General features: G+C 51.5%; 10 protein-coding genes, 1 non-coding gene and 2 pseudogenes across 11 annotated transcripts; 7 read left to right on the top strand and 6 right to left on the bottom strand.

The window, feature by feature from the left end:
* Positions 1 to 9,666: 9,666 nt before the first annotated feature.
* On the bottom strand, positions 9,667 to 12,589 carry DAND5 (DAN domain BMP antagonist family member 5). Its single transcript, XM_008157925.3, has 2 exons — positions 12,263 to 12,589; positions 9,667 to 10,587 (listed from the first exon to the last, which is right to left on the bottom strand). Exons 1-2 carry the CDS (start codon positions 12,587 to 12,589, stop codon positions 10,342 to 10,344), a joined length of 573 nt encoding a protein of 190 aa, XP_008156147.2. The 3' UTR covers positions 9,667 to 10,341.
* A 12,331-nt stretch (positions 12,590 to 24,920) lies between these two features.
* Positions 24,921 to 26,871, top strand: GADD45GIP1 (GADD45G interacting protein 1). Its single transcript, XM_008157926.3, has 2 exons — positions 24,921 to 25,296; positions 26,505 to 26,871. The coding sequence occupies exons 1-2, from the start codon at positions 24,947 to 24,949 to the stop codon at positions 26,821 to 26,823; spliced, it is 669 nt and encodes a 222-aa protein (XP_008156148.1). The 5' UTR covers positions 24,921 to 24,946; the 3' UTR covers positions 26,824 to 26,871.
* A 452-nt stretch (positions 26,872 to 27,323) lies between these two features.
* On the bottom strand, positions 27,324 to 32,974 carry RAD23A (RAD23 homolog A, nucleotide excision repair protein). The gene is made up of 9 exons (XM_008157927.3): positions 32,783 to 32,974; positions 31,278 to 31,439; positions 30,928 to 31,109; positions 30,733 to 30,788; positions 30,471 to 30,598; positions 30,141 to 30,219; positions 29,883 to 30,016; positions 28,145 to 28,309; positions 27,324 to 28,063 (listed from the first exon to the last, which is right to left on the bottom strand). Exons 1-9 carry the CDS (start codon positions 32,852 to 32,854, stop codon positions 27,950 to 27,952), a joined length of 1,092 nt encoding a protein of 363 aa, XP_008156149.2. The 5' UTR covers positions 32,855 to 32,974; the 3' UTR covers positions 27,324 to 27,949.
* Positions 32,975 to 34,611: 1,637 nt separating this feature from the next.
* Positions 34,612 to 39,040, bottom strand: CALR (calreticulin). Its single transcript, XM_008157929.3, has 9 exons — positions 38,866 to 39,040; positions 38,390 to 38,491; positions 38,002 to 38,205; positions 37,025 to 37,119; positions 36,725 to 36,934; positions 36,530 to 36,643; positions 36,140 to 36,283; positions 35,444 to 35,536; positions 34,612 to 35,357 (listed from the first exon to the last, which is right to left on the bottom strand). The coding sequence occupies exons 1-9, from the start codon at positions 38,954 to 38,956 to the stop codon at positions 35,157 to 35,159; spliced, it is 1,254 nt and encodes a 417-aa protein (XP_008156151.1). The 5' UTR covers positions 38,957 to 39,040; the 3' UTR covers positions 34,612 to 35,156.
* On the top strand, positions 36,378 to 36,508 carry LOC114228475 (small nucleolar RNA SNORA3/SNORA45 family). Its single transcript, XR_003614616.2, has one exon. It is a non-coding gene; the product is annotated as a small nucleolar RNA SNORA3/SNORA45 family (small nucleolar RNA).
* A 4,633-nt stretch (positions 39,041 to 43,673) lies between the features above and the next one.
* On the top strand, positions 43,674 to 52,815 carry FARSA (phenylalanyl-tRNA synthetase subunit alpha). Its single transcript, XM_008157981.3, has 13 exons — positions 43,674 to 43,870; positions 46,173 to 46,310; positions 46,402 to 46,500; positions 46,577 to 46,695; positions 47,645 to 47,737; positions 47,826 to 47,954; positions 48,028 to 48,143; positions 50,903 to 50,987; positions 51,077 to 51,176; positions 51,266 to 51,434; positions 51,515 to 51,592; positions 51,751 to 51,865; positions 52,431 to 52,815. The coding sequence occupies exons 1-13, from the start codon at positions 43,724 to 43,726 to the stop codon at positions 52,567 to 52,569; spliced, it is 1,527 nt and encodes a 508-aa protein (XP_008156203.1). The 5' UTR covers positions 43,674 to 43,723; the 3' UTR covers positions 52,570 to 52,815.
* A 120-nt stretch (positions 52,816 to 52,935) lies between these two features.
* LOC103301063 (NHP2-like protein 1) lies at positions 52,936 to 53,613 on the bottom strand (annotated as a pseudogene).
* A 3,761-nt stretch (positions 53,614 to 57,374) lies between these two features.
* Positions 57,375 to 71,769, top strand: SYCE2 (synaptonemal complex central element protein 2). The gene is made up of 5 exons (XM_054717347.1): positions 57,375 to 57,468; positions 58,031 to 58,146; positions 68,733 to 68,907; positions 70,213 to 70,410; positions 71,470 to 71,769. Exons 1-5 carry the CDS (start codon positions 57,454 to 57,456, stop codon positions 71,515 to 71,517), a joined length of 552 nt encoding a protein of 183 aa, XP_054573322.1. The 5' UTR covers positions 57,375 to 57,453; the 3' UTR covers positions 71,518 to 71,769.
* GCDH (glutaryl-CoA dehydrogenase) lies at positions 70,810 to 81,551 on the bottom strand. The gene is made up of 12 exons (XM_008157930.3): positions 81,440 to 81,551; positions 76,592 to 76,720; positions 76,468 to 76,503; positions 76,037 to 76,180; positions 75,832 to 75,894; positions 75,397 to 75,567; positions 74,629 to 74,758; positions 74,331 to 74,547; positions 73,529 to 73,632; positions 73,145 to 73,270; positions 72,668 to 72,828; positions 70,810 to 71,384 (listed from the first exon to the last, which is right to left on the bottom strand). Exons 1-12 carry the CDS (start codon positions 81,546 to 81,548, stop codon positions 71,311 to 71,313), a joined length of 1,464 nt encoding a protein of 487 aa, XP_008156152.2. The 5' UTR covers positions 81,549 to 81,551; the 3' UTR covers positions 70,810 to 71,310.
* A 467-nt stretch (positions 81,552 to 82,018) lies between these two features.
* Positions 82,019 to 86,148, top strand: KLF1 (KLF transcription factor 1). Its single transcript, XM_008157931.3, has 3 exons — positions 82,019 to 82,105; positions 82,726 to 83,551; positions 85,644 to 86,148. Exons 1-3 carry the CDS (start codon positions 82,019 to 82,021, stop codon positions 85,817 to 85,819), a joined length of 1,089 nt encoding a protein of 362 aa, XP_008156153.2. The 3' UTR covers positions 85,820 to 86,148.
* A 1,366-nt stretch (positions 86,149 to 87,514) lies between these two features.
* Positions 87,515 to 90,080, top strand: DNASE2 (deoxyribonuclease 2, lysosomal). Its single transcript, XM_054716846.1, is given in 7 exon segments — positions 87,515 to 87,762; positions 87,906 to 88,053; positions 88,146 to 88,224; positions 88,529 to 88,690; positions 88,782 to 88,979; positions 89,367 to 89,716; positions 89,718 to 90,080. Coding segments are annotated over 7 exon segments (1,173 nt in total). The 5' UTR covers positions 87,515 to 87,667; the 3' UTR covers positions 89,859 to 90,080.
* A 328-nt stretch (positions 90,081 to 90,408) lies between these two features.
* On the bottom strand, positions 90,409 to 119,068 carry MAST1 (microtubule associated serine/threonine kinase 1). Its single transcript, XM_008157933.3, has 26 exons — positions 118,986 to 119,068; positions 117,246 to 117,334; positions 116,789 to 116,864; positions 114,813 to 114,891; positions 111,485 to 111,645; positions 111,296 to 111,371; positions 110,916 to 111,125; positions 107,018 to 107,119; positions 106,806 to 106,938; positions 106,660 to 106,727; positions 101,929 to 102,014; positions 101,632 to 101,840; positions 97,838 to 97,976; positions 97,591 to 97,723; positions 97,296 to 97,461; positions 97,089 to 97,190; positions 96,814 to 96,936; positions 96,256 to 96,365; positions 94,829 to 95,007; positions 94,503 to 94,750; positions 93,961 to 94,167; positions 93,520 to 93,749; positions 93,085 to 93,207; positions 92,841 to 92,977; positions 91,809 to 91,996; positions 90,409 to 91,699 (listed from the first exon to the last, which is right to left on the bottom strand). The coding sequence occupies exons 1-26, from the start codon at positions 119,066 to 119,068 to the stop codon at positions 90,438 to 90,440; spliced, it is 4,719 nt and encodes a 1,572-aa protein (XP_008156155.2). The 3' UTR covers positions 90,409 to 90,437.
* On the top strand, positions 103,368 to 103,809 carry LOC129149474 (cytochrome c oxidase subunit 7A-related protein, mitochondrial-like; annotated as a pseudogene).
* Positions 119,069 to 121,168: the final 2,100 nt, after the last annotated feature.

The raw sequence follows: 121,168 nt of genomic DNA, 5'->3' as shown, positions 1-121,168 counted from the left end.
CAGCCCCCAGGCAGCTCCTGCCGAGACAAAGCTCCCTCCCGCTGCCAGGTGCAGCCAGCACCTTCTTGCCCTCCCGGGCCAAGAAGCTGTAGCAATGCTCAGCTATGCATTGTCTGTCGGAGGGGTGTTGGTGCCCAGGTGTGTGGGGTGCGGGGTGTGTGTGTAAAAATGTCCCTGAGGGGGAGTGCTGCTGGTCACATGAGGCCGTTGAGGCCGGGTGGCTGTGGTGTCCTCAGGTGTCTGGGTGGGTCTGGGTGTCCTCTGGGGGACAGGGACGCCGGTCAGTGGCCGTTTAGGAGTCCCTTTGTGCGGACCAGTGTTGTGTCGTGGTGCTGTGGGTCTGGCTGTGTGCCTGGGAGATGTCTGTGAGTCAGAGAGGGTGAGCATCTGTCAGGCCCTATGCCAAGCATTGGGGACATAGTGAGGACCAAGACAAAAGACCTGTCCCTGGGAGGCTGACATTCTAGTGAGAGTCAAGTGTCGCCGGGGTCTGGGTTTGACAGGAAGAACTGGTGATGGGGGCACCCCGGTGAGCATGTGTGTTTCAAGCTGACCACCGTGTGTGTCAGCTCTGAGGGTCTTTCTGTCAGAAGGTGTCCGTGTGTGTGACAAGCCTGGGGGGGGGGTCTCTGTGTGTCCTAGAGTCTATGTGGCCGAGGGGGCAAGTTAAGTGTGCGAGGGTCGCAGAGTCTCTGTCTGTGTCCAGGGACTGGGTGGCAGAAGGTGTCTGTGGGTCACCAGCAGTCTCCCTCTGGGGGGTGTTCCCTGTGGGTCTGGGGCAGTGCGGAGGGTCTGTGTGGGTACAGGTTCGTGTGTGTCAGGGAGAGGGGCTCTGTCTTTGTCAGGGGGTCAGTCTGTGTGCAGCTTGTATTGGTGTGTGTGTGCTTGTATGTCAGGAAGGGGTCTCTGTGTGCCCGGGGGGGGGGGGGGGTGTCTGGGTATGTGCGTGTCTGTCATTCCGTGCTTGAGGAGCTCTTTCCTGGATCCCATGGTCCCACTCTGGCCTCCCGTCCGTCCTGCGCCACTGATGCAAGGCCTTGGCGGAGGGAATCGATACGTCCTTAAAAATTCAAGGGCTTCTAGTAAACAGAAACTTTTAACACCGTTTAAAGTTTCAGGGCCACCGCTGCTGCCGCTGCGGGAGGAGAGCAAGGGGGAGGGGGCACAGGCGGGTTGAGGGGGGCACCGAGGAGAAGGGGCAGGGCTAAATGGGAGGCAGGGGAAGGGTGCAGGCAGGGGACCAGGGCTACATGGGAGGCAGGGGAAGGGTGCAGGCAGGGGACCGGAGACTGAGGGGCTGAGGGGAGGAGTTTGGGGATTAAGGGGGATGGGGATCTGGATGTCTCTGGAAAGAGGCTGGGTGGGGATAGGCTAGGGAAGGGGGGAGGGGAAGGGGGCAGGGAAAGGTAGGGGGTGGGTATAAAAGGGTCTGGAGCCTTTGAGAAGGCCCAAGAGAAGCTGGAATGTCTGGGGGAAGGTGCTGGGGATATGTGAGCCCAGAAGGGGTTTGGGGACCCAAGGGGGGACTTGGATGGCCTAGGGGAGAGGCAGAGATAGGCGTGGGATGGTTCTGGGGCCGGTGTGAAAGGGACACTGGAGCAGTGTGGGCCTACTGGGGGCTTGATGGGAGACAGTGTGGGGGGATGGAGGCGTCTGGGGTGTCTGGGACTTTAATGTTGTTGGGGACATAGGGGTAGACCCCAAGCCAGACCAGCCTTCCTTGGCCCCCTGCAAACAGCCACTAAGTAGGCACAGGGCTCTGAAGACCCCCACCTTGGGCCCAGTCCTTGCCCCACCTGCCTCCCTGTCCTCTCAGCCCTGCCCACCAGCCATGCCAGACCCTGAGGGCTGCCTTCATCACCCTCCCAATCCTGCATCTGGCCCCAAACATGGGCTCTGCTTAAACCCACATCCCATTCCCACTTCACACACTCATACCACACTTCCACTTGCATACACACACACACACACACACACACACACACACACACTCCTTAATTGATTCACACACATACACCACAATATTCAACCCTCTATTCATAGACACACAGGACACCCATCCTTCCACTCAGCACACACAAATACAACATCCACACATACACATACACACACAGGATACCCATATTTCCATTCTAACAGACACACACAACACCCATTCTTCCATTTAGACACACACACAATCATACAACATCCAATACACACATAGGACACCCATCCTTCCTTTCATGCATACATACACACACACAGCATCTATACACACACAAGACATTTATCTTCCATTCCAATAGACAGATACACAGACGCACATACAACAACCATTCCTCCTTTAAGAATCTCACACAACATGCACACACACACACACACACACACACAGGCTATCCATCCTTCCATTCATATACAACACCCATCCTTTCTTTCACACACAGCTTCACACCACAAAACCCTCCCTGTGTGCACACACACACACTCTTCCTCACACACCACATCCACCCGTATAAACACAAACAAAACACTTGTCCATGTTCATTCACATATCTACACTCAGAATTCTCTCCATACACTCAGACCCCCCTCTATACCCACAACACTCCCCACACACACATCTGCTCTGCTCCCCCCTCCACAGCTGCCACTGGGGAGAATTTTCACAAGGAGGCAGAGGGGCTGCTCCGGAGGATACCCATGCCCCTCTATCCCCTTCCCCCCCAGAGCCCAGGTCTTAGAACACACCTGGGTCTTGAGAAATCATGGGGGAGGAGGGCACTGCCATGGGGCTGGGCACGTTGGGATGCCACAGCTGGGATCCCCCGCATTCCTCCATGCAGGGCTGCCCACCTGGCTAGGCTGGCAGCAGGTGTGTCTTCCAATGCAGGTGTGGGAGGGGGGAGGGGGAGGGAGGAGGAGCGAGAATCAGCCTATGGCACTCCCTGGCCAGGATGCGGGGGATGGGGGGCACTGAAACATCTGGGTTCTGGCAGCCAATGTCCTGGGCCACTGAAAGTGGGGGTCAGGCATTGCTGTGCTCTAGGTCAGCTGGGCAGGCCTCAGGGGCGGTGGCAAACACCTGGGACACAGAATAATTGAAGAGCCGGGCTGTGAGTACTGCCGGGGGAAGGAGGGTGGAGGGATGACGGGGAGACAGGTGCTCTAGGGCCCTCCTGGCAGGACTGGGATCCCCACTCCCCACGAGGGCCCCATGCCTCTCCTGACCAAACTGGCAGGCATGGCCTGTGCCCAGGTCTGGTCTGGGGTCCTAGATAGCCTTTGTCTCGCTGCCCCAACCCCGGGCTGGGAGTCCCTAGTGGGATCTGAGCCAGAGGAGTTATAGTCCTCACTCCCAAGGCACACCTAGCCGGGACCCCCGGACCGGGCCCCGTCACACACACACAAAATCCCAAAGACCACAGGTGTACGCACACACATACAGATCCTCCTCCTCCTCTGGGGGGGGCGGTCATTTAAAATACCATAATCACACACAGACACAGGATCACCCAAAGATGCTGTCACACGCCCTTCCAAAATAGCACACCGACACACACAGAGCCGCACAGACCTACCCGAGGTCACACACTAAGACCCTCACCATCACATAGACCCCCAGAGAGACTCAGATATACACTGACTGGCAGAGGTACATGCAGACTACACAGACAGTTACATGGGCTCCCAAAAGCACTAGTTACACAGATATACACAAGACCACACACAGCCACCTAGGGATACCAAGTCTCACACAGGACAGACCCGTTGGGTCACACTCACAGGTGCTCAAAATCATCCCTAGCTGTGGCACACACAAAGTCATGCAAAGTTACACAGATGATACACATATCACTCACAGTTACAGTCGCAATCAGACAGTTGGTCACATGACACCCAAAGACACATGCGAGCCTCCCCGCATCACAAATGGGGGACCCAGGCTAGCCTGCAGCTGCGTGCAAGTCCCACAGAGGCGCGGCCTGGCCAGGATGGACGACGGGAGGGCAGCAGGGCCTTGTGGCTGGCGCTCGTCTGGAGGCAAAGGGAAGGAGTTGGGGAAACCTCTCATTTGCAGCAGGCAGGAGACCCACCCCACCCGCCCTGGAAACCTGGCCCTGGCTCCTGAATGGGGCCTCTGTACGCTGCCACTGCCCAGCCATCCCAGGGAGAGAATATGGGGGTTGGGGGTGATCCAGCTGCACCATGTCCCTGGCCAAGCCTCAGGGCCACCCAGCCACAGGCCAGGGCTCAGGCTGGAGTCCCCCAGCACAGAGTAGCCCTTCCCCCACCCGCCCTCACCACCTCTGGAGGCCAGTCCCCAAACTCAAGCTGCGCAGAGAACACAGAGGGCAAGGCCATGTCCCTGCTGGTGTTGGATATCCAGGTCTCCGTGTCTAAGGCCCAAGTGCGTCCCCAAGACGGGCAGCTGCCCGTCCCATGCCGCCAGGCCTCTCAGTCCAGCATGAACGTATGGCAGCATGGCAGTGTGTGGCAGTGTGTGGCAGTGTGTGGCAGTATGTGGCAGTATGTGGCAGTGTGTGGCAGTGTGTGGCAGTATGTGGCAGTGTGTGGCAGTGTGTGGCAGTATGTGGCAGTGTGTGGCAGTGTGGCTGAGGATGAGACAGTGCAGTTGTGTGTGAGAATGTAGCCAGACTCCCTGTGCAGCCTGAGGGTGGGGGTGGGGCACTCACAGCCCCTTGGCTCATGTCAGCACACACACTCACTGTCACACACACAGTGTCATTGTCACCTATGGATCACACAGCCATGCACACAGTCACTCCTGTCTCATCTTCAGTCACATTGTCACACACAACCTCACTGTCATACATGCTGTCACACACAGAAATACCGGCACGCCCTCAACAATTCTGGTCACACACACCTTCAGCCTCGTGGTTTCACACGTCTTCACGGTTGGCCTGACACGCTGACCCTTCCACTCTATCAGTGTCACCCTGACCAGCAGAGGCACCCTGACATACTCTGTCTGGGTGCCTCTACCGCTGTCCTAGCCAGGTGGCCACACAGAGTCCCTGCCCCACTCAGTCACAAGGAGGGGGAGCAGGTCTGATCCCTTCGTCTCCATGGTGTGGCACACAGCTGTCCCTAGATCAGTGTTTGAACCAAACCAGTCACGCCAATAACACAACACACCCTCACTGTCATGGTGCCACAGAGCAGACAGCAGCAGGTAAGGCCGCTATGTAACTGCGCAGAGATGCCCTGATGACCCACGCTCAGGGCATCACTGCTGCATGTGACAGGCACACGTCGCACACTGCCACACAACAGCCATGGTCCCCGGACAGAGCTACAAAGAAACAATGGGTGACAGCCACACCACCGTTACAAGTACATCCTGTCATACAACAGGCGCTCTCCCCAGTGCCTGTCACAACATTGAGACAGCCCCTTAGTCGTCCCAACAGGCAGCCAGGCATGCTAAATGGACTCCATGGTAGTCACTAGGACACCCCGGCCCCTCAGTTGTAGGAACAGGGATAGGCCCAGGCTGACACCCCTCCCTGCTGCAGGCAGTGCGTGGAGAGCAGGGGGGGCTAATGGATGTGCAGCTGTCAGCAGTGGGTGCCAGCCCCCACCTCATGAATATTCATCAGATGAGGCTCTCCTGAACCTGTGGGGAGTTGGAGGTCCCAGGCAGCTGGGCACCCCCTTCTGTGCCAAGTGAGGGGGGGGGGCCTCAGCCAGGCCCCAGCAGTCCTCAGAACCCACTCCTAGCCCCACACATAAGCACACACAAGTTTGTGAACACAGACCCTCCCAGACACAAATACGACAGTTACAAAAACTCAGAACTACACCCCAAAACATAGCCATCCACCATCTCTCTCTCACACACACACACACACACACACACACACACACACAGCATGCAGATACATGCACACAATCAAATAAACTCAAAATCACAAACGTATAATCACACCCAAACCACAGACACCCATCATCTCTCTCTCTGTCTCTCTCATACCCTCCCTTCAGCCACGCAAACACAGACACAGTCACATGAACTCACAAGCACACAGCCACATATACACACACATTTCTAAACACACGGACATACAGTCACCCCCAAACTAGAACCAACTACTTTTCATAAAACACCCACACACGTATGCAAACACTGACCCACAACTTGGCACACAATCCCACTGTCTCTCAAATGTACTCACACATAACCACCTTAAAGAGCACCTTCACCCACCACCACACACACGTGCACACACTACGATCTCATTCTGCCCACGCCTGACCGGTTACAGAAGGGGAAACTGAGGCACTGGGTGGCTGAAAGCCCCTTGAAGGAGGATGCCCCTCCTGACTCAAGGCAGAGGCTGCAGCTGGGCGCCCCCTGCCGGCCTGGGCCATCCAAGAGCGCGCGGGGAGGCGGGCACGCGCCTGACGTAACCATGGCATCCTCTTGGCACGCGTGGCCGGGGCGGGGAGGGCGGGGCGGGCGCGTTGCCATGGCACCGGAGGCCCGCGTGAATGGGGTATTGTTCGCCCCGGCGCCCAGCGCCCTGGCCTGGCTGTCCTGGACCCACCCGGACCCATCCGCCGTCAGAGGAAGGGAGAGACAGAGATGGGGAGAGACAAAGGTGGAGAGAGACAGACAGAGCTGTAGATGGGGAAAGAAAGACACTTAGGAACCAACGGGGAGAGACAGAGACAGAGAGAGACAAAGAGATGGAAGAGACCTGGGAGATGGAGAGAAATGCACCAATGAGGAAGGACGCACAGAGGGACAGAGGGACAGAACCTATGAGAGGCAGGGCCAGGGATGGAGATGGAAGACGAAGGTCTGGGGTGGGAGCCAACCAATAACCACGGAGCCCACTGTGCCTTGCGCTATGCCTGGTAGCAGGACTAGGCAGAGGACCAGGTCTCCCAGACAAAGTCAGAGATACTGAGAGGCGGGAGGAGACCCAGCAATAGAGACCCAGCAAGACGGAGGGTCAGAGATGCCAGGGAGAGAATGGAACCGAGGGTCCTTCCTCCACTCACTCGCCTTTGGACAACATGCCTCCTCCAATGTGACACTCTTGGAAGGCACACCTCTGTCCTACACACCTTCACACACCCACTGACAAGACACCATCAACACAAGGGCCTAGTCTTGGGGACACTGCCCCAGGCACTCTGAGGCACGCTCATGGACCCAGTGGCACCTACAGATACACCCACAGACCCCCAGGGACACAGTTAGGGTCAGTCAGGCACACCCATATGACAGGGACTCCTACCCCACACCAGAGTGACAAAGCTATAGATACGGCCCTATAGAAGCACTGTCACATGCGGGCTCTGCCAGACACATGGTCCCAATCACACATGGCCACACACCACACAGGCTCACACTCCACAGAGCACTGCCATATGTGGCTGAGCCAGGCACATGGTGCACTCACACCTGCAGTGTCCCATGACATGTGTGCTCTTTTCTCCCTGCATTTGACCCAGAGACTTGGCCCCCTGGCCCCCAGCCCAGATTGGGGGGTCTGGGAAGATGCTGGGTCCAGTTCTCCATGTTTGACAGACATCAGTCACCAGTCCAGATGGGAAGGGGAAGGAAGGGAGGTGAAGCCCCTCTCCCTCCCCTCAAAGGGTTGGGTCCAGCCAGGCCAGGGCAGTCCCCAACTCCTCCATGTCTGGGTCATCTGGGCCCAAATCTGAACCAAGGGTGTCCCCTGGTGGCCATGTGTGGTCTCCGCACCCATTGGGTGAGGGTGTGGGGGGATGGCAGACAGCCCAGTGGCCTAATGTGAATAGAAGGGCAGAGAGACAGGGCCCTGCCGGCCCCCCCCCCACCACACCCCCCCACCCACCCCACCCCGCTCAGCATCCAGAGCCCAGAGACAGGAAGCCAAGGTCTGGAAGCCAGAATTCAGAGCCTGGAATCCAGATCCCAGAATCCAGAATCTGAATCTAAATTCTCAGATACCAAGAACTGGGGACCCAGAATCTAAAATCCAGGTCCAAATGCCCAGAATCCAAAATCCAAAAGTAGAGACCCTGTCCTCAGAATCTAGAATCCGAGAACCCTGACTCCAGATACAACAACCGGAAGCCTAGAGCCCTCCCTGCCTTCCCCGAGGCCCCAGATTAGAGCGGGGCAGCAGGGGTTGGGGAGGACAGGAAGAGGTGAAAGTGGCAGGACAGAGGCCCTGCAGTGACCACACAGAGCCTCTGCCAGCTGCCGCCCTCACAAGCACACATGCACAGACATGCTTCAACAGAATCTTACACACAGACCCACATGCCCAAACGTATAGCCAGCCTGTGACCATCAGATGTACAGCACCACACACTCAGATGCACACACACAACATCACACATACACCCTGACACACACCATCACCCAAAGACACCCGGACCCACCATTCACTCCTCTCCCAGCACAGGGACACACACTCATCTGTGTACCCACACGATCTCAGAGCGGCTGCCCCCATCGCCAGCCATCCCACCAAACTCAGACGCATAGCCACCACACCCAGAGATGCACAAAACCCAGACTCCCAATCCTACCCCCAGACAGGCTCGAAGAATTGTGCAGGCTGGTGCGCATGTACACACACACACACACACACACACACACACTCCCCTAAGCAGAGAGAAGCTCCATGCCTTGGCAGCCACACAGCCCCTGGGAACAGGACCCCCGGGACAGGGCCCGCTGTGCACCCCCATGCCCACCCCATCCCTCCCCCTCCTGGCCGGCTGGCGGGCTTTAATACAGATGCCAAAATCATAATTGTAACTGAGGGTGACAGGGTCACCTTGAGCCCCAGATGCTCGCGCGGTGACAGATGGCGTTGGCAAACCTGATTAGCAGCCCCTGTGCCAGCGCCTGTGGCACCTGCATCCCCGCCCCTCCCCCGCTCCCCCAGCACTCATTACCCACCCATTAATGGTCCTGGGGATGGGGGTGGGGGCCGTTTGGCACTGCCCAGGAGGGGGCAGGGACACTGGGGCCCCCCTGGCACCAAGGTTCCCAGCTGGCTCCCCGGCTGGCAGGAGGTGAGCACAGCTGAAAGGGGGTAGAAAGCAGGCGCCTCATATGCCTGCCAGAGGGGTGTCCATGGTGCCAAGGCTGAGCTACCCACTCGGACGCTGCCTGCGGTTTGGCACAGAACCCTGGAGGGAGGCGGGAGAGCACACCCCTCCCCCATGGGCCACTCATGACCCTCCCCCATCTCGGGCCCCTGGAGCAGGGCCTTGGGAGCTGCCTGCCTGGCCTGTTCCCACCCCTCTGTGCTGGCCTGTGGGGTCAGAGGTCATGGGCTCCCACGCCCCACTGGCCCATCTGTTTCCTCGGGTCCCCTCCTCCTGCTCCCCTCACCTGGGGCCTTCCTTCCTGAGGCAGGAAGAGGGCCGAGGGGGGCCCCGGTTGACCCCCCCACCGCCCTGCGCTCCGGGGAGCATTTGGAGGCAACCCTGACAGCGCCACATGTCCCTGCGTCTGTGCCAGACGGGCCCATCTGCTAGGGCCCTGGTTCCAGACGCCCAAAGCCCGGCCACCCTCATCCGCTGCAGACCCTGTGCCCAACTGAGGAGGGAGCACCCCTCATGCCCACATTCCACAGGGCCACCCGCTTCCAGGGAACTCCAGTTGGAAGAACAAATACACACACACACACACACTGGGCTCTGTCAACCTTTATGGTCCTGTGGAATGCCACACTGGGCGTGGGGCTGGTGGAGATTGGGAGGGGCAGCTGGAGCTTGTGGGTTCTGCCTCTGACTTGGGGAACCCAGGTTTCCCCTCGTAGCTACCTCTGCTTTCCTGCCTTGGTTTCTTGGGGTCCCTAGGACAGGGTCGTCACGGTGTCTCCTGGCTGGGGTCATCCATTCTTCCCGCATTTGGGAGTGTGTCTGTGACTGACTCTGTGAGAGGAGGCCCAGCCGGGTGGTTGAAAGCCGGCCCCACGCTGCCTGGGGTTCAAACGCTGGCTCTGCCACGTACTGTTGTGTGACCCTGAGCAAGTGTCTTTGCCTCTTGGGGCCTCAGTTTCCTTCCCTGTAAAATAGGGTGATACCCCTATGCTATTGGGCAGCTCTGAGGAGGACTCAAGTAAGTACCTGGCATATGCTTAGAGCTGGGCCTGGCCACCAGGGAGTGCTCAGTAGCGTGTGCTGGGACTGTGGGGGGCCACCGCCATGGCTGCGGCTGTCTGGTGTTCATGGGAGCAGGGTGAGGACTCGGGAGGCCCATCTGGCTTTCCCTGCATCCCTGGTCTCTTTGACCCAGTGTCCATAACCCAGGTCGGCGTCTGACTCCCACATCTCTCCGAGGTGCGTGCGTCTGTGTGTCAGTCCGTGATGCTCAGCTCATGCCTTCGGGCTGCACTGACACCTCTCGACCAGCACTGTGTGTGTCTTCACCCGCCAGCGAGAGGCTGGGCTGCCCACCCGACACCACAGGAACACGGGCATCCAGTGCCTTCGAGCGGGCACACAGCTGTTGCAGAGGACGAACGGGGCAGGGTCCACACCAGGGACGAAGAGCGAGGAGCAGTGGCCAAAGCAGAGGTGATTACGGAGGCGCATAGCCATGCATCCCGGCTGGGAGAGCACCTGGGGTCAGAGGCAGGGAGACAGGTCAAGGGTAGTGGAGCCGGAGGCCAGAGTAATGAGCATAATCCCCAATCCACTTCCACCCCACCTTGAGAAGCATGGATGCCTGGGCTCAAATCCTGACTCCGCCATTGCTTGCTGTGTGACTTGAGGTAAGTTACTCAACCTCTCTGGGCCTCAGTTTCTTCACCTATGAAATCATCAAAGTTCAACCAGGAAAAAAAGAAACTACTCTAGGCCTTTCAACAGAGAGGATTAATAGAGAGAACGGCTGAGGAATAGCAGGAAGAGGTGGCATTACAGGGGCCTGGGGGTGGGGGGTGGGTATTACACAGAAAGCCTTTAGCCTATAAACTGGCACACAGTCAGTGCTCAATAAATGTTAGTTCTTCCTATGATCCCCTCCAACTATCAATTCACCCCGTTCATGGCCCTTCTCTGTTTAAACCCTTTGTACTCCCGCCTCTGCCCCTCTCCCCCCAACTTCATCTTCCCACCTTTCCCCTCACTCTGTCCCAGCGACCCCACCCTCTTGCTCAGTTACAAAGAAATCATCAGTTAAGGCAGAACTTGGTACACCTGGCTGCAGAGCCTGAGCCATAAACAACACAGGGCATGAACGCCTACAGCCATTATGGAGCACCAACTGAATGCACTGTGGGAGTGCTGCCCATACCCCTCTCGTTCAGGCTGCCCCAAAGTGCTTAGCAGGGAGGTACTACAGCTGCTGCTGTGTGCCTGGCTCTGCTCTAGAGCTTAGGGGTGGGAATAGAGCGTGAATAAGGCATAAAAAATCCTGCCCTGGTGGAACAGACATTCTGTTGAGGAAGACAGATAATAAATGCAATTACAGAATCAATTTCACTTTTTCGGTGATGATGCATACTACAGCAAGAAATAAAGCGGAAAAGAGGAAAATGGGGTGGGAGGCATTGCATTTTTAAAAAATATTTTTTATTGATTTCAGATAGAAAGGGAGAGATAGAAACATCAATGATGAGAGAGAATCGTTGATTGGCTGCCTCCTGCACCCCCTACCGGGGATCAAGCCCGCAACCAGGCATGTGCCCTGCCTGGGAATCCAACCGTGACTTTCTGGTTCATAGGTCGATGCTCAACCACTGAGCCACACCCGCCTGGCTGCTGCATTTTTAAATAACGTTTGAGTGAAAACCTGAAGGAGGTGAAAGAAGGAGCCACAGAATGTCAGGGTGGGGGGAGGTGCTAGAGGCAAAGGGGCAGCCAGTGGTATCTATTGTTGTTGTGTCTGGGGGAAAGGAGGCAGGTGTGGCAGGAGTGAAGTGGGCAAGGGGGAACGGGAGGAGGTGAGAGCAGAGAGAGGACAGGCAAAGAGAGCAGGGCCTTGTGGGCTGTGGGGAAAATTGGGGCTTTTGCTCTGGGTGAGGTGGGAGCCATAGAGGGCTCTGAGTGTAGAAGGGACATGACCTGACTCAGAAGCTCACAGGTGCCTCTGGCCATTAAATGGAAAAATAGACTTGGGGGACAGGGTGGTGATTGCAGAAGCTGGCAGAGGGGCAACCCCCATTTTATAAGGGAGGAAACTGAGGGTCAGAGACAGGGAAAGGATATAGGGCTTGATTCCTAATCTGGCACCAAGTCATGCTCTCTGTCAATGCTGAGACCCAGCCCTCTCCTTCTCCCACCACAGACTCACCTGAGTGAAGGGCACAGCCTTACACCCCTCCTGGGCTACTTCCTGCGGGTCCAGTGGGAGAGACATGGTGGTAGCCCCTTTCTGCTCATGCTGCAGCCCACCTTTCCCCACACGCCTGGTTTTCTGCAGGTCCAAGAAGGCCTTCCAGCTGCTGAGAGCAGAAGATGGCACTGGGGAGGCCTGGGCCCCTTGGTCCAGGGATCGGGTCTGATTTGTGGCAGCCCAGGGCTGGGGTGGGGAACCCTGGGGTCCAGGCCTCCCCAAGCCTGTGGGTAGGCAGGCTCCACTGAGCAGGCTCAGAACTGTGGTCAGCTGGTTGAGGAGCATCTGTCTGTCTGTCTGGGACTGGGCTCAGGGTCCCGGGCAGTTGACCCTGCTGTCTGGTGAGTGAAGTCTCTACCCACCAGATCCACTTTTAATGGCCTTCCCCCCACCTGGGCAGCCTGGGAGGTGCCTCTGCAAACTCCAGAGTAAACCCAGACCTGCTAGGTTCCCACCCCTCCCCCCAGCATGGCAGGGGACTTGGGGGCTGGGACTGCTGGCGTGTGGGCTGGGGGACCAGGAGAGGCAAGTCTAGAGGGGCTTGGGGCACAATGCCAGAGTCCCTCAGGGCTCTGTACCTGGTTTCAGGCCCCATTCATCCATTTAGCAAAAACAGACTTTGCAGTTAAGCTACTCAGGTTTCAATCACCGCATTGCAACTTCCTAGCTGTGCAACCTTGGTCAAGTCCCTTAACCACTCTGGGCCTCAGCTTCCTCTTCTGAAATAGGGAGATAATAACCATCCCTACCTGGTAGGGCTGTTCTGAGGACTGAAGGAGATAATTTATGTAAGAAGTTTAAAATAGAAGCTGGTACACAGTAGCACCATGAGTAAGCTATGATTAACATTATTGCTGTTGGTTTTCCTTTAGCACCTGTTAGAGGCCAAGCATAATTCTGAGCCCTGGGGATACAGGAGAACAAAACAGAAAATGGGTCCCCCCTGCCTTACATTGTAATGCAGAAAACAGACAATATAAGATAAATAAGATTATTTCAGAGTCTTAAATATTAAGAAGATATTAAAAAGGGATGTGCCTTGCCCAGTCGGTGTAGCTCAGTGGTTGAGCATGGACCTATGAACCAGGAGGTCAAGGTTCAATTCCCGGTCAGTCAGGGCACATGCCCAGAGGCAGCCTATCCATGATTTTCTCTCATCATTGATGTTTCTGTCTCTCCCTCTCCCTTCCTGTCTCTGAAACAATTATATATATAAAATGTTCTTAAATTAAAAGGGCTGTCCCTTGAAGGGGGAGGGGCTTCTGCCCCAGGGTGGTCAGGGAAGGCCTTCTTGAAGAGGTGACATTTTTGCAGAGCCCTGAGATAGTGTCACAGGCTAAGCAAACAGCCTGGTGGGGAGTGGAAGCTGGAGTACTGGAAGCCCAGAGGAATGGGAGTCCCAGGCTTTGGGGCTCCGAGAGCTCCGGGGGGTCTCGGCAGGGCCCTGGCACCTCCGAGGCCCACATCTCGCACCCAGGTGAGGCACTGCAGGCTGCGGGCCGTGGGAAGCAGCAGGGCGGGTCCTTCCCGCGACCCAAGGTGTGCGCAGGAGATGGGGCCGGCTCGCCCTCTGGCGGCAGCTCTTGGGACTGCGGCCCGGCTCTTGAGACTTGCCTCCCTCTACATCCGAGCTCCTGAGCGTTCCCCAACCAATCCTCTGTTGTCCTCTAGACCAGCGGTCCCCAATCTTGCGACCTCACGGACCACCAGTGGTCGGCGGACCACCGGTTGGCGACGGCTGCGTCTAGACCCAGCTCCATCCTGCTAGGACCTAAGGCCCCAAACTTTGGAGCATCCTTGACCCCTTACTTTCTCTGACCATCCCCCCTCCCTAATATGATATGACAGCAAGTCCTGTCTGCTTCAAAATCTACCCAGGATCCACCCACTTCTCACCCCCTCCTTGGTCCCCCATATGGACACGGCCCGTTATCTCCCACCTGGCCCATTACAGTCCCTTCACCCTGGTCCTCCAGGTCCCACCCCCAAAGCCTGTATCCCCACCACAGCTGCCAGAGGGTGCCCTAAGTCCAGGCAGGTCCCTCTTCTACTCAGAACCCTCCAAGGCTCCCCACCTCACCCGGAGTAACAGCCAAAGTTCTCACTGCAGCCCATCAGGGCTCGCACTAACTGCTCTCCTAACCTCCCCACCCTCGTCTCTCCCCATTCTCTCCCCCCTTAATCCACACGGGCCTCCTCGCTGTTTTCATAAATTCATAATATTGCACATCTGTACAGAACTGCACAGGCTCTTATAGTTTCAACATGGAAAGATCCCCGCAAAAAAATGAAGTTAAAAAAAATTTCAGAAGGGTGTATGTTATGCCCTGACCTTTTGGGGGAAAGTGATAAAACTTTACAGCTACTGTTTACTTGTATTTGAATACTGAAAAAAGCAGCAGGATTTTCCTGCTGGAGAAGGACATGAAAATGAGTGGGTGAGAAGAGGGATTGAGAAGGGAAACTTCACTTTAGAGTTTAAATATTGTTTTAACCATTAAAAGAAACTTTGGCAACCAAGAAACTTAGGCGTGCAGGAGGCAACCAATCAATGTGTTTCTCTCACATCAAGGTTTCTCTCTCTTTCCCTCTCTCTTCTACTCTCCCTGAAAATCAATGGAAGAATATCCTCGGGTGAGGAGTAACAACAAAAAATAAAAAGAAACTTTGAAAAAGAGAAAGCCCAGCCAGTGTGGCTCAGTGGTTGAGCATGGACCTATGAACCAGAAGGGATTCCAGGTTAGGGATTCCCGCTGGGGCACATGCCTGGGTTGATCCCTGTTAGGAGGCATGCAGGAGGTAACTGATCAATGAATCTCTCATCACTGATGTTTCTCTTCCCTTCCACTCTGATATGTGTGTGTGTGTGTGTGTGTGTGTGTGTGTGTATATATATATATATATATATATATATATACATATATTCTTAAAAAGGAAAGAAAAAAGCCCTAGCTGTTTGCTCAGTGGTTAGAGCATTGGCCCATGCACCAAAGGGTCTTGAGTTCAGTTCCCAGTCAAGGTTATGGGTCACATAGATGTTTCTCTGTCCTTGCTGTTACCCCCCTCCCTCTTCCATTGTCTCTAAAAAGCAATGGAAAAAATATCCTCCAGTGAGGATTAACAAAAAAAGGGTGGGCAGGGGCGAAAAGCACAAATGAAAGCAATTCATGCCTTTATTCTGCCCCTTGCTCCTTTTAAAAATTTGTTATTGATTTTTTTTTTGTTATTGATTTTAGAGCGAGAGGAAAAAAACCATAAATTTGTTGTTCCACTTATTTGTGAATTCATTAGTTGCTTCTTGTATATGCCCTGACCGAATATCGGACCCGCAACCCTGGCGTATGGGAGGACACTCTAACCAACTGAACTACCCGGCCAGAGCTGCCTCTTGCTCTTTAAGTCAAGTATTGTGGGCATTCAAATAAGTGTAGACAAAAATATAACAAGAAGGCCTGGCCCGTGTGGCTCAGTTGTTTGGAGTGTCTCCCGGTGCACTGAAGGGTCACGGGTTCCATTCCTGGTCAGGGCACATGCCTAGATTTCAGGTTTGATCCACAGTTGGGGCACATATGGGAGGTAACTGATCGATGCTTCTCTCTCACATCAATGTCTCTCTCTCTCTCTCCCTTCCTCTTTCTAGAATCAATGAAAAACATATCCTAAGGAAGGACTTTTATATATATATATACAATAACAAAACCCACTGTAATCGTTACCACAATTAACAAATAAAGCCCAGGCCGGCGGTGTGGCTCAGTGCTTGAGCATCCAACTATGAACTAGGAGGTCGAGGGTTCTATTCCCAGACAGGGCACATGCCCAGGTTGCAGGCTCAATCCCAGCTGGGGGCGTGCAGCAAGCAGCCAATTGATGATTCTCTCTCATCATTGATGTTTCTATCTTTCCCTCTCCCTTCCTCTCTGAAATCAACAAAAATATATTTTTTTAAAAGAAATAAAAGATTACAGATATGAGCCCTGGCCGGTATGGTTCAGTTAGTTGAGTGTTGTGCCCTGCATTGAAAGATCGCTGGTTTGATTCCAGGTCAGGGCACATATACAAGTTTTGGGTTCGATCCTTGGTCAAAGAGCATACAGAGGAAGCCGATCAATGTTTCTCTCACATCAATGTTTCTCTCTCTCTCTCTCCCCTCCCCTCTCCCTTCCTCTCTTGCTGAAAATAAAAAGCAATAAAAACATACTAATAACATAAAAGATTACAGATGTGAAAGAAACTCGCTCTATACTTATGCCTAATTCCTGGATTTGCCCATTGTAATCCTCGTGGTTGTATTCATAGTTTTACTACACATATATCCATTCACAAAAGATACATAAAATTATTTTGTGTATTTTAAACTTAACATGCAGGGCATCATAAGGTATTAACTTTCACCAGTACTCCATTTCGTGTTCCACCCTTTTCACTGATAAAGAATATTCTACTGCACATACATACCCAAAATTTATTTCTCCATTATCCAAATTGTAACTATTACATTCCTGCAAAGAACACTTTGAAACATGATTCTTTTTCACCTGGCTTTTCACACTTACTCCCTATCAGTGGTTCACATTCCTGGCTGCACATTCAAGTCACTTTTAAGTGGGAAATTGCTGTCCAGATCCTGTTCTGGATCAATTTTGCTGGAATCTTTGGGGATGGGCCACATACAATAGTGTTTTTAAAAAGCTTTGAACCACCGAAACCGGTTTGGCTCAATGGATAGAGCGTCGGTCTGCGGACTGAAGGGTCCCAGGTTCGATTCCGGTCAAGGGCATGTACATTGGCTGCGGGCACATCCCTGGTGGGGGGTGTGCAGGAGGCAGCTGATCGATGATTCTCTCTCATCGATGTTTCTAGCTCTCTCTCCCTTCCTCTCTGTAAAAAATCAATAAAATATATTTAAAAAAAAAAATAAAAAGCTTTGAACCCCTGGGCTATATCGTTATATACAGCAATAGGTCTCAAGTTTGAGCCTGCATCAGTGTCAGCCGGAGTGCTCCCACACAGAGGGCCCCACCCATAGAGTATCTGATTCGGTATTGGAGCCTGAGAACTTGCATTTCTAACAAATTCCCAGGTGATGTTGATGCTATCGGCCTGGGAACCACACTTTAAGAACCATGACATAGAATGCCCTTATTCTTTTTTAACATCTGCATAGTATTCTATCCTATGATATTCAGTCATTTCTTTAACAAGTCCTCTATTTTTTTGGATATTTAGGTTCTTTTCCATCTCTGGTTATAAGAAAAACAATTCCCTATAATGGAACATCATTCAGCTATAAAAACCAATGAAGTACTATATTAATTTGCTAGGGCTGCCATAATAAATACCTAGGGAGCTTTACCAACAGAAATTTATTGTCTCATGGCTCTGGAGGCTAGAAGTGCAAGATCAAGATGTCAGCAAGGTTGGTTTCCTCTGAGGCCTCTCTCCTTGGCTTGTAGATGGCCATCTTCTCCCTGTATCTTTGCACCCTAATGACCTCGTTTTAATTCAATTGCTTTTTAAAGACCCTATTTCTAAATATGGTCATACACTGAGGTTAACACTGAGGGCTAGCACTTTAACACATGAATTTTGAGGAGATACAACTCAGTTCATAACAAGTACTGATGTATGTTAGTTACCATATGGATGAACCTCAAAAACATGCTAAAAGAATCTAGACACAAATAGTCACATATTGTATGACTCCATTTATATGAAACGTCCAAAATAGGCAAATCCATAGAAATGGAAAGTAGATTAGTGGTTGCCAAGGACTAAAGGGAGGGGAGAATTGGAGTGGCTGCTAATGGGTATGGAGTTTCCTTTTGGGGTGATGAAAATGTTCCAGAATTCGATAGAAGTGGCGGTGGCACAACACTGTGAATGTACTAAATGCCACTGAAGTTTTCACTTTAAAATGATTAAATTTTAAATATATTTTTATTGATTTCAGAGAGGAAGGGGGGAGGGAGAGAGAGAGAACGAGAGAGAGAGAGAGAGAGAGAGAGAGAGAGAGAGAGAGATATGATGAGAATTATTGATCCCACTGGGGATCATGCAGAAGGTAGCCGATCAATGATTCTCATCATTGATGTTAGTTACTCTCTCTCTCCCCCTCAACCAGGCATGTGCCCTGACTGGGAATTGAACCGTGACCTCTTGATTCACGAGTTGATGCTCAACCACTGAGCAACACTGCCCGGGCTAAAATGATTAATTTTATGTTGTGTGAAGTTTCCTTCAATTTAAGGGTTGCCCTCAGAAGCTCCTCTCCCATGACCATTTGGTACCAGCTATGTGCCCATCGCTGGCCAGCAGCTGAAACTCAATCCAGGCTGGTTTGACCTCAGAGTGCCTTCTCCTAATCTCTAGGCTGGTGTTTCTCAGCGTGATCCCAAATTTCCTGATCTGGGAGGAACCTGCAGTTCAGAAGTGCCACGCCTGACTGTCCATCGCCCCCATTCCAGGCACTTTCTTCCTTTTTCACCTCCACTATAATTACTTGTGTATCTCACCCAGAGTCTGTGAGCTGTCTGAAGTGAGGGGCTATCTTCACCTCATTTCCTGCATCTCCCAAGATCCAAAAATGCAGGAGGTGATCACCCCGTGAAACTGGAATGACAAGAAAAAGCTTACCAATAAAGATCCTGGGAGAAAATTCTAGGCCTGGTAATAGCAAAGGTAATTAATGCAAAGTCTCTGCAGGTCAGGGACCACATGGTGACATGCCCCTTCTATTTCCTAATGGGTCTTCCTGTTTCTACATGCTGACCCCCCCAATATCTTTTCGGTTCGGCAACCAGAGGAGAATCATAAATCACATCCATCACTCCTCTTCTCAGCGCCCTCCCATGGCTCCCCATTGTCCTTAGAATAAAAGTAGAAACCCTCATCATGTCCTCTAATGCCTGCATGGCTGGCCCCTGCCTGATGCACTTGACCTGTCCTCCACCCTCAATTTGCTTCATTCACTGGACCTCAGCCACAAACCTCAGCCACATGTGTCCCTCAGTAAACCCTGGGGAAAGTCTTAGATTTGTTGAGAACTCTAGGAAAACTTTCCCATGGGTACTTGGGGACACAGACAGTGAAGCTCACTGCAGCATCATTTCCGCAATCAAAACAATTTGGAAACAAATGTCCATCAAAACATCCTGATGGAATGAATAATTATAGTTTATTCATACCATAGGCAATATCAAGCAGAGGTTGTTGTGTGTTTTTTCAAACCTTTTCCCCCCACCACTAAGCACAGTAAGAAATACATTTTATTACAGGTCTTGACAAAGACCTTGACAATTCATTTATTGACAAGGCCTCTGACCCCTCCCCTTGAACTGAGACAACCTTTGTGACTGGCTTGACCAATAGAATACAACAAAAATGATGTCATGTGACTTCTAAAATGCCTGCTTTTCAGCCTTGCTCATTTGGGACCCAGCTGCCATGTTGTGAGGAAGCTCAAACTGGCCCATATGAAGAGACCACTGTATAGACATTCCAGCTGATAGCCCACCTGAGGCTCCAGCCAGCATCAATCATGAGACATGAATGAACGAAGAAGATTCCTTCTGATGATTCTGGAGGACTGGCATCTAGACACTCAACTTTGAATTCTTCCCAGCTGGGGCTACAGACAGCATGGAGCAGAGATAAACCATCCCTGCTGTGCCTGCCTAAATTCCTGATCCACATAATTCATGAGCATAATAAAAATGGTTATTTAGGGAAGGTTAGCATATAATTGTAACTGGAATACTATTATATACATCCATGTATATATGACAGAAATAAAAGTTTTACCAAACAATACTTACTCTTACTACATGAAATACAATCTGATATTTTTATTCCATTTTTCCATTATATAATCACGGTACACCCATGTTCATAGCAGCATTATTCATAATCACCAAAAGAAAGTGGAAGCAGCTCAAATGTACATCAGTGAATGAATGAATAAACAAAATGTAGTAAATATATATAATATTATTCACCCTTAAAAAGAAAGGACATTCTGCCCTGACCGGTTTGGCTCAGTGGAGAGAGCATTGGCCTGCAGACTGAAGGGTCCCAGGTTCAGTTCCGGTCAAGGGCATGTACGTTGGTTGCAGGCACATCCCCAGTAGGGGGCGTGCAGGAGGCAGCTGATGGATATTTCTCATCGATGTTTCTAACTCTCTATCCTTCTCCCTTCCTCTCTGTAAAAAATCAATAAAATAAAATAAAAAAGAAAGGACATTCTGAAACATACTGTAATGTGGATAAACTTGAGGACATTATGATAAGTGCAATAAGCCAGTCATAGATGAACGAATATTGTATGATTACACTTATATGAGGTCCCTAGAGGAGTTAAATTCATAGAGACCGAAGTAGAATGGTGGGTGTCAGGGGCTAAGGAAAGAGAGAATAGGGAGTTAGTGTTTAATGGGGACAGAGTTTCTGTTTTGTAAGATGACAAAGTCCTGGTGGGAATGCAGACTGGTGCAGCCACTGTAGAAAACAGTATGGAGTTTCCTCAAAAAATTAAAAACCCACTTCTAGGAATATACCCCAAGAAATCAGAAATACCAGTCAGAAATACATGCACCCCTATATTCATAGAAGCACAATCTATAATAGCTAAGATTTGGAAACAGCCTAAGTGCCCATCAGCAGATGAGTGGATTAAAAAACTGTGGTACAGACCTAGCTGGTTTGGCTCAGTGGATAGAGTGTTGGCCTGCGGACTGAGATCCCGGGTTCAATTCCAGTCAAGGGCACATGCCTGGGTTGTGGGCTCGGTCCCCAGTGTGGAGCGTGCAGGAGGCAACCAATCAATGATTCTCTCTCATTGTTGATGTTTCTATCTCTCTCTCCCTCTCTGAAATCAATAAAAATATATATATTTTAAAAACTGTGGTACAGCTGCATAATGGAATACTATGCTGCTGTAAAAAAGAAGGAACTCTTACCATTTGCATCAGCACAGATGAACCTGGAGAGCATCATGCTAAGCGAAATAAGTCAGTCAGAGAAAGATAAATATCACTCATTTGTAGAATATAATGAACAACATAAACTGATGAATAAGAATAGATCCAGAGACACAGAAGCATCAAACAGACCATCAAAACTCAGAAGGAAAGTGGGGGGTAGGTGGGTGGTAAGAGATCAACTTGTACGCATGCATTCAAGCATAACCAATGGACACAGATAGTAGGGGGGTGAGGGCATGTGCTGGGGGGTGGGAGTGGCCAGGGAGAGTTCAATGGAGACATACTAGTGTGTAATACTTTAAACAATAAAGAATTTAAATTAAAAAAGAAAAAAAGATGACAAAGTCCTAGAGATGGATACCGGTGGTGATTACACAATGATGTGAATGTGCTAAATGCCACTGAGTAATATGCTTAAAAGTGGTCACAATGGTAAGTTTTATGTATATTTTATCACAATTAAAATTTTTGTAATTAAAATGTTTATAAATTATTCTTCCCTTAATTTTAAACCTATAAATAAATAAGTGCTGGTTGTAACCTACTTCATTGATTTCCTGAATCAATAATGGGCCCCATGACTCACAATGTGAAAAACACAGCTACATAACACGTACAATAAGTCTACAGGGATCCACATGGAAACATCTGGAAAGTATAAGAGAGAAAAGTTGCAAATACCTTCAGGATACCAGTTATGTGCACTGTTTAAAAATATAGATTGTACATTGTTTCCACAGACTCCAGATGAGTAGTGAATGCATAAAGGCTGGTCCTGGAAGAATAAACTAATTTCAAAATAATTGTTAATCCTTAAAAGGGCGGGGAGGGAAACGGGTGGCATTTGTAGATGAAGATATTACTGTCATTGGAGGCTTTCAGGGGAGGGGTCAAGTTTTATAAAAAAGAATTTTTTTAAATGGTCTAAAGTAACCAAATCAAAGTGTAAATACAGGGGAGGATAAAAGTAGGTTTACAGTTGTGAGTACATAAAACAGAGTTTTTTCTTGTATTATTATTTATTTATTTTTCCATTGCTTTTCAGAGAGAGTGGAAGACAGGGATGGAGGGAGGGAGACAGAGAGAAAAATGGAGAGACAGAGAGCGATGTGAGACACATCGATTGGTTGCCTCCAGAACCCATCCTGACCAGGGGCAGGGAGCAAACCGCAACCCAGGTATCTGCCCTTGACCAGGAATTGAACCCGCAAACCCTCTGGTGTGCGGGCTGACGCTCTAACCACTGAACACACTGGCCAGGGCTCTTGCATTATTATTTATTAACTAGAGGCCTGATGCACAAAATTCGTGCAAGAGAAGGCCTTCCTTCCCCCAGCTGCCAGAACCAGCTTCCCTCTGGCACCCGGGACCCGGGTTTCCCTAGCAGCCCCAGCTTCGTCCAGAAGGACCTCTGGTCTAATTAGCATTTTATGCTTTTATTATTACAGATTCTTGTATTATTCTCCATACAAACAACTGTAAATCTACTTTTGTATTTTGTATCACCCTGTATTTATTAAACCTGAGTAATGACATAAGTCGCTGTACTTTTCTATTTTTATGAAATAATTTATTAACACTGTAAATAATGTATACAGCAACTCTCTAGGATACATAAGAAACTAAAACAAGTTGAGGAGTGCTCAGATGGGGAAGAGGAAGATGGGAGCAGGTAGGAGTAAGACTACTTGCTGTAATCCTTTTTGTTGCTTGTATTTTCATTTTTAAATTGTGAAATATAATAACTCTACAGGAAAGTGGGAAACCCACACACATAGTTATTTACAGCTTAAAGAATAATTATAACTCAGGTATCACTGTAGCCCAGATCAAGAAATAATATGGGATATAGTCCACAGAGAAAAGCAAACAGAACAGGTTGCCCAACTCAATGACCTGTTTCAAATCAACCCCCCTCCATGTGACCACCACCTAGAAGCCCCCTCATCCCCACCACAGGTGTCCCATCCTGACTTCTAGAATGAAAAGGAATTTAGTCCTGCCTCCTTTGTTGCATATGAGGTCTATGAGACATCTACATTGCTGTGAGCAGTTGTAATTTCTGCTCTTGCATTCCTGTATAGTATTCTGTTGGCTGACACATTTTTAGGTATCCCTTCTACTGCAAATAAATGGGGGTGAAATGACTGAGAATCCATAGGATGGAATCCAGCTTGGGATATATACAGTACTGCTGTGACCTACAAATATTCTTGTCCAGGCTTCCTGGCTCACTGAGCAAACTGCAATTCTTCCTTCCTTTCTTTTCTTCTTTTTGGTAATAAAATATATATAACATATATTTACCATTTTAACCATTTTTAAGTGGCATTAAGCACATTAATTCACAACGTTTTGCAACCATCACCACCATCCATCTCCAGAACTTTGTCATCTTCCCAAGCTAAAACTCTGTCCCCATTAAACACGAACTCCCCATCCTCCTCCCCAGCCCCTGGCACCCATCATAACTCTAACTCCTCTAGGGACCTCCTCTGAATGGAATAATACAACACATGTCCTTTTGTGGCTGGCTTATTTCACTTAGCATAAGGTCTTCCAGGTTCAACTATATTGTAGCATGTCAAAATTTCCTTCGTTTTTAAGGCCAAAATCCTCTTTCAAAAACAGTAATTGGGTCCAATCAATATGGCTCAGTAGTTCAGCATCAACCTATGAACCAGGAGGTCAGGTTTGATTCCTAGTCAGGGCACATGCCCTGGTTACAGCCTCAATCCCCAATAGGGGTGGGCAGGAGGCAGCCAATCAATGATTCTCTCTCATCACTGATGTTTCTATCTCTCTCTCTCTCTCCCTCTCCCTTCCTCTCTGAAATCAATAAAAATATATATTTTTTAAATGAACCTTTACCATGGACATAGACAATAGGGTGGTGAAGGCCTGAGGTGGGGGTTGGGGGGTGGAGGTGGGCTGGAGGGGGTCAATAGAGGGGGAAAAGGGACATATGTAATACTTTCAACAATAAAGATTTTTTAAAAATAAAACGAGCCTATAAATAAATAAAAAGAAACAAACAAACCATGGTTCTGGAAGAGGTCTTCCAGATTCCTTGGTTCCCTGGGCTGTTCCTTGGGATTCACTGAATGCACAGCACTGGAGAGTGCACAGACCACCTCACACCAGTCTTAACTGCTATTACCAAAATGTCTCCAGCCCAACTGGTGTTGCTCAGTATTTGAGCCTTGACCTGTGAACCAGGTCACCATTGGATTCCCAGTCAGGGCACATGCCAGGTTGCAGCTCCATCTCCAGCGTGTGGGGAGCGGGAGGGGGGGCATGCAGGAGGCAGCCAATCAATCAGTGATTTTCTCTCTCTCATCATTGATGTTTCTATCTCTCTCTCCCTATCCTTCCTCTGAAATAAAAACATATTTTAAAATATTACACAAATAGTAATAAAAATTACTTCTGTGGAAATAATTTAAGTTCTATTTTAAATATATAAAATTTAATTACCATCTTAATAAGTAATTGCTAAAATAGCATTTAAAATTAGATTTGAAGATGTATAAAAAATTTTTACACCTCTTCTTCCCACTGCCCTGAACAAACAACACTCCTTCCATCAGGACCCCTGTGATCTTGCGCTCAGGCAGCACTGTGGCCAGCCCGCCGCCAGCGAGGACCCCACACAGCCAAGATGGCGGCGCCCGTGCGGCGTTCTCGCAGCCTGCTCGGGCTGGCGACAACACTGGGCCCAGGCTTCCGTACCTACCGGGCGCCCCCGCCCCCGCGCCGCTCGCCTGGGCCCTGGTGGCCAGATCCGGATGATCTACTGACCCCGCCATGGCAGCTGGGGCCGCGCTACGCGGCCAAGCAGTTCGCGCGGCACGGCGCAGCCTCCGGGGTGGACCCCGGTTCTCTGTGGCCGTCGCAGGAACAGCTGCGCGAGCTGGAGGCTGAGGAGAGCGAGTGGTACCCGAGCCTGGCGGCCATGCAAGAGTCATTGCGGGTGCGGCAGCTGGCCGAGGAGCAGAAGCGTAAGGCCAGGTGCGTACGTGCGTGCGGGGCAGGGGGTCGCGCCCTTCGCGGCCCAAAGCGTGAATTGTACCCCAAAGGGCCCTTATCGCGGGGCTTGTGTTGCTGTAGATTTACGTGCTGCAAAGCAGACTTCTGAGTAACTGTTAAGGCGCCTACTGTGTGCAAGGCCTGTCCCAGGTGCGGAGGGCGACACAGCAGGGAACAAAACATTTCAGATGGCAACAGAGCTATTAGGAAGATAAAATTTGGTGTTGAGTGCAGTCGGAGGGCAGCTTTGGTTTGGGACTTAGACCTGATGTTTAAGCAAAGACCTGAATGACCACACAAGGAAATGTTCTGGGTAGAGGGAACAGCTAAGGCCCTGAGGTAGGAACGTACTTTCAGAAACAGCCAGGCCGTCATTGGAAAGTGATGAGTCTGGAATCAAGAGCAAAGGTCGGATTCGTAAGTAGGTCTAAAGGATTAGACTTAACCAAAGTATGGAGGCAAGACCAGGGGCATGAGGGTTGCGCCACTTTCTGGAGTGAGGAGCCAGCCAAAGCAGGCAAGGTGGAGCAGGCCATTTGTGTTCTCAGTGTTTAATGTTATTTGCACAACAGCTCTAAGAGGAAAGGGAGACCACCCTCGTTTTAGAAATGAGGAAACTGAGGCCTGGGAGATGGAGTCACCAGTTCAGTCACCCCGGCAGTGAACAATGGGTATAGGATGGGAACCTCTCTCCTATCTCTGCCCCACCCCAGCTAAATAACCATCATGAGGCTTTAGTTCTTCCTACCTCACATTTCTAATCCTTAAAATGGGGCTGTAACTGGAACCTACACACTCAGGATTGGATGGAAAGGTCCAATCCATTTCTTGTCTTTACTCTTTGCCTAGAACTGGGCCTGGCTTACAGTAGGTGGTCAGTGATGTCCTTGTGAATGGCCCGGCATGGTGTGACACAGATGGCTCACAAGATAGTTCGGTGAAATGTTAATTTGGGGTCTGCTCCTGGGGGTTATTGGGGCTTGGCCCTCTCATGCTCTCTAGGTCATACATAAATTAGTAGATACTGCCTATTCACTAGATAATGGCCAAGATAAATCTTCCCAGTTTTTCAACTCCATGGAGGAGTTGGGAAGCAAGATGTGGGCAGACTGGAGGGTGGGATATGGGTAGATGTGTGCTTCTCTGGTTCGGTGTCAATTTCCTCACCTCCCACCCTCCTTCCCCTACAGGGAGCAGCTCATTGCAGAGAGAATGGCCAAGATGCCACAGATGATTGAGAACTGGCGGCGGCAGCAGCAGGAGCGCAGGGAGAAGGAGAAGGCAGACAAGGAGCGGCGAGCCCGGCTGCAGGCTGAAGCCCAGGAGCGCCTGGGCTACGACGTGGACCCAAGGAGTACCCGTTTCCAAGAGCTGCTGCAGGACCTGGAGAAGCAGCAGCGCAAACGCCTCAAGGAGGAAAAACAAAGACAGAAGAAGGAGGCAAGAACTGCTGCAATGGCTGCCACTGCAGACCAGGACCCAGCAGCCTCCATGGCACCCAGCTCCTGAGCTTTTCTTTCTCAATAAAACCTGCTGCCCAGCAGCCTTACTCCTGGAGAGCTGTGTCCTCTCTCAATGAACTCCTCGATATCTGAGGCCAGGGAATCCCTCATCCTTCCCTGGCGCTGCTCACTGGGGGACTCTAGACCATGTTTCAGGAGAACAGAGGATGCAATGAGGAAATAATGTAGGAGCAGATGGCAGAGGAGAAGGCTTCTGTTTACCAACATTAATCTCCAGTAATTACCAGGAGGGGGAGTTTAGCCAAAACAGACTGGTGATGATGGGGGGTGGAAGTAGGAAGAAACAAGCCCTTTCAAGACCAAGATGGGACCAGGGCCCACTGCAGGGAATGAGACAGCTTCTGAGGGAGGATACACTGGGAGCCCCAATCTGCACAGGCTGACAGGCCTCTGTCCCTTCTTGGCATTCCCAAATTGCCTGTGCCCAACTAACCCCCAGAGCCAGACAAGCTGGAGTGGGAAGCCCCAGCAGGCACAGACCACAGATGGGCTTTTAAAACTTTATTCACTTCAAAACCTTTAGCAGAGACAGGGTTCTGTTCTGGGGTGGCCTTGACCTCCAGAGCAGCTCTGACGTTACCCCTTCCCCAGACAGAAGCCTGGCCGCTTCCTCCCACTGAAGTGATGCAGGCTGGAGGCCAAGGCCAGAATGTGCTCACCCCAGATGGGAAGATTTGGGCCATTCCAACAGAGGATCAAAGTTTGGGGCTCCAGCTTCCCCTCACCCTTCCAGGGTGAGGTGGTCTTAGGGGCTCTTCGGGGGATGGGGAAGCAAGCAGCCGCTTCTCCATCTGGCTGCAGAGAGCTGGGACAGAGGCCAAGAGGGGCCCATCTGTCACCCCCAGTCCTGCCAGCTCCTTGGAGCAGGAGCAGGCTGAGCTAAGGCAGGGGATGGGGGGACAGCTGTCTAGCCCAGGTCGTCTCAGGCTAAGATGGGAGTAGGAGCCATTTCAGGAGGCTGGGAAGTTGGGTTGTTGTGTGTGTTTTTTAAAGATTTTTTTACTTTTTTCCACTTCTTAAATAAACATGAATATATATATATTTTTTTCTTTTATAAAACGTTTGTAGATTTGGGGGTAGGGTGGGGCAGTAGGCAGCCTGGCTTCCTGGCATCACTCATCATCAAAGTTCTGACTCAGGAGGAAGTTGGCAGCCAAGTTCTCATTTTTTTCACAAGCGAAGTAGGCCTGGATCACCAGGCTCTCTGGGAAGCCCAAGGCCTTCAACTGTGGGAAGATGGGCAGGTATGAGCAGGGGTTGAGGGGACCTGCCCACCAGTAGGGCTGCCCCTCAGCCAAGCCTCTTACCCTCTCTATAGCTTCCTTCTCCTGTGGCGTCACCTGGATGTAGTTCATCTGTGGGGCCTCCTCGCCTATGGCACCCACCTCACCCTCAATGTCAGAGATGTCCGCCAGCTCCCCAGGGGGCTCGTTCAGCATCTGGATGAACTGCTCCTGGTGCCGGCTGATTTGCTGTGAGTGACAGAGGGCAGGGGATGATGACCCAAGGCCGTTGGCCCACCTCCCCAAGTGTATTATCATAACCTTTGTTTTTCACTCACTTTAGTAAAGTATGTTGAAGGTCCCTATTCTAGCCAAATAGCAACAGTGGTGAACAGACCCTGCCCTGGTGGAGCTGATGTTCCAGGGTGGTGGGATAGGCCATAAACAAGCAAATAAATGGATAATTATTTACAATGTAAATATTGGGCTTGGCATACAGTAGGGCAGACACTGGGCTAGGAAAGACATTTTAGGCCAGGAGAGAAGGAAGTTTCCTCCAGGTAGAACATGTTGCAAAGGCCAAAGGGTGGGGATGCATTTGACAAGTCCCAGAAACGAGGTCCATTTGGCTAAACAAAGTAAACAAGAAAGAAGAGAGGGAAGAACAGAAAATGAGATTAGAGAGGAAAGCAGGGACCAGACCTGCTTTCTTCTATGGCCTTCTAGTATAATGGGACACCACGGTGGTGATGGGTAAATCTGTGTACCTTTTAAAAACATTAATTTAAAAGAAAACAACATTAATTCATCTGGATGTTGCCTATCTGGGGGTTCTGATAAAACTGTCAACTTTTATGTACTTATGACAATTTTCACTTGAATGAAGAAAGTGCTTTTTCAAGACTCTGGCTCCTAATGGAGAATGGGCTGTGAGGGCTGTGCAGAAACAGGCCTGGCCACCAGGCGGGAGGTGAAGTATCAGCCACAGAGCTAGAGTGCAAGGCTGGACTGACAGATGTTCTGGAAGTAGAGCAGACACGCCAGGTGATAGACAACCCCACCAGGCTGGTCCGTGTGGGGACAGAAAGGGATGGGAAGAGGGTCTGTTCTGAAAACTTAAGACATCTGGAAAGCACTTTCATGGAGGCATTAAGTCAGCCATGGAAAAGTATGGCATCCAGAGGTCTGGCCTGATTACACAGATTTGGGGGTCACCACAGACCGAAGGCCCCAGGAGGATGCATGGGGAGGACTGAGTGCAGATAAGAATAGGTGTGCAGCCTGGGCTCTCCAGCAGCTGGAGGAGGTGACCAGGAGGAACCAGCATGAGAGACAGAAGTGGGGAGAGAAGCAGCAGACGACTGGTCCTGAACTGGGAGAGGCAGGCATTCATGGAGGACCCAGAGCCAACTAGGGCAGTGGTCCTGGGTGCTGCAATGAAACCCTACTGGCATGACATGTATGAAGCACCAGCTGTATGTGCAGCTGAGACACAGTCAGAGTCACAAGACCCAGAAGACAGAGCACATTAGCCAGAAGCTGGAGGCAGACACTCCACCAGCTGCCCGCTGCTCTAAGCCTCTGGGGTCTTCTTCCATAAGGGCAATGATGACAGTACCCACACCCTCACATGGTGATTGGGGGGATTATATAAAACATAGGTCAAAGGGAGCACCAGGGGACTGCTGTTAGTCCAATCTTCCAAGTACAGAGAGGAATGCCTACAAAGGTACTGGACCAGGCTCATTCTTTCGGGCTTTGGTTCTCACAGGGAGGAGAGGTGCTGGCCACACTGGCTCCCTCTGAGCCCCCAGGGCCGCACCTGCAGAAGCTGTGGGTTTTCCTGGCCCAGCTGCTGAAGCAGGGCAGGCAGCAGCGCTGGGTTCTGCTGAATCACCTGCCGCATATTCTGGAACTGGGGCTGGTCCCGCAGGAACTCCAGGGGGTTCTCTCCGGCTGGCAGGAGAGAGGCATGTAGTCAGACCCCAGGCTGGGCTCCCAGAAGCATGGGGGTTGGGGAGGGAGAAGTCTGATGCCTTGACAGCAGACACCCCACATGCACACCTCCCAAGTCACTCACCTGGTTCTGTGGCCGACTGCTCAGACACTTGGCTCTCCTGGACAGAACCATGTTCTGGCTCGGGACTCCCAGGAATTCCCTGTCAGGGGTCCTATTTAGTTCTAAAGCACAGAACACCCGCTGCCTCCCTCCTGCACACTCAGCCCTGGCAGGAGACAGGTGAGACCCACCCATCCACTCATGTCCAGCCTTTTGTAGAAAGCCTTTCCTGGCTGGAATCACAACCCAAAGGCTTTTGGGGGCAGGTTTTGCCTCCCTGACCACCCATCAAGGTACTGAAGCCCATGTACTCCGTAGAAGCCTCCCCAGGAGGCTGTACCCCCACCTCACCGTGAGTAGATACTCCACGGCTCGGTGGGGGTTGTTGTAGCTGGCTCTCAGGGCGGCCACGACCCGTTCCCGCTCATAGCCCATGGACATGATCTCCGTCAGCATCGTCTCGTATTCAGAGCCAGTCACTGTGGAGGGAGCAGTGAGGTCTGGGTCACCAGAGAAAGGGAAGGAGAGCTCCCAGACCCTACAGAACCCACACAAGACCCAACTGATGGCTGGAATACCCAGTCACTTCTGCCCCCAGGGACTGCCCACCCACCTAGCGTGGAGGCTGCGTCTTCCTCTCTCCCGCTGCTACCTGAAGAAGGAACAGAGCTGCAAATTCAAGAGAGAGAAATCGGACCCTGGCTTCTGGAGGTCTGCCCTCCCCCTGTGTGGGTAAGACCACATATGTGGGCAATGGAATGTGCTGGGAGGACAGGGCCCAAATTGGGGCTGCTGCTCCCTGCCTTACCCTGACACAGACTCCGGGGATGCCGTGGGGACTGATTCCTCCGAAGGACTCCTGTCCTCTCTGACGGTAGGTGGGGTATGGGACATGCCTGAGGCAGGGCCCAGCGGGAAGGATGTAGAGGACTCAGGGGCAGCAGTGGATGAGGCCTCTGGGGGTACTGAGGTGCCTGAGCTGTTTTTGGCCTGTCATACCCAGAAAAAGGGAGCAGGCATCAGTAACCCTATCAAGCCTCAACATCCAGCCACATCCAGGCCCCACCCTATTCACAGCTAATCTCTCATGGGCACACAGGCTCTAGCCGGCTCCCCAGCTAATCCATGTAATCCTCACAACCAGCATATTTCACCCACCTTGGTCACCATGACAACCACGAAGTTCTTCTCATCTATGCGATAGTCCCTGATGGGGACATCATCACTCAGGATCTTGCCAGCATAGATGAGTTTCTGTCCAGCCACAGGAAAGGCATCACGACCCTTTTCAGCTTCTATCTTCTCCTTTAGCACCTTCACCTGTAGGAAGGGATGCAGTCATTGCAAATCGCAAGATTCTCTCTTCTCTTCTAGCTTGGGGAGACGAGGCTGAAAGCCTTGATGACAAAGAAGCTAAGCTTCATAGTCAAGCATGTTAGATTTGAGTTATTTGATCACCCCAACAGAGTATTTACAGAACACTTATAATGTGCCAGGTGCTGTTTCAGATACTGAAGACACAGCAGGAAACAAAACACAAGTCCCTGTTCTCATAGAGATGACACTCATGTGGGGAAGAGGAAAAAACAAGTATGTATTTTAGATGATGAAAAGTGTGGTGAAAAACAAAACAATTTGGGGAGTTAAGAGGGTTCCTCATTCCACACTGCAGACAGCGCTCAGTTCTCACTTAGAGCATAAGTTAATAGGGCTATCATAAATGTATATGTGCCACATTTTTAGAGCCTCACAATAATTATATGGAGGCACAGAGAGATTAAGTAATTTCTTCCAAAGTCAAAGAGTTGAACAGGTAAAAAAAAAAAAATCTGTGTGTTTCCTTTTCTGCAAAAAGTGGATGTCATTGTCTCCTTCATGGGGTAGTTGTGCAAAAAGTGCCAAATACATAAACAGTCCATGTTTGTTGGGTCCTAAATTCCCTTTTCAGCTAAATAATCAGAATAATGCTTAGACTGTGGGCTCTGACATAAGGCAGAATCGAATTTGAATCCTACCTAACTCTGCCATTACTCGCTGTATGAGACTATGGCCAAGTTCCTTTACTCTAAGTTTCTGGATCTGTAAAGTGAGGAGTCAAGAGTCCCCAATGACAGGCCTGTTTTGCAGATTTAGTAAGATGATAACAGTAAAAACTCAGCGACAAGCAAAGAACAAACGGCTAACAAACAAGGACCACTGAAACTCAGACCACTTATAATCATTATCATCATCGTTGCCGTCATCAGTGGGCATCTACTGGCCGCAACTCCCAGATTCGGCCACCAACGTCCCGAGGAGACGCCTGCAAAGCTGAGAACTCAAGAGCCCCCGTCTCGGGGAGCGCAGCCCAGCCGGGCATCCGAGCCAGTCTCCCGCGCCCCGCGAGAGCGCTGACATTAGACCCGGGGTCTGGCAGGCGCCCCGGGGGTGGAGCCTGGTCCGGAGACCGGACTGTGAGCGCCGCCCCAGCCACCAGGGGTTGGCGGAAGACCATTAGGGGAAGGAGGACAGAATGTTCCGGGAAAGTCAAGCAGGTTAGGATGAGTGAACCGGGCCCGGACCGCGCCATCCTCCCTGCCCTCCCGCCGGGATCTCTGCCTCCCCGCCCCCATACCACCCTCTGAACCCGTCACTCCCATCCCAGGCTCTAGCCTGGCTCGCACCGTCTCGTCAGGCTCCATGCGGATCTTAAAAGTCTGCTGCTGCAGCGTCTTGAGCGTGATGGTGACGGCCATGGCGGGGCCCGAGCGACGCGGCGGCCCCGGGACCCTCACACAACATGCAACTCACGCCGCCGCCATCTTAGTGCCCAGCCGCACCGCTTGCCGACCGCTTCCGGGGCAGGTGCTGCGCGCGCCGACAATCAGAGCACGTGACCCGCGCGCGCGCGCTCTCTTCCCCTTCCCATCTCCCCCGCCCTCCTTCCCACCTTGGGCTTTCTTGGGCATGCGTATGAGAGGCCCCCTCGGCCAGGCATGCGCACACTAATTCTGCGCTGCTGGAGATGGATGTTCTCGGCTAAGCGAGCAGGCTTGTCACGTGGCTTCGTGCGAGTGACGCCATGACCGTTAGCAGTGACGTCATTCAGCCACAAAATGGCTCCAGCGTCCCTACTTTCACCCTTGAGTTTATGACATTGAACAAAAATGTTCATGAACTTGTTTATAGATACTTGTATTTCTCCATTGATAGTCTTCATCATTTTTGCACTTTCCAATTTAGTTTTATTCTGGTTTGGCCACCCTGACAGGAACCCTGTAGGGCCCTGAAAGTGTAACTTAAGACAGGAAAGGTCACCAATTAAACAAGTGAAAATTTAAAAAAAAAAATGCATTTGGCTGTGAAAGCAGAGCCATTTTGTGGCCTCACTCATTCATTCCTGAGAGCTGAATTTTTTGTAATGCCCCTCACTTTCAAGTTTTTGGGTCTCCCACGTCTGCTGCTCCTTTCCCAACTACTTTGCCCACCCCACTATCTCAAGCCTGACTCCAAAAGTATTTAAGGAAGATAATTTTCAAGGCCCCCTACACTGAATACATAAGTCTCTCCATAAACTTGCCCTGGACATACCAATCCTGGAGGCTTCCCAAAGGACTGGGGCTCAGTCCCAGGGCACAGGAAGGAAACTTGGAGGCCAACCCAAAGAACAAAGATGAAGGGTTGGGTGTTTTGGGGGACTGGATGGAAGTGAGGCTGGGTTTATCTCCCAGTTTATTACTTCCCTTTGAACCTGCTCTTCTCACGGTCCCCATCCAAGCCTGGAACCAGGCAGTCACCCAACCTTACTCACTGCCCGACTGTAACCGGGTCCTGCAGCTTCTCCCTTTACTACGCAACCTGAGCCTAGAAGCTTCCACAAAGCAGGCCAGGTCTTCAGTAGCAGCCTTGTGAACCCCAACACAGCAGGCCAAGGCCAGCCTCAGGAGCCCAGACCCTCCTGTCACCATCTCTGCATCAATTCAACCTCTGCACCCTCCCTTGGGGCCATCTCTCCCTTCAAGAAGTTTAAACCCAAGCTTGCCCACTGAATACCTCCCCTGAACTGTGATTGTAACAGGAATAACTTTTATCACTATCTAATTGCTCTATGTAGTCTTGCTCCATGATAGGTAAAAAGTACATAAAGTTGTTAATATAGATGGTATAAGGTAGTGGGTAAGGTGTGGGTTTAAATCCCTACCCCACCTCTTATATTCTGTACCAGTCTCCTCATCAAACTGAATTGGTACTAGAATAAAAACTCACCAGTTTGGTGCAAGGACTCAGTGAGTTGTGAGTTAATACCTGCAGTATTTGTAATGGCCCTTAGTCCCCCTTCTCCCAGTGCTCCTTTCCCAACTACTTTGTGGGGCTAAACAAAGACCCTTGTAACTTTATGGGACATTCTGCTGTTTTAGTGGCTGAAAAACTAACCTTATTGAAGTCACCCACTAAGAAAAGGCCACCCTTCAGTTCCCCGATGTCTGTCTTCTCCCGGAAGGAGACACAGGAGGAAGACACAAAACTTAATTTAATAGAAACTTTGTAGTTCTTACATTCTCAGTGTGAGCTGAGCTGGAACCCACTGCCCCACCAAGTGGCCCAGTAATGGAGGCAGGGAAGAAAGGGAGCTGGTGGGGGTATCAGAGCTCAAGCCCTAGGAGCCCAAATCTTCCTCAGTGCTGGGGGGCTGAGGGATCCATCCTCTTCTCCTGCCCCCCTCTGGGCTCCAGGAAGGAGAACAGATGAAATCTTGGGCCTGGGGCTACTCCACACCCCACATGCCCCAAGGTTGGAAGGGGAACTAAGGGATCTAAAGGGGAGAAGGGGACAGAAGGCAAAGATGTCAAAAAAGATGGGGGCCGACAGAGAATCAGAGACAAAACACCAATAAAAAAAAGGGGGAGGGCGGGAACAATACCAAAATCTACCCCAAATTGGAACCCGCCTGGAAAAAAGGAAAGTTCTCCAGTCTCATAGAGACATTATTTGGCGCGGCCAGCTCTGTGACGGGAGCGCTCAGGCCTCAGTCCAGCCCTGGAAGCGATGGTGTGGCCCCTACAGCTCATCCTTGGCCTGGCCAGCAGCAGCATCTTCATCCTCATCCTCATCCTTATCATCTTCGTCCTCCTCATCTTCATCTTTGTCCTCATCGTCGTCTTTGTCTGCCTCCTCCTCCTCCTTGCGCTTCTTGTCCTCCTCCTCCTCCTTCAGTCTCTGCTCCTCATCCTGCTTGTCCTTCATTTGCTTTTCTGCTGCCTGCACACAGACCACAAACTCAAGGCCTGGCCCCCCACCTCCCTGCCCTGTCCACCCCTCAACCCAGGAGTGGACACTTGTCCCACCTTTGTGACTCCCCACGTCTCGTTGCCAAACTCTTCGGCATATGCTTCATCATTGGTGATGAGGAAGTTGTCAAAGATGGTACCAGACTTGACCTGGGGAGAAGGATGATGGATGGAAGGATGGTCAGAGTGGGGACACTCCGTGGCCCTGGCCTCAGCTTCCATAACCACTGCACACTGCCACAGCCTAACATTGTGATTAAAAAAAACAACAAGCTGACTGGGTTCAAAACCTATATGACCTTGGACTGGTGAATTCTCCGCATTTTAGTATCTTCATCTATATAATGGGGTCTCACCCCCTTTTGCATATATTTTTCTAGTACCTACCATGTGTCAGGTTCTAGGCACAGGAGTACATCACTGAACAAAAAGAAAAAATGTGGTCCCTCTGAAGCTTATTTTTTAATGTGACTATCTAACCACTTTTTAGGTCATTGGAGCAGTTAATGAGTTGGTTTAGATAAAGTTTCTTCAAGAAGTGCCTAGCACAGAGTATACAGAACCTCAAAGAGGTTTGTGTGTGGGAGGGGGGAGGGGGAGGTCCTGTGATATAAACCAGGAAATTCTTCAGAAAAAGCACCCTTTTAGGCTCATACCTGCCTAGGAATGAATCCCACCCTTGTCCCTTTCCTCCTGGGTAATTCTGAGCACTTGAGGTCCCCTAGGGATCCTCCTGTTCCCTCCGTATCGCACCTGCCAAAGGTCTAGGCCCAGAACGGCGAAGTTTTCATAAGCATAGATAGTGCTATCAGGAGAATACTCGGGGTTGTCGATCTCTGGATGAATCCAAGTGCCCTTGTAATCTGGGTTGTCAATCTGCCGGGGCTTCCACTCGCCCTGCGGAAGGAGAAGGAAACTGGAAGGTGAGTGGAAGTCAGTGTGCTCCCCACTATGTACCCGCTCTGCTTGGAGCCCCCCAAGACCACCTTGTCCCGAGACTATAGAGTCACATCTTGACAGTTATTATCCTGGTGTGCTAGAGTTCTCGGAGAGAATCTGCTGGTCTTGATTCACTGACGAGGGCAGCAAGTGCCCCCGGTAGTGCCCAGATCAGAAACATAGGGGAAAAAAGAAAAAGACCACCTTGTATTCTGGGTTCTGAATCACCGGTGGTTCCCACTCTCCATCCATCTCTTCATCCCAGTCCTCAGGCTTCTTAGCATCGGGGTCAGGGATGTGCTCGGGCTTGTCCCAGTCCTAAGAGTACACGAGGAGGTCAAAGCCATCCCAGCTCTCCACCACCCCTCCATGGTGGGAAGCCCCTGCCCAAGCACCAACCTCAGGTTTGGAGTCTGTAGGGTCATCAATCTTGGCCCGCTCATCCCAGTCTTCAGGCTTTGAAGCATCAGGATCCTTTATCTTCTTGGGTGGCAGGAAGTCCCAATCATCCTCCAGAGAGCCAGACTCCACCTGGCTATTGTCAATTTTCACCTCGTAGGTGTTATCGGGCCGTACGATCAGTGTATACAGGTGTGTGAATTCATCATCCTGAAGAAGGCAGGAGATGAGTGGCCCTGCCCACTGGACTGGCCTCTGAGCCTACCCCAGGCAGCCATTTGACACCACCCCCAGGCACACCTTGCAACGGATGTCCTTGTTGATGAGCACGTTCTTGCCCTTGTAGTTGAAGATAACGTGAACCTTCTTGGTCCCAGGGCCACAGATGTCAGGGCCTAGGTGAGAAGCAGGTCCAGTTAAGGGTCAGAGGTGGCCCACCATTGCCAGGCCTCCCACCCCTCTTTACGAAAGGAAAGCTTGCCGAAACCGGTTTGGCTCAGTGGATAGAGCGTCGGTCTTCGGACTGAAAGGTCCCAGGTTCGATTCCGGTCAAGGGCATGTACATTGGTTGCGGGCACATCCCCAGTAGGGGGTGTGCAGGAGGCAGCTGATCAATGTTTCTCTTTCATCGATGTTTCTAGCTCTCTATCCCTCTCCCTTTCTCTCTGTAAAAAATCAATAAAATATGTTAAAAAAAAAGGAAAGCTTGACTCTTAAACTCAGATTTATTAAGACTCAAAATATTCAGACCTTGACTATCTCTAAGGGACAATGAATGGAGTACTGAAAAAAAAAAAAAAAATCGCCCTAACCAGTTTGGCTCAGTGGATAGAGCGTCAGCCTGGGGACTGAAGGTTCCCAGGTTCGATTCCGGTCAAGGGCGTGTACCTTGGTTGCCAGCACATCCCCAGTGGGGGGTGTGCAGGAAGCAGCTGATGGATGTTTCTAACTCTCTATCCCTCTCCCTTCCTCTCTGTAAAAAATCAATAAAATACACATTTTTTAAAAACACACCAAAAATCACTCTCTAGAACTCAGTATTCTCACTTGTAAAACTGGAAAACACCTACATAAGATCTCACAAATTAACAGCCTTAGATCAACAATAACAATGCAACAATTTGCTGCTGTGAATACCCCCTCAGTTTCCTCTTCAAAGGAAAGTCTGACAATGTATTTCCTAGGCTCTCAGGACTACTTTTCATGGGCTACAAGGAACTCATGGATGGGTCTGTCTCCCTCTAATCAGAGGTCAGCAACAGGGCGGGGCCCCTCACCAAACATGATGTTGTATTCAGAGTCTCCATGCATGTCAGTCTGGTCCAAAGTATCTGGAAATAGCTTCACATAGCCGCCCCCGCAGTCGATGTTCTGCTCATGTTTCACAGTAAACTGCACCACCAACGTCTGGTCCTTATTGCTGAAAGGCTCAAATCTGGCAGACAAGGCGTAAAAGCGGGCATCCTGGCTCGTCTGCAGCCCTAGCAGAGGACAGTAGTGAGGTCACAGCTGGCCCCAATCCCCAGGGACCCTAAGAATCAAAGCTACAGACAGCCATTCCCCTTCCTCTGCCTGCCCTGCTCCTGGGGATGCCCTGGCCGTCAGTGACTAGGGCTTCCTCCAGGAGGTCCTCCTGAATCTCAGCACCCAGCTCCAGGCTCTTACCTTTATCCTTGTCCAGGTCACCATAGAACTTGCCGGCACTGAGGACGAATTTGCCAAAATCCGACTTGTGTTTGGATTCGGTCCAGCGGTCGGTCCACCCGTCTACAGTATCAGAGGGGCAGGTCACTGTGGCTGTGCTGATTCCTCCCCGCCCCCCAATCCCCTCCGCCGCCGCCCAAACATATCGACAAACTGCTGCAGACAAGGGAGGAAATCCCCCGAGTGCCCGACCCCAACCTCCAGTTTGACACCTCCTGTAGCTTAAGATATCTTCGGACGAACCCCAACTCCCGCCGCGGGAGGCCGTTGCGCCCTCCATGCTCCCCAGGGAAGCGGAAAAGAAGTATCGCCTGCGGCTCTAGTCCCCGAGGCCACCGTGTTGGCCCTCTCAGCAGTAATTACTGGCGACAACGCAGATCTGGGCTGGGGGGCCGGTCGCGCAGTCGGAGCGGCCTCGAGGCGGGGCCAGGCGTTACCTCCGTCCAAAAACTGCTCCTTGAAGTAGACGGCGGGTTCGGCAGCGACGAGGCCGAGAAGGCCGAGCAGCAGCGGCACGGGTAGCAGCATGGCGGGCCGAGGGGGCGGCGGCGCAAAGCGGGCCCTTTAAGTCACCTCTCCAAAAGCAGCTCTGCAGCAGGGACAGGCGCTGCCGCTGGCCGTGCGTTTTTATACACGACCGCCCTTCAAACCAACATGGCCCTACCTCTTAGCCCGCCCCTCATGCCTTTTCATTGGTTAGAAGCAACGGTTCTGACTTTCCATTGGGCCTTCCTCAGTTCAGCACGTTAGGCTGTGCCTCGGAACGCTGGGTTCCCAGATGGCCGATTTCTATTGGCCGCACCACTGGCCAATGAGGGTCGACCACGCATTGTGGGGGACTCCCACCGGTGGGGTAGGGGCCTCCAGCCCCTCTGGCCAGGTCATGTGACCAGACTTTGGTCCAACCCCGCCCTCGCTCGCGCGCTTAGCTCAGGATCCGGGCGTTTAAAGAACCCGCGCGAGAGCGCAGGTGTCATCCCGCAGGATTAGGACCCTGCTCCAGCCTTCCCTCCTCCTATCCCCTCTGCAGGGAGGTGTGAGCAAGGTGTTCTATCCTGCATTTGGAGAACACCCAGTACGAGGCGCCGTCTCTCTCAGCCTCTGTCCCTCTCCCACCGCACCTATTGCTCCACCTCCAGGATGAAGCAGAGGGCACCAAGGGCTTGGGCTCTAGGTCTTCACTTCACACTTCACCCCGGCGCCACAGTCATGCAGAGAGAATTCTAGCTCTCCCCTCTGCGGTCCCTAGTGCCTGGCACCCCGGACGACTGCTGCCGCGTGACCTGGGGCAAGCCACTTAGCCTCTCTAAAGTCACAGGAGCTCCTGAGAGGCCAGGAAGAGCGACCCTGGGCAGCGGCTGCCCAGTAGAAATGCTTTCAAAGCTTTTAGGATATCCTGGGACAGGGAAGGAAGCCCAGAAGGCTCGAAGATGTGACTATAGGCTGTGATTGCTAGAGCCCGGTAAGGTTGTCACCCTAATTACCCCGCCCCCACCCCACCCCCACCTCACCCCACACCATCCCCAGTAAATGAAAGGGGTCGCTGCTTTGTGGTCTTCCACAAACGGCCTGGCTTTTGCAATTAAACGGCCAAAGATGAGAGAGCAGGGGATTCCGTTGGAGAGGAAGAAAGTAGACAGATGGTAAAGAAGATAAGATCTGCCGAAACCGGTTTGGCTCAGTGGATAGAGCCTCGGCCTGCGGACTCAAGGGTCCCAGGTTCGATTCCGGTCAAGGGCATGTACCTTGGTTGCGGGCACATCCCCAGTAGGGGGTGTGCAGGAGGCGACTGATCGATGTTTCTAACTCTCTATCCCTCTCTCTTCCTCTCTGTAAAAAAATCAATAAAATATATTTTTTTAAAAAGTACACTGCTGATGATAGAAAGTTATACAAACAACTATTTCTTAAAAAAAAAAAAAAAGATAAGATCTAAGGGAGAGAGGCAGGACTCCTGAGTCCAGATTCTTCTGAAGCCAGAGTCAGATGTCTGACAGTGTGGAACACCAGCTGCCTGCCTCTAGTCTTCAGGAAGGAGGAGGGCGAGGGGGTTTCCCAAACTCTGAACAAAAAGGCCCGAATCTGGGAACTTGGGAGTGAACTGAGGAATGGGGGGAGCTGGGGAATCCTGGCAACAGGCTAGGGCTGGGGAACTTTCCCACTAGTGGTGGGAATTCAGAAAAGGGAGGATTGAGGGGTTTTGGAGAAGTTGGGATTCTGCCCCGCCCCCCAGGCTGTATGGCCCAACCTGGCCCCCTTAGAAGGAGTCCCAAGTCTGGGGTGATCACTCCAGGCCTGCCACTGACCCTCCTGTCTGCTCTCCCTTCCACTAAGTGCCATGGACACGAGTTTGGTGTTTCCTGTCTGAGGGTAGACTCTGTGCCGTATTGTTCACTTCACCATTCCCGGGTGTCTCCTGAAGCACCTGGCACAGAGCAGGCTTAAAACCTACTTGATCTGTGGTAGAAGGAAGGACTCTTGAGGACATTTTTTTTTTTTTTTTTTTTGTAATGTGAAAAGTGCTTTGAAGGAAAGGAGGGACTTTGAGGAATGTATTCTGATTTTTTTTTTTTAAATCAGGACTTCACTGTAGGGTCATGATTGGGGGAGTATTAGTAACCCCATTTTCTAGGTTCAAATAACAATTGTGATGGTTAAGTGAGTAAAGGCATACTGCTTAGAATAGTGCCTGACACACAATCCACACTCAATTTAGTATTAACAAATACTGCATACATGTGTAGGCACTATTTCACAATTCTTACAGTAAGCTGGGCTTATATTATCCCCATCCAGATGAGGAAACTGAAACAGAAAGATTGAGAGATTTGACCAAATGACATAAATGGCAGACCTGGGATTACAATGTACTTGTGCTGTCTATTAGTCTTCACTGACCATGTGGGACTGTTGACCATTTTAAATGTGGCTGGTCTGAACTGAAATGTAAATGTAAATTACACATCACATTTTCAAGGCTTAGTATGGAAAAAATAATGTAAAACATTTCATTAGAAATGTTATAAAGTGGCCAAAACCGGTTTGGCTCAGTGGATAGAGCGTTGGTCTTCGGACTGAAAGGTCCCAGGTTTGATTCCGGTCGAGGGCATGTACCTTGGTTGCGGGCACATCCCCAGTAGGGGGTGTGCAAGAGGCAGCTGATCGATGTTTCTCTATCATCGATGTTTCTAACTCTCTATCCCTCTCTCTTCCTCTCTGTGAAAAATCAATAAAAAATATATTTTAAAAAAAGAAGAAGAAATGTTATAAAGTGTTGCCCTAGCTGGTTCGGCTCAGTGGATAGGGTCAGCCTGCAGACTGAAGGGTCCCAGGTTCGATTCTGGTCAAGGGCACGGACCTCAGTTGCAGGCTCCTCCCTGGCCTGAGCCCTGGTTGGGGCTCCTGTAGGAGGCAACCAATCAATGTGTTTCTCTCACATCTTTCTTTCTTTCTTTCTTTCTTTCTTCTTTCTTTCTTTCTTTCTTTCTTTCTTTCTTTTCTCACTGTCTTTCCCTCTCTTTTCCACTCTCTAAAAATCAATGGAAAAATACCCTCAGGTGAGGATTAAAAAATAAATAAAATAAAGAAATGTGCCAAAACCGGTTCGGCTCAGTGGATAGAGCGTCGGTCTGTGGACTGGGGGGGTCCCAGGTTTGATTCTGGTCAAGGGCATGTGCATTGGTTGCGGGCACATCCCCGGTGGGGGGTATGCAGGAGGCAGCTGGTCGATGTATCTCTCTCATCGATGTTTCTAGCTCTCTGTCCCTCTCCCTTTCTCTCTGTGAAAAATCAATAAAATATATTAAAAAAAGAAATGTTATAAAGTATTTAAGTGACAAATGGACATATCAGATTTGGCTAGTTCTTCACATTAATTTCACTCATTTTTTGTTTTTTTAAATATATTGTATTGATTTTTTTATAGAGAGGAAGGGAGAGGGATAGAGGGTTAGAAACATCGATGAGAGAAGCATCGATCAGCTGCCTCCTGCACACCTTCCTACTGGGGATGTGCCCGCAACCAAGGTGCATGCCCTTGACCGGAATAGAACCTGGGGACCCTTCAGTCTGCAGGCCGATGCTCTATGCACTGAGCCAAACCGATCAGGGCACCCATTTTGTTTTTAACGTTGCTACTAGAACATTTTAAATTACATTTGTGCTTTACATTACATATCTATAGGCCAGCACTGATTTAGACCACGCATTATTGCCCTGCCATTGATCTCCTCAGAGCATAGAGTAGGGAGTTGGATGGGGTCTGGGGTGATTACAATTTCTGATTCCATCCCTACCAGCTCCTTATAAACCATGCACAAATCATAGTACCCTCTGAGCTTCAGTTTTCACATCTGCGAAATGGGGATTATATCAATATCTACATCAAAAAGTTTTGGGGAAAATGAAATAACACACCTGAAGCACTTAACACTGGGCTGGGCACACAGGTGGATGTCCAGGTAGCTGCTATAACTATAACTTGGACAATATTATTATGTGGGTCCCTCCCCCCTCTTTAAATGGGGATGGTCCCGCCCTAACCAGTTTGGCTCAGTGGATGGAGCATCGGCCTGCGGACTGAAGGGTCCCAGGTTCGATTCTGGTCAAGGGCATGTACCTTGGTTGCAGGCACATCCCCAGTAGGGGGCGTGCAGGAGGCAGCTGATCGATGTTTCTCTCTCATCGATGTTTCTACCTCTCTCTCCCTCTCCCTTCCTCTCTGTAAAAAATCAATAAAATATATTTAAAAAAATAATAATAATAAAAATAAAAAATAAAAAAAAAATAAATGGGGATGGTCCCTACCCAGCCTCTCTTTGAAAATTTTAAAGTAGTTGATATCAGCAGAATGGTTAGCTCTGGAGCCCACCACCCACAGTTCTTCTACAGGGTAAGAGAATCCCAGAAGGATTAAGGGCTCCAAGACCGAGAGAAGGAGGAAGTCCAAGGTCCTACAGCCTGCTGCAGGTGGGGCTGGATAAAACTTAAAACAACGCTGTGACTGTCCTTTAGGTCAATCAATTTGACCTCTCCAGTCCAGCAGACACCACAAGTCCAGCTCGAGCGGAGGTAAAGACTGAGGGGGAAAAAAAAAAAAAGAAAAAGAAAAAGACTGAGTCCACGCTTTGAGGTTCAATTGACACACTCAAGATGGCAACGCCCTGAGCCCTACACGACGACCAGCCGCCTTCAAGATGGCGGCGCACGCTCCAGCGCCGGTTCCGCTTCCGGTGGTTCCGCTTCCGGTGTTTCGGGCCCTGGAGCCGGGACACGCTTTGCGCTCAGGGAAGAATCATGGCGGATGGCCCGGTGGCAGAAGTGCTGCTGCGGCGGCTGGAGGCGGTCGATGGCGGCCTGGACAGCGCGGAGCTGGCGGCCGAGCTGGGCGTGGAGCACCAGGCCGTGGTGGGCGCCGTGAAGAGCCTGCAGGCGCTGGGCGAGGTGAGCCGGGCCTCTATGCTTTGGCACATGGAGTTCCCTTACCAGGAGGACCCTGGTGCCTCCAGGCCAAACGCCCTCAGACCTAGTTAGGGGTAACCCTAAGTGTTCAACTCCGGGTGCGCAGGCAGGGAGTCAGGAACGAATAAGGGCCCGGGCGCACCTGCCTCTTGCAGGAAACGTCCTTTGAGGGGATAAGCAACCTCGGGGCAGGGGGGGGGGGGGGGAGGTTTACTATGGTGGAGAAGGAAGACAGGATCGCTGCCTTCACGGAGACTGCGATCTCATGGGGGAGGTACTCTCGGGACTAGAGTGCTGGAGAACCCAGAGACAACAGCTGCCCCAGCCTTGGGAGTCAGGGAGAGCATCCCAGAGGAAGTGACCGCACAGTTGGGTCTCTGCCTTGAGGAGGAAAGCCATGGCACCTAGAGGATCAGTTGGGAGGAGGGGGAGAGGGTGTGGGGTGAGAGAGACAGCAGAGCCAGAATTTGCAAGGTCATGTAGGTCTCTCACAGGGTACCGGAGAGCCATAACAGGAGCTGGAGCTAGTCCCCAGTGTGTGTCGCCTTCATCACTCTTGGGAACGACTGGCAGGGGCAAGATCTAAGATGAGGGGATGAGGGCAGAGGCTGGCACATCCCCAAACTAGAGGGCCTGGTGTCTGACTGTAGGGAGGCAGCTGGAATGAAGAGGTGTCTTGGGAGAGGCAAGGGGAGCACAAATGAAGCCCAGTCTTCTGATTTGGATAAGTGAAGGGTAATGGAGTCACAAGGGGAGGATGCTGAGGGGCCCATGGGCCACCCAGGAGGCTGGATCCATGAGGGGAGGACATAGAAGAGAGGTCTGGGCTGTTCATTCATCAAACTTACCTCCTGTGCCCCACTCTGGTCTCAACTTTATTTATCATTCAATCCTTGCTATGATCATAGGATGATGGTAGTGGTATTATCCCCATTTTGCAGAGGTGACCACTCCTAAGTACTGAGCAATAACTTGAGCAGTGTCACTAGAAGAGACAGGCAAATCTGTATTTGAAATTAGGTGGTGTTAACATTTTAAAAAAAAACATTGAAACCTGTAGAGAATTTTTGTGAATTTGAGCCAAACTGTCGCCGCGAAGCAGGGCCTCAACGAATTGAGATAATGCTCCGGAGAATGGCGGGTTATATCTGTACTTATACATTGTAATCAAATGAAAGGGATGTAGGTGGGTTACATGAAATCCATTGGGCATAGATTATAGGATAAAAAGTGAAATGATGGACAAAGGCTTCTTTTACATAGATGTATACGGGATAGTTTAACAGTTGAGGATTAACTTGATAACAATAACAATGAGGGAATGTTCTGTGCCATTTGTTGTGCCCTGAGGGGTCCTAAAAAGGGAAGTTACTAGTTAACCCAGACATTTCACAGATATGTTATCTTAGTAAAGATCTAAGTTGATCTTTGTCAGGGAAAATACTGGCCTAGGACATGACTACCCACTATAATCTGTTTATACCTACATATTTAATTTTCAGACCATCTTTTGTGGTTATTTTAGGTCTGAGTTTGCAAGATTGTCATCCAGGCCTCCCCTGAGCTTGTCAGGTTAGCATGTGGCCCCTTTCGTCCACAGTGGTCAGGCTGCAGAGTCCAAGGTTGTCAGTTCCGAGGAGGGATTGAAGCTATGTATGGTGTGTGGGGTGATAGTATCTTGACTGGTGTGAAATTGACAATCCTCTGACGTAGAGCCCACCACACCTTGCTCTCATGGATAAGAAAACTTGTTCAGGGAGGTTGAGCACCTTTCCAAGGTCAGAGCTGGGAATTAGAACAAAGGGGGAACTAGGAGGACCTGTGGGCCCCACCCAGCCTTGCCACTCTGTGACCTGAACCCCACCCTAATCACAGAGCTTCAAGTTCCCCTGTGTGATGTTGACCTCCAGGCCTTTCTCTGACACTTGAGGCATTGAGATGCAAATGTGAAGGCAAATCAGTTCATCTGAGTTCTTTAAAATCTTCCCCAAGTTAAAAAATACATTTTTCTTTCCAGCTTCAAAAGTGACAGAATTTGTCTTCTGCCAGGACACCCTTAGTACTTTACCTCACCCTGGGAGGTATGAACAGTATTTATTGCTGTCCCTGTGCCATAGAAGGGAGACTGAGGCTCAGCAAGAGTTAAATCACTTGGCTGGGAAGTGGTGCAACTGAGATGTGAAGCCAGCTTTAGGGGCTGTGCTTTGATCTTGGCTTCAGTGCTGCGGCAAGGGGGTGCCCAGCTCTGAACCTTGTCCCTACCTATGCCTCTTTTTTCCTGCAGATCATCGAGGCTGAGCTACGCTCCACCAAGCACTGGGAGCTTACTGCAGAGGGCCAGGAGATTGACCGGGAGGGCAGCCATGAGGCCCGGGTGTTTCATAGTGTCCCTCCAGAGGGCCTGCCCCAGAGTGAGCTCATGGTAGGATCCGGGGAGGGGTTGGTAGGGCTTAGGGAGGTGATGGGGTGAAGGTGGCCCTTGTGTCCCTCTCACTGTAGCCTTGCTCCCTCAGCGACTGCCCAGTGGCAAGGTGGGCTTCAGCAAGGCCATGTCCAACAAGTGGATCCGTGTGGACAAGAGTGCTGCTGATGGGCCCCGGGTGTTCCGAGTGGTGAGTCCCTGTGGGCAGGCAGGTGGGCCTCTGGTCCTCACAGCCCTTCCTAACCATTGTCCCATCCTCGTGGCAGGTGGACAGCGTGGAGGATGAGGTGCAACGGCGGCTCCAGCTTGTCCGGGGTGGACAAGCTGAGAAGCTGGGTGAGAAAGAAAGGAGTGAACTCAAGAAGAGGAAACTGCTGACTGAAGTGTGAGTGGCTGCTACCTCCAGTCTCAGACCCATGTCACCTGTGTGGCCTGGAGTGGGAGAAGGGAAAGGAGAACTGTTCTGGACACACTGGGCCGAGGTTCTGTAAGTCCCTCCCAGCCCCTCTTCACACTGTGGTTGTGAAGCAGACAGGCCAGGTTCATGCCACCTAGGGCTATGGCACATGCTGTGCCTTCTGCCAAGAGTGACCTTCCTGCTGATCTTCAAGGCACGTTCCAGCATCCAACTTCTGTTCATGTGTCACCTTATAGGGGCCACCTTTTCTCCCTGCGATTCCCACAAAAGCCACTCACCTAGTCTGTCTCATTTCCCCTGTTTATTTCTTTCACAGTTCTAAACCCTGCCTGAAATTAATTGAATGCTGGGACCTGGACAGCTGGGTTCTCTGCTCTCCCAGGGCTGCCTCCCCTTTGAGTAGACACTGAATGGAGCTGGACTGCCCAATGCAAGTCCTGGCTCTGCCACTTTCTAACTCTGTGACCTTGGCCAAGTCACCTGATCTTTCTAGGACTCAAGTTTTTTCATCTGTAAAATGGCCCCTTTTCACAAGATTGTGAGATGACTTCAATGGAACAGAGCTGGCATAGGATAACTTTATTAACCTAAACTTTACCTATTGTTATCACTCCCAGCTGTATGCTTATACCTACATATTTATGCTTATACCTACAAGGGCTCTACGTCAGTGCCTTGAATGGGCTCTGGCACACAGTGTGTTCCCAGTAAGTGTTTGGTGAATGAATAAGTGAATGAACTCAGGACGTATGAGGGGGCCAAATAAAAGGATTTTTAGGTGACAGTAAATATCAGGAAGAAAATAAAGCAGAGTGACTTGGTGGGTTGTGTTGGGGTCAGCATCATATGGGAGATCAATGGAAGCTTCTTAGAACTTGACAATGGTATCATATCCCCTTCCCTCCTCTGGCCATAGGACCCTGAAGACCTACTGGGTGAGCAAAGGCAGTGCCTTCAGCACCAGCATCTCTAAGCAGGAAGCAGAGCTGAACCCAGAGATGATCTCCAAGTAGGGGCAGGCCCAGGGTCAGGGGTCAGTGGGGTGTAGGGGTGGGCAGTCCCCACCAGGCCCATGTACCCTGCATCCCCACCCACAGTGGCTCCTGGCGGGACCGGCCCTTCAAGTCCTACAATTTCTCAGCCCGTGGCGTCCTCCCAGACAGTGGCCACCTACACCCCTTGCTGAAAGTTCGCACCCAGTTCCGGCAGATCTTCCTGGAGATGGGGTGAGCAAGGGGCCAGAGGTGGGGCCGGGCCAGCCGCCTCAGGGCAGGGTAGTCAGGCCACATCTTCCGCCAGGTTCACCGAGATGCCGACCGACAACTTCATCGAGAGCTCCTTCTGGAACTTTGATGCACTCTTCCAGCCCCAGCAGCACCCAGCACGAGACCAGCATGACACCTTCTTCCTGAAAGGTGAATGGGCCCCGGTGTGCCATCAGAGGTGCTGGGCCTGGGTAGAGCCTTTTGGGGTGGTATACCATTTTACAAAATGAATTCCATCCTCCTCAGCATGGCCAGCAAGGCTTGTGTGTGCTAGTCATGCCAGCTTCTGTGGTCTCCTTCTCCCACTGGCCCTCTTGACCACCTCTGGGCATTTGCCTGTGCTGTGCCTTCTGCTGAGAACTGTTTTCTCCTGGATCTTTATGGTGGGCTCCAGCATCAAACGTCCATTCACATATCATCACCTCAGAGTCCATCCTGACGTGCGTTTGTCCCCGTGTTCTAAACGTCCTTCACCTTAACCTTCAACCTTGGTTCCCATTCATTTCTTTTCCTCACAATTCTTAATACTCTATGAAATGACTTCCACAAAGGTTGTTGTCTTCCCCATCAGGAGGAGGTTAAGAATTTACACATTCCCAAATCAAATGGTTACTGAGCTCCTCTGTGCCAAGGTCTCATAAACACCTGGGTCACAGCCATGAATGGAACAGAAGTCCTTGTCCTGGTAATCTGCATCATGGTGGGGGAGACATGTATTAAATCCTGAATAAGCTATAATTTCAGTAATGCAAGATGGCACTAAATGCAAAGGGAGGAAATGGCATGGGGAAGGAGCTGTCAATTTTTTAAAAAGTCTTTGCTGCCCTAGTCCAGTGGCTCAGTTGTTTAGAGTGATGTCCCATTACACCAAGGTTGCAGGCTCAATCCCTGGTAGGGCACATCCATAAAGCAACCAATAAATGCATAAAAAAAACAACAATGATGTTCCCCCCTTCCTGTCTCTGAAATCATTTTTTTTTTTTAATCCTCACCTGAGGATATTTTCCCATTGATTTTAGAGAGAGTGGAAGAGAGGGAAAGACAGAGAGAAACATTGATGTGAGAGAAACACATTGATTGGTTGACTCCTGCACTCACCCTGACCAGGGCCTGGGCCGGGGAGGAGCCTGCCACTGAGGTATGTGCCCTTGACCGGAATTGAGCCCAGGACCCTTCAGTCCACAGACCAGTGCTCTATCCACTGAGCCAAACCAGCTAGGGCTGAAATGAATTTTTTAAAATATATATATTTTATTGATTTTTTTACAGAGAGGAAGGGAGAGAGATAGAGAGTCAGAAACATCGATGTGAGAGAAACATCAATCAGCTGCCTCCTGCACAGATGTGCCCGCAACCATGGTACATGCCCTTGACCGGAATCGAACCTGGGACCCTTCAGTCCACGGGCCGACGCTCTATCCACTGAGCCAAACTGGTTTCAGCTGAAATGAATTTTTAAAAAATATATAGCTCTGGCCGATGTTTCTCAGTGGTTAGAGTGTTGACCGGTGCACCAAAGGGTTGCAGATTTGATCCCTGGTCATGGTCGGGGTCAGGCACAAGTGGGAGGCCACCAATCAATGTGTCTATATCTCTCTCCCACCTGTCCCTCTTTAAAAATCAATAGAAACATTTCCTCAGGTGAGAATTCAATATAAATAAATACATATACATACATATATATATATATATATATATATATATATATATATATATATATACTAGAGGCCCGGTGCATGAATTTCGTGCAGGCGGGGGGGCGGGGGGGGATGGGGTTGTCCCTCAGCCTGGCCTGTGTCCTTGGGGATGTCTAATTGGCCTAAACTGGCAATCAGACATCCCTCGCAATCCAGGATTCTGCATGCACCAGTGACCATACTTTTTATACAGGTGAAAGGCATCTTGCTGTTGTATGGGTAGCTGCATATTTTTTTGCTCTGATTATAAAAAGTAGTACATAACATGATCCTTAAGTAATTGGCTTTGTCGCATAGTTATAAGTATCAGAATCAGGGCTGGCCACAAAATGTGCAAGCCAGAGTCCATGCATGTCATCGCTGCATCATCCTGTTTTTTCAGTGTTAGAGTAGCCTTACCAGGTTTTAATTTTTAAATCTAAGAGACTTCCCAATATATAGGGTAGGGTCCCTAGGCCTGGCCAGCAATCAGGGCTGATCTGTGGGGCGATAGGCCTCCGGTCCATTGTCGTCCGTCCCCCACCCCCCAAACTGCTGACACCGCCTTGTGCCCCTGGTGGCTGACCCGGCCCTCCCGCCCCCCCCCCCCCCCCCCGCCCTGCTGGCGGCCTGGTGCCTCTGCTGCTGGTTGACCCTGCCTCCCTGCCCCCACTGTTAGCCTCCCTATCGGGGGCAGGCTCTCAACGCAGGAGCTGCTCCCCGGCCCCCCCCACCCCCAGCTGGTGGTCAGTGTGCGTCATAGCAGCGACCAGTGGTTCTGCCATTTGGTTGATTTGCAAATTAGGGTTTTATTATATAGGATGTCTTTGCTTAAGCAAAGAACAACCCAGGTGAGGGAGGGAATTATATATGGAGAAGGGATGTTCCAGGCAGAGGGAATAGCCAGTACAAAGGCCCTGAGGTTCAAATGAACCTGGTGTGCTTACAGCTGGGAGACTCTGTGACTAAAGGAAGTGATGAATTAGGAGTGTGTGGATGAGAACTGGGAGTTGATTGGGGACCACAGAGAGGACTTTGACTTTTTCTCCCATTGAAATGGGAACTGGAAGTTTCTGGGCAGAGATGGATGTGACTGGCTTAGGTGTTCCCAGATGCTCTCTGGCTGCAATGACAGGTGAGGGCGGAAGCTGCAACTGTCACTGTCTGTCCTCTGTGCAGTGGCTGTTTGAGAAATGCTTTTTGACTGACCCGACGATGCTCTGTCCTTCCCAGATCCAGCCGAGGCCCTGCAGCTCCCTATGGACTACGTCCATAGGGTCAAGCGGATCCACTCCCACGGTGGCTACAGCTCACAAGGGTGAGGCAGGACCAGGACTTTGGGGTGTTCGGGGAAAGGAAGTTGGGAGCCCGAGGGCATCAGTATGGACTTGGGATTTCCTCCTGAAGGTACAAGTACAATTGGAAGCTGGACGAGGCCCGGAAAAATCTGCTGCGTACACACACCACGGCAGCCAGTGCTCGTGCTCTCTACCGCCTGGCCCAAAAGGTGCAGCTGGGCCTGGGTAGCGTGGGGACAGAGAGGGGACTGTCATACTGACCTTCTGACACATGACTTGGCTTGCCTGTCATCTCCAGAAACCCTTCACACCAGTCAAGTACTTTTCCATCGACCGTGTGTTCCGGAATGAAACCCTGGATGCCACTCACCTGGCCGAGTTCCACCAGATCGAGGGTGTTGTGGCTGACCATGGCCTCACCTTGGGCCACCTCATGGGCGTCCTTCGGGAGTTTTTCACCAAGCTAGGTGAGCAGGCAGACCAGGGCAGGTGGCGGTGGTGGGGCCGCAGGAGGATGTCTGGGTCACCAGCCTTGTCTTCCACCCAGGTATTACCCAGTTGCGCTTTAAGCCAGCCTACAACCCCTACACCGAACCCAGCATGGAGGTGTTCAGCTACCACCAAGGTCAAGTGGGACCCGGCGCTGTGGCAGGGAGGGAGGTCTGAGGCTTCCCCCTCTTAGCCCCGGTCCCCTCACTGCCAAGCCCACATCTTGCCTCCCAAGCTCCCTGCCAGGCCCAACATCACCCACATGAGTTGCTCATCCTTCTCCTGCCCTCACAGGCTTGAAGAAGTGGGTGGAGGTCGGGAACTCTGGGGTCTTCCGGCCCGAAATGCTGCTGCCCATGGGGCTCCCCGAGAATGTGTCAGTCATTGCCTGGGGCCTCTCCTTGGAGCGGTGAGTGCCCAAACCACTTAGCACACATTTGGCTGCTTTGTTTAGGGGACTTGCCAGGCGTGGAGTCCCGTAGATCTTCAGCACCATCCATTCGTTCATTGACAAACTTTAGTGAGCACCTGCTGTGTGCTCTGTTCTGTGCACACACCCCTGCTTCTGTGAAGTTAAGGTCCTAGTGAAGTGAGAAGAATGACAAGTAAATTTAATAAATAATGCCTAGAGTGTGCCTTCGGTAAGGGTTAAGGAGAGGAGGTTGTCAGGAAGGGCTCACAGAGGAGGTGACATCTAGCAGACTGGTGGTGGATGACCTGGGAGGATATCTGGGGAGGGGCGTTCCAGGAAGAGGGAATTGCCAGTGCAAAGGCCATGAGGCTGTGTGCCTGCTGTGTTTGGAGGGAGAAAGTGAGGGGTAGAGAAGTGGGTGATAGGGCAGATTGTGCAGGGCCTTATGGGCTATGGGAGGACTTGGGCTTCCATTCTGAGGAAGGTGGGAGCCCTCAGAGAAGTTCTGATCAGAGAACAGGACCTGACCTAGTGTTAAAGCATGTCCCCTCTTTCCCTCAAGCCCAACGATGATCAAATACAACATCAACAATATCCGTGAGCTGGTAGGCCACAAGGTGAACCTGCAGATGGTGTACGACAGCCCCTTATGCCGCCTGGATGCCGAACGAGGGTCCCCACAGACACAGGAGACAACATGACATGGGCCGCCCTGGACAGGCCACGCTCCTGAGCCCCTGCTGCCCAGCCCTTCTTTCCCTGGCCAGTGGACCCCTTTGTATTTATGAGGCCTCTGTGAGGCTATCTCCCTGTTCCTGGTATCTCCTCTTCCCTACCCGCCCCAGGGTTCCAGGGGCAGGGGAGCAGGTAACCCATTTGTTCTGATGGGCGGGCCCTAGGGAGCCCTGCAGGTGACTGCTGGCTAATAAAGTGGGCAGTTACCTTCATCCGGTGCCTTTCCTTAGGAGTGGTGGGGTCCTGTTGGCTCTCCCCAGCTCAGGGTGTGGCTTGATGGGAGGAAACTTGGGTGCTAGTGTGAGGGGTGTTGGATTGGGGGCCATGGATCCTCAGGGCCTCCTGGTCAGCTTCAGCCAGTCCTCCCTGGAAAAGATGAGCTCTTTCAAACACTGATCAGTTACTGGTGCCAGGCCCTCTTCTAGGTGAAAGAAACAGACCCCTTATCCCTTGGGACAGACATTTGGGAGGGCAAGCAAGCTAAGCTTTTAAAAGCTGCCCCACCCCCACTTACTTTTTCCCCCAAAAAAATATAAAAAGATTTACTACAAATATAAAATATTTTATAACAATAGAAGGTAGCTGGAAATCCTACATGGTAACATAGACAATATGATACACAACGCCAGGGGGAGGAGGCAAGAGAGAATGTGGCAGAGGCTATCGTTTTAGACAGCCTTTCAATGGACTGGATCTGCTGCTTCAGCTGGGAGCCCGGTGACCAAACAGGCGATGACAGGCCTGGAGACCCCGCAGGCCCGCCCCAGTGCCTGCTTGGGGCGCACAAGCATGTAGGGCACATTCTTGTCTTCACACAGCAGCGGGAGGTGCAAGATGATCTCCAGCGGCTCTGCGTCTGCAGCCATGACAATGAACTCAGATACCTCTGTTAAGAGTTTTGGTGGCCTCATTGGCTCCTTTTCGAAGCTGCTTGTAGTTACATGACTGCTGGATGAGGTCCAATAGTTTTTTGGTGATGGGGCATCTGCGAGAGGGTAGGCCTTCGGATTTTTTTTTTAATATATTTTATTGAATTTTTACAGGGAGGAAGGGAGAGGGATAGTTAGAAACATCGATGAGAGAGAAACATCAATCAGCTGCCTCCTGCACACCCCCTACCGGGGATGTGCCTGCAACCAAGGTACATGCCCTTGACCGGAATCGAACCTGGGACCTTTCAGTCCACAGGCTGATGCTCTATCCACTGAGCCAAACTGGTCTTGGCGGCCTTCGTATTTACATTGGTCTCAGTCAGCTGCGGTTCCGCGGTCTCACCTCTCAAGACGCGCTACCGATGTACTTCAGAGAGGTAGCGCTCCCCTCTCCCCCCCCCCCCCTTTTTTTTTTTTAAGAATAGTTTATTGACTTTCAGAAAGAGAAACATCGATCTAAGAATGCAACATCCATCAGCACACCCCTACTGGGGATTGAGCATGCAACCTGGGCATGTGCCATTGACCAGGAATTAACCTGGCAACTTCCTGGTGCATGGGCCAATGTCCAGCCAACTGAGCCACATTGGTCAGGGCTTAAAGACTTTTTAGACCAATTTTAGGTTCATAGCAAAATGGCGTGGAAGGTACAGAGATTTCCCATGTACCTCCTGTCCCCACAACCTACACAGCCTCCCTCACTATCAACACCCCCACTAGAGCGGAGCTTTTGTTACAACTGATGAACCTACATTTGACACATCATGTGAATGAACAACGGTGCGTTCTGTGTTGTACATTGTATGGGTGTGGACAAATGGATGATGACATGTATCCATCCTTATGGTATTTTCACTATCCTGAAAGTTGTCTGCTCCCCACCTGTTCATCCCTCCAGCACTGCCCTCCCCCCAAAAAAAACCAACACCCTGCTTCTTTTAAATTCTCATAAGAATGTCAAATGAGCCTAAAATAGATGAATAGGATACAGCTTTGTGAGCCCATTGATGAGTGTTTGAGATCTCACACTTCAGCTTCATCTGTGTTTCTATAGAAAATTTTAAAAGCAAATCCCAGCTGCCATGTTGCTCACCCCATGTCTTGTGCACTTTTGAAAACGTGGACAAGCCCTGGCCAGGTAATTCCGTTGGTTAGTGTCTTCCCAATCCACCAAGGTTGCACGTTCCATCTTTGGTCAGCATCAACCAATGAATGCATAAGTAAGTGGAGCAACAAGCCCATGTCTCTCTCCCCCTTCCTTTCTAAAATCAATTAATAAAAAAAGGTGTGGACAGTTTCTTGGGTGATCACAAGCCCACTGGCACACCCAGTGAAATGGACAAGTCATGTGGGGCCGTGGACATCACTGGTCCCAGGGCCCCGTGGGTACCAATCTCCCGAGGGCTCCTCAATTAAATCTTTTTCTCTATTTCAAATAATTTAGTCATACAGAAAAGTATAACTCATCCAATAAATCCATACTTCCTACGTGCCAGCACTGTTCATGAGCCTTGGCAGTAGGCAAGTGGACTCAGGCCCCTGCCCTCGGGAGCTGACATGGGGGGAGGGTGCGCTGGAGACATGGTAAGTAAGGCATAATAACACCCAGGGTCACCCACCCCAGCCCTGCTTTGGTCAAATCTGAACACCTGCTGAGGTTATTACCGACTCCTGAATTCGATGTTTGTCTTTCTCATATATTTAAACATTTTTTACTACGTGTATATATTACATTCCAAGTCATGGCTTATTTTTGCATGTTTTTGAAAGTCATACAAATGATGGGTGCACCATAAAAATCCTCCTGCATCTTGTGAGTTGCTTTTGAGTTTCGAGTGTTTGTGTTTGTGTGTGCATGCTTAACAGCAAGCCTTTGAGATTTTTCTTTAGTAGATAGTCCTTCAATTTTCAAATCTAATGGTGTAGGAAGATGTATTCTGTTTAACTTGTAGCTTTACCACAAAATATTGTTAGCTATTGTTTATTAAACTCTTGGTATGTTCCAGAAGTTTTATCCCTGAAACCCCTACAATAGCCAGATATTTTAGACTGTATCACCTTGGTAGTAGATGAAGGTGTGATTTGAGAGTGAGTAGCAGTTTTATGGTCATCATCATGGTAAGCGACAGAACCCAGATTCTAATCCATGTTTTCCAGAATGTAGGTGTCAAGATGAGTGCCCTCGGCCGGCCGGCCGGCATGGCTCAGTGGTTGAGCTTCTACCTATGAACCAGGAGGTCACGGTTCGACTCCCGGTCAGGGCACACGCCGCGTTGTGGGCTTGATCCCAGTGTGGGGCGTGCAGGAGGCAGACGATCCGTGATTCTCATCATTGATGTTTCTATCTCTCCTCCCTTCCTCTCTGAAATCAATAAAAATATATATTTTAAAAAAGATGTGTGCTCAGTGTGTGTGGCTCAGGACAGAGCCTCCCGGGGGAGGGCTGAGCAATATGGAGGAATTCCCACTGCCTCCCCGTGGACGCTGTCCCAGGTGTCCCAGGGAGGCTGCACCTCCTTCCCAGTCAATTGGCACAAAATCCCAACCCTTCACCTTGCCCCCCAACTCCTTCCTCTGCCCAACCACAGCCCCCCAACCCCGCTTCCTCCCCAACAGGCCGTGGGGCTGTTCTTCACACTGAGCGTGCTCCCCCTCAGGGCTGTGCGTACACCTATCCAGATCTTTTGCCCACTTTTCCTTTGGGTTTGTCTTACTATTGAAAGAGTTCTTTGTAGATGCCAGTACACGTTCTTAGATTTACATATTGCAAATATTTTCTCCCAGGCTGTGGCTCCTCAGTGCCAACAATAATATTGTTACTACTAAGTTATTGTTATTACTATTACTATTAAATGACAGATTCAGGCACCGGTGGGTTCCCTCAGCCCGGCCTGTGCCCTCTTGCCATCCGGGACCCTTCGGGGGATGTCGCAGCGCTGCAGCGGCAGGCGGCGGGGGAGGATCACAAGCTAGCGCCCTGTTGCTCCCGCTTATCCCCGCCCCATTGCGCCTGCCGCTGCCGCCTTCGCCTTCGGTAGCCCTGCTGCGCCAGCCGTGAGCCGGCCTTCTGGCTGAGCAGCCTCCCTGTGGGAGCGCACTAACCACCAGGGGGCAGCTCCGCGTTGAGCACCTGCCCCCTGGTGGTCAGTGGGCGTCATAGCGACTGGTCGTTCAGGTCATTCTGGATGACGGGCCTGAAGGGTCGTTTAGGTTTTTATATATTTATAGATGATAGATAGATAGAGATAGATAGATAGATAGATAGATAGATAGATAGATAGATAGATAGATGATAGATAGATAGATGATAGATAGATATGGGTCCAACTCTAAGGGCCAGGCCCACCCTGCTTTCAAGGAGCTTCTGGTTCTGGACCGCACAGGTAAGTGGTTCAAGGTGGTAACTGAATGAACTTTTTTATTAGAGGCGACAAGTCAAAATCAGGGAACAACAAAGTTCAGAATTTGTTATTGAACAGCCCTGGTCCGACCCCTGTGGCTCGGTTGGTTGGAGCATCCTCGCTTTTACCAAGGGTTCCATTCCGGGTCAGGGCACATACCCAGGTTGCAGGTTCCAGAGGCAACCCATGGATATCTCTCTTTCTCTGTGTGTGTGTCTCTCTCTCTCAGATCAATAAAATATAATTTTTAAAAAATTTTATTGAAAAGATCCTTCGACCCACGTTGGATCCGGAACCTCGACAGCACGCATGCGCGCGCAGAGACCACCTCCCCACAAGCTTTCAGCAGAGCCTGCTGCGCGCGCAGCCCCAAGAGGGCCCAACGGTCATTAACGGTCGGCCCGCCCCGTTGCGCGCGCACGTTCCCAGAAGACTTGAGGCCAGGAGAGCGCGCCCCGCAGGTCCGCGGGAAGGCGCGTGCGCAGAGGGCGCGTGCGAGAGGGCGGGAAAAGACAAGATGGAACGACAGGGAGTACGCGACGCTTGTTTTCTTCGCGCGGGCGGCGGGAGGACGGGCAGGGGACGGCGGCGATCTCGGGCTTCCGCGCGGACCTTCGCCCGGCAACAGTGGGAGGTCACCCTCGCCCGGGCGCCCGATTTCCTGACTGACTGACGGGGCCTGACTGGTAGACGAATGGTGTGACTGACGCTCTGAACGGGGCCTGAAGGACAGACTTCCACGCATGGCGCGTGGCAGAAGCAGTTTAGAGAGTGGCTCAGACGCCCATGTGCCGCACCCGTTTTTTCCTTCTTTTCTCCTCCTTCTTCTCCCTCCTCGAAGGACTCGACTCAACGCAAATACCAGTTAGGAGCCCAGGCACCCCAGAGCCTCTGCCCTCACCCCGGCCCCTCCAGTGTTCCCGCCTCTGTCCTCCGGGCACAGTTTTCCCCCACCTCACGGTGCCTGCCCTGGCTCGGCTGAGGGTCGCCACTAAGTCACCAGGAGGAGCCCAGGGCCAAAGGGGCGGGAGGAGGGGATCTGACACTTGCCGCCTTCCCTCCTTCGGCCTCTCAAGCGCTGACTGTGCTCACAGGTGGACATGCCCCACGCAGAATGCAAGGACCAGGAGCCACCGCCGCTGGGGGAGAGCACGGAGCAGCAGCAGGGCGAGGAGAGCCACGAAAAGGAAGCTGGTTGGGGGCCGGCTAGGTGAGGAAGCCCTGGCCCAACGGGTCCAAACAGTCCCCTGGGGCCTTCTTCGCCCATTTCTTTCCCAAGACCCTACCAGTGTGTGCTCCTGGCGCCTTTGTTCCGCGTGCTAGTTGAGCATCTCTCATGGGCCTGGCGTGTGCTAAGTGCTGGGGACACAGCAGTGACCTGACACTCTCTAGAGGGGGAGACAGATTGTAAACTCAGGAATATATGGTCGTCAGTGGAAAAAACAGGGAGAAAATGACAGGTGGCTTGTTTACATCAGGAGAGGGTCAGGGAAGGCTTCCTGGAGGAGGTGACGAGTGAGCTGTGGGGAGAGAAGCCGTAGCTGCAAGGCTGGGGAGGAGGCCACCTAGATTTTCTTCTGTCTTCTAAGAGTCTTATAGTTTTGTTTTTACATTTAGATCTATGATCCATTAAAACAAATTTTATCTTCACCTGAGGATATTTTTTTAAATTGGTTTTTAAAGAGAGAGGAAGGGAGAAACATCATGTGAGAGAGAAACACCAATCAGTTGCCTCCTGTATGCACCCCAACCAGGGATCGAATCTGAAACTTTTTGGTGTACAGGACACACTCCAACTAACTCAGCCACCCAGCCAGGACTATGATCTATTTTGAGTTAATTTTTGTGAAAGGTATAAGTTCTATGGTTAGCCTCAGTTTTTTGCATGTTGCTGGCTTTCAGTTGTCCCAGCACCATTTATTGAAGACTCTCCTTTATCCATTGAATTTTCTTTGCTTCTTTGCAAAAATCATTTTACTATATATGTGTGAGTCTATTTCTGGGCTCTCTATTCTGTTCCATTGATCTATAGCCTATTTTTTGACCAGTACCACACTATCTGGGTCACTATAACTTTATGATAAATCTTTAAGTTGGGTAGTGTCAGTCCTCTGACTTTGTTCTTCAATATTGTGTTAGCTATTCTGAGTCTATTGTCAAGCTGACTTTCTAAAAGCGAGATAGTCCTGGCTGGTGTGGCTCAGTTGGTTGGAGTGTCATCCTGTACACCAAAAGGTTTCAGGTTCGATTCCTGGTCAGAGCACATGCCTAGATTGTAGGTTTGATCCCCATTCAGGATGTATATAGGAGGCAATTGATCAATGTTTCTCTGTCTCATCTTTCCCCTCTCTCTAAAATCAATAAGCATGTCCTCAGCTGAGGATTAAAAAATAATCTCCTGTATAATAAAAGGCTAATATGCAAATTGACCAAATGGCAGACCGACTGGTCACTATGACCTGCACTGACCACCAGGGGGGCAGATTCTCAAATCAGGAGCTGTCCCCTGGTGGTCAGTGTGCTCCCACAGGGGGATTGACGCTCAGGCAGAAGCTGGGCTCACAGCTGGTGAGCACAGCGGTAGTGGCAGGAGCCTCTCCTGCCTCTGCAGCAGCGCTAAGGACCCTTGGGGGATGTCTGCCTGTCGGGCCTAAGCCAGCAGGCGGCCATCCTCTGAGGGGTCCTGGACTTCGAGAGGGCACAGGCCAGGCTGAGGGAACCCCCCAGTGCACGATGTGGTGCACCGGGCCTCTAGTAGTAATAATAAAAGAGAGAAAGACAATTAAAAAAAAAAAAAGAATGTGATTTTAACTGGTGGCAAGTGCTGTGAAGAAACAAAGCAGAATAAAAAGAGCCCTGGCCAGTGTGGTTCAGTGGTTGGAACATTGCCCACCCATGGAGGAGTTGAGGTTCAATTCCAGTCAAGGGCACGTACCTGTGTTGCAGGTTCAATCCCTGGCCTTGGTCGGGGCGTGTGTGGGAGGCAACTGATGGATGTGTCTCACTTGCATCGATCTTTCTCTTCCTCCCTCCCATTCTCTAAAAATCAGTGGAAAAAATATCCTCAGGTGAAGATGAACAAAACAAAAAAAGAAAAAGAAACAAAGCAGAGTAAGGAGTGACTAAAGTGACAGGGAGTTAAGAGTAGTTGGAGAAGATCTATAAGGAGGTCACATGAGAAGGAGCCAGCCAGGAGACATCTGGGGGGCCCAAACATGCTGGCAGAGTACGAAGTCCCTGATGTAGGAATAAGCTGGGTGTGCTCATAAAGCAGTGAGGAGGCCAGAGTGTCAGGCATTGTGATCGACAGGGATACCCGGGTTCCACCGGACAGATGCTCTTATACTCTTCCATTGCTTCCAACTGACGGGAAGACATTGAACAAGTAAGTACTGACTAACACAAAACAGATTGGGGTGCTGGAAAAACACCCTTGAATGGGGAACTAGGGACAGCAACCTTGAAAAAGCAATGCTGAATCACAAGGTGAGGATGAGTGGGTGCTCAGTGGGCATGGGGGTGAAAGGAGTTGAGAGAAGAGTTTATGCAAAGCCTCTGCACATGGTAGCCAAAGACAGCCAGTATGCCTGAGTGGGGGTTATGAGTGCCAGAGGAGGGCTGGAGGGTTCAGCAAGGGCCAGGTCACAGGGCATTTTGTCAGCTATGGACTTTAGCCTCACGATTCTTTTGGTAACAGCTTTATTGAGATAGAATTCAGATACCATACAATTTACCTACTTAAAATGTACAATTCAGTTGTGTTTAGTATATTCACAGAGCTGTGCATCTATCACCACAGTTAACTTTCCAATATTTCCATTGCCCTGAAAAGAAACCTTGTACCCATGAATCATCATCTCCCAGTCCCTGCATCCTCCCTAGCCCCTGGCAACACTACTCTATTTTCTGACTCTGGATTTGTTTCTGCTGGACATTTCATTTCAATGAAATCATACAGGTATGGGGTTCTTAGTGACTGGCTTCTTTCATTGAGCTCAATGTCTTCAGGGTTCATCCACATAATATGTGTCAGAACTTCGTTCCTTTATATAGCTGAATAATATTCCATATTGTGGATCTACCACATTTTATTTATTCATTTGTCAGTTGATGGACATTTGGGTTGTTTCCACTTTTTGGTTCTTGTAAGTAATGCTGCTATGTACAAGTTTTGGTGTGGACATATGTTTTCACTTCTCTTGGGTAGATACCTGGAAGGGGAATTGCTGGGTCAGAGAAGAAACATGCTCAGGTTCTTTTTTTTTTTTCTTTTTTTTAAATATATTTTATTGATTTTTTTACAGAGAGGAAGAGAGAGGGATAGAGAGTTAGAAACATTGATGAGAGAGAAACATCAATCAGCTGCCTCTTGCACACCCCCCACTGGGGATGTGCCCGCAACCAAGGTACATGCCCTTGACCGGAATCGAACCTGGGACCCTTGAGTCCGCAGGCCGACGCTCTATCCACTGAGCCAAACCGGTTTCGGCCATGCTCAGGTTCTTGTTATAAAAAGACACTGGCTGCTTTGTGGGAAATGGGTTGGAGGAGGCATGAGTGGATGTGGAGAGATCAGGTGGCAGGCTCCTACTAAATTGGCAATAGTAGGAGTCTTTGTACCAATTATCAAACACTGTAAATCAGGGCTTTCTTCTCCCCTCCACCCACCCAGAAAGCCAGTTGCTAAATGCTTACCAGCACACCACTGGCTCCCCACTTTCTGGCATGGAGTGGTTTCCATTAGGTGGTGGTTTCACAGCAGAGGCAAAAGCACGGGTTCCATTTTGCCCTTGTTGAATTTCAGGTAGCCAGGGACATGCACATGAATGTGTCCAGATACATTTGGGCTTTCTAACCCACAACTCAGGAGGGCCGGGAGCTGGAGATGGTGCTGTGGGACTCACTGTTTCAGTGGCTGTGGGGTGAATGAACTCATCGCCTGGGGAGAAAGTGAGAGGAGGCCAGGCTCAGGAAAGGGCTCTGAGGACTCTAGGCCTAAAGCCAACTTTCCCCTACCTCCCAGATTCCTCTGTTGTAAAGCAGGCTACCGAGTGGGGTGGTTTCCAGGTGTGTGTTGTCACGTGGAGACCAGAAAAAAAGAAGAAAATGACTGAAGTCGTTTGTTTTATTGCATCTTCCTGCAAATAACATGTTTAGACCCTATCTAAGTGGTGAAGAGACACAGATAATTGCAAATCATTATGAAACTTCAAGGAGTTCCACAAGAGCTTTGGGCCTAAAAACAGATGGATTAGAACCAGTGCAAGAGCCAGTTAATAGATCCAGCAGCTGACACTCAGCAACATGATTAAAATGTGAACATGTTTCAGGAGAGAAAAGCAGGGGATGAGGAACGGACTCAGCAGCTTCCATTCAGACCTTACTTCTTCCTGGCTATACTTCAGCAAAACCTGGCTTTGCCTAAGCGCCAGAGATTCTGCTGTGTTCCTACTTGAATATTTGATTAGGTTACCTCTCCTCCCGGGACTGCCGCCTGTGGTGGTCATAAGTGGCTGGCGGATTTGTTTACTTGTATATCTGTCACAGGCCATGGAGGCAGCACCCCACCAGCAGGCGGCTCTGGCTCACATGCCTGCCAATCACAGCTTTACCTGGAGGGAACAGATGGTCTCTTCTCTCAGACCCATTTCCTCTGCAGTAACGGCCCCCTGCCAGCATGGGCCCTGTTCAGAACTTTGTACTAATCCTCCCAGTCGAATTAGGGACTCCTCAGAAGCACAGACCATAATAGATGAGTGTGGCAATGTGTTCACAGCCCCCACTCTGATCCCCCACCGCCAGACCTGCTGTGTTGGGCCCACTTCCATTCCCTGGCCTCCATCCAGGGTTCGGCAACAGAAGCAGGCCCGGAACAGGGAAAGCCAGTGGAGAGGACACCACACATTTTGTTTATTAAAGTTAATTGGTGAATGCAGGCCCAGGGAAGCCTCTGATTTATTAGCATTCTAATTAATATGCAGCTGTTGAGTATCAAGAAAAATGAAATGGAAAGGAGTAAATCCCCAAAGGAGAAGTTGAAAAAATCAAGAGGCTTTCTGCAGACATCTGATGCAGACTTTTGTCCCACAATGAAATTTAAATGAGCTGAATTCAAGAGATTTCTCACCATTTGCATAGTGCCACAAAGACAGATTCCAGCTTCAACACTGGAGCCTGAGAAAGGAGTGACTTTGAACCTTTAGCAGCTCAAACAGGTTGTGAGCAATTACGCAAAAAGAGGCACCTGGTTTTATTATTGATTTTAATGTCAGGATTCTTACAATGCTGAGTCAACGAGGCAACCATGGGTGCAAGAAGGCTTTCCAGCAGGAATATTACACCAGGCTTTGTTCATTCATTTCGGTATTCAGCAATCCCTTTTCCTCAGCCTGCACAGCATCCTGGAGAGAACCTCTGAATTAACTGGGAGTGTTGTGATCTGTAGGTGCTGTGTGGGTGCACTAGCAGAATCTCTGAGTGTTACCTCCTAAAGTTGCAGAAAGGGAAAGTCATTTTGAGTAAAGGCTGATGGGTTTGGTGAAATTGTGGAAAGTTCAAATTGCTGGGAGTGGAGGGTAGAAAGAGTCAGGCTGAAAAGAGAGGCCCAGGGTCCTGGAAGGCCTTGGTGCTGTGTTAGGGAATTTAGACTTGATCCTGTGGCTGGTGGGGGTTCTCTAGATTGATGTGAGGGAGGTTAATAAGGTGGAAATGAGAGGGTTTCATGACAGGGATGTGAGAATGATGGTTTGGTATAGCTGATGGGAGGAATGACCAGAGCACAGACAGGATACCCAGTGGCCCTGAGGACTCCCCTAAGGCTGGAGAGCAGGACTCTGTAGTGAGCTTGTTTATTGGGTTATGATTTTCTCGGTGTGGCTCAGGTTCCTGAGTGTGAGAAAAGAGACCGGGCTTGGCTGGCCCAGCGTGGCTCAATGGTTGAGCATCGACCTATGAACTAGGAAGTCACAGTTAGATTCCTGGTCAGGGCACATGCCCAGGTTGTGGGCTCTATCCCCAGTAGGGGGCGTACAGGAGGCAGCCAATCACTGATTCTCTCTCATCATTGATGTTTCTATCTCTCTCTCCCTCTCCCTTCCTCTCTGAAATCAATAAAAATATTTTAAAATATATTTTATTGATTTTTTTTAGAGAGGAAGGGAGAAGGATAGACAGCCAGAAACATAGATGAGAGAGAAACATCAATCAGCTGCCTCCTGCACACCCCCTACCGGGGATGTGCCTGCAACCAAGGTACATGACCTTGACGGGAATCGAACCTGGGACCCTTGAGTCTGCAGGCTGACACTCTATCCACTGAGCCAGGGCAATAAAAATATTTTTAAAGAGAGAGAGAGAAAAAAAACAGCAGTTGGTTGTAGAGAGCCAGGGTGGGGTTTTGGCAGGTGGGTGTGGCATAGAATAGAAGGGAAGAGGGGCTAAGACCACCAGCTAGAGAGTGAAGCGATTGAGCCCTGGGTTTAGAACAGAAGGGTAGTGTTTGAGATCTTAGCGAAGTTAAAGCCAGGTGTTGGAGCCCATTACCCCAGCTCCATCACCATTGTGCAAAGCATGGCGTCCTTTTAGAAGCATTCTGTGTTCTCCACGTGCATCCAGATATTACAAAAGTCTGAATGTTAAAATGTTGTTGTGTCACAGGTCTGAACTCGTGTCCTTCTGCCTCACCTCCCCTTAACAAAGTAGAGTAATTGCATGCTGGAGGTTGTAAATTGCTTAGCAAACAAGACAAGAATGCTCACAGAGCCTTTAGTTGGTCTGTTGCTTTCTAGCTGATGTAAATGTTTGCTGTAGAAATATCAGCATTCTGCCGAAACCGGTTTGGCTCAGTGGATAGATAGAGCGTCGGCCTGCAGACTGAAAGGTCCCAGGTTTGATTCCGGTCAAGGGCATGTACCTTGGTTGCGGGCACATCCCCAGTAGGAGGTGTGCAGGAGGCGGCTGATGGATGTTTCTCTCTCATCAATGTTTCTAGCTCTCTATGTAAAAAATCAATAAAAATCAATTAAAAAAAAAAAGAAATATCAGCATTCCCATCTTAAAAGGCATTGGACACAGCGTCTTGTCTTGGAGGCTGATGAACTTGCATGCTTTGTGGGAATCCAAAGGAGGGAAGAATAGGTCTGACAGAAGGTGTCCTTCATTCATTCAGCAAACAGTGGAGGACTTACTATGTGCTGGATGCTAGGAATGCAAAGATGAATGGGACCCATCTCTCTGGGGAGATAGGGCTATGAGTAGTGACAAGCTAACATAGTGATAGGTACGGGGATCCTGGACAGCTTCTGAAAGAAGGCAGTGGTCTAGTTAGGTCTCATGGGTTGAGTCAGAGAGCAGGGGCAAAGACACAGAGGCAAGAAGCAATCTAGCAAGGAATGCACGAGGACCAGGACACAGTTGGATCCGTGGGCCTCGATTTCACTGTACTTCTCTTCTCAGTCAAAAGGCAGAGCTCAGGCTGTCAGGAATAAGGCAAGAAAAGTAGTTTTATGAAGAAAGCATCAGAAAATCAAGATGTAGCCCTAGCTGGTTTGGCTCAGTGGATAGAGCATCGGCCTTTTGACTGAAGCGTCCTGGGTTCAATTTTGGCCAAGGGCACGAGCCCGGGTTGTGGGCTCAATCCCCAGTAGGGGACGTGCAAGAGGCAGCTAATCAATGAGTCTCATCATTGATGTTTCTCTCTCTCTACCTCACCCTTCCTCTCTGAAATCAATAAAAATATTTTTTAAAAAAAATCAAGATGTATTTTTCCAAGTAAGCAGTGACTGGCTTCCAGTCAGGGCAGACTTTATAGTTGTGTGTGTGAACTGGCATGTTCAGGAATCCTGTGGTGGCTGGTACCTCCAAGTCGCAGAATTGGGAGGACCTCAAAGGATAAGAGAAACTGAGGACCCAGGAGGAAGCAGGACATGGGCTGTGAGTTGGGACAGCTGGGTGCTACACCCAGCTCTGCCACATTCTAGCTGTTAATCCTGAGAAAGTGACCAGGTTGAGCCTGTATCCTCAGTTATGAGGTAAAGATGATGAGCAGACAGACCCCAAAGCAGTGACAAGGTGCCTGGCAGATAGAAAGTGAAATAAAGCTTACCTTATACATTTCACCTTTTTTAAAAAAGATTTTTTAAAAATACTAGCGTTCCCATTGCAGGAAAAATCCTGCTATAGGGTTTCCTGCTGCACTCTACCCCGTCCTGCCTGCTCTCCTCCCTTGTCCCCCGCCCCGCCTTCTCCGCCAGCCCCCCTGCTTTTCTCCCTTCTCCACCAGCCCGCTCTCCTTCCTTCGTCCCCGGCCCCGCCTCCGCTCCTCCCTTCTCCTCCCCCTGGCTTGCTTGCTTCTCTGCAGCTTTGCTCCCTTCTGCAGCTCTTGGCTTCTTTCTACCTGTCTTGATATGCAAATTAGCTGCCATCTTTGTTGGGGTAATTTGCATACTCATCCTGATTGGTTGGTGGGCATGGCTTGGCATAGCGAAGGTGCGGTCAATTTGCATGTTTGTCTATTATTAGATAGGCTATTTATTGACTTTTTACAGAGAGGAAAGGATAGGGATAGAGAGAAACATCGATTTAGCTGTCTCCTGCACACCCCCTACTGGGGATGTGCCCGCAACCAAGGTACATGCCCTTGACTGGAATCGAACCTGGGACCCTTGAGTCTGCAGGCCAATGCTCTATCCACTGAGCCAAACTGGTTAGGGCTTAAAAAAAGATTTTAAAATTATTTTTAGAAAGAGAGGAAGGGGAAGGAGACAAAAAGAGAAACATCGATGTGAAAACGAAACATAGATCTGCTGCCTCTCAGCTACCTCCTATACGCCCCCCTACCAGAGATGGAGCCTGCAAACCAGGTGTGAGCCCTGACAGGGAAACAGAACCCGAAACCTTTCAGTTCATGGGAGGACCCCCAACCAACTGAGCCACACTGGCCAGGGCTTAAACACTTTATCTTAATTTAAAACATTAATAAGTCTGCTGACCAGATTGCAACTTTTTTCCCCATACACCTCATTAATAATGCATTACCTGCAATTTCCAATTTTGTTTTTAAAGAAGAGTGGCCCGGCCGAAACCGGTTTGGCTCAATGGATAGAGCGTCGGCCTGCGGACTCAAGAGTCCCAGGTTCGATTCTGGTCAAGGGCATGTACCTTGGTTGCGGGCACATCCCCAGTGTGGGGTGTGCAGGAGGCAGCTGATCGATGTTTCTCTCTCATCGATGTTTCTAGCTCTCTATCCCACTCTCTTCCTCTCTGTAAAAAATCAATAAAATATATTTTTAAAAAAAGAAGAGTGGCCCGGCCAGTTTTGTTCAGTGGTTGAGCGTTGACCTATGAACCAAGAGGTCAAGGTTTGAATCCCTGTCAGGGCGCAGGCCTGGGTTGGAGGCTCGATCCCTAGTGGGTGGTGTGCAGGAGGTGGCTAATCAATGGTTCTTTCTCATCACTGATGTTTCTGTCTCTCTCTCCCTCTCCTTCTGAAATCAATAAAATATATATTTTTAAAAGAAGAATGAAAACTTACAAGCCATGACCAAATGATCTGTACACAGAATCCTTCTGGATTTAAAAAAATTATTTATTTTAAATATATTTTTATAGCTTTCAGAGAGGAAGGGAGAGGTAGAGAGGGATAGTAATATCAATGATGAGAAAGAATCATTGATCCGCTGCCTCTTGCACGCCTCATACTAGGGATCGGACCCACAACCCAGGCAAATGCCCTGATGAAGAATTGAACCTTGACCTCCTGGTTCATAGGTCAATGCTCAACCACTGAGCCACATTGGCCAGACCCTTCTAGATTTTTATGATCTTTGTTCCAATCTATAGTCTCCCCATACCTGATTTAATATTTTTTTAAAAATTAGGCTCACCTTTATTCATTCAATTTAGCTTTATTAAGACAGCCATCACTTTTTTACCATTTTACTGACTAACATGATACTTAATTGAATTTGTTTACTATAGTCATGTGTACAGTGTCGGGACAAACATAACTTTTTTGTGCATTTAACATAATTGTTAAAATCTTTTTTTTTTAAATATATTTTATTGATTTTTTACAGAGAGGAAGGGAGAGAGATAGAGTTAGAAACATCGATGGGAGAGAAACATCGATCAGCTGCCTCCTGCACACCCCCCACTGGGGATGTGCCCGCAACCAAGGTACATGCCCTTGACCGGAATCGAACCTGGGACCTTTCAGTCCGCAGGCTGACGCTCTATCCACTGAGCCAAACCGGTTTCGGCAAAATCTTTTTTTGTTGTTAAAATCTTTTAACATAATTCTTGACTGGCTGCCTCATCTATTGGAGCAGAGTCCTGCAGGTACACTAGACCCCAGGTGGACTGCAGACTGCATACATCACCCAAAAGATATAGAAAGGGATACAGCAGGTTGGTGACAGGAAGGTCCATCTAAGAAAGCATCTATACTATTTATAAATAGAATTATTGATGCTCATTTCAAAACAGCAAGTTGATGTTATAAAATGACTATGTGTTTTGGGGGCGGGCAGATTTTCTTGTTCTGGAAATTTGGGCAGGCTTTGTGTGTGCCTTCGGGTCTGTTTTCTTAGTTATAAAAATAGGGATGTCATCCCTGCCTCTCAGGGCAGGAGTGGTGCACGAAATAACCAAGCGTCACTCACGGGAGATACACAACACTGTTTCTTCTCCCACCATGGAGCTAATTCATGTCAGCCACTCTGGGGAGAATTTAGGGCTGACCTCGGTTTCCTATACTTTCAGAAGTCAGGTTTCTAGCCCTTCTATCGCCACCTCCAGTGCCAATCGCCAGCTGATGATGCTGGAAGGGAAGTCAGGACCCTACTTTTCCTCTCTGGACTCGAGCATTGAGATCCTGAAGAAGAGGGCCCAGGAGCTGATTGAAAACATCAATGAGAGCAGGCAGAAGGACCATGCACTCATGACCAACTTCAGGGACAGCCTCAAGATCAAGGTGACAAGATTTCTCCACACACACTGCAAAACCCCAGTGGGTGGGGCAGGGAAAGCCCTATGTAAAGGGTGAAGGGTAGGGCTGAGCATCTGTTACGTTCCCAGCAAGGTGCCAGGCAATTTGCATTTGGTACCCCATTTTACCCTTCCAACAGCCCTGCAAAGAATGGACCCATTTTATAGATGGGAAAAGTAAGGTTTAGAAATAATTTTTCAGAATGAGAGACCAAGGTCTAGCTGCACCCACAGCCCAGCCACTTTATTACACACCAGGACTAATGGCTATTGGGAGTAGAGGACTGAGGCATAGCCTGTGTTAACACAGCCGTTTTCCCCCCAGAAGTAAAGCTTGTGGTGGCAGAGTAGAGATCCCTCAACATGACAGGGCTTTTGTCTAACAACGCCTGTTATGTTCAGGTACAGTGTTAATGATTATCTCTGATGCTTCTTCAGAATGCACAAGGGATCTCAGGAGTAGGACATCTCTTGACAACAGGCTGACTTTTCCCCACCTTTTTTTGCTCCCTCCCATCCCTACCAGTACACAGAGCAGATTAAATAAAGCATAGCATAGCAGGAAAAAACATAAAAACATTCCTATGATCCCATCACCCAGAGGCTACTTTGTTGCATATTTTCTTCTAGTCTCTGTTATGTACTTTCTTTTTAACCTGGTGGAGCCTATACTGTATACATCATTTTGCAATCTTGCTTTAATTTTTTTTTCTTAATATAGGCAACTTTCACTCCTACTCACTGGAGTTGTTTTTTACCATTTTTAAAAACTATGTTTTTATTGATTTTAGAGAGAAAGGGAGAGGGATAAATAGAAACACTGGCCATAGCTGGTTTTGCTGAGTGGTTAGAGTGTCAGTCTGCGGACTTAAGGGTCCCGGGTTCATTTCTAGTCAAGGGCATATGCCCACGCTGCGGGCTCGATCCCCAGTAGGGGGCATGCAGGAGGCAGCTGATTAATGATTCTCTTATCATTGATGTTTCTATCTTTCCCTCTCCCTTCCTCTCTGAAGTCAATAAAAATATATTTTAAAAAAGAAAGAAACATTGATGAAAGAGAAACATCATTGATTGAGCCCGCAACTAGGGCATGTGCCCTGACTGGAATTGAACCAGTGACCTCTTGGTTCATGGGTAGATGCTCAACCACAGAGCCACACAGGCCAGCCTTTTTTTTCTTTTTAACCATTTTTAATGATAAACTGCAGAAATCTTAGGGAGCCACTTAAAACACATGTCTTGTGATGCCTCTGATTTGATTTTTTCAAAAACATGTCATATTGTTTAAAAGGTTTCAGATCTGACAGAGAAGCTAGAGGAGAGGATGTATCAACTTTATAATCACCACAACAAGATCATTCAGGAAAAGCTCCAAGAGTTCACCCAGAAAATGGCAAAGATCAGCCATTTGGAAACAGAGCTCAAACAAGTGTGCCACACTGTGGAGACCGTGTACAAAGACTTCCAAGACCTGTGTGCCCGGCCAGAGGTATGACTAAACCCCTACAGGAGGCTCTGCCTCAGGAGAGCCGTAGGGGCTAAGATGAAACGGGTGCTCCTGCCATCTCGCTTGTGGCGCCATACTCTCCTGTAAACATGGTGTGTAGGAGCTGAGAAGCCAGCCCCCTGTTATTTCCCACTCCTGTGTGGCCAGCTCTGTGGTGATAGAAAGGACAAAGTCCCCTCCACCCACAGCCCTGAGCGGTGCCTAACCAGGTTTACTTATTACAGGGGAGGCAAAGATGCAGACAAGGGCCAGATCACTGTGGGGGGCACAGGAAATTCCCACCACATGAGAACCTCCCAGCCCCCACTCATGTTCATTTCCCTGTGACTGAAAGGACTACGCATGTAGTGGTTACAAGTAAATGTGGCCCAACACTGAGGATCAGACATGCAGACTCTCTTTTTTTTATAGTATTACAGATGTCCCCAATTTTCACTCCCATTGCCCCCCACCCAGACTATTATTCTCTCCCCCACATTCTGCCCCAATGTCAGCATAAGGCACTTATCCCCCAGATGGGAGGATCAGAGGGTACACAGGGAACTCAAAGGGAGGGTGGTTGCTCAGTCAGACACCAGGTCAGGTCTCATAGAGGTTGATTCTGTGTCACTCTCTTTCTTTTCCCTGCTTCCTGTCAAGAGAAGCTTCTGTTCCAAGCTAAGTGGGGTCCACTGGATTGAGAAACTTGGTACAGAGTCCGTCTTCTTTATAAGCAGCACATATGAGTGACTTCAAAAGGGAAATTTTGTAACTTAAAAATCAGTGTCTCTCACCTCCCAACATAAAAATTGGCTTCATCTGCCACCTCCTTGAATAAGCTCAGAGCACAGCGGCTCCCCGGGAAGGGGTTCGGTACCATCCAGGCTCCTGGGTGAAGTGTATTCACTTGCTGGCTGTGAATGCCTGGATCCCTGTTATTGCCCTTCCAAGGATCAAAGCGTGAATGTCATGAGTACCTGGACGAGATAAATACAAAGTCAGTTTGGTGTCTTAACAGCTTACAACTTCCCTTTAAAGTCAATCTTCATTTCCCCTCCCCAGGCTACTACTTTGGAAGAAGAGCAAACCCATAAAGATGGCGAATGCTGACAGCGTCTGAGAGAGTTGCCTCTTAGTGACAGCCACCAAGAGAAAGTTCAGAGGCCACCATTCTGGCCACCCTGAGAAAATTGTTTTTCACAGTTCTATAATGCATCTTGGCAAAAACAAAACAAAAAGCTTGTGCCAGACTCAAAGGCAGGGAGTTCAGCCACCATCATGGGCCAAGATTTGGTGTCCCCAACATGTGGCAAATTTACCTCACCCCAGCCCTGCACAGTTCATTAAACATTTGATTTTCAACCCAGCCATGCTTCCTTCCCATGGAGGTAGAGAGCTCTGATGGGTTCTGGAAGCACATCAGGCCCTTTCTCATCCACAGGAGGATGTGAAAGCAAACATCACCTAATGGTTCCCCCAGCTGAGCTACTCTATCCTGAGGCTGCCACCTGCCCTTGAGTTTGGGTAACACTTTACATGCCTCAGTGCTCTCATTTGCTCTTCAGCTTCCAGGGTCAGAAGGCAAAGATTACTGTCTCCCTTTTATGGAGCAAAATGATTATTTACTTTCTAAAGTGCACACCTGACCCTTCCCTTCCCCTTCATAAAATCATCTGAAGACCCTTTCTTCTTACCCTAAGGGTCATTCCCACCTGTAGGATTCCCCCTACCCCTCCCTCTTTTAAAAGTCTGTGGAATGTCCCATCCAGAAAAGCACACAGAAGCTATTTCATTGTCTCTGCCTAGTAAGCTCCTACACTTCCAAGGACTCAGTCCCACATTTTTTACATCTGTTTTCCCATGAGGCAATGGGTTCTAGGCAATACATCACATCCAGTTGCCAGCTGCAAACACCACAGTGCAAATGGTTATATTTCTTAACATAACATGGAGTGGCCTGTGTGTATTCTCCTTTGCATCACCAGCTCACTGGGCATCATGCCCCTCTCTGGGGCTGCCTGAGAGAGCCATCAGCACTCCTGGGAACACCTCCAAGCATCATGAAGGACAGGTAGAGAGCACCTCACATCCTAGGTCCCAATGTGAGCCACTCAGATGAGGGGTATAGGTGGGAGCTGCCTCATGTCATGCTGCCAGTGGTGACAGCTGGGAGTAGGACTCAGGTCTGCTGTCCCTGCTCCTCTTCCCCAGATAGTGAGGCCACTGCAACTGTCCCATCCCCTGAAGGATCCAGCCCCACCTTCATAGGTGTTCACGGCCTCCAGGTTCATGGCATGCCGGATCACATGATACTCATCAGAAATCCCATTTCCCCCCAGCATGTCTCGGGCCTGGCGGGCGATGTCCAGGGCCTTCCCACAGTTATTCCTCTTCAGCAGGGAGACCATTTCCGGAGTGGCCCTGGAAGCAGCACAGACATGTAAAAAGTGTTGATTACAAAGAGCTGATCCTGCTCCAGGCACCCCTACACCCTAGACAAACCAGCTAGGGGGAGGATTCCCCATGTTACAGTCAAAGGAGCAGACACCAGGTTCCCCATGAGGGACAAGACAGGTGGGCCCTGGACCATCATGGCCAAGAGAAAAGGGATCAGGACCCCAAGGGCTAGCAGATAGGAAGGACTTTTCTTCTTGGGATCAGCAACCACCATGCCCAGGAGAAGCACAGGGTCCTGTGGCAGCTGTCCCACTCTGCCTCCCACTACAAGTGGCCCTACTTGTCTTGATCCTTCAAGCGGCCAAGCTGCAGGCAGGCATGAAGGCCCAGTGTGATCTCGGTGAGCATGTCCGCCAGCTTCTTCTGAATCAGCTGGTTCCTGGCCAGTGGGACGCCAAACTGTATCCTAGGCAGGCAAGGTCAGGGTAAGTTAAAGAGGGGACCCACTCCCAATCCTTTCCCAGTGCTCCACTGGCCCAGGTAGCCTTTCCAGGCTGCCTCAGTTCCTGCCTAGCTCGTCCTGGCCATCGTTGACTCAACCCATCACTGCTCAGAGGGACTTCCCCAGCTATTTCACAGAGCAGGGAGCTAGGTCTGGTGGGCTGGGGAGTCACCAGTGGGGTAAAGGATGGAACCTGAAGCTCTCAGGTCAGCTCCCACTCACCTGTCCAGGGTGTACTGCCGGGCTGTGTGCAAACAGAACTCAGCAGCTCCAAGTGAACCCCAGGCAATTCCATACCGGGCATTGTTTAGGCAGCCGAAGGGACCCTATAGGATTGAGAGGGGACCTTTTCTCCACCAGGAAAGAGCTGAGAGGGTGTGTGCAGAACCAACTCTAAAGAGGGGGACACTCTCTCCTCAGACCCCCAGACACATAGTCAGTGTAAATGGGGGGATTTTAGGGAGGCCACTTAAATCACATACAGCCCTGGCATCAAAGCTCATGCATGGCAGGCCTTGCTCAGTGCCTACTCATTCTTTTTTCTTTTTTCTTTTTTAATATTTTTTATTGATTTTTTACAGAGAGGAAGGGAGAAGGATAGAGAGTTAGAAACATCGGCCAGCAGGATGTGCCCGCAACCAAGGTACATGCACTTGACGGAATCGAACCCGGGACCTTTCAGTCCACAGTCCAATGCTCTATCCACTGAGCCAAACCGGTTAGGATGTACCTACTCATTTTTGATTTTCACACAGTTCTACCCAGCCCAGGATCTGGATTGGCTGCTCAGATATAGGAGCTGACATAAGGAGACAGGAAGATGTGCATGCATCAAAGGATTAAGCTGATTCTGGTCCAATGTGTTCTGGGCAGAGCCAGTATGAGCGAGATAGTCACCAGAAAGGGACAGTGCACAGGGACCATGTCTGTCTGGTCCCCAGCTGGGTTCCCAGCACAGGGCCTGCCCAAGAAAGGTGAATCACCATGTGACCCAACACCAGTTCCCAAGGTGGCTTCTGCTCACCGCCAACCCGGAGGCATTGGGCAGCACGTTCTCCTCCGGTACCTCCACACCGTCCATGATAATCATACCCGTGGCTGAGGCCCGCAGGGAGAACTTGCCCTCGATCTTGGGGGCCGAGAGGCCCTGCATCCCCTTCTCCAGCAGGAAGCCCCGAATGCAATTATCTTCGCACCGAGCCCACACTACAAACAGGTCGGCCACAGGCGAGTTGGTGATCCTGGGGGGTGGGACAGACAGTGAGGATCTGCCTGCACCCCTCTGCCTCTGCCTACCCACCTGAGGTACCCAGGCTCCTCACCACGTCTTGGCCCCATTGAGGGTGTAGCTCCTGCTGGACGGGTTGTGCTTGGCTCTGGTCTCCATGCTGCCAGGGTCACTCCCGTGGTTGGGTTCCGTGAGCCCGAAACAGCCCAAGAGCTCCCCTTTGGCTGTAGGTATGAGACAGGGGTCCCTCATTTATACCCTCAACTGAAAAGTGTCACCCTCTCCACTGAGCCAGGCCCTGCCTTCACAGCACTTCCAGGGAGTGAAGGGACAGGTCTCCTCCTCCCCCTGCCATAGTCACAATGCCATGATGGAGGCCTACAGGAGTCACCTAAATTATCTTGAAGGGCCATGAAAGCTAAACAGGAGAAGGTATGGAGAAAGCAGTCCTGGATATGGGAAAAGGAAGTGCAAAGGCCCAGTGGTACATTTAGAATTCCAAGTAACTGACTCTGACTAGGGCAGCGCATCAAGAGAGTGACCTCGGATGAGACCACCAGAGGCCTCTTGGACCCAGTCAGGAAGTTAAGACTTTAAAATTTGGGCTGGGATGGGGAAAACAAAGCAAATCAAGAGGGAGATTGGGATATGGTGGTTGTGAGCAGGGGCCCGAGTCAAGAGAGACCTAGGAGGGGATGATCAGGATTAGACGGGATGAAGCCCAGGCTCTAGCAGCGGGTCCAGGTGGCCATTGGTGCTATCCTTGAAGTGAGAACAGAAGGTAGGCTCAGGGGACAGCCCCATCCCTGAGTTCCAGACCACTGGGACTGTCTTCCACCGGACTCCACAGGAAGCCACTCACCCAGCCGGGGCAGGTACTTCTGCTGCTGCTCTTTGCTGCCATATGCGTAGATGGGGTGCATGACAAGGGAGGACTGGACACTCATTGCTGACCTGTAGCCACTATCCACCCGCTCCAGTTCCCGGGCCAGGAGCCCATAAGCCACAGATGAGGCTCCAGCACAGCCATACCCTGGTGGGGGAGTGGGGAGAGGAGACAGGGCAATGGGGGACAAAGCCTGCCAACTGGGACCAGTGACTCCTGAGGCCCAAGAGACAGATACATAGGGGCACCCAAGAAGGGAGCACTAAGCTGGCCCTAGCTTGAGGGTTTATTCATTTCATCCCTACAGTTGGACAGCCTCACTTTGCAGACTGGGAAACAGGCTCAGGGAAAGTAAGAGGCTTTCCAGCACACAGCTGGGGCTGCTGAGTGTGGAGAGAAACTTATCCCTACCTTTGATAGTGGGGCCCAGCACACCAAGCTCCCCCATCTCTGAGATGATCTCCCGGTGAAAAACTGCAAATGGACAGATGACCAAGTTTAGGCCTACCTCTGGCCCACTGGAGACCCCACTCCGGGGACAGAGGTGCCCAGAGGCCTAGAGTAGGCAGAGGTGGTGTGTATGGTGGACAGGGTGCCCACTAGCCCGCCTGGGCACCTTCGTTCCGATTGGCCAGCAGAATGCGGGGCATCAGGCGCTCCTGGCAGTAGGTGCGAAAAGTGTCCCGGATGAGAATCTCATCAGCTGTCAGCTGCTCCTCCAGCACCAGCGGGTCCCTCCAGTCAAACTGAGAACGCAAGGCTGGGACAGGGAACAGGGGCTCAACTCAGCCCAGCCCACATCTCCCTCAGCGCATCGTGCCCGCCTCTCCCAGAATCCTCCACCCCCATCGGTCTCCAGGTTGGATGTGGGCTGCAAACAGGACTGGCCACGGGGCCTTTCTCCCGGAAACTCACTGTGGACTCAGTGCCTCCGGCCCTAGCCACGGCCCTGTCTCCCTGCCCGGGCAGCCCTCGGACTCTGGGACAGACGGGCAGACAGACAGCAGGACAAGGGCCTCAGACGCACGCGCGACGAGGGGTCCTTACATTTTTCCGGTCGGTGCTGAGTCTTCCGGCCCTTCTCTGAAAACACAGGACGAGAAATCACCCCGGAAAACTCTTCGAGTCTCCAGTTCCCCCCTCCCCACTCCACCCGCTACCCGGCACTGACCGGTCAGCGCCGCGGCCGAGCCCCAGCCGCGCAGCAAGCGCAGGCGGGGTCCGCGGCTCAGCAGCCGCTGGGAGACGCCTCTCAGGGCCATGAGGGCCGCGGGCGGGCGGCGCAGCAACCACGGCCGACCTGGGGGAGCGGGGACGACAGAGCGGAGTGGCTCCCACCCGCAGGCCTGGTCCCTGGCGCCCCTCGCCCCTCTCGCCGGTCCCCAGTAAGCGGCTTCCAGCTCCCTTTACGGGCCAAGGAGCAACTGACGGAGGCTTTTGACCTCCGGCGGGGGGTGGGGTGGGAGGGGCGGAGGCCGAATGGGGCTGCTCATTGGTTCGTCCCGAGACAGGCTCCTTCACGGGCCTGCTTTTTAAAAGAGCAATGGCAGGCTGTCCCAGGAAGCCGGCGGACAGACAGAGGACGGGAGCTCCTTTAAGAAGCAAAACAGGAGAAGAGGGGGAAGGGAGGGGAAGTGGGGGGGGGGGGGAGAGGGGAGAGAGAAGGGAGGGAAAGAGAGAGAAAAGGAGAGAAGGGGAGGGAGAGGGACACACACACACACACACACACACACACACACACACACACACACACACACAGTCTGCCAACCCCATTGGCCACCTGTATTCCTGCTCTAATTGGCCCTAGGAGGGGGCTCGGCCCCCTCCTGGTTGGTCAGTTGCAGGAGGCGTGTGCGGAGCGATTTAGGAGTTAAACAAGGAAACTGAGGCAGAAGAAAAATAAGTCCAGACCTCGAGGTCTCCTCTAAGGGGGTGCGGTGTGTGTGAGCAGGAGGAGGGCTCTGATGGGCCACCTCAGCCCAACCCGTTGCTAGTCTGTCCTGGAAGCACAAGTAGCCGCAGGTGACTGTGTGTGCCTCTCTGTGCTCTGATCCCGTGCATCTGTGTGTGCCAATGTGCTTGAGTGACTGTGTCTGTATGTGGGTGGGACTGACTATCCCTGTGACGTTGGGGACTGACTGAGTGGTTGTGTTACTGACTGTGTGGTCTGACTGTGTCCTAAGTGTGGCTGAATGTCTTTGTAGCTTCTTGTCTGTGTAATTAATTATAAGCTTCTATTTGTGTGACCCTGTGACTAGATATTTGTGTTTACTAGTATGTCTGTGATTGTGTATATCTATATATGTCAGTGTATTTTAGCCTATGTGCAATTGTATGTAACTATGTGCCTGACTGTGACATATGCCTGAATGAATCTCTCTCATCATTGATGTTTCTATCGCTCCCTCTTCTGTCTTCTCTGAAACCAATAAAAATACATTTTTTTAAAAGAGCATTTATGCAGTTTGCATATGTCTGGGTGCATCATGCTTGAACATACCTATATATGAAAGACACACATCTACCATATCCTGCCCATTCCCATTTGGGAAAAATAAGGTCCAGATTGCAAAACAGACTTGGTCAAGGTCACAGTGCAGAGCAGGGACCAGGACTGGGATCCAGGCCTCCCAATTCCCAGAACAGGCCTTGCCCACCCAGGAACCCTTCCTCCCACATAGATACTCTGGGAAGTGTAGTGTGTGTAGCATGCTCTGCCTCACACACTGTGACTGGGTGTGATGGGAGTAACTGCGGGATTGTGTCTGAATATGATCTCTGGCCTGCAAGTCCCCAAGTGCCTGAGATCTGGTGTCCCTGGATTCTCCCACTTTCTGGGCCGTATTTTCCTTAATATAAAAATAAAATTATTTGAATCTTCTTCCTCACACAATAGGCAGTCCAACACCATCCAGAATCTGGGATTCTGCATAGCTCTTCTTTTTCTGGACACTCCCCCTCCTCCTGGAGCCAGTGACCACTCTCTTTCTACTTCCTTTCTCCCAAAGCTCCCTGCCCTGAAGCTGTTGTGGGTGCTGGAGTTCTCTATGCCCAGGGGAAACCAAAATCAAGGCTCAGGCCTTGCTATCCTTCAAAGTCCAGTATTCCTCCAGGCCACATCATCCCAGAAGCCTTATCTCCCAGCCAAATGCCTCTTTTTCTCTGGACCCTTACCCTGTTGCCTCATCTTTCAGAGCCAGCATGCCTGTTTAGTGCCTTGTCCTAAACCAAGATCTCTCCTTAAAAGAGACTCTGTTTTGCCCAGCCAGTGTTGCTCAGTGGTTGAGTGTCGATCTATGAACCAGGAGGTCACAGTGCGATTCCGTGGTCAGGGCACATGCCCGAGGTTGCGGTCTCAATTCCCCAGTAGGGGGCGTGCAGGAGGCAGCTGATCAATGATTCTCTCTCATCACTGATGTTTCTTTCTCACTTCCTCTATGAAATAAAAAAATTTTTTTTTTAAAGAGGTGGTGTTTCTCTTCATAAAACCACTCTAACTCCAGCCATTTTGTTTTACTTAAGTAAAAGTCACATAAAATTAGCCATTTAAAGTGCGCAAGCCCTCGTTGGTTTGGATAGAGCGTCGGCTGCAAACTGAAGAGTACCGGGTCCAATTCTGGTCAAGGGCACATGCCCCCGGGTTGTGGGTTCAATCTCCAGAAGAGGAAATGCAAGAGGCAGCCAATCAGTATTTCTCATAATTGATGTTTCTGTCTCTCCCTCTCTGAAATCAATAAAGATAAATTAAAATAAATAAGGTGTACAATTCAGTGGCATTTAGTACATTCACAATGTTGCACAACCACTACCTCTATCTAGTTCCAGAACATTTCCATCGCCCCAAAAGGAAACCTTGTACCCATTACCGGTCACTTCCCATTCCCTCCTTCCTCTAACTCCTGGCAACCACTAATCTTTCTGTCTCTATAGGTTTGCCTATTCTGGATATTTCATATAAATATAACAATATGTAGCTTTTTGTGACTGGCTTCTTTCATTTGTCTTAGGGCAGTGATGGGCAACCTTTTGAGCTTGGTGTGTCAAACTTCGCCAAAAAACTGAGCATAACTCGGGTAGTGTGTCACTTTGAGGCAAAAACTAACTCCAAGACTCTAGTCGCAAATGTTTCATCCTCAGGAGCAGCAAATGTTTCATCCTCGGCACGCGGCCACGTGTCATCAGAAATGGCTACGCGTGTCAGTGCTGACACGCGTGTCATAGTTCGCCATCACTGTCTTAGGGGTTCATCCACATTGTAACATGTATTATAATTTCAACCCTCTCATGGCTGAATAATATCCCATTGTAGGAATGGGCCACATTTTGTTTACTTACTCATTTGATAATGGACATTTGGGTTGTTTCCACCATTTGGCGATTGTGAATAACGCTGCTGTGTTTGAGTCCCTATTTTCAGTTCTTGGGTGATTACCTAGGAGCGGAATTGTTGGTTCGTATGGTAACACTAAGTTTAACTTTTTGAAGAATCATCAAACTGTTTTCCACAGTAGTTGCACCATTTAATATTCCAACCAGCAGTGTACTAGGACTCCAATTCTCCACACCTTTCCTATAAATCGGTATATTCCTTTTTTTCTTCTTATAGTCATTCTGGTTAGTGTGAAGAACTGGCTTTTACCTTACATTTTGCCCTCACCCCCCAAAAAAATATTAGCACATGATAATTTTTTGTCTTCTTGTGTGATGCAACTTTGACTGTGTGTCTGTGGTGGTGTCTATGTCTGGGCAAGGTTGTGTGTCTTTCCCTATTAGGGTATTTAATTCCATGTTGGTGTAGTTGCCTGCATTTGAATGAGTGTGCCCCTATGGCTAGACATTGGTATCTGTACAATTGGGTGACCAATAATAGGTGGCATGACTGCAAAAGGTTTTAGATTTTGTACGGTACTGTGTGTGTCTGTGTCTAATGTTAGCTGTGTGTATAACTACATCATTGTGTGTTTGTAAAGGGTTGTAAGCTACTGGGTTATACACCTTTGTGTCTGAGGCTGCATCTGTGTTTGACAGGATTGGGTGACTGCGTCTTCTTCTTCTTTTTTTTTTAATATATTTTATTGATTTTTTACAGAGAGGAAGAGAGAGGGAGAGAGAGTTAGAAACATCGATGATAGAGGAACATCGATCAGCTGCCTCTTGCACACCCCGCACTGGGGATGTGCCCGCAACCAAGGTACATGCCCTTGACCGGAATCGAACCTGGGACCCTTGAGTCCGCAGGCCGACGCTCTATCCACTGAGCCAAACCGGTTTCGGCGTGACTGCGTCTTCTATAGTTTTGTGACAACATATCCAAGAATGCCCTTGTGTCTGTTTAGTTGTAGCTAAACCATGCCACTATAATTGTACGTAATTGGGTAATTCTGTGTGATTATGAATTCTATGTCTGAGGGATTATGTGACTACACCATTGTGGAACTAAACAGCATATGGTTGTATCTTCCTGACTACATGGTTTATGTGATGCACGGACAAGTATATGGCAGGGTCTACATGGTCAGTGTGGCTGAGGTGACCAGGAATTTGTCATTATGTAATTGCATATTACATATGTCACATATGTAAATGTATGTGTGAACTATACGTCTGTGATGTGTGTTCACGTTGCCCACCCCGGGATCCCAGGGCACCACAGTGGAGGTCCCTGGTGCAGCACCTTGGATCCTGCCCCCATGTGGGACAGAAATCAGGCAGTAGCAGGACCAGGGCAAGTGTTGGAGTGGGTCTCCAGCAAGTCAGGTGCTTCCTGTGGTCCAATCCAATGCTTTCATCCCATCCAGGTGAGGTGGCCGACTTCTGCCCAGACCCAGCTGTAGTGGCACCAGCTTCAACCTCCACACAGCCCCACTCCCCGCAGTGTTCCCTGGGAGTCCGTGGTAGGCAGTGGAGGCTGATTAGCAGGGGCCCCTCCTGCCACTGGGCTCAGATCCTGAAAGTTCATAACCCAGGCAATTTCAAGGCAAGCTAATGTGAAGCCCCAGCTTCTAGCCCTGCCACTCACCAGGGACAGAGCTTTGGCTGCTCTGGGCCCCCACCTGATAGTAGCCTCCACCGTCTGGGGTGTCTGATAATGCTTGGCTTGGCAGGGAGCTTGTGCCAAGTCCCGCCATCAGCACGGCTGTTTCTGTTTTGGGGGAGGGGGAGAGAGAGGGGTTTGCAGGGCCCCAGTTGAGGGAGAGGGGGATCTGGAAGCCCCTTCCCAGAATCCCCATTCCACCTGTCACCCCCTCTCCAGGTAGATAAATGAGAGGCCTCCAAGTCTTTCCTTCCTTGGGGGAGCCAGTACCTCACTTTATGTAACACCCGAACCCCCAAACCTCTGGACCCCTAGCCCCTGAACATCTGACTGAGCTTTGGATGCAGGGTCAGTCTTTAAGGCGCCGTGCCAAACAGGCCAAGGCAAGGTCTGTTCCCCAGAAATGGTGACAACCACCCCCCCCCCTTGCCTGACCCTTATCAGGGGTTGCAGCCAATCAGCTGAGAGCAGAGAGGAGCTTCCAAGGGGCCACCAGAGCCTCAGAGCCCACGAGGCCACAAAGGGAGAGGAGACCTGAGGCCCTTGGGTGGGCACCAGCCAGCCATGGCCACAGCGGACACCACCTTGCCTTCCATCAGCACGCTGACCGCCCTGGGCCCCTTTCCAGACACACAGGAAGACTTCCTCAAGGTGAGGCCAGGCAGGGTCTAGGCGGCTGGCTGGGGTCCGGGTCTGCCGTCACAGAGCTTGGGGATCAGGTCTGCATCTAGTCCTGGAATCCAGAGACCCGGCCAGGGCGGGGGGTTCTCAGCCCGGTCCAGGGATCTGAATGTGGTCTCAGGGCCTTGGAAAACGAAGGCTCGGAGCTGAACACCGTGGTGGTCTAGGCTCCTTGGGACGCCAGGTATCAGGCGGAAAGAACAAAGGTGTCCAGGGGACATCCAAGAATTAATCTTGGGAATTAATCTTATAGGGGGACTGGAAAGGAGTGGGAGATTCTGGGGGGAAGTTGAGGCAAAGCTGCCCCCCTCCCATTCTTGGCTCTGCCACCCCTTCCCCCATGCCTAAGTGCAGCTCCAGATAATGTATGTCTTATCTCCAGTCGCCAGCCAGACCCTACCGACCTCTGTCCCTGAAGCTGGTGGGGGGACGGGGACAGTGTGAGAGAGTGGGACACACAACACAGACAAGCAAGCAAGACCCCCTCTGGAGCTCAGGCCGGCCTGCCCCATCAGGGCATCAGGCCCCTCCGCCGGGGAAGGGTGCCCTGGTGACCGCAGAAGTCTCACGCTCTCGGCTCCCTCCCGCAGTGGTGGCGCTTTGAGGAGGTGCAGGACTTGGGTCCGGGTCCCCCGGACCAGGCTCGGCCGCTCCTCCACGTGAGGCCCAAGTTGGAGGACGCGCCTGAGGAGAAAGAAGACGACGACAGGGATCCGGCCACTGCCTGGGACCTGGATCTCTTCTTCACCAACCTGTCGGGCCCCGAGCCCAGCGGCGTGCCCCAGACCTGCGCTCTGGCGCCGGGTGAAGGTCCCGGAACGCAGTTCCCACCGCAGCCCGACACCCTGGAAGCGTACGCGGGCGGCCTGGGGCTGGTGGCTGGGCTCTTGGGGCCCGAGGAGCACCCGGGCTGGGCGCGCCCGGTCCCACAAGCTCCAGCCCCCGACGCCTTCGCGAGCCCAGCCCTGGTCCCGGCTCCCGAGCCCAAGGCGCTGCCGCTGCAGCCAGTGTACCCGGGGCCGGGAGCGGGCTCGTCCGGCAGCTATTTCCCGCGGACCGGGATTTCGGTGCCTGCGGCGCCCGGCGCCCCCTATGGGTTGCTGTCCGGGTACCCAGCATTGTACCCGGCGCCGCAGTACCAAGGGCACTTCCAGCTCTTCCGCGGGCTTCCGGCGCCCGCCCCCGGCTCCGCCGCGCCCCCCTCCTTCTTGAATTGTCTGGGACCAGGAACCGCGGGTGCGGGACTCGGGGGAACCGCAGGAGACCCGAGAGGGACCGCGGAGACCGTGCCATCCAAGCGCAGCCGGCGCTCCTGGGCGCGCAAGCGGCAGGCGGCGCACACGTGCACGTACCCGGGCTGCGGCAAGAGCTACACCAAGAGCTCGCACCTGAAGGCGCACCTCCGGACCCACACAGGTGAGGCCGCGGCTCCGCTCAGGCCCGGAGGCCGGGCCGGAGGCGGGACCTCGGGAGCAGAGTGGCCGGGGGCGTGAGGCCAGGAGCGAGGGAAGGGGCTAGAGGCCCGGCCCAGGGGGCGGAACCGCAGTGACAGGAGGCGCTAAGGCAGTCTCAGAGCCAGGAACCGGACCGAGGCAGCTGGGAGCGGGCCTGGGCCCTCAGGAGCAGGGCCAGGGGACAGGTAGCGGGTGTGGGAGGCGGGTGGGGGCAGAGAGAGGACCTAGAAAATCTGGGCAACGTTTCAGGGAGCTGACGGGTAAGATCTGGGCCCCGGCCCTGGCCGGTTTGGCTCAGCGGATAGAGCATCGCGGCCTGCGGACTGAAGGATCACATGCCCGGGTTGCGGGCTCGATCCCCAGTAGGGGGCGTGCAGGAGGCAGCCAATCATGATTCTCTCTCATCATTGATGTTTCTATCTCTCCCTTCCTCTCTGAGATCAATAAAAATATATTAAAAAAAAAAAAAAGGCCGAAGCCGGTTTGGCTCAGTGGATAGAGCATCGGCCTGCGGACTGAAAGGTCCCAGGTTCGATTCCGGTCAAGGGCATGTACCTTGGTTGCGGGCACATCCCTGGTGGGGGGTGTGCAGGAGGCAGCTGATCGATGTCTCTCTCTCTCATCGATGTTTCTAACTCTCTACCCCTCTCCTTTCCTCTCTGTAAAAAGTCAATAAAATATATTTAAAAAAAAAAAAAAAAGATCTGGGCCACGGCTGAGGAGCAGAAAGCCTAGCAAGTGGAGTAGGGGGCGGGGCTGGAGGCGGGGCTGCGGGGCGGGCCCAGGTTTGGCCCGCCGGGGACCGGGCCAAAGACGCAGGGTTCAGCTTTTGTGGCCAGCGGGGAGCGGAGTCAGGGGTTCCGGACGGAGCCAGGAGTACATAGCGTAGGTTGTTTGCATGGCGGCGGGCCCCTGGTTGGCGCTCAGGAGGGGAGATACAGGGCAGAGTCAGTTTCATGTGCTCAGATGCAGAGTGGTCCCAGGAAGATACGGAGAAATGGCTGGAAAACAGAGGAGGGCGGGCCCAAGAGAAGAGGGTCTCGGGGAGCCAAAGCCCCAGCGAGGCTGTGGAATAAAGGTGGGGAGGAGGAAGAGGGAGGCCTATGCTTTAAGGCAGCGGATTTCAAACTTTTTCATCTCCTGCACACATAAACTAATTACTAAAATTCTGCGGCACACACACAAAAGAAGTTATATTTTTTGCCGATCTGACGAAAAATAGGTAAAATGACTGATTTACAAAAAAAAAAAAAAAAGTAATTACCTACCCTTTTTGCTCCAAAGTGACTTAAAATAAAAATTAGATGCCTATGATTGCATATAAGGATTTCTGGTACCAAGAATTAACCAATCAGATGTAACCTTCTTATGCGACTTGACCAATAAGATACAACTCTATTATATGACCTAAATATTTATGGTTCAAGACAGGGCACTCACAATGGGTGACTATTGTTTTGTTAGCTGCTGTCATTTTATTTAACAACCGAAGGGAAAAGAAGTCAGTGCCCCTGACTAAACAGTCAGGTATCTCACACTGGTTGAAAACCGCTGCTTTAAGGGTCCGAATAGATGGTGGGGCCAGGTGTAGTGTGTGTGTGTGGGGGGGGAGGGGGGGGGGGGAGCTAATCACCACAGACAGGCCTGGAACACCAGGGGATTCTAAGGGTCAAGGCCAGGGGCAGGGTTGGGCAGCAGCTGGAGGGTCCCCTGAAGCAAGGAGGGGGCTGGACCATAGGGGACAGGCCGTAGGATGACTTTAGGACACAGGGGCAGGTAACAGGGCCCAGGAAATGGGCCAGTGGTGTAGGGGATGTGACTTGGGACAGGCTTGGCGCCAGGTGCAGGTACTGAACAAGAAGGGTTGGGGTCGCAGAGAGCCAGACCTGGGTGCACGCCCCTGAGGGCAAGTGCCTCCTTAAATTTTGCACCCTCAGCGCCTCCCTTGCCTCACCCTAGACCTGGTCAAGGCTGAGCAAAGGAGTGTGGCGGATGCAGTGGCCTGAGGGAGGAGTGGGGCAGACAATGGCACTCATGATCTCCTCGCCTCCCAGGGGAGAAGCCATATGCCTGCACGTGGGACGGCTGCGGCTGGCGGTTCGCGCGCTCGGACGAGCTGACCCGCCACTACCGGAAACATACGGGACAGCGCCCCTTCCGCTGCCAGCTCTGCCCTCGGGCTTTTTCTCGCTCGGATCACCTGGCCTTGCACATGAAGCGTCACCTTTGAGCCAACCTCCCCCTCCACCACCACCACCACCACCCCCGGCACTTGGACCTTCCTGGGGACGGGATGCAACAGGAGCGGATCCACGCAGGGCGGTTTCCCTCGGATGGACCCTTGCCGGGACTCTCGACCCACAGATCCCCAGGAAGAACAAGGACTGGCCCATAGACAGACCTGGGGGAGCCTCCAACGGAAGGGAGCCACACAGAGACTTCCTAGGGTCACGTAGACCCAACGACACAGACTTGCAAATAAATGGACTCAGATGGACACTCAAACACCTGAGACAGACAGGCAGACCCTCGGAGAGCTGGACCCTCAGACCGGCTCACAGGCGGCCTTGGACAGCGGAAGGGGTTACGGGGTGAGGCTTCTCAGAGGCCCTGGCTCTAGAAGGGGTCTTCCCACTGTAACGGCCCAGCTCCGCATGTGGCTGGCCTCTGCTGTGAATGGTTATGGGTCTGTACCAATGCTCCTAGATAAAGCTTCAGCTGTGGCCTGCATTTGTGAGTTTCGGGTGCTGGAAGATGGGAGGAAGCTGTAACCCCAGCGGTGATTTTGGGGGGCATACTCTCACACTCATCTCCTAACCTTAGCGATACCGCTCAGGATCCTGCAGGCCTTGCCTCCCCTTTCCCCCCACCCCAAGATCAGGCTACATCCTCCTTGCCTCCTGCCTTGAAACCCAGGGGCATTTACAGGGACCATCTCCCTCTAAGAGGCCCCAGTCCGGCCCCAGAATCACAGCACCCTTCACCATGCCATGATCCAAAGTGACCCCCTGGCTAGCTCAGGAAAATATGCAGAATGAAAGGGGAGAAGACAAGGAGCACAAATTCCCCTTTTAAAAAATGTATAGCCCTAGCTGGTTTGGCTCAGTGGATAGTGTTGGCCTGCAGACTGAAGGGTCCCAGGTTCGATTCCAGCCAAGGGCACATGCCCAGGTTGCGGGCTCTATTCCCCTCCCCCCAGTAGGGGGCGTGTGGGAGGCAGCCAATCAATGATTCTCTCTCATTGATGTTTCTATCCCTCTCCCTTCCTCTCTGAAATCAATAAAAATTTAATAAAATAAAAATCCTAGTCTTATATATATATATATATATATATACTTTTTTAAAATTGATTTCGGAGAGGGAGAGATAGAAACATCCATAAGAGAGAACCATGAGTCGGTTGCCTCCTGCACGCCCCCTACTGGGGATTGAGCCCGCAATCCGGGCATGTGCTCTGACCGGGAATCGAACCTGTGACCTCCTGGTTCATAGGTCGATGCTCAACCACTGAGCCACGTCGGCCAGGCACAAACTCCCCTTAAGAGAGCAAAAGTCCCAAGAGTTGGACCTCAAGCTATAAAGCTGGAAAGGAAAAAAAAGCAAATTTGTGTCTCACCCATAAGCCGAGGGAGGAGCAGGGTCTGGCGGGAGAGTGGATTGGGATAAACAAGAATCAAAAGAGACAGAAGCGGGGCCCAGCGGAAGAACGTGAGCGCTGATTGGCCGGGAGTAGAGTCGCTAAACCACTCGGCCATCAAAGGGCGTGGTCTGGGCCAAGTCAGGGGGTGGAGCCTACCAAGGGCCGCATCCAATGGAAATCGGAGGCGGCCGTAGGCTGGCTGGATGAGGACCGGATCTTAGCGGAGTGACCGCCCCAAAGGAAGCCCCGCCCCCAGGGAACAAGGCCAGCCTCTTCAAATCTCTGCTTCACATCTCAGGGGCGGAGTTTCATCCCGTGAGGTTCCCCCCTGGGTTCTCCGGAGGGTTTGGGGAAGTGAAAGTCACCAAGGACCGGGTCTGGTGCAACTCGTGATCCGGCGCCTCGGGGTCCCCACCCAGATTTCCCGACTCCAGCCCCATGGCCACTCTGAGCCTGCTGCTCCTGGGCGCGCTGCTATGGGTCCCAGCAGGGACCCTGACCTGCTACGGGGACTCGGGGCAGCCTGTGGACTGGTGAGTGCGGGGCTCCGACCGTGCCCCGCCCCCCTCCCCCCCCCCCCCCCCCCCGGGCCGGACTGCAGATTGCTAAACCTGGGTGAAGCCTGGGGCTTGTCCTCTTCCCCTTCCTCCGTTTCTGTCCTTTTCCCAACCTCCAGGTTCGTCGTCTACAAGCTGCCGGCCAGTACCAGGTATAAGTACTTGGATGCGGACTCAGGGGGCTGGCGCGACGGTACGGTGCCCATCGACAACCTCAAGGGAGCCGTAGGCCGCAGCCTGCTGCCGCTGTACCAGAACACCAGCCAGGTGAAGGGGCGGGTGCCGGCAGAACCCAGGTGGGACTCTAGGGGGGTCCGGCCTGGAGGAAAACTTCACGTCGCCCCATCCATCTCCCCCAGCATGCCTTCCTACTTTACAATGACCAGCCACCTAAGAACAACAGGACTCACAACTCTACCAACCGAGGGCACACGAAGGGTGAGGCCCAGATTGGGGGGCTGGAGAAGGGCTCTGGCTTCTTGATGCATTTCCCCCAGCTAACTCCTGACCTGCAGGGGCGGGAGGGGGCTCCTTTAGGACACAGGGGCAGGGTAGCAGGTTATCCTAGGTAAATGCTGTCTTTCTCTGGACTGTGACAACAGTGGGCTGCGGAAAGAGTTCGGCAGTGGTCCAGACACTGCCCATACCCCCTCCAGGCTCCCTGCAAACTGAGGCTGTTCCTGGCTGCACCTGTGCTTGTTGAGACCTTGAGCAGTTCCCGTGGTCCTGTCTTTTGGTTCAGGTGTGCTGCTTCTGGACAAAGAAGAGGGCTTCTGGCTGATCCACAGCGTTCCCGGGTTCCCTCCCCTTTCACGCACCGCATACCGATGGCCTCCTCAGGCCCACAGATATGGGCAGACCCTCCTCTGTGTGTCTTTTCCGTTCGACCAATTCTCAAAGATTGGTGAGTGGGGACAAGGAAGCAGGGCGATTGCCTGGTTTCCAGACCAGAATGTGGAACAGTCCCTAATTTTCTCCCCCGCCTTGCCTTCCAGGCAGACAACTGAGCTACACCTACCCCAGTGTGTATGACCACCAGCTGGGAGGGATCTTCCTCCAGAAATTACCTGGCCTGGGGGAGGTGGTCGAGGGCCACCATGTTCTCAACAGACCCTGGAACAGCAGTGTGACACTCACATCAAAGGCAGGGGCCACCTTCCAGAGCTTTGCCAAATTTGGAAAATTTGGAGATGGTGAGCCCTGAGGTTGTGGGTTGAAGAACTCTTTCTCTGCAGAGGTGGTGTCAGGTGTGCCCATGGCTGAGAGCAAGTTGGAGGTAGGAACTAGAACTCTTTAGGAGCCATGAACACATGAGAGGTACACAACCAACAGGCCTGGGCTCAACCACTGGTTGTGGGGCACATTATTTAACCGGACTCTCATTTTACCCATCTGGAAAAAAGGGGGTACTAATATGTACTGTAAAGGGTTGTTGTGAATGAAGTAATGAATATAGTGTTTAGTAAGAGCCCTTAGCCAGGAATTGACAACCAAGGAAACTGAGCTCAGAGAGGGCCAGTAGCCTAGGGATTCCCTAGCAATGACCCTGACCCTGTCCATGCCCTCTCCATACTCTGCAGACCTATACTCTGGCTGGTTGGCAGAAGCTCTTGGAAGCAATCTGCAGGTCCAGTTCTGGCAACACTCTCCTGGCATCCTGCCCTCCAACTGCTCCGGGGCCCAGCAAGTGCTCGATGTGACCCAGATAGGCTTCCCTGGACCCGCAGGGCCCACGTTCAGTACCACAGAGGACCACTCCAAGTGGTGTGTAGCCCCAGAAGGGCCCTGGGCCTGTGTGGGTGACATGAATCGGAACTGTGGAGAGGAGCACCGAGGTGGGGGCACACTGTGTACCCAGCTGCCTGCCTTCTGGAAAGCCTTCCAGCCTCTGGTGAAGGCCTGGAAACCCTGTGAGAGCAGAGTAGCGCCTTGTCTCCAGAAAGCCCAGCAGAGCATATAGGAGCCAGTTGGGACTTCAGTTTAAATCCCAGTTCAGTCCCTTATTGTGTGCCTTAACCTGTGACTCAGTCTACTCATCTGCAAAATGGGAACACTTGACTCAAAAGTTGTGAAGAGCCCTAACCGGTTTGGCTCAGTGGACAGAGCGTCAGCCTGCGCGCTGAAGGGTCCTGGGTTCTATTCCGGTCAAGGGCATGTACCTTGGTTGCGGGCACATCCCCAGTGGGGGGTGTGCAGGAGGCAGCTGATTGATGTTTCTCTCTCATCTATCAATGTTTCTAACTCTCTATCCCTCTCCCTTCCTCTTTGTAAAAAAAAAAAAAAAAAAATCAATAAAATATATTTTTAAAAGAAGTTGTGAGGAATAGAAGGTGGTAGATGGGGCTGTTAACTTTTTCTTCAGGTGGGCACTGGGACTCCGAACAGCGTTGCAGCTTCGTAGGGTCTGGGGGCAGCTGGCTCATAGTTGAGACCACAAGGAAAGATCCACACAAGACTCACCTCCCCTCTCTATAGTAACCAGGACTGGAGTTCCTCCCCTTAACAAGAACACAGGCAAGAGGGCTAAAACCTTGCCTTGCCAGGGAGGTGGGGCAAGCCTCAGAAAGCTCATGAAGCACAGACACACTTTATTTATATGTGTACATATGTATACAGGCGGCTGTACAGTGCAGGGCCAGCGGCCCCCTCAGCTAGGGGCCAGGGGGCATGGGGCAGGGGGCCCTTTTGGTCAGGCCTGATGGAGGCACAGCTTCAGCAGGGTACCTGGAAGTCAGCCCCACCTCGGGCTTGGTGGCCTGGAGAAGGGGAGTGGGGGCGGCTGGGGGCCCTGTGCTGCTTGTTGCATTTTTCGTAGGGGCTACAGAAGGGGTCTGGGCCTCCGGGGAGAGCTTGGGGGAGGAGGGCTTGGAGCGAGGCCCGCTCTGCGTGGTCCGCTCCTCCACCTTCTCCAGCCCCCAGCCTTCAGGGCCTCGGAGGACCTCTGGTGCGGGAGGCACCAGGGGTATGGGTCCCTGCAACCCCTTGGAGTCCGAGCCCAGAGACCGGGGCACCTCGACCTTGGCCCCAGGCCGCTCGGGCTCTACAACAATGGGCACTAGGGTCGTGCCCACCTCACCGGAGCTGCTGCGCCGGCCTGTCTCATGTTCTTGTACCGGGCTCAGTGCGGCCTTGGCGACCGCCCTAGCCGCCCCACCCAAGCCATCCTCGGTCTGCACGGTCTGCACACTCTGGTGCCGCGTGCCGCTGGCATCCCGCTCCAGGGTCCGGCCTCCGGGAGTCGTCACGCGGGGCTGGGTGCAGGCCTCCCCACTGCCGGGGGACTCCTCTTTACTCGAGGCCCCCGTAGGCCTGGGGGTGCCCTGGGGCAGCAGCGGGTCCACTCCCAGGCTGAGGGGCGACTCCTGGCGGCCCAGGCGGCGGACAGCCACCTGCAGGGGCGCACCAGGCCCCTCGACGGGGGGCGTCTCCCCATCAGACTCAGCCAGGCTATGCAGCGCCAGCTCACCGTGGAAGTCCTTGCGGAAATCCGGGTGGCCCACCTCGAGGCTGTGTTTGCGCAGCGCTCCCTTCTTGTCGGCGCCAAGCGAGGTGCCCAGCTTCTCGGCCGACTGCACGCGTTTGAGAAGCGGCGAGCGCGGGGGCTCCGCACTCTTGGGGCGTGGGCGCACCACCGGCGGCGAGGAGTGCAGCTTGGCCGGGAAGCTCTGTGTCGTGTGGGAGCTTCCCACCGTGTGGCCAGGAAGCGGCGGCGGCGATGCCTGCGTGGGGGACGGCGTGTGCGCCAGCGGGGACAGCGGGATGTTGCCGGCCGACTTGCAGCGCGCAGAGCGGTACTGGCGGTGCAGCTTCGGCGACAGGCCGTGCAGCGTGCTGGGCCGGATGTGGTGCGACGCGGAGGAGGCCGGGGAGTTGGGCGTGCTCGAGGCAGGGGAGCTGCTTTGGGACGAGGCACCTGAGGGCGGGCAAAAGGGGGTGTTCCGCTGGCAGGCACCGCCAGGGAACCCGTACCCCCCCCCACCCCCCGCCCCCCGCGCTTGGCCCAGCGCAGGCCCAGAGCTTACCTAGGTAGGCGGAGTCGGGTGTGGAGCGGTAGCTGTGGGTGGGTGAGCGAGCTGGGAGCCCGTGGGTGGGCGAGCCCGGGAGGCTGTCGCTGGACGACAGTGAGCGGTTTAGCGACGACAGCGAGCGGCTAGTGTGAAGCAAGTTCGACTGCTTCGTGATCTTGCGGAAGAGCGAGCTGCGCTTCTTGCTGGGGAATAAGGAGAGGGCCATTTATCTTCTTAAAAGTCCAAAATCACCACTCCTGGCTCCACTTTAGCCCCTGGGACCGCCCACTCCTCTGGCCCCGCCTTCTCCAGCTACAACCCACCTATCAAAACCAAAAGAACTTCCCACATGGGTCCGCTTGGCTCCTCCCACCTATGTTTTGCTGGGCACTGCCAAGCTAGAGTCACCTATCAACGCAGGACCAACCTCTTCTGGCTCCTCCCACCTCTCTAGTCCCGCCCTCTCCTGCCGCAACTCACCAATCAGGGAGGGAAGACGTTCACCTGCCTCAGTTCAGTCTGGCTCCTCACTTAAATCCCCACTCACGACTTGTCCAGGCCAAACCCACTAATCAAAACAGAACCCTCTCCTGGCCCCACCTTCCTCTCCTAGCTCCTCCTACCTTTAAGGGAGGAAATGACTTCAGTTGGCCCAGTCTTGCCTGGCTTGCTCATTCCAGATAGAACTCCCTTCTCCTAGCCCTCCCAGTGGGCTAAACACACTCAAAAGGACAAGACCACCTCCTGAACGGTGCTCTCGCTCATCCAAATCTACTGGCCCCGCCCACCTGCCCAAGACATACCGCAATGCTCTTCTTCCAGCCCAGGAACCTCGCACTGTCCCAGCCCGTGCTCTCCGCCCCTCCCTGCCCCCCCCCCCCCGCCCCCGTCGTCTCGGTGTTTGCTCTTTACTCGGTGGTCCCCACACTTCTTCCTCCTGTCCACAGCTGTGGCCCTCCCATCTTAGCCCTGCCCACTGTTCAAACACTGGAGTGTCCCCCTGTGCCTTCTGTGTATAGCCCCGCCTCCACACTTGGCCCCACCCACCTCTCCTGGCCCTCCTTAGCCGAGGGTCTCCGGTTCCTCCGGGCCATTTTGGCCTTGTAGCTGCTGCGCCTTGCAGGGCCGATGCGAATGGAGGTATTTTCGAAGGGTGTTGTGGTCACTGCCACCTTGTTGCCACTCTGGGGGAAGGAGGGAGACAAATGCTCTGCTGGAGGCTGTTCCCGCAGCTCGGGCTCCCAGGACCTCCGCTCCCCTCTCCCCAGTGTGCTGCCTCCCTTGCACTCACCTTAAGGATCAGCTCCACGACCTCAGGATGCACCATGCCATGCACAGGCTCCCCATTCACGTGGGTGATGAGGTCCCCCGCACAGAGCCCTGCCTCCTGGGCTGGGCCCCCCTCTTCCACGTGCTGGGGACAGGGCACCACACAGTGCAGGGTTAACAGGATCGGTAACAAGGACGCTCCCTAAGCTTATGTGCCCCACACCTAGCTCTGCATTGACTTTAATCCTTGTAACACCTTAGGAAGTAGTAATTATTCTTCCCCGTTTACAACTGAAGAAACTGAAGCTCAGAGGGGGAAGGACACTGAAGGTCATAGGAGTCTCATCCAGGCTGCCTGGATCCAGAGACTGAACTGTCCCTCATTTCTGGGGGTTAAAGGGGTGTTTCTCTACCCCACCCCCATCTTGGAACACAGACCCCACCCGTGGATGCTCACCCAGACAATGTGATGGACACTGTAGACGTCTGAGTCACCCATGTAGACGCGGATGGCTCGCAGTGTGAAGCCGTACTTCTTGCCGGAGCGTTGGATGGTAATAGGTGAGCGGAGCCCACTGACAGCCGGTGAGTAGTCCCGGCTGGGTGAGGAGTCCCTCGAGGACGGGTTGGAGGAGAGAGATCGTGGAGACATGGGGCTGGCCAGGGGTGAGCTTCCATGAGGGTCCACTGCAGGCAGACACAGAACCATGGTCAGAGGTCAAGGCCAGCAATCACAGCTCTCCCAGTATCTGCTCCTCCCACCTCCTTAAAGTCCCAGAGCTCTCACTGGTCCACCCCAGTGCCCATCACTGTGGACAGGAAAAATGCAGCGTCATCATTGGCCTGTCCTGGCACAAATGGGGGCAGACCCTCCCTCCCAGGTGGGGCCCAGCATCACCTGCAGGAATCATGACAGACAAGGCAGTGGCAGAGGCTGACTTGATGACTTTGCCCCCGGTTCGAGAAGGCCGCTTCTCCACTGCTGGGTCCCCTGACAGCTGCTGATGCCGCGCCCGGCGCAGAACCAGGTCATTGGTGGCCCTCGGGCCTGATGGGTCCCCGTCCTTTGAAGGTGGGCAGAGGTCACCTGGGCGTGGTTGGTCAGCTGCAACAGAGCAGGTGGGTTAGGAGGCAGGCCAAGGTCGGGGCATCTCGCATGTGTTCACTCTGCCTGGAATGCTTCCCCACTTCTCACCCTTGTGGGAACGTCAGTTTCCTGGGAGCAAGTAACATGCACCTGGCACAACCCCGGGGACACAGAAGCGCTCAAAGGCATTTGCTGACCGAGAGCATGGAATGCGGGGTGCTCCTCACGTTGATGAGAACCCAGACGGGAGTGTGTAGAGTAGATGAGACCTTGCGTAAACAGTACCAGGCTTATTGAATGCTCAATGTATGGCCACTGGGGAACTAGGGAAGGCGGCAGGAGGGGGCACTCACTGGCTTCGGAGTCCCCGCCACTGGCAGTGCCATCCCCTTGAGCTGCCTCTTTGGGGACCCGTGCATCCAGTGAGCCTGGGGGGTCAGAGGTGGGCCTGGCAGACCTGCGCAGCTGGGTCTCATCCTCATCCTCTTGGGGGGCGCTGAAGCGGCTGGGCTCCAGCAGCGCCGAGAACCGGCGGCGTGCACCCAAGGGTGGACTGGCCTCCCCCTCCAGGAAGCTGGCCTCCGATGCCGAGAAGCGCTTGCTGCTAAAAGGGGGGCGTGGTCAGAGGCGACCCGCCTCTTCATTCCCGCTCCCCAAACCTAGCCCTGCCCCTGCTCACATCTCTGGGGAGCCCCCTCTCCAGGTCTTCTCGCGCAGGGTCAGGCTGCCCAGGCCCTCCCGCTTGCCGGCCACCTTCTCCTCTAGACCCTTGGCACTCGGCTCCCGCTTGCTGCCCCCCGCGGCCGCCACCGGGGTCTTGGGCTCATGCTGCGACAGCTGCTCCATGCTGCTGTACACCTGCAAGGGCGGGTGCGCGGTGGTGAGAGGCACGCTCCCGAACCAATGGGCTTCCTGCTACTGGACACGCTCCGCCCTCCCAAGGCAGGGCCCCGCCCATCTCTGAATTGTCCCCCAACCACCTACAAATCTGCAGCTCAGACCCCACCAAACATATTTAAGCCTTTAGACCCTGCCCATAATCTTTTTTAAAATATGTTTTTATTGCCCCGCCTAACCGGTTTGGCTCAGTGGATAAAGCATTGGCCTGCGGACTGAAAGGTCCCAGATTCGATTCCTCTCTGTAAAAAATCAATAAAATATATTTTAAAAAATATGTTTTTATTGATTTCAGAGCGGAAGGTAAAGTGATAGAGAAATAGAAACATCAATGACGAAAGAGAATCATCGATCGGCCACCTCCTGCATGCCCCCCACTGTGGGGGATCAAGCCCACAACCTAGGCATGTGCCCTTGGCCGGAATCGAACCTGGGACCCTTTAGTCCGCAGGCCGACACTCTATCCACTGAGCCAAACCAGCTAGGGCAACCCTGCCCATATCTTTTTTTTTTAAATATATTTTATTGATTTTTTACAGAGAGGAAGGGAGAGGGTTAGAGAGCCAGAAACATCGATGAGAGAGAAACATCGATGAGCTGCCTCCTGCACACCCCCCACTGGGGATGTGCCCGCAACCAAGGCACATGCCCCCGACCGGAATCGAACCTGGGACCCTTGAGTCCGCAGGCTGACGCTCTATCCACTGAGCCAAACCGGCCTCGGCAACCCTGCCCATATCTTGACGAATTTGCCCTCTTTCGTGCCCCACCTTCCCAGTTCCCACCCAATCATATGTACCCCAAGCTGGGCTCTACTCACCACTGCACGCTGCTCCTCACAGCGAGACCTTGTGCACCTTTGCCCCGCCCCCACTGCTCATCCTCTGCACCCCAAGGTCCTGACCCGCCTCATCTAGACTAGCACCGCCCCATTGTGAGTCCTCAGCACCACAGCGGTCCGGATTCTTGTTAGATTCCACCCAATGCCAAAGGCCCTCCCATACCCCCCAGGCCCTGTCACTCTCAGCAACTTCCCCAGCCGGAGACCTCGGGCCTGCCAGGATTCCCCCAGCTCCCGCAACCCCGCCCCACTCCGTCCTCATCCTGCTAGGAGGAAAAGACCCCCTCCCACCCCCGCCCAAGCCCCGCCTCCCGATCTCGACCCCCCTCCCCGGGCCTGGCCCCACCCCTAACCCAGCCGCGGCTCACCTTGCTGAAGCGCGGGGAGCAGGAGGAAAACTGGCGGATTTCCACCGGCTCCTCCTCCGTCGTGTCATCCTCATCATAGGAGTTCACGTGGTGATACCTGTCTGAGCGGGCTGGGAATGGGGGGCGGACTGTGACCTACATCATGGATCCTCTCCTCAGGGCTGCAGGCCCCGCATGTCCCTGTCCCAGTCTAGACTCTGATTCTGGCCCTGCTTCCAGGCTGGGTTTCTGCCCAACTCTCAGAGGCTCCATCAGCCCAGCGCCAGAGGCCACACCCACAGACCCCATCTATGGCCCAGCCCCCTCCCCTCCAGCCAGCCCCTGTCCCTGCCTCGTTCTAGGTCCTAGCACTGCCCAGTAGCCCAGGCCCAACTCCAGAACTCACTGCGGTCCAGGCCCCACCCTCCTTTCCTGCTAACTGCTCAGACCGAGCCCCACCCCTATGCCAGGCCATCCCTCTCCTCTGTCTGGGTGGCTGGTCTCCTACCCACCTGGGCTCCAGCCCAGGCCTTGCCCAATGGTCCCTCTCACCAGATTCCACCCCCTTTCCCAGCTCACTGTCGAAGTAGCTGGTGTCATCCTCGGACTCCAGGTGGGGGATGAACTCTGCCTTCTGCCTCAGCAGGCCTGTCCAGTCCAGATCTCGAAAGAAACTGTGCTGCTTTACCTCAAAGGCACCCCCTGGAAAGGAAGGGGTGGATGGGGTCCGGGAGAGAATTCCCGCGACCGCCTATGGCCAGCTCAAGAGCCCAGCCACCCACCCCTGTCTTCTACCCCAGGGCCACAGCCCTTGGGGACCAGCCCTTAGCTGCTCTGCACAGCAGACCCCTTACCTGCCCCGAGCCTGACCAGGGGGTTGGTCTGCAGGAGGCTGGATATCAGGAGCTGGGCGTCTGTCGGCAGGGCCTCATCTCCCTCGGGCCACAGGATGTCATCTGCAGAGCAAGGTGTGTGTGTGGGGGGGGTCACTTTTGGGTCCAAAAGGCCCTGGGTCTGCCCATGTCCCCGTGCCCCCCACCTGCCACCAAGGAGGCACGCACCACTGATGACCTGTCCAAACAGCTCTTCGGGCGTGTCTCCGAAGAAGGGCACACAGCCCACCAGGAACTCGTAGAGGATGATGCCCATGGCCCACCAGTCCACCGGTTTGCCATAGCCCTGGCGCAGGATGACCTCAGGCGCGATGTACTCTGGGGTTCCGCACACCTAGGGGCAGGCGGTCAGCCTGCACTCTGGCCACAGGAGGGGCCTCGAAGGGGAGCGGCACGCCCCACCACACCCTGAAGCCCTGCTGGATAATCCCCCCCACAGCGATCCCCACGGCCACACACACACCTGTTTGTCCAGGAACTCCCGAGCATCCTTCTCGATATGGCCTTCGTACAGGTTGGTGGTGAGGCTCATGAGCCCCATTTTGGAGAGGCCAAAATCCGTGAGTTTGATGTGGCCCATGGAGGTGATGAGGAGGCTGCAAACACAAGCAGGGGTCTCAGGGTGAGGCTTGCCCACTTCCCTCCTGGCCCTTCCATGCCAGCGCCTGCAGAGGGGCAGGGAGGGGGTGATGGGGAAAGGCAAGGCTCACTTGTCAGGCTTGAGGTCACGGTGCACGATGCCATAGTTGTGTAGATACTCGAGTGCCAGCACTGTTTCGGCAAAGTACATGCGGGCCATCTCCACGGGCAGCGCCCCGATGTTCTTCAGCAGGGTAGCACAGTCCCCCCCTGTGTGTGGAGGAGGCACGGGTAAAGAGGGAAGCACCCTTGCCCCAGAGCTGTTCACTCCACATGCACGATAGCACCAAGTCCCCACCTCACATCACCCCTATTTTACAGCGAAGGAGAACTGAAGTACAGAGGGGCCTCGCTCTCCCAGGTCGCACAGGGAGTGCCCTCTACCAGGCTCCTCCTGTCTTCTTTTTAAATTTTTTATATATTTTTAAATCTTCACCTGAGAACAGGTTCATTGACCTTTTCAGAGAGAGGGAGGGAGAGGGAGGCGGAGAGGGAGGGAGGGAAACATGGATGGGGCTGGAGAATGAGCCTGCAACGCAGATTATGTGCTCTGACTAGGAATCAAATCCGCAACCTTTCAGTGCACAGGACAAGGCTCCAAACAACTTGAGCCACACCAGCCAGGGCTCCTCTTGTCCTCTTAACCATCTTCCAAAGTTGGCTTGATCTGAGACTCAGACAGAGGTTGGGTCATGAAGGGAGTTGGTGGAAATGAGGTTTGGTGGGTACCAAACACTGTCTGCTTATCAACTGAGTCTGGGAACACTGCCCTTGATCTCCTGGAGTTTGAATCTTGAATGTCTTGTGCCTTAAAATGTAGATTCCTGGTTCCCACCAGATTTACTGTGATCAGCGTTCATATTTCCCCCCAATAGGCATTCCTCCTTTTTCTTACAAGGACCAGATTTCTTTCCAAGTGCAGCAGCAAACCCAAGGTGCTCAGCCCTCCAACTTTTCACTCTCCCCAAAGATTGCTAAACTAGCAGGATGTAAGTGGGATCTGCTGGATGGCACCTCACTATATCAAGGCCTGTCTAAAGGGAAGCCTACACATGGGAGAGCAGAGCCAAGAAATGGAGAGATTCCTGATGACATGGTTTGAGCATCTGGATACAGCCATTTCTGAAGGCAACATGAGTGTTTTGATCACAAGTCATTAAATTTCTTTCTTTCTTTCTTTCTTTCTTTCTTTCTTTCTTTCTTTCTTTCTTTCTTCTGGATACAGCCATTTCTGAAGGCAACATGAGTGTTTTGATCACAAGTCATTAAATGTCTTTCTTCCTTTCTTTCTTTCTTTCTTTCTTTCTTTCTTTCTTTCTTTCTTTCTTTCTTTCTTTCTTTCTTTCTCTTTCTTTCTGAGCCAGAAAACTGATGATCAGACCTAGGAATGGAGCCTAGGAATCTGCATCTGGCCACAACCCCAAGTAATACTGACACACACTTACACTGAGAACAAAGCTGGGTTGACTTCCAAATGAGACTTTGAGGCTGGGCCTTGTTCAGGAGCCCCAAGAATGCACACTCACTGTGTGCTCAACTCATCAAAGAGATCCCGATTCCACCCACTTCTCTCCTCTGCAAGACCTTGGACCCATGTAGTTGCCGCCATCTTGGTCTCCCTCTTCTGCCCTCCACACAGCAGCTAAATAAACAGCCTTAAAACGTAAGTCAGACCATGTCAGCTTAAAACCCTCCAGTGGCTGCCTGTTGCATTTGGCATGAAACCCAATGCATTCCAGGCTCTGCAAGGCCCTGCATGCTTAACCCCTCACCTCTCCGTCCTTATCTACCCCCACCCTCCCTCTCACTTGCTCACTTGACTCCAGCTCCATTGCTGCTCCTCAAAACAGCGATTTTCAACCTTTTTCATCTCATGGCACATATAAACTAATAACGAAAATTCTTCAGCACACCAAAAAAATGTCTATTTTTGCCAACCTGACAAATACAAATAGGTATGATTTTGATTCATTCACACCAAACAGCCATTGTTGTTCTGGCTGTAGTCACTTTTTAATTTGACTATCTAACAGGAAAATAAAAGAGGCCAGTGCCACTGACTAAGTCAGGTATTGCATGTTTTAAAAATTCTTGTGGCACACCAGTTGAAAATTGCTACTTCCAAGTCCAGATGCCTTCTCACCTAACAGACTTTGTGCTTGGGGTTCCCTCGTCCAGGTAGAGTGCGGCTTAGAGAGGTCCCTGCCCACCAATGTCCCTATGGCCTCCTTCAGCCTTAAGGTCCTCATTACTGTCCTCACTCTATGAAATGACCTGACTGCCTTTGCTTGTTTTGTTTATCGTCTGACTACCCAGAATATAATCTCCATAAGAGAGACATGTGCCGAAGCCGGTTTGGCTCAGTGGATAGAGCGTCGGCCTGCGGACTGAAAGGTCCCGGGTTCGATTCCGGTCAAGGGCATGTATCTTGGTTGCAGGCACATCCCCAGTAGGGGGTGTGCAGGAGGCAGCTGATTGATGTTTCTCTCTCATCGATGTTTCTAACTCTCTATCTCTCTCCCTTTCTCTCTGTAAAAAATCAATAAAAAAAAAAAAAGAGAGAGACATGTGCCTATCTGGCCCCCCCCTGTGCCACCAGCACCTAGCACAGCACGTGGCATAAGGGAGACAACGGGGGGATATCTGTTGAATGAATGGATGGTTGACTAAAGGTGTAGGAGTGGCATCACTGTAGCCCCATGAGGTCATGTGTGTACCCTAATAACCACAGTATGTGTGGGTTTGGGCAATGATGTAATAATATTTGGATAACTGAGTGGTTGGATAAACATGAAAAATATATACATTGGTGGTTGGATGAATGCTAGATGGCTGGATGGGTGGATAAACTGATGGATGAACTGTAGATGAATGTGTGGATAGAGACAGCTAGATGAGATGGCTGCTAGCATGAAGATTTGGATGAATAATAAAAATACAGATAGTAAACGGATGGATGGTGGATTAATAAATAGATAAATAGGTATTGGTAGATGGATGGATGGTGTGTAAGTGGGTGAATAAACTGATGCATGAATAAATGGCCAGACATATGAAAAGATGGATGAATGAAAAATAGATGTGCAACACAGAGTGGATCTAATATATAACTATGGACTTCAGTTAATAATGTATCAATATTGGTTCATAAATTATAACAAATGTACCGCATGAATGCAAGATGTAAATAATAGGGAGACTGCAGGAAAGGGGTATGCAGGAACTCAACGTACTTTCTAATTACTCAGTCTGGAAACCTAAAACTGCTCTAAAAAATGAAGTCTATTCAATTTTTTTTTTTTAAATAGATGTATAATGGCCCTAGCCAGTTTGGCTCAGTGGGTAGAGCATCAGCCTGAGGACCTAAGGGTCCAGGGTTTGATTCCGGTCAAGGGCACGTGTCTCATATCTTGGTTGCAGGCTCCTCTCTGGCCTGGGCTCTGGTCAGTGCCCGTGCAGGAGGCAACCAACGGCTGTGTTTCTCTCACATCGGTATTGCTCTCTGTCCTCCCCTCTCTCTAAAAAACCAATGGAAAAATATCCACGGGTGAGGATTAAAAAAAAAAATAGATGTATAATGTATAAACAGATGTATGGGTGGAAAAACAGATGGATTAGCAAATGAATAAATGGAAGAATGGATGGGTAAATGGGTAATTGGATGGATGTTTCTATATTGACTAAAATGAAAACAGATAAACTAAATAGATGGCTGGATAGAAATAAACAGATGGAATGGATGGTCAATGACTGGATGGATAACTAGGTGGAGAGTCAATATGGTGACTGGGGCTCAGGCAGGCCCCTCAGCAGCCCTGACCAGCGTGGACCTCCCTGTTCCCTACAGCTCTGCAGGCAGCCACACCTTCCACGTACTCCATGACCATGCAGAGGTGGCGCCGGGTCTCAAAGGAGCAGAACATGCTGACCACAAAGGGGTTCTCGGCGAAGGTGAGGATGTCGCGCTCCACGAACGCCTGCTGGATCTGGTTGCGCAGGATCAGGTTCTGCTTGTTGATCTTTTTCATTGCAAAGCGCTGGCGAGTGTCCCGGTGCCGCACCAGGTAGACGGCGCTGCAGGGGGAGAGAGCGAGGACCGGCCGTCACCCCGAGACACCCGGCCTCCGCTACCCTCCCCCTGCCAGAGCCCCAGGTGGCTCACCCGTAAGCACCATTGCTGATGAGTTTGATGGTGTCAAAGTCATTCTCTCCAGGCGGTTTCTTAGCCTTGGTGGAGCTGCTGCGGCCCTGAAGGGGGAAGGGGAGACCACCACCATCATCATGGTAAGAGGGAGACTCTTGTTATCCCGTTATCCATGGGGAAACCGAGGCAGGGTGGGGATGCATCCTTCATCCCAGTGCCACAGTGAGGAAGCAACAAAATCAGGACTTGAACCCGAGACTGTCTGACTTTGAAGCGATAGTCCCAACTTTTTCCCATTAGGAAAGAAGCCTACAAAATAATCACCCTAATATAGAAAGAACTCCCAGAAATCCATAACTAGAAGCCTAACAATTGAAGAGAAAAAATAGGCAAGATCTGTGAACTAGAATGTAGAGCTCTTAACCATATGAAAAGATGCTCAACCTCACATATAATGTCAGAGGGCAAATTAAAACTACCCAAGATACCATTTTTCACCTAGCGGATTGGCAAAAGGAAAAGAAAAAATCCAAAAGGCTGACACACTCTGTGGGTAAAGTTGTGGGGAAACAGGTATTTTTATACCTTGCTTTTGGGAGAATACATTGGTATAACCCCCATGGAAGGTACTTTGGTGTATATAGAACTATAAATGTACATTCCCTTTGATCCAGGATTTCACTTTTGAAATAATTCTACAGATAGGCTTGCATATGTGAAAATGACATAGGTATGTACTATCTTGCTTATTGCAAATATTAGAAACAATTGACATGTTCATCGATAGGAAATTAGTTAAATAAACACATAATGGGCATTTGAATAAAGGAATATTGTGCCTCCGTTAAAAAGAATGAGAAATTGCCCAGCCAGCGTGGCTCAGTGGTTGAGCATTGACCTATGAACTAGGAGGTCGATTCCCGGTCAAAGTTTGGGATTGAGGGCTCAATTCCCAGTAGGGGATGTGCAAGAGGCAGTTGACTAATAATTCTCTCTCATCATTGATGTTTTTATCTCTCTCTCCCTCTCCATTCCTCTCTGAAAATCATAAATATTACACAAAAATATCTATGAGATTAAAAAAATAATGAGCCCTGGCCAGGGTGGCTCAGTTGGTTAGCATAGTCCTGTGCACTGAAAGGTCAGGGAAAATACCCAGTTGTGGGTTTGATCCTGGTTGAGGTGCATGCTCAAGGCAACTGATTGATGTTTCTCTCTCACATCAATGTCTGTCTGTCTGTCTGTCTGTCTCTTCCCCCCCCCCTTTCTCTCTCTCTCAATCAATAAAAACATATTTTTAAAAAATATTGAACTGATATGCTTCTAAGAATGTAGCCTAAACCTTCCTTGGGGCAGTCCTCACAGGCAACAGCTGTGAATAGCCAAACACAGGGCATCATCTATATATATAAAAGCTCAGCAACCAAATGGCAGAACAACCAGAATGACCGGCGGCTATGACGTGTACTGTGGCAGCCAACCGGTCTAATCCGGGCCTCAATCGCCCCCCTATCTGCACCCCCCCACTGGCCCAGCCTCCAACACCCCAATCAGGGGCGGGGCCAGCCGGCCAACCTCCCACGGCTCCTCCCCCGCGCTGGCCCGACCCAATGTGCCCCCATGGGGGTGGGCCAGCTGGACCCCACCTGTGAACGAATTCGTGCACCGGGCCTCTAGTGTACTATAAGTTTAGTGGCTTCACGCAGAAATTGGTGGGAGCAGGGGCTTCTGATGCCTATAACCCGAAGGGGTTAAAGCCTGTGGTTTCCACAGAAGCATTGCCACATCATATTCGCCACACCAACTTCTGATTTTACTGCATATGGTTATGCCTGGAAAAACAAAGTTCCAGAACTGCAGAAAATTTTCCCGAAATCTATGGTGTGCCCATCCACCTAAAACGATGCCTGCCTGACCGAATGTTCACCAGACCACCAAGGCATGACAGTGGGAGGCCTCATCTCCCTCTTCACAGCTCAGAAACAAAGGAGTTAGGCTGCAAAGAACTGGTTTCCTTTGAATTTTTATGGTTTCTGTAAAAAAAATTTTTTTTTACTTGAATGGCTTACTTAACATTTTGCAAGAAAAAATAAAGATTATAAGACAATATTTTGGTTTGTTTATGAAAAGCACCTAGCCTGAAGGAGCTCATTGGACAGTTAAAACCAATGTTTAAAGAAATGCTGCGGTTCTTTGAGTTGATGCAGCTGATTTCCCTGGAGGCTGCATATAGGCTTATTTATTTATTTTATTTTTTATTTTTTGTTAATCCTCACCTGAGGATATTTTTCCATTGATTTTTAGAGAGAGTGGAAGGAAGCGGGGAGAGACATAGAGAGAGAAATAGCGATTGGTGGCCGCCCGCATGTATCCCAACCCGGGGCGGGGATCAAACCTGCAACAAAGGTTCATGCCCTTGACCGGAATCGAACCTGGGACCCTTCAGTCCGAAGGCCAAGGCTCTATCCACTGAGCCAAACTAGCTAGGGCTGCATATGAGCTTATTAACAGCAGTTTGTGCTGAGGTCCTTGGGGACTAATGGTGGCGTTTTTGAGCATGGGGTGCAGAAGCCTTTCTGGATTGGATGTGTCTGAGGAAGGAAGGCGAAAGCCAAGGCCAGGTGCATGAGACAAGGGGGTTGAGTTTGTAGTTACCTTGGAGAGTTTTCCATCTTGCAGTAAAATGTGCATAGAAATTACTGGCAGCATGCCTCTATCCATTGGATAGTTTGTTTCAAAGGGATATTGCCTCATGTCACATCTTGAGTGAAATTTTATGTGTAATTATTATGTATTTATTCCACCATGGGAACAGAACACCTGTTTCATGTTGCATTTTAGACCAATGCCTATTTTATTAATGTAGCTGTGATACAAAGTCTCCTTTATCTTTTAAAAATGTTATGACTTTTAAGTTATGATTTTGGTTGTGGAATAAATACATGAATGAAAAAAAAAGGTAGCCTAAAAATATCTGACACAAAAACTGACAGAATTATAGGGAGAAATAGCTCAAAACAAGGATTTAACACATATCTCAGAAACTATGAGATCAATCAGGAAAAAGAAAAAAAAGAATAGGGAGATGGAAGATTTGAATCACTCAATTAGCAAGTTTGATTAAATGGAATTATGTAGAATCCTACAAACAACAATTAAAGATAAATACCTTTTTAGAGTTTTAGACTTTTGAGTGATGTCATTCCATTACCTATTCAAAAAATTAAACAAATGGCATGTATAGTAAGATTCTTTTAAATATATATATTTACATATATATAGGAAAGGTGTGTGTGTGTGTGTGTGTGTGTGTGTGTGTGTTAATAGATACAATCTGAAACAAATGCCTTCAGGGCGAGGCAGGCCAGGTGGGGGCCATGGGTGACTGGGGGCAGGTACCCCATATCATAGGGCAGCCCACACTCAGTGCCAGCTGGTCCCACCATAGTGTTGTTAGAACTTCTGATTTTTTTTTTTTTTTCAAAAGAAGGCCCAACCCCAGATCTGAGGCAAAAATCTTCTGATTTCTGTGTTTTGCTTCAAAGTTTTGAAAAACACTAGATAGTTTAGACGAAGCACACGCATGGCCTATGGCAGATAGTTTCTACTAGACATTTGAAACATCTTCCAACGTGTGGCTGGCCTGGCAGTGAGATTGTGGCATATTTTACTACGCTGAGCTCTTAGCACAGAGAGACACTCAACTCACTCAAAACGCCATGCATGGTTCCTCAATAAATTAGACAAACAATTACCCTATTGCCCAGCAATTCCACTGCTAGGTATATACCAAAAGAATTGAAACAGTTGTTCAAGACAAATACTTGTACACGAATGTTCATAGCAGCACTATTTACACAACAGCCAAAAAATGGAAGCAACTCCAGTGTCCACCAGGGGACAATGGATAAACAAATATGGTATATCCATACAATGAAATATTATCTACCTAATAAAAGAGTAACATGCTAATTGACTGTACCTTCATGACGCCCACCAGCCAATCAGGAGTGAGTATGCAAATTAACCCAAACAAAGATGGGGTTTAATTTGCATATGCAGGCGTTGAGAGGCCAGGGGCAGGGCGGGATGCTTGCATCGTCGCCATGGCAATGATGCAGGCATTCTACACCACCCCAGCTGCTCCAGGCCTCTGGGCAGCGTGGGAAGGCAGAAAGGCAGCTCTGGCCAGAGTGAAGGCCCATTCTTGCACAAATCTTCGTGCATGGGGCCTCTAGTTCAGTCATAAAAAGGAATGAAGCACTGATTCATGCTACAACATGAATGAAACTTGAAAACCCTTTGCCGACACAAAGGCCCACAGAGTGAATAATGCCATGTGTATGAGATGTTCAGAACAAGCGTATCCAAGAAGACAGAAAGCAGGTCAGTGATTGCCATGGGCCAGGGGAGGGGAGATGGGGAATAACTGCTAATGGATATATTTCCTTTGGGAGTGATGAAAATCCTCCAGGACTAGATAGAGGTGATGGCTGCACAAGCTGTAAATGTACTAAATACACGGAATTGTTCATTTTAAAATGGTTAAAGTGGTAAATTTTATGTTATGTGTAATTTACCATAAAAAGAAAAAGGCCCATGGAGGAAGACCTATCATTAACCCATTTGACAAATGGTGAAACTGAGGCTCGGAGCAGAGATCTACCCGGCCTGAGGCCAGAGAGCCAGGAGGTGAACCTTGCCTATCCAGCCAGAACCAGCGTGCTGACGGCTGCCTCCCGGCCTTACCTCAGATAGGTCGTCCTGCTCGGGCGTGTTGGAGCCGCCACTGTCCTGTTCCTCCAGATGCACCACGTCTAGGAAGGGACTGAGAGTGAGTGGAGGCTGGGGTCCCCGTGGATTCACCTCCAGCCCCCTGTGCCCCCAGCTGGCACCTGGAAAAGGGTCCCGGGTGAGGCCCAGCTGGCGGATGATATAACGAGGGATATCTGTCTTGACCAGGTGCCCCTCCTTGGCGTGGCCCTCCGCTGCTTCTAGCAAGTGGTAGAACTCCTCGGGGTTGAATTCCTGAGGCAGGGCAGGGGCGGGCTCGCGGTGGGCTCGGAGGGGCCCCCGCCAGCCCCCTCCCCTCTCCCAGCCCCCTCACCAGGCATTCCAGCAGCCTTGCAGGGCGAGAGATGATAATGAGCAGTTTCTTCACCAACTGGGTGACGAAGGCCACCTCCAAGCTCTCCGAACGTTCATAAGCCTGGGAAGGGGACACAAATGTGGTTGGCCTGGGGGTGGGATGGTGGCACATGTTACACAGGCCCTGCCTCAGCCAGGCCCCTCTCCCAATCCCACGGGCTACACACTGCTACTGCTGTCCCATTTTATAGGTGAGAAAACCGAGGCGCAAGCCTCACAGTGAAAAGAATGATCACTATGATTATAGCAGGCACTGTCCAAACACCTTCACTCATTCAATTCATGTCCAAAGCAGCCCTATCATGTGAGCTGAGTTAGAATCCCTCTGACTGACTGGCTCTCCCCTCAGATCCCCGAGTGGCTCTCTACTTCTCCTTCAGGTTGCCACACGGTTGTCACCTCCATGCAACGGGGTGGCACTAGGAACACAGAGAAAGATTCCTCACTTCCTGGGGTTCATATCCTAGGATGGGAAATGGACAGGAACATGAAAACAAGCCAATCCTGGCAGCACCTCAATCACCATTACCCTATTCCTTTTTCTATCACATGAAGACCCTTCCAACAGGTCACATATTAGCTTTTCTATCATGCCCATCAGGGTGAGGGGAAGAGGCACGCACCTTGGCACCAAAAACCTTACTCTTCAAGATCACTAACACTTTAATGCGATATTTGAAAAATCGAAATGAATGCAAAAAATGCGTGACAAGCAAAACAGCAAAACTTAAATAAGGACAGGATGCAACGAGTGCTGTGCACAGGCATGTTGGAGCTTGAAGCAAAAGGGCAAGTAAGTGACACTCTAAGTGGGCTTTTAAAATCTTTAATGGTTTTTATAAAAATGTTATTATTGATAAGTTTGTTTCCAATAAAACCAGGAAAGTAAAAGTATAACAAATTCTGGTTTCATTATAAATAAAATATTTAAGCTAAAATAATGTTAAGGGGTGCGGGCTCAATCCCCAGTAGCGGGGGTGCAGGAGACAGCTGATCAATGATTCTCTCTCATCATTGATGTTTCTTTTTTTAAAAAAAAATATATTGCCGAAACCGGTTTGGCTCAGTGGATAGGGCGTCGGCCTGCGGACTCAAGGGTCCCAGGTTCGATTCCGGTCAAGGGCATGTACCTTGGTTTCGGGCACATCCCCAGTAGGGGGTGTGCAAGAGGCAGTTGATCGATGTTTCTCTCTCATCGATGTTTCTAACTCTCTATCCCTCTCTCTTCCTTGCTGTAAAAAATCAATAAAATATATAAAAACATATATATATATATTTATATTGATTTCAGAGAGGAAGGGAGAGGGAGAGAGAGATAAAAACATCAATATGATTTGCCCTAGCTGGTTTGGCTCAGTAAATAGAGCGTCAGCCTGCGGACTGAATGGTGCCGGGTTCGATTCCATTTGGGGGCATGTACCTTGGTTGCGGGCACATCCCTAGTGTGGGGTGTGCAGGAGGCAGCTGATCGATGTTTCTAACTCTCTTTCCCTCTCCTTTCCTCTCTGTAAAAAATCAATAAAATATATTTAAAAAAGAAGAAACAAAAAAAGAAACATCAATGAGGAGAATCACTGATCGGCTGCCTCCTGCATGCCCCCCACTGGGGATCGAACCCACAACCAGGGTATGTGCCCTTGACTGGAATCAAACCTGGGACCCTTCAGTCCGCAGGCCAAGGCTCTATCCACTGAGCCAAACCAGCTAGGGCAAATCATATTGATGTTTCTATCTCTCTCTCCCTCTCCCTTCCTCTCTGAAATAAATAAAAATAGATTAAAAACCAATAAATAAATACCTACTAGATTGTTTAAAAAATAATGTTAAGTTTTAATATACCTACTTTGCAGCTTCTTCAGTAATTACTTTAATGTTCTGAGGGCTGGGGGAATTAATCACATGCCTCATCCTAGTCCCAGCCCTGATGCCTATTGTTTATCTTCTGTTTCTTCCTGCTAGAATGTCAGCTCTCCTAGGGCAGGGACTCTTCAGCTTCTAGGTCAGTGCTGGCCTCAGACTAGGTTCTTTTTTTTTTTTTTTTTTTAAATATATTTTATTGATTTTTTACAGAGAGGAAGGGAGAGGGATAGAAAGCTAGAAACATCGATGAGAGAGAAACATCGACCAGCTGCCTCCTGCACATCTCCCACTGGGAATGTGCCCGCAACCAAGGTACATGCCCTTGACCGGAATCGAACCTGGGACCTTTCAGTCCGCAGACCGACGCTCTATCCACTGAGACAAACCGGTTTCGGCTCAGACTAGGTTCTTAATAAATATTTGTAGCATTAAAGAATGAGTGAATCCCCTTTTTATAGCAGAAGGCACAGAGAGGTTAATTGACTTCGAAAAGGCTGCAGAGTAAATAAGCGATGAGCTGGGTGAGAATATACGCTGTTTGAAGTCTGTGCTCTTGACTCCTATGGACCTAGTGGCAAAATCCAAACTCAAATCAGATTTGGTGCCAAAGTATGTAATCATACCAACATGCTGTCCTTCCGGGCAGAGGGCTAGGAGCACAGAGCCCTATATTCTGGTCCTTATACCCTTATCCAACCTCATCTTCTCAAAATAGTACAGTCACGTGGCTTCTGCGCTCCTGGAATTTCCCAAACTGCCTCCTCACCTCAGGGCCTTTGTATGTGCTGCTCACTCTGCTCAACACACATTCCTCCCAGCTTTTTTTTATAGCTGCCACTTCCTCATTATTCTTCTTCCAATTTCAAAGCCACCTCCTCCAGGGAGGCCTCCTGGACCTTACAAGGAAAGCCCTAACACTCCATCGGGTTGCCCTATCCTATTTGCTTCATAGCCTTAAAAATCAGCTAAAATCACTGACGCCCTTGGTTTGTCTGTTTTCCTGTTCCTGCCCGTCTCCCATACTAGGAATCAACCCCAGCAAAGCAGGACTCTTCCTCTGGTTTGTTCCTGTTGTGTTCCCAGTGTCCAGCACACACTAGGTGTGTGCTACGCATTATCACTGAATGGGGGCATCACCTCCATCCATTCATCTAATCAACATTTATTGACCGCCTACTATGTGCAGGGCAATTAGGATACAACAGTGAACAACAGTTCCACCTGTGGACTGATACTGGAGTAGGTGAGACAAGAAATAAGATAAGAAAAACAGACATTATGACGGATGATGCTAAGTGCTAAGGTAAAATCTTAAAGAGACAGTGGGTGGTGAGTGTGAGCAGAGTTTGACATTTTATTTTTTTTAATTTTATATTTTTTTACTGGTTTCAGAGAGGAGGGTAGAGGGAGAGAGCGATAGAAACATCAATGATAAGAATCATTGATCAGCTGCCTCCTGCTGAATCGAACCTGGGACTTTAGCCTGCAGGCCAGCCACTGAGTCAAACCGGCTAGGGCCAGAGTTTGACATTTTAAATAGACGGGTCTACAAAGCCAACCTGATCCCAGCCAGCTTGGCTCAGTGGTGAGCGTTCACCTATGAACCAGGAGTTCATGGTTTGATTCCTGGAACATGCCTGGGTTTCTGGCTCCATCCCCAGTGTAGGGCGTGCAGGAGGCAGCCGGTCAATGATTCTCTCTCATCATTGATGGTTCCATCCTTCTCTCCCTCTCCCTCTCTGAAATCAATAAAAATATATCTAAAATATTAAAAATAAAAAGCCGACATGAGAAGGTGACAGTAAAGACCTAAAGGAGGTTAAATACCTACTTCCCCCATCAGGACCATGTCCTTCTTTTCCACCCCTGAATCCTCAGCTCCCCACCAGCGCCTAGAACGTGTTAGGAGCCCCGCGAGTGGGTGTGGGGTGAAGGATGGCATTGGCCTGATTTTGGGGTGCAGAGTCTGGGATGGGGCTGGCCTCCAGAGCACTCACATCCTGCAGTAGCTTCTCTAGGTTCTCCTGCAATTCGTAGAAGTAGACGGTGGTGATGAGGCCGTCGCGGGACTTGGTCAGGCAGTCCCGGGCCAGCTCGATGATCTGGTGGTGGATAAAGCTGAGCACGCCATCGGCCAGCGGCAGCACGCTGTCAGGTTCATAGGCGCGGGTGAAGTCACGCAGCTTCTCCTCCATCTGCGCGGTGGCCTGCGGGAGGAGGGAGGCCAGGCAGCGTGAGCGCGCGGGGCCGGGCTTAGCCCAAGGGCGGCCGCAGGAGCCTGCGCTGAGCGCGCCGGCCACCAGGGGGCGCGCGGAGCTAAGGCGAGCGGAGCTGCGGCCGCCCAGCCTCCCCGCAGCCGCCTGCGACCCCGCCTCACCTTCGGGAACCTCTCCTTGTAGACGTGGTTCATCATCACGATCTCGTTGTCATAAGAGGAGGGGGAGCGCCCGGGGCTGTAGGAGAGAAGCCCATCCTGTCCGGTCCTCTGCCTGTTCACGGGGACTGGGGTCTCGCGGTGCACAACCCCCAGACTCGCTTGGAGTTGGGGGAGGGGATGCCGGCCCACCTGAGGCTCCTCGAGCGGGGCCGCACGGCCGGGGAGCGGCGGCCGCCATCCTCGTCCGTGATGCTCTCGGTGCTGCCGAAGTGTTTGGAGAGGAAGTGGAGCTCGTCCACGGTGGGCTGGTAGGGCAGCTGGTGGAGGCGCTCCTGGGAGGAGCAGGAAGACTGGGGGAGGGGCAGAACAAGGGTCAGAGCTACTGCGGGGCGGGGGGTGGGGGTGGGGTTCAAATCTTGGGACCCTGGCCTCGGATTCCTGGGGTGGATGGACTACTGGCAAGGTTGGTATTAGGACCTGATTAGGACCATGATCCGGGATGTCCCAGGGCCCAGGTTGGGACTCCAGGCAACAGAGGGATGGGGACAGACACGGATAACAGTAACACAGACATAGATGTGACGGGAGAGCCTGTGAAAACCGGAGAGTCAAGTCACATCCCTTCTCTGTTCAGAACCCTCCATGGCTCCCACGGGACTCAGAATGAACACTGAAGTCCCTCCCACACCCCACAAGTTCTCTGCACTACCATCTGGCCCTGTCTCTCTGTCATCACCTCTGCCCACTCTCCCCCTCACTTGCTCTATTCCAGCCACAGAGCTAAGGCTTCCTGTTTCTTTTCTTTTTTTCAGAGAGAGAGAGAGAGAGAGAGGATGATGAGAGAGAATCACTGATCAGCTGCCTCCTGCACGCCTCACATTGGGGATTGAGCCTGTAACCCAGGCATGTGCCCTGACTGGGAATCTAACCATAACCTCCTGGTTCATAGGTCGACTGGCTCAACCACTGAGTCATGCCAGCTGGGCTATGGCTTCCTGATAAACCTTGAACAAGGCAGACACACTCCTGCCTCAGGACCTTTGCACTGACTGTTCCCTCTGCCTGGAGCACATCTACTATGGATTAAATGTCACCTCTCAGAGAGGCCTCCTCTGAACACACACCTATCTCTTCCTATGCTTGCCCTCTGTTGTTTATTCTTGCTGTATTTATCTCCTGACTTATTACATCTTTATGTAAAAAGCCTTTCTATGACTTCCCCTTACATTTAGAATAAAATTCACCTCTCCGCCCTGGGCAACAGGCCCCAGCATAATCAGGGTCTCAGCCTGCGTTACCTCGACTCCTCTACTTATTTATTTGTTATTACTGGCTGCTCTGCTTGAGGGCAAGGATTGGCTCCGCTTGGTCCTTGGTCAGGGCCTGGCATGCAGCCAGGGCAATCACAGACCCACAGATATCACTGGAGAGACACAAGGACATCCACTTGATTCTGTAGGCAGAATCCTCTTTAAAAAAAAATAATAAATTATTGATTTCAGAGAGTAAGGGAGAGGGAGAAAGAGCTAGAAACATCAATGATGAGAGAGAATCATTGATTGGCTGCCTCCTGCACACCCCCTACTGGGGATAGAGCCTGCAACCCAGGCCTGTGCCCCTGACCGGATTCGAACCTGGGACCCTTCAGTCCATAGGCCAATGCTCTATTCAGTGAGCCAGACCAGCTAGGGCCAGAATGCTCGTTTTAAACATCACATCACTCATTCCCCTGCCTAAAACTCCCTACCCCGCCCTAACCGGTTTGGCTCAGTGGATAGAGCATTGGCCTGTGGACTGAAGGGTCCCAGGTTTGATTCCGGTCAAGGGCATGTACCTTGGTTGCGGGCACATCCCCAGTAGGGCATGTGCAGGAGGCAGCTGATTGATGTTTCTCTCTCATCGATGTTTCTAACTCTCTCTCCCTCTCCCTTCTTCTCTGTAAAAAATCAATAAAATATATTAAAAATAAACAAAAACAAAAACCCTCCGTACCCCATCAGTATCTACTAAAATAAATTTTAAATGCACAGCCCTGACTGGTTTGGCTCAGTGGATGGAGCGTCGGCCTGCGGACTGGGGGGTCCCGGGTTCAATTCCAGTCAAGGGCATGTACCTTGATTGCGGGCACATCCCCGGTAGGGGGTATGCAGGAGGCGGCTGGTCAATGTTTCTCTCTCATCGATGTTTCTAACTATCCCTCTCCCTTCCTCTCTGTAAAAAAATCAATAAAATATTTTAAAAAAATTTTTTTAATGCACATAATCTATGACCTACAAAAGCACAATGTCAAATAGTTCAGATTGAAATTTTAATATGATACAAAAAAAGAAAAAAAAAGGCCTTTCTATGACTTCCCCCTACATTCAGAATAAAATCCACCTCCCTGCCCTGGCCAACAGGCCCCAGCATAATCAGGGTGTTGGCCTGCCTCACCTCGACTCCTCGACTTCCAACCCAAAGTCCAACTGCACAAGGTTATTTTCAATTTTCCCCATGCGGCCAGTTCTCTGTTGTTCCCCATTCCTTGGACACCCTTCCCTCTCTTCTTCCACCTGCCAAATTCCTGCTGATCCTTCGTCTCGGCTTCAATGCCAACTCTTCCAGGAAGCCTACTCGACTCTCCCTTAGCTAAGTCAGTTGCCTCTTCTCTGCTATCACTTCCCCTTACACTACCCCCATCACAGCTCCAACCCCCCACGTTGTAAATGCCTTCTTACTGGTCTACCTCCCTCCATGAGGGCTTTGTGAATCCTTGGACCCTGCTCAGCTTGTAGAGCTCACCCACCACATGACAGTCACATGCTAAATGTCTGCTCAACAGCATTCCAGTGGATGGATGAGCAAACCAGACACACAGGGAGAAAAGGGGGCAGAGGGACAGAGGGACTTTGGGTATTGCAGTGGGTGAGCAAATGGGCGCTGGGTAAAGAGCAGACACCGGCCGTGGCTAGCTTTGGACACCTTGGCAAATGGCTTCATGTCGTTCTCGGTAAAATAAGTTGGTGATGAATAGGATCCCCAGGAAGTTATAGTGAGGGTAGAGAACAGGGCTGGGGGTGGAAGGGCGGGGCCTGCAACTCACTAGTAGATGGACAGGTGACTCTTCGAGGACAAGAAAAACCCAAAACACTCATTAAGGCCAGCCCAGCTGCTGGCCTGGGCATGGGCCTTTGGGTTAGAACAGTGGTCGGCAAACTCATTAGTCCACAGAGCCAAATATCAACAGTACACGATTGAAATTTCTTTTGAGAGACAAATTTTTTAAACTTAAACTTATTCTAACGCCACTTCTTCAACATAGACTCGCCCAGGCCGTGGTATTTTGTGGAAGAGCCACACTCAAGGGGCCAAAGAGCCGCATGTGGCTCGCGAGCCGCAGTTTGCCGACCACGGGGCTAGAAGATCCCCTACCCACCCATAGGACACTCAAGGGGCCAAAGAGCCGCATGTGGCTCGTGAGCCGCGGTTTGCCGACCACGGGGCTAGAAGATCCCCTGCCCACCCATAGGACACTCACCGAGACGGTGGAGCTGGGTGTGTTGGTGCCATAGCCAGACGAAGGGAGCGAAGCCAGAGACCAGCGGCGTCCGTCCGCCCTGGAACCCAGCCAAGTGCTCAGAGGCGACAGGTCTCCAGGCCCCTCCATGCCTCAGGTGGGGAGAGAAGCCCCCGGCCAGGGCCAGGGCAGGGGCTGGGGGAGTGGACCTGTGCTCTGAGATTCCTGAAGGCCCTCCAAGTCAAGGAGGCAAAGGGGAAGTCTTCTAGTCAGGCACCAGTCTCCTCTGCTCCTTCCCAGAACCCTCCTCTCCTGCCATACTCAGCCCCACTTGCCCCCAGCAAGGACCCCAACGAGGACCAGAACAGCCCATTCAAAAAAGTTATCCCAGAGGACCCCAAAAATCAACCCCAGAGGATCTCCCCATGAGAAAGCTCACAGAAGCAGACCCCTTGGGTCTTCTCAGACACACACACACACTAAGACAGGCTCTCCCATCAGACACAGTCACTCTCCTGGCCACACCCTCTAGTGTTAGTGTGACTAGTGTTCATGGACTGAGTCACACACATTCACAGGTGAACCATACATGGACCCAAATACCATACTTTTCCACCCTAACACAATTGCACTCGCAAAATCAGGCATCCAATCACATATGCACACAGACACTTACAAAAACCCCAACACTTTCACTCTAATACACACACAGCTACACACTCCCTCACACACACACACACACTATCCACTCTTTCACATTCACACATACATCCAAGATACCCTCACGCACTGTCACACATTCAAACTCTCACACAGCCACACACCCATTCACACTCCCACATAGATTACACATTCCCGTGGAGACACACAGGGCGGTGCCTATTCCCTCACATATGCACACATTTACAACCCTACAGGTACACACACGCATTCCCACTCACACACGTTCACACTCACATGCGGATACATATTCTCCATGGACACCTGTGTAGGCACAGGCTGCGTCACATATGCACAACCTCACAAACGTACACTCCCACACACTGGCAAGGACACACTCCCACACCCTGGACTCCTCCCTCCTTCCTCCTTCCTCCTTCCAGGCACTGCCCTCGCTCAGCCCACCCTCCGTGCAGGTGGCCACATTAGGCCCAATCTTGGAGCCATTTTCTGGTTTCCATTCCTCTCAGATGAATTCCACGGACAAGAGAGGCCTTCCTCCACTCTCCCCGGGGAAATGTCCTCTGTCCTCACAGTCTGCTGTGACTCCCACACCACAGCCTTCACCAGCCTCTGCAGTCATCCTGGCTCTCTGGCCTGCCACCCACCCCAACTCAACTCTGAGGCTCGTTCCCCCTGTGCTCACCTCCCAGAACACAGCCTGTGTTCGGACAACGCTTTTAGAATGAGTCAAGTTCAAAGAAAAAGAGACCCCTCCGAACACACTGGTGACTCCCAGAAGTTCCTCTCCCAAATATTCAAGGAATCTCTCTGCCTCCGCCAATGTTGCCAGAGGCCCCAGAAAATGCATTTAGAGACACTCCGAAACGCGCAGACACCCCCTCCCTAGAGGAAACCTGAGATTCCTCCTCCTGGGCTCGCAAGAAATAGCCCTAGGCGCCCTCCCCCCCAGCGGGGACCCGGAGGTCCTAGCAGGGCACCGCGTAGTCTGCGCGTGCGCACTTCATCTCTGTTGGCCCCCGTCCTGTTGCTATGGAAACACCCGGCCCGGAGCGCTAGGCGCGAAGCGGACCCAGGGCTTCCGCTGCTCAGCGGAGGAAACCCCTTCCCGCCCCGGATTTCGCACAGGCGGTGGGCCCCACCCTCGTGTAGGCCCCGCCCCCAAGGCTGGGCGCCGGTTCCCGCTGGGACCTTGGGGCGCTCAGCGGAGCCCTCCGGTCCCGACTCAGGTCCCACTGGGAAGGGAACAGATGGCAGCCCAGACGGTGGTGGGGAAAGTCCGACCAGGGTTCTGGGCCCCGCGGACAGGGACTCACCTGCGGGAAGAGGCAAACGAGAAGTGGGCGGGGGTGCTGGGGGAGAAGTTGCGGGGGCTGTCCAGGGGACTGCTACCTGTGTCCGGAAAGAGGGGGACCTTTAGGCTGGGCTGGCTGGCAACCCCATCAGCCTTCCTGATCCCCAGAGCGGGCTGCAGGCAGCCGCTATTCCCTCCTTACTCTGGGCCACGCCCCCTTCGAAGGCGTTTTGGGTACGGAGTTGGCACAGCCCCTTCAGGTCGGTACTGCCCTCCTCTGCCACAGCCTCGCCCCAGGTGTGGATCCTTCATTCTGCCCCACCCCCTTAACATTCTAGCGCCGCAAACCAATAGCCGCCCCCCTGCGGACTGCACGCTAGCCTCGGTCCAGACGCGGCCCACCCCTCCTGCGGCAGGGACACACCCCTCTCCTGGGGCCCCGCCGCCTCTAGTCTGGTCCACACCCACCACCGTCTCACCCAAGTGTCCAGGCAGTGGGGAGTGGGGTCGCGGCAGCGTGGGCGAAGTGCTGGTCAGGATGAGGCTTTTCCGGTTACTGGTACGGCAGCTGCAGGGAAGGGGAGGCAAAGGTGCCAGGCCGCAGCCCGGGGAGATTTTGAGCCCCACCAGTCGCCCCCTATTCTGGGAAGGGCCCCCAGAAAACCTCTCAGAGGCGGAGACAGTCACGGAGGATACAAGGTTGAACGGAGGGGATGCAGGTGTGATGTGTGTGTGAAAGACATCCAGTGGGAACCATGTGTGACCATGTGGGGTATAGTTCCAGTCATGGAGTGACAGTCATGTTATCTATGTGACACGGCTGGAGACACCGAGTGTCTTTATAGCTAGGTCTGTGCGAGGCATGCTGTATCCATGGGAGGCAGGCACCCAGTGTGTGACTTCAGCGCCGGGCACATCCTAGTGTGACATCAAGTGTGACAGTCCTTGTGTGACACAACCTGTACTTTTGTGTGCCTATATGACACAATGTGTAATGTGACCGTCACTGGTGCGTGATGGATGTGCCAGTGTGTGCTGTAACATCTGCCTGATGCATGATCTCTGCTCCAGGCGTGCCTATGTCTTTATGCGGCAAAGTCTGTATGAGACGCTGTCCTTGTGTCTGCATGTGACATTCACCATGAGTGTCCACGAGTGGCATTTGCTGTGTGTAGGTTTAACTCCCTGTGACACTGGCCATGTCTGAGCATGCCATTGTGTGCGACAATCCCTGTACGAGTCTTGCACGTGATAATGTGTGATATTGTGTATCTCATTCTCTGCAAGAGAACCTGTGCCTATTTATTCTGGCATCCGTGTGACATAGCATGCGACATGCTTAGATGATATCATGTGTTGCAACACTGGATGCATCGATGTCATTGCCATGTGTGTCTGTGTGCATCTCTGGTAGCAAAATCATGTGTGTTACAGGTAATCATACAGGTAACATCTTATTTGGTGTACAAAATAGTGTACCTGTGGGTTTATTTGTCATTGTGTGACATTGGGGGTGCCCCTGTGTGTCTGTGCAGGTCTCTGACCTATGGCCACTGTCTGGCTGGGTATGCGTGGCGCTTCCCGGATGTATCTGGGCCACTAGGGCTGTTGTGTGTATATGTGTGTGTGTCTTCATGTCCTACGTGACGCTGTGTGTCACTATTTTCTGTGTTGGAGGGAGTTTGTGCTATGGTAAAAATACCCCCTTCTTTCTGCTCTTCAGGTTCAAGCTTCCGAGGAGGGAGCCCCCAGCCCCTAAATTCCTCTCAGTCCCCCCACCCCGCCGCCGCCGCTGCCGCCGCCGCCGCAGTGACTGAGCATATGAGCCAGGCCTGAGCACGCGGCACGGGGGGTGGGGGTGGGGGAGAGGCCAGGCTTCGGCTATTGTTCTGAAGGTGCCAAGCCCCCACCCTCCCCTTCTTCCCTTACCCCCTCTGAGCTGCCAGAGCCCACAGCGCCAGCAGACAAAGGCACTGCAACCCCCGACCCAGAGCAGCCTCTCCCCCCCCCCATCGCGATCCTTTCCAGAGTACCCACCCAGCCTCACCCCACCATGCTCCCCATTCAGCCCATCCCTGGCAGGAAGGCGCAGCGCGGGCACCTCTGTCGCAGCTGGACCGGGTGCAGGGTCCCGGGCCCCGCCCTGCGGTAGCGTCTGGAGGGGCGGCTTGGGTGGGGGAGGGCCGGGTCAAGGTTTGGGGGACGGATCGGGGGTCTACCTCTTGGTGCGGCGGAACATACTGCCACCAGGGAAGGAGGGCATCGAGAAATTAGAAAGCGCGGTCCAGAGAGAGTCAGACATGACCCGGCGGTGGCGACATGGTGGCAGGTGCGGCAGCAGCGGCGGCGCGGGGAGCGAGTGCACGGGGCGGAGGCTGAAGCCGCAGCGGGCAGAGGAGGGCGGGGGAGGGGAGGGGAGGGGAGGGGAGGGACGGGAAGGGCCGTGCGGCTGCCGCCTGCCAGGAGGGGGCGCTGCTGGACACCAATGCCTCAGGCCCCGCCCGCGCCCGCCTTGCATCCCAACTCTGGCTGGAGAAGGGGCGTCCAGCCCAGCGCATCTCTCCCCAAGGCTCACCTGCTGCTTTTCCGGGGCAGAGGCAAATCCTTCTGGAAGGCAAAGGAGCAAAAAGATAGAGGTCAGCATGGGCCAGCAGCCTCAGCCGGCAAGTCTTCTCAGCCCCCTGGAGGAGCAGAAGTTGGGTGGCACAGGCCCCTCATCAACATCATCACTGGCCATCTTTGGCCATGCGCTGAGGACTGCAGTGGGGCGGGGGGTGGGGGGGGTGGCGGGTATCAGGTTGATTCCTTCCCTGACCATCAGAGACCAGCACAGGACCCCATAGAGGACTCCTGAGTTGGCATCTCAGTGTATGTATGTGCAAATGAATAGGAGTCTTTGTTTAAAAAAATTTTCTTGAGCACCTACTGTATGTATGCCAGGCACTGTGCTAGGCACTGGGGACACAGCACTGAATGAAACAAAAATTCTTGCCCTTTTGGGACCATCATTTACAGGAGGGAAGCAGACAAAAAAGATCAATATAGAAGTGATGACATCGTTTTAGGCAGTAATGAGTGTCATGAATTTAAAACTAAGGGAGGAGATATGATGAGAAATTGCTAGGAGGGGTCATGAAGGTCTGAGAGAGCTACTCTGGGGAGGTGACTTTTAAGATGGGAGCATTTGTGGAGAAAGCATTCAAGGTGAGGAAACTGCAAAGGCATGGAGGCAGGAATGAACTTGGCATGCTCAAGCATGAAAGGTTGAATGAATGAATGAATGAATGAGTGCATCCTCCACATTCCAAGGGTTTTACCCCACTCCCAGCCAGATCCACAGAGTTGGGGATGGGGACAGTTAGAGTGGCTCAAAACTGAGATTTGAATTGGGGATTAGATGATGGCTAGGTGGTCTTTTTTTTTATAACGGCAGTGATAATAATTAGTAGCCATTAATTTTATGTGTACATATCAGAGAATGGTTATATTCTGTTTGCTAAGCACACAGGAAGTCACTACAGGGACCAGAAATTACATAGGTCTGAACTCTTCCGAGAGCAATGGGGAGAGGGGTGCCACCTTCCAGCCAGTTCTGAGTCCACAGGCTGATGTGAATAAAGGGGATTGGGTAGGGCTGCAAATTTTGGGTGACGGTTTCAAAAATCCCTTTTTGGGCGAGTCCAACCAGGAGGAAATTAACCATCTTTGGGATTCTTTTTTTAAAATATATATATTTTATTGATTTTTTTACAGAGAGGAAGGGAGAGGGATAGAGAGCTAGAAACATCGATCAGCTGCCTCCTGCACACCCCCTACCGGGGATGTGCCCACAACCAATGTACATGCCCCTGACTGAAATAGAACCTGGGACCCTTCAGTCCGCAGACCGATGCTCTATCCACTGAGCCAAACCGGTTTCAGCTCATCTTTGGGATTCTAGAAAGCAGAAAGCCCTAGTCCAAATCCCAGCTTTGCCTCTTGGCAAATGACCTTCTACTAGTTGTGCCTCCAAGAGAATTCTGTGAGATGGTGCAGGTGCCTCACACCTCAGCATGATACCTAGCGCATAGTTAATGCTCAATATTAGGAACAGGAACTACTGTGGATGGACACCCTGCGTGACAGAAGATGGGCCAGAGGACTTCCCCCTCCCATGTACAGAGGACACAGGTATGGTTGAGGTCAAAGGGCACAATGTCTACAGCAGCAGTCCTGCCCCACAGAGCCACTGGGTGACTTTAAATCCATACCGGGTTTTCCCCCTTTCTTCACAGGATCAGCTTGAATGAGCTGCATGTTGGATCAGCCTGGCCGGCTGCGCAACTGCAATGGCCCAAGTGAAATCAAGACCTGGATTTTCTGGCCACGGAGCCCAGGACTCCAGACCTGGGTACACCCGGCT

Source organism: Eptesicus fuscus, chromosome 6 (genome assembly GCF_027574615.1).
Source record: "Eptesicus fuscus isolate TK198812 chromosome 6, DD_ASM_mEF_20220401, whole genome shotgun sequence".
NCBI lineage: Eukaryota > Metazoa > Chordata > Mammalia > Chiroptera > Vespertilionidae > Eptesicus > Eptesicus fuscus.
This window is presented reverse-complemented; position numbering and strand designations above follow the sequence as displayed.

Excerpts from the sequence above, each read along its gene's own strand:
- DAND5 (XM_008157925.3), bottom strand. The coding sequence starts at position 12,589 with ATGCTCCTCAACCAGCTGACCACAGTTCTGAGCCTGCTCAGTGGAGCC. Across the intron at positions 10,588-12,262 it reads AGGCTGTGCCCTTCACTCAG|GTGCTCTCCCAGCCGGGATG; the intron begins GTGAGTCTGTGG and ends CTCTGACCCCAG.
- GADD45GIP1 (XM_008157926.3), top strand. The coding sequence starts at position 24,947 with ATGGCGGCGCCCGTGCGGCGTTCTCGCAGCCTGCTCGGGCTGGCGACA. Across the intron at positions 25,297-26,504 it reads GAGCAGAAGCGTAAGGCCAG|GGAGCAGCTCATTGCAGAGA; the intron begins GTGCGTACGTGC and ends CTTCCCCTACAG.
- RAD23A (XM_008157927.3), bottom strand. The coding sequence starts at position 32,854 with ATGGCCGTCACCATCACGCTCAAGACGCTGCAGCAGCAGACTTTTAAG. Across the intron at positions 30,599-30,732 it reads AGACGCAGCCTCCACGCTAG|TGACTGGCTCTGAATACGAG; the intron begins GTGGGTGGGCAG and ends CTCCCTCCACAG. Across the intron at positions 28,310-29,882 it reads AAAACCCACAGCTTCTGCAG|CAAATCAGCCGGCACCAGGA; the intron begins GTGCGGCCCTGG and ends TGTCACTCACAG.
- CALR (XM_008157929.3), bottom strand. The coding sequence starts at position 38,956 with ATGCTGCTACCCGTGCCGCTGCTGCTCGGCCTTCTCGGCCTCGTCGCT. Across the intron at positions 36,935-37,024 it reads ACAAGGACATCCGTTGCAAG|GATGATGAATTCACACACCT; the intron begins GTGTGCCTGGGG and ends TGCCTTCTTCAG. Across the intron at positions 36,644-36,724 it reads CTACAGACTCCAAACCTGAG|GACTGGGACAAGCCCGAGCA; the intron begins GTTGGTGCTTGG and ends GTGTACTCTTAG.
- FARSA (XM_008157981.3), top strand. The coding sequence starts at position 43,724 with ATGGCGGATGGCCCGGTGGCAGAAGTGCTGCTGCGGCGGCTGGAGGCG. Across the intron at positions 46,696-47,644 it reads AGGAAACTGCTGACTGAAGT|GACCCTGAAGACCTACTGGG; the intron begins GTGAGTGGCTGC and ends CTCTGGCCATAG. Across the intron at positions 48,144-50,902 it reads TGACACCTTCTTCCTGAAAG|ATCCAGCCGAGGCCCTGCAG; the intron begins GTGAATGGGCCC and ends TGTCCTTCCCAG.
- SYCE2 (XM_054717347.1), top strand. Across the intron at positions 58,147-68,732 it reads GCTGGTTGGGGGCCGGCTAG|TGCCAATCGCCAGCTGATGA; the intron begins GTGAGGAAGCCC and ends CGCCACCTCCAG. Across the intron at positions 68,908-70,212 it reads GGGACAGCCTCAAGATCAAG|GTTTCAGATCTGACAGAGAA; the intron begins GTGACAAGATTT and ends ATTGTTTAAAAG.
- GCDH (XM_008157930.3), bottom strand. The coding sequence starts at position 81,548 with ATGGCGGGACTTGGCACAAGCTCCCTGCCAAGCCAAGCATTATCAGAC. Across the intron at positions 75,895-76,036 it reads GCTGGCCAATCGGAACGAAG|TTTTTCACCGGGAGATCATC; the intron begins GTGCCCAGGCGG and ends GTCCATTTGCAG. Across the intron at positions 74,759-75,396 it reads GAAGTACCTGCCCCGGCTGG|CCAAAGGGGAGCTCTTGGGC; the intron begins GTGAGTGGCTTC and ends TCATACCTACAG.
- KLF1 (XM_008157931.3), top strand. The coding sequence starts at position 82,019 with ATGGCCACAGCGGACACCACCTTGCCTTCCATCAGCACGCTGACCGCC. Across the intron at positions 82,106-82,725 it reads CACAGGAAGACTTCCTCAAG|TGGTGGCGCTTTGAGGAGGT; the intron begins GTGAGGCCAGGC and ends TCCCTCCCGCAG. Across the intron at positions 83,552-85,643 it reads GCACCTCCGGACCCACACAG|GGGAGAAGCCATATGCCTGC; the intron begins GTGAGGCCGCGG and ends CTCGCCTCCCAG.
- MAST1 (XM_008157933.3), bottom strand. The coding sequence starts at position 119,068 with ATGTCTGACTCTCTCTGGACCGCGCTTTCTAATTTCTCGATGCCCTCC. Across the intron at positions 101,841-101,928 it reads ATCAGCAATGGTGCTTACGG|CGCCGTCTACCTGGTGCGGC; the intron begins GTGAGCCACCTG and ends CTCCCCCTGCAG. Across the intron at positions 93,208-93,519 it reads GTGTCCATCACATTGTCTGG|CACGTGGAAGAGGGGGGCCC; the intron begins GTGAGCATCCAC and ends CCCTGTCCCCAG.